General features: G+C 37.6%; 2 protein-coding genes across 2 annotated transcripts; both read right to left on the bottom strand.

Annotated features, from left to right (window-relative positions):
* Positions 1 to 5,144: 5,144 nt before the first annotated feature.
* Positions 5,145 to 28,173, bottom strand: LOC149794977 (ferritin, lower subunit-like). Its single transcript, XM_089964016.1, has 5 exons — positions 27,840 to 28,173; positions 17,957 to 18,057; positions 16,949 to 17,095; positions 13,933 to 14,058; positions 5,145 to 5,633 (listed from the first exon to the last, which is right to left on the bottom strand). Exons 1-5 carry the CDS (start codon positions 28,006 to 28,008, stop codon positions 5,487 to 5,489), a joined length of 690 nt encoding a protein of 229 aa, XP_089820142.1. The 5' UTR covers positions 28,009 to 28,173; the 3' UTR covers positions 5,145 to 5,486.
* Positions 28,174 to 56,371: 28,198 nt separating this feature from the next.
* LOC149794976 (uncharacterized) lies at positions 56,372 to 116,718 on the bottom strand. Its single transcript, XM_089964637.1, has 8 exons — positions 116,597 to 116,718; positions 112,589 to 112,679; positions 102,160 to 102,263; positions 85,608 to 85,807; positions 83,313 to 83,441; positions 75,059 to 75,140; positions 67,400 to 67,517; positions 56,372 to 57,387 (listed from the first exon to the last, which is right to left on the bottom strand). The coding sequence occupies exons 1-8, from the start codon at positions 116,675 to 116,677 to the stop codon at positions 56,429 to 56,431; spliced, it is 1,764 nt and encodes a 587-aa protein (XP_089820763.1). The 5' UTR covers positions 116,678 to 116,718; the 3' UTR covers positions 56,372 to 56,428.
* Positions 116,719 to 144,179: the final 27,461 nt, after the last annotated feature.

Raw genomic sequence — 144,179 nt, 5'->3', positions numbered from 1 at the left:
CTGATATTCAGGGGCTCAGCCATGAGGAATTGTGTTTAAAAAGGGTAGTTCGTTTAGCACAAAATGGTCTAATTTATTTGGTTTTTAATGAAAAGCTGAGTATTATTTGCATGTCCCCGAATCCCCTCTAAATAAGCCTCTGCTATTATAAATAGCGTTATTCTTATAAAATTAATTTATATTAAACATACGCAGCGAAGAGAAAAGAAAGAGAATTCAGATAATGTGCCTTTCAATAGCATATACATGCGAAAAACATGACATTGTCACCGACTACTGAAGTGTCATCACTATAGTAACAGTCGTTTCATGTATATTTTCCCATAATTACTTCTTCCTCTTTTAGTCTGATTCTTCTTTGTCACAGCATTCATGAAATAAAGTAAACCAGATACATTTTCAAGAAATAAGTTTTCCATGAGTTTTACTCGAATTTAGTGTGGTCACCATATTTCCTAGCCGCATACGAAGCCATAATATGTACTCAAATGTGAATCTCTTGGGATGGATAGAAAAATTATACCAGTAAATTTGAACGCAAATACTTTGCAGATACAAGTTATTAGCTTAGCTTTTCAGTTAATAAACCAGTCAGTTGTGAGTTTATTAGGTACATTTGGTTCACTAAATTCGGTTTTCAGCATCAGTGCTTCAGTCGATATATATATATATATATATATATATATATATATATATATATATATATATATATATATATATATATAATGAAAGTTTACGAAATTTACAGGTTAATTTAAGCATCGTCACTGCTATTGTATTTGAGAAAAAGACCGGATATCGCTCACCTTGTAACTAACATCATAACTTGATCAAACCGCTCCGGTGGCCTGATGGTTAGAACATCTGCCTCGGAAGCAGGATGTCGCAGTTTCGAAGCCCTCCCGAGTCATACCAAAGACATAAATGGTACGAACAGCTGCCTCACTAGGCGCTCAGTATTAAGAGGTTAGTGTTTGAAATGGTCAACCTGATTTCAGGATAATGTGACTGGGTGGGGCATGATGCTACATGTCTGCAACATGATGCCCAAGTGCTAGACAGCACCAGCAGTTGTATTCACGTGACTTCACAAAACGTGTGTACTTCCACATCCGACATTTTGAGTCCCTAGCCCCGCAAACCGGCACCTAATAACATTGTTCTTCCCGCATAATTACGAAGACACGTCTCATTTTGTGCGTAAGAATATAACACATTATGTTGTTCCTGTCAACTGCACGAGACCAAATGCGTGACTTTTCTACTTGTTTTCTTCAAGTAAAACATTTAAATTTCAACCTCTTTGTTATTCTTTTATAAACAAATTAGATCCATCAATAAACAAACGCATACACAAATGGATACACAAACAAGTAGAAACATGTAATGATTTTCAATTTTCATGGGCTGAAATCAATCATTTGGTTATCGTTCAAGTTAAAAAGCTAATTGTTAATATACAATTTCATATTTCTAAAAGCATTTCAGGAATACTTCGTTTCGACATTCGACACAAAGTCATGTTCCATTAGGCACGTGTTTCGTTGAACACACTGAAGATAAAACTTCTTTAAATGGTTAACGCTTTGATTCACTATCACCCTACGTCCATCATTTCCACCATAAATACAATATATGACCATACCAATTAAATTGGTTTGTCAGCTGTCTTAGGCACGAACACCTGTTGACACGTAAAGTATTTGTACGTACCAGTGCTATGAAATTTTAATTCGTAACTGATATTGTATCCCGAAAATCATTGTCCGGAAATACTCTTTCAAGATGACAAGCTTAGGGATATGATACGAAACACTTTAAAAATGTAAACATCGTCTGTTTGTAAAAAAAAATATATAAAAAAAACTGCATTTCTATTTCATAGCAATATCCACGATTACGGTTCAACTTCTCTCTTATGTCTTTCGATATATGCAAGGGAAATTCCAGCTTTATTTTTATTTTCATGTATAGGGCACTTAATTTCAAGTATAATCTGTGTATCATTTCGATGAAGTAAATGACCTTATCCACAGTTAAATCAGATTATTATCTTGTATATACATGATGACTAACGTTGGCAACGGTTTGTTAGGGACTCATGGTGGAGGCGCAAGGTGTGCGCGCGTTGCATTGTGTGTATTTGCATACTCAATCGTGACGTCTGTGAAAACAGCAACTAAACTGCCACACTGCAGACATGTAGATATTATGACTGAAAAAGTGTTATAGCTACGTTAAAAATCCAAATCACACACTCACACTAACACGTTCGTTTGTGAATGCAAATTCGTGCATAAATTGAAATTATACGGTAGAAAGAAAAGTAAGGTTGGTGTTATATATATATATATATATATATATATATATATATATATATATATATATATAACAACCTAATATCATGTTTGGGTCTGGTTACTGTAGCTTAGATTTAAACGTTCGTTTTTTTAGGACAGTGGGTTCAGTATACTTGAATATTATTCGACAGGAAAAGGTAATTATTGTTTCGAGTGTCAAAAACATAAGGAAATAAGATGTGCACTTTCTTGGAATAAAAAGGATCTCATTTTTGCAACCTGCAGTGACTACTACTGGATTTTTCAGTGCTCTTTGAGACACGTCTAGTTCATTATTACGAAACTGTCCATAATCTACTCTATCTACAGATTATTTACAACTCATACAGGTATCACAATGGATTAAGTACTTTTCTGCCACCATATTCTTTTGAAAATTAAAGAAAATCTTCACTGTTCAAATAAATAAAAGTGCTGTTGATTGCAGGCGATATGTTGTGTGGCGATGCAGACCATCCATCTTGGTATATCAGACATTTCTATCCGACTTGTCAGGCGATCTGTTGTGTGGCGATACAGACCATCCATCTTGGTATATCAGACATTTCTATCCGACTTGTCAGTCGATCTGTTGTGTGGCGATACAGACCATCCATCTTCGTATATCAGACATTTCTATCCGACTTGTCAGGCGATCTGTTGTGTGGCGATACAGACCATCCGTCTTGGTATATCAGACATTTCTATCCGACTTGTCAGGCGATCTGTTGTGTGGCGATACAGACCATCCATCTTGGTATATCAGACATTTCTATCCGACTTGTCAGGCGATCTGTTGTGTGGCGATACAGACCATCCATCTTGGTATATCAGACATTTCTATCCGACTTGTATTATGAATAAAGACTTCTCTATATGAGCATGAATTTTAACCAATATATTATTCTGCCCAAAATATATCCTAAAGACTTTGTACAGAAGGTGGTGTCTTTTAACGGTGTAGTACCTCGTCTTTATGTTCAGTTTCCTTTGAGAAATCATTTAAGTTTGTTTCTTTTTATTTTTAGTAACGCCGGCTATATGATGATTGGTCGGCATCTATGGATTAAATTAAAAAGACTTACTGTTAAATTTTGTCGAATTATGTCGAGTGTCTGTTTAGCAGAAGTTGTTTAAATGTTTTTTATATTTAGTAACACCGGTCAAATTTTATGATGGATCGGCATCATTAAAAGAAATATATTTATTGAAAGAGCTTCATTGCATGAGACTTTTTTAACACTAGGCCAAATTCTGTTCAACGGTTCTTGAGAAGAAGTTTCAAATGGTAATGCAAAAAGAATAAGCAAGACGGACGAACTATGCAATTATCTTATGGACAGGTGAGCTCAAAATATGAGTATGCTAATAAAGTAGGAGTTAAAGGTGTTATACAGTAGAGTCATTTAATCAGTCAGGTATATAACCATGTAAGTATGTAGACATGTGCATGGTAAAGTGAGTACTGGTAGGTGGTTATGTTGGAAGTAGTTACACGTGTAAGCGATACGAAGATATATTTTTTCACATAGTCAACCATGGACTTTTTGCGAGCGAATTAGCAAACTGTTTATGCAATCTTCGAGTTAAAATCCATTTTAGAACAAGCTTTGAATGTATCTCTAAACACAAATAAGAACTTTGACATCACTAATGATGAAAACTCTGTTCCATGAAGGAACTGAACGGCTAAAACTGTCACGTGCCTTTTAGTCACCAAAATGTTCTCGTACAGAAAACAATTTAAAAAGGATGTTTAACTCTGATTTTAAATTTAGGCAGGAAGTTGGCAATAATGTCTGAAGCCCATTGTCAGTGACTAAAATAATGCAATGTTTACATGGACTTTGAAACACTCGATCAAGTGGTTGCTTAAAAACCTGACTTTGTTTCGAAATAATTGAGGATAATTTCAACAGTAACTCGGTAAATATTTACACAAACTAGGAATGCAACTATGTTTTGTTCTTCAGCAGCGAGTGTTTAAAGCTAATTATGTTTTCTTTTAAAATGGAGCTAGGTCGCTGACATTGTGAATTATAACAGAACATGTACAAAAGTGACTAATTTTGCTTTCAATCAATAAACTCAATTGTAAAGACTTCCACATAAGAATTAAAGGTATAACATAGCATTTACCAAGTCCCCTTTAGAGATTAAATCGAATGTGAACACTCCGGCCCCCTATCAAAATGGTGATGTATTTACCGCACCATCCGCATACATGTATGCGCTCTCGACTAAGCCACCCCATCCCACACCAAAGATGAACCTATTTGTGGGTACAGTAATTCATGCGTAGCGGCCGAAGTTGCAAGGCTACACAGTATTTAACTCTCGTCTATACACAAAATCACTCTGCATTCCTTTTCTAGAAATCAACGCGAAAAGAAGAGTGTGATATAGATTTTTACCGTAGCTTTAACAATTTTCTAGTCATATCGCTACGATGTTTGCAGTGTGACAGTTTATAGTAATGTCTAGCACTGGGGTATCATGCCGCAGACATGAAGCATGTTGTCCCATCCAGTCACATTATCCTGACACCAGGCCGACCAGTCCTAATACTTGCCTCTTAATGCTGAGCACCTAGCGAGGCAGCTCTTAGTACCATTTTTAGAAATCTTCATTATGACTCGGTTGGGGATCGAACCTAAGACCTCCCGCATCCGGGGCAGACGTTCCAACCACTAGGCAACCAGAGCGGTATTACGCGAATAGAAGAAATGCGCGTGTGTGTGTGTGTGTGTGTGTGAGAGAGAGAGAGAGAGAGAGATAGAAAGATTAAACTTACTCGACGATTGCGATTTTTTAAATTTATTTCTCATGCGCAAAATAATCTCTATCCTATATTATCCAAAATTCATACTAGCGGGCTTTTCCCCTTCCAACTTAGGATATTAATTTAGATTTTGAATTTAAGATAAAACCTAAAGAATAAAAGGATCAAATTAAGCATTAACATATTACCATCTTTTAAATTCCGAACTTAATTTATGTTCCTATATGAACATATGCTCCAAGTATGTACAGTGATGAAAACAGTAGATTTCATTATTGGATACTCAGTGAATGAAACCTCACATGGTATAACTTGATATTTCATTTACAGTATATGAGTCGGATGTCCTTTTTCTACGAAGTAATTCATTTTAGATTCTGGTCAAAAACATATTCCCCTAGACTCCAGTTTTTGTCTTTCTTCATCCTCTCAAGTTGGGCCACGTAATCGGCAAGTTTTTTGATTAGCTCTGTATTCTGATCCAGGAAATTGCCCTCAAGGACTTGCGACAGCTGGAAATACATTAAAATACATATTCCTTTGAATTTTTTAAGCATGCTGCATAACTATAATAATATATGTAAGCCTACAATCATAATCGTCGTATTGGTGATATTAGTGTTGCTCACAGGAGATGTCAGTCCATACTGTTGCCTAGGGCGCCAGAATTTGAGGAGAAAGGGGTGGAAGTGCGATTGTATAGTTCACCTAAGACGCCAGTTGCTGGCAGCTATTCTACTCCCGTCCCGGGTTGTCGATGACGACCCATAACGACCTAAGCAGTAAAGAGTGAAGACGACATTGATGTAACTGATAAGGCAAAAAAACCCCACGATAATGATGTAGATGATAATGACGATAGCAACAATGGCGACGGCGACAACATGAAAGAGGTGCAAAAGAACAACTGAATTAAAATTAAGCGCAAATTTCTCTCGCTTTTATCAGACGAAAATGTAATACATAAGCATGATAATTTATGTTTGTTGTCTGACTAGCGTCAACACAATACCAAAGTTTTTGTACAAGCTAATATTACAGGTTTAAGAAAATATATAGCTTGTATAAAGGCAAGAATAGTGTGTGCTATGTATGCTTGTCAAAGTAGAATTACCAATCAACTTTATTGCGATTGGGCATACACCCACGAAATATTTAGTTATGTCAACTTGACACACCTATACATTATACATCGTATTTCCAATCAACTTTATTGTGGTTGGGCATACACCCACACAATATTTAGTTATGTCAACTTGACACACCTATACATTACACATCGTATTTCCAATCAACTTTATTGTGATTGGTCATACACCCACACAATATTTAGTTATATCAACTTGCCACATCTATACATTACACATTGTATTTCCAATCAACTTTATTGTGGTTGGGCATACACCCACACAATATTTAGTTATGTCAACTTGACACACCTACACATTAGACATCGTATTTCCAATCAACTTTATTGTGATTGGGCATACACCCACACAATATTCTGTGATCTCAACTTGACACACCTATACATTATACATCGTATTTCCAATCAACTTTATTGTGAGTGGGCATACACCCACACAATATTTAGTTATGTCAACTTGACACACCTATACATTACACATCGTGTTTCCAATCAACTTTATTGTGATTGGGCATACACCCACAAAATATTTTGTGTTATCAACTTGCCACATCTATACATTACACATCGTATTTCCAATCAATTTTATTGTGATTGGGCATACACCCACACAATATTTAGTTATATCAACCTGACACACCTATACATTACATATCGTATTTCCAATCAACTTTATTGCGATTCGGCATACACCCACAAAATATTAAGTTATGTCAACTTGACACACCTATACATTACAAATCGTAAATATTTCCCAGTTTCAAAGCCGATGAAAACTTGTGACAACCTGCTCAGTTTCCAGTCAGGTTGATCCGACCTTGACTGAAGGGAAGATGCAACTAGTGGACTTCGGTTTCATCATGCTTCGGTAAATAGGCACTTGGTTATTCTGAATAAATTGAAGGATTATGGAACAATCCTCTAATATCAAGCATATTACTGAAGCAAAAGAAAGGAACAAACAAAAGTCATTCGATTTCAACTGATATTAGTATGAACATTTAAATTGCTGGGGGGGGGGGAAGCAAGTTGGTAATAACTTTCAAACTTTGAGCCCGCAATAAGTACAACACTCATTATAATCCCAAGTTTAATATACATTTGATAAATGCAGAATAATTACACCTGGTAGTGAAAGTTTATTGCAAAGGGTTATGGCAGTTTTGAGATTCAAACAAGAGTATTGTAATTATTAAAATTACGTTAATTATTTAAAGCAAAATTTAATTATATTCCATTCATTGAAGAAAAATATTATTAAGATGAAAGATGAAACAAAATATTTATAAAAACAAAACATGTTTTCAAAAGTATTATTATTATTATTATTATTATTATTAGTAGTAGTAGTAGTAGTATTATTAGTAATAGTAGTAGTAATTATTATGATTACACTGGACAACAAATTTTTACAAAAGTCATGTTACTGAAATAAAATTAGTCAATTCTTATCATTTTTTATGTGCTGAACACGAATATGACAGTCAAATTGCAAAATTGGCTCTAGTTTTTTTGTAATCTGCAAGAAATTAATGTTTACATAACGAAATGCATTCCAATAGTAAAAGGTCAACTGTAATAGCCTACCTATAAAAAATCAAGTCATTGACTACATCTTAGATTTCTTCGCCTGTCTCTTGTACAGCTGTTCGGGAACATCTCTGAGGAGTGTCCAGCAGTAGTCAGCCAGCATTGTAGTGGACCATTTTCCCTGCTATCTTTGTTCCATTGTTGCGATATCTTGATGAAAACGTTCGCCGTGTTCATCACTAACAATACCAGTTGCTAGGAAAGAAATCCAAATGGGAATGAAGGAAGTGAATCTTTAGAGACATATTGCAGCCAAGTTTCTTATACTTCATCAACATGTCTTCTACTAGTTCCTTATAGTTTTCTGCCCTAACATTTCCGAGGAAGTTTGTAGAAACTAGGCGAAAAGCATTCCATGCTTGTTTCGCGTCACCTTCCAGCAAGTTGTTGAACCGGTCATCTTTGAAAAGCTCTCGAATCTGAGGACCCACAAAAACTCCCTCTTTAATCTTTGCTTCGCTGAGTCGAGGGAATTTTTCATGCAGGTATCGGAATGCTGGCAAAGTCCGGTCAATGGCTTTCACGAAGTTCTTCATCAAACCTAGTTTGATGTGAAGGGGTGGTAGCAAGATTTTCTGAGCCTCAACCAGAGCTGGGTGTTGGATATTCTTCTCTCCAATGGCTACATTCTGCCTGTGAGTCCATTCCTTCCTCATGTAGTGCATTTCCCTTGCTCGGCTATCCCACTCGCATAAGAAACACATGTATTTTGTATATCCTTGCTGCAGTCCCATTAAAAGGGCAACTACCTTCAAATCACCACAGAGGTGCCAGCTGTACTTGTTATACTCAATGGAATTCAGTAGCTGCCTTAAGTTATCGTATGTCTCTTTCATGTGGACAGCATACGCTACTGGAATAGATGGAAGAATGTTTCCATTGTGCAAAAGCACAGCCTTGAGACTCAGTTTCGAAGAGTCCACAAATAGTCTCCATTCTTGTGGGTCATGAGTGATTTTTAAAGCATTCATGAGGCCCTCAATATCGGAACAGAATATCAGATTACTTTCCTTTCTGAAGAAAGGCTCCAATTGCTGGTGGCGCTTTCGATATGCAGTAATTGTGACATCTTCTTCTAGAAGATTCCATTGTTGGAGTCTTGATCCTAGCAATTCTGCCTTGTTCTTTGATAAGTCCAAATCACGAATCAGGTCATTTAGTTCTTCCTGTGTTATTCTGTGTGGGGTTGATGATGCACCACAGTGAAAATCTGGATCACTGCATGCTGATGGACCAGGAGAAGAACAGGTCGACTCACCTTTGTCTTCGTCAGATGAATCAAGAGAATATTCTGCTGGAGGTTCTGGAATAGGAAGTCCCTCACCATGTGGAACTGGTCTCAATGCAGACGGAATGTTTGGGTAGACTATTCTCGACTTCTTTCGCTTCGTTATTCCGCCGGAAAGAGGAGGAACCAAGCAGAAGTAACAGTCATTTAGGTGGTTGCTTGGCTCTCTCCACACCATTGGGACTGCAAACGGCATTGATGACCTTTTGCAATTCAACCACTGTGAAAGCTGTGTTGTACATGTAGCACAGCATATATGCGGAGCCCAAGGCTTGTCTAGGTCACCAACCTTGCATCCGAAGTAAAGATGATATGCCTTCTTCACTTGAGAATTGATACTTTTCTTCTGGTTGGCAAATGTCACTTCCCCACAAATATAGCAAAAATTGTCCGCGGTATTAACACACTTTCGAGGCATTACTGTTCTTTATTGTACGTAAATGGATAAAATAATAAGTTTTATGTAACAGTAGCTTGAACTGTCTCGCACAACGTCTAAAATATTTTAAATGCTGAACCTATCTGATTGGGCTTTATATAGTACACTGCTTACGTCAGCTTCAGCAGCCGCCTGGCATTAGTATAATAGGCCTACACATGTATAGTACACTGCTGACGTCAACTTACTTCAGCAGCCGCATGGCATTAGTATTGCATTGCATCAGAAAATGATGCAATCAACTGTGGATGATGTGAGCATGATGGTATTATGCAATGTTACATCATTATTCCGGATGTTGCTGCAGTCCTACTGGAGAAATTTACACAGTGAAACATAGAAAATGAGGTATATGAATATCTTCAAAACGAGAGCCAATACAAATTTTTCACGGTTATATTCGTGTTCGGCACACCAAAATACTACAGATTAGGGCCTTTTCAAGTCAGTAATGATTTCACTGTTGACCAGTGTTATTATTAGTTTGTACCAAAGATGCATTTCTAGTTTTTACTGCTTTCTCACGTGTCTAGTGTTTTCTTTGGAATCCATAAATAGTTAGCTTTATTCATGATTTCCACGTTCGGAATGCTTTGGAACTAATCAATACACATATCTGTGAGTTGAACTGAAATACCAAAATTCGTTAACAGCCTTTGCACTTTGATTTGATAAAAATGTTACAAGGTATTAATAAAATTGTAATAAAACATAATTAATAAAACTAACTTTCCCATTGGAAAATAAACTTCTCTCTGTAAATGTTGTCTGTCACAATAAAAATGCCTCTTTTCAAAATGTACATTTTTAAAATAAATGTATCCGTGTATTTTTCATATGTAAAATAAAAAATAAAACCCAACGAGTGCATACTTCTAGAAGCCATGTTTCATGCCAAACAAACACTTGAAATTAAAATCGCATTTTCTTCAAAACATACACACCACGTTTCTAAGGTACCACTTTAAAGTAGGTATTTTTTTTTTTTTAAGTTGCATTTATTCTTTCTCTTCATATTTCTCCTTTGTTATTGTCATGTTTACCCCGACCCAGAGTAGCCCAATTTGAAACATGTACAATCAAGGTAATTCTGACAAGCCATTGTTTGATGTTAAACATTGCCGAAGGCTAGCACTAATCCATTACGTAAGATTGTTGTGGCTAGGAGTGGAGAGCCGGACCTCGGAGTTGCGAAGTCACAGATAGCCAATTATCACCTAGGTGTGGAAATATTTTCCAAGATCAAAAGAAGTTGCCTGAAGAAGTGGGAGTGTCTTAACTTCTTTTCCTGGAAACAGACAGACAGGTTGAACTGGCCGCTAAGACGATTGGACAGGGTCACAGCGCCACCCAATCAGAATCGAGATAGGGGAGAGACCTTGATTTGGGTAGAATGACGTCTCCGCGTCTTCCGGCAAGAATTATTTCGCTGGGAGAAATTAACCAGAGGATAGGTTAGCGTAACTCCGAATAGCCATTCGTTATTGGCGGGAAAATCTTAGAGCGGGAAATTCTAAGTGCAGAAAGCTTCAAATAAGGAAGCTTTGAGGGACAGACCAGTTACAGTTTGGTCCCGTAGTTTCAGATAGAGAGACGGAAGAAAGGAGAAGAAAGGAGAGAAGTCAGGAGAAGTTGGAGTCTGGGAGCGAGATTGGAGGAGGAGATAGTAGAGAGGGAAACGGAGACGAAGGAGGAGTTAGAGGAACAGAAAGAAGGAAGGAATTAGCGGGAAAGAAAGAGATGAGTAGATGCAAGGACAGGGGAAAAATCGAACTCACACTGTAAATCACGGGATGAATTAGGCTGTCACTTGGTCGAGGGAAAGACGGGTGATTGGAAGTTATCGTTTTAATTAATCGAATTTATTAAATTGTTATTGATTGAATTTTCATCTTCGTGTTCTCTATAATTTAACCATCGGCATTGCTGACTGGGGGCTCAGAGCTGTAAATCTACTTCGTCACTAATTTAACTTTCTAACCTAACGAGCCAGGGTGGAACTTTCAATTTAATTTAATTAAATTATATTGGAAGAACCCCACCCCAGTGCGTAGAAACGTCACAGTTATATACAGTGATGTCCAATGACCTTTTACGGAAACTGACTTATGTCCCTTGCGAGGGTAGCTCTTCAGCGGTGACAATCTCTTCCAATGAAAATGCAATCAACAATGGCGTACGTCTAATCTTTGACATTGATAAAACATATAAAGACAATACTTTAAAAGGTAGGATGATGTGATGTAGGGCTAAATGATAGAAATGACAAAATTAGTTTCATAATGAATTGTATTAAACAGGTTGGAACTGGAGAATAATTTTGTTGTAATAAATTCCACAATAATGTGTACTTAAATATCTTGCAATTAAGGCTGTCAAACCATAAAGTACTTGCTGAAACCTGGCAATGGAATAAAATTACATACGAAGAGAGAAATGTATAAAATGTTAGAATGATGTTTAGGGTGAATAATTCCATTACCTCTCTCAGTGGGAATTCTTCTAGGAGGCTAAACTAAATTTGGTTAACAAATATTGTTACATACGACCAAATATTTTGAAACATTAACAATAATGAAAATCAAAACCTAATACTATTACAAAATGTAAGCATATTAGTTATCAAAATTATGAACGAATTTGAAACTGAATTGGATATTTATCCTATTCTGATTTCACATTCCAACTGAATAGAGGACTGGATAGTTACCTATGCTGATTTCACATTCCAACTGAATAGAGGACTGAATAGTTACCTATGCTGATTTCACATTCCAACTGAATAGATGACTGGATAGTTACCTATGCTGATTTCACATTCCAACTGAATAGAGGACTGAATAGTTACCTATGCTGATTTCACATTCCAACTGAATAGAGGACTGGATAGTTACCTATGCTGATTTCGCATTCCAACTGAATAGAGGACTGGATAGTTACCTATGCTGATTTCACGTTCCAACTGAATAGAGGACTGAATAGTTACCTATGCTGATTTCACGTTCCAACTGAATAGAGGACTGGATAGTTACCTATGCTGATTTCACATTCCAACTGAATAGAGGACTGGATAGTTACCTATGCTGATTTCACATTCCAACTGAATAGATGACTGGATAGTTACCTATGCTGATTTCACATTCCAACTTAATAGAGGACTGAATAGTTACCTATGCTGATTTCACGTTCCAACAGTTTTGTGACACTTTCACGTAGTAAGTGAAAGATATCAAGAACGTTTTCATTTAAATCATTGATCACTTCTCTTTAGATTTTGTTTTAACTTGCAATTTCTAGATAATCTTCTCTCTCCCTCTCTCTCTCTCTCTCTCTCTCTCTCTCTCTCTCTCTCTCCTTTGTATGTATGGCTTAAGTATTATTTTTCATTAAATATTGTTTTGTTCTGTAGTTCTACAGTTTAACAAAATACTTTAATCTGATCTGTGCTTAGCGACAGGTGAACTGGCGAAGTATAAAACTTAATTTGATCTTTGCAAAAAGACTAATTATCATCAAAAAGCATCTGATCCACTATACTCAAAGATTATCCGTAGCAAAGGAAATTTCAACAGACAAGATGTTTTTACATTATTCAAACTATATTTTGTATAAATATGAAAGAAAATCAATATAAACCCAGATATACCTATTCACATCTTACGGAGAAATAGTATTTGCTGATATATGGAAATAAAATAGTAAATGTCCGAAACTCGAACAGTTGGGCTTGCTTTAATATACTTATTTCAGGCTTTACAACTGCTTACGTTAGCAGTGTGAGAACTCATTAGGCAGCAATAGTCCCGGAAAGTTGAAGTGCCAAGATGGGCATGCGTACTGAGTGGACAGAAGAGTCCCAGTTTAAGGGGTTACCTAGTTTCCGAAAAGGCCTATAATGCATTGGTTTATGTTGTACTCACAAGGCAAAAATAAATTCATTTGTGTTAGCCATTGTATTTGTGCACCTTTCAAAATTAAGGCTTAGCTTAAAGTGTGCGAGAGAGATTGCATGCATTTTTCAAACTTTTCAAAGTGAGTGATGGGGCGAGGTCAGTCTGTTTATTGCAGAATGAATATGCTTGTTGCGTGTAACACTCTTTACCGAAACCATCACAATTATATTATCACAGTCATCATCGACATCTCACAAACACAATCCCATCTCCAACAGCTATCCACACGAATGTCATCATTAACCTCGTCCTTGGTGTTTTCTACTTCTTCTCAGTCTATTTCTTCGTCGTCGCATAATGTAATTCATCAAGCAAAATGGAATTGCGTGATAAAAATTTTAATCATCGCCGTCGTCGCCATTCCTGTATGATTTAAGATCAAATAGCCACTTACGTGTGGGTCTCCAGCCGCTTCAGCTTGTGTATGGACCTCCATGATCTCCTTCTGTATCTCCTTCTGCAAGTTCAGGGAGTCGGTGACTGCCTCCAGTCCATCAGCCCAAGTGGTCCGGACGGGAGTCTTAAAGCAAAGTAATAGGCAAAGTATAAAGTAAAAGTTAAAACTGAAATTGGATAGTTTAACACGGCTTTTGTACGGAAACCTTCGAGAAAAGGGTAATCTCAACCGAAAATTTGGCATGCCTATAATTTAAATAGCATTTACAGGACACAAACCGAAGTGTTTACATTAGACACGATTTTTTGGAAGTGTCCCCTTACTCCATTGCTTACGGTTAATAGTTACACCATTAGCTGAATCTGACCTTTAACCCTAAATCGAACTTTGTCGTGTTTTTTTTTTAATTACTTCCAAGTCTGAATTTTTTTATATATATTTCATCACTATTGGATTCAAGTTTTTTAAAGCTTGTAATAAAATCGTTATATACCAACGGACACTCCAGTAGCTGATTTTAAAATACATTTGAATGTTATAACTTCTTTTTTGTTTCAAGAGTATTTGTGCCATGTAATAACAATGCTGAATATTTCAGTTTGAGAAATGAATAAATGTGGGGAAAATGATGATCTTTAACGTGTACAATTCAAGATACTTTGGTTCATTTGTTATTACGCCGAACTGGTTCTAATGGATCAAGATAAGATCGTTGTCAGATCTCAAACGGAACACCGACTAGTCACTTCAGTCGGATCCAACAATAACATCGGTCAGTACACGTCGATCACAATTAAAACTATTTCAAGAAAACAAAAGCAAGCAAAACGATGCTGGTATACATAATAATTGCGGTAATCTTTTCTAAATATTAACGAAAAGTTCAATACAGCTTGCAAAATTCATCCCGTCAAGAGGGTCATTCAATAAAGCTTGCAAAATTCATCCCGTTTAGAGGGTCAAAGTTTAACGTTTAAGTCAAGATCTTTTTAACATTTCCTGTCAATTCAATGGTATTTTTTTCTATTTATAATAATTTAAGATCTAATCTAATAGTAATAACTGTTAACAATACTGAAATACGTTATGCACGGTTCCTAACTTCCGACATGAGTACACTGAATTAAACATTTTGATTTTTATAATCCTCTATTTAGGAACAAGTAGGACATGATTGGCTCTGGAGGCTGTTAACCAGTGGATTTCAATGACCTTGACTTTTATTGAAGGTATGCGATCTTGAGCGAAAGTCACTACACAGAAACCATGGTTTTCTTATTAGGTTTATCATGATCATGGTTGCTGACATCCAGAGCCCAAACATATTATCTTATGTGCATGTCATCTAGAAAATTTGGTCAATGAACTTCCTCCGAAATAAAATTATTTTGCAAACATCTATTTTTATTTGAGCCACAATGATTCCGCCCCTCCTCACCCCCCCCCCCAATCTACCAGACCTCCTCCACACCTTAAATGCAAACCCTCCACATATTTTGGTCAAAGACGGAGGTTCTGAATTACAATTATTATGCAAAAAGTATTTATTCACATTTCAGTTATAATGACCCTGACTTTACAGATTCTGGCCCAAAAAATCAATAGGCTTCTTTCTAATTTAAGGGCAAGCCATTCACAAACTTTAATCCAGTTTATATTATTATGCCGAAAAAATGTTTCTTCTTTAGTCAAAATGACCTTGACGTTTTGAACCCAAAATGAATCAGATTCTTTCTCATGGCGTATCTTGGTAGCAGAGAGGTATCCTAGTCGATTGAGCTCGAAAAGATTGTGAAAAGATATAGCCTTGTAACTTTTTTCTTTGAAGTTACAAGGCTCTCTATCTTTTATTTTTGAGCTCAAATCGATAGGATACCTCTCTGCTACAAGATACGCCATTCATATAGTTTTTGATAGAAGCAAGAAAAAGGAACAAACAACAAAACAACCCGCCAACGAAAAAAAAAAAAGAAAAAAAAAAGTAAAAAGTTTATCTTCTTCCTCATGTGAAGTAAAGTTGTTTGATGTGATTCTTTTTTCCCCATGTTTCTCTAAAAATGTAAACATGTTAAGATAATCCCGCAGTGATGAAGTAATTTGAACAAATTACTACGCCAGTGTAGCTTCACGGTAAAAAATCTAATAGTAGTTTAAAAACAAACTTCATGAGTGGGGGGGGGGGGAGGAACTTGTACAGTAAATTCTCCCGCTACTTAAGAAAGGCACCCTTACTTTATATTTAATCCTCCCCGCCACCACCAGCGCTTGAAAATAATTTTAAAAAATAAAAGAAACCGAGAAATGATTGCAAAGAATTAACTGTGTTGAACACAGTTTACACCAATTGTCGAGACAGTATTTGCCCATTAAACACGATATATAGTGTTAGAAAATGTGGTGTGCGTGTGACTGCCTTTACTTTCTATTATACGTTTGGCCAAAAGAATTTCTCACATTACTGAAGTCTAGCACGAAAAATAGTGATATGAAAATAACTATAAAATAAACTAAAAAGTAAAAGTTAACAAACTTTAAAAAGGTATTATTCTGAACTGAGCACCTTTCAGCAAAAACCTTATTCTGTTTGAACGGATACATTTAATTTATAAATGATACGTTAAGGAAAAATAATTGTCCAATTTTACACCCATATTTTCAAGCTATAACAAGATGTGCAAATTACTAATGAAAACTGATGAACCTAAATAGGGTTTGGAGTACGAGGCCACGAACCATTCTAAAAACCGGTAAGATGGACTCATTTTACGTTCACTTCATTCCACACTGCTCTGATATGAAGTGAATCGCTCGTCAAAGTTTATTATCATTCATTTCGTTTCACATTAATTTGGAATAAAGTGAATAGACGACCCTTTGCTAGGGAATATAAAGTGGGATAGCCATCACAAGGCATTGCGCACGACGTGCGTAGGAAGTTGGAAGTGCAAAGAAGTTGCTACGAATGATTTTTTTTTACGAAGCGTATCAAGTATATTAAATACTATAATAGTACCGGGATTGTAGAAAGATCCAGCTGTCCACCCCTCTTGTTGATGTAATCCATCAGCGCCTTGGCGTTCCCGTATTCCCGCTCTGAGGCTTCCATGAAGAACTTGGAAAACCCTGGCCGAGCCATGTCCGCTCGGTCCATGAACTTAGACTGAAACACGGCAAATTATGATACGAAATTGTTGCTTCTGGTGTAAATTTCATTACTGTCTCCCAGTACTGCACACACAATAAAATATTAGTTTCGTTTAAAAGCAATTCAAGCATGATAGAAATAGTTTGCTGACAAGCTAAAAATCATTTAGGATGCATATTCTGAATTCCAATATTCAGTAGATTTAATTACTAATGATGTCACCTGACATCAAGGTTCCTATTCTAGAAAGTGCAATGCATATAATTTAGTTATCACTATTTGAAGATTCAATGTCTAATACTACAACTATCAGTATGCGTGGGAATATTCTCTAAAATGCGTAAGATCCATCCCTATATCCTCTCCTCAGACGCATCTCTCTCTCTCTCTCTCTCGCACACGCACACACCACACACGCACACACGCACGCACGCACGTCATCGGTCTATGGTATCTAATCAGAATCTAACTTCTAGGTCTCTCAAATAAATACCCATAATGTTATAGAGAAGGTATTGTACATGGAAATTAGAAATGAGAAAACTAAAACTAAAGGCGAAAATATTGGCTGTTTAAATTGTGGATTACCACAACAAGGTATCTCTAACTTGCTTGCAGGTAAGTTTGGAAACTTACCATAACGAAATAGATGTAACGTAGTTGCAGATGGGTTTGGTGACTTACCATGTCGAGGTATCTCTAACTTGTTTGCAGATAAGTTTGAAAACTTACCATAACGAGGTATATGTAACGTGCTTGCAGATAAGTTTGGAAACTTACCATAACGAGGTGTATATAACTTGCATGTAGATATGTTTGGTGACTTATCACAGCTAAGTATATGTAACTTGCTTGTAGATAGGTTTGGTGACTTACCATAGCCAGGTATATGTAACTTGCTCGCTGATAAGCTGAGATAAGCCGTTTATTTAGAATAATATTCGTTTGGTCTTCAAATTTCTGTCTTATTCGTGGAACTGAAAAAAGGAACGAGGAAGGTATTATATACAATACGTCGTCTGTAAACCGATTTGTTACCTACCGAGAAAGAGTTGTGGCCCTTTATGATAAAACCCGGACAGGTACAGCTTAAAATGCACTATTAAATTTACGTCAGTATATGTCCAATCTTTACAATGTACGTGTATCGAACAATACGTAAGTCTTCATAAATACCAGCATTGGGGCATATACTGTATGTAGATATCGTAATTCAGAGAAAATGTGGCAAAACACACGAACTATACTGTACCACAGTGGTGGAAATCATATCCGATACAAATTAAAAAGATTATACCACAGTAGTGGAAGTCATATCCGATACAAATTAAAAAGATTTTAGCAGCCCACTGAAGAATTGTGTTACATTTTTGGCTGTCTGTCAGAACCTCGTGTCAAGTTTATCCGGGCATTCGTGCCCTGTACAAAAATGTTGCTTGCAACAAATTTTATACTTGTACGACAATGGATGGTCAAATTTGGTGGAATTTGATTCCGTGACTTTGAAACAATGTCAAAGTGCATTCGCTTTGAAAACCACTAATGGTCATTATACGATGATGTTAGAATTTTCCAAAGTAGTTGCCAGATTTTGCCATGAAAACTAATGAATTACAATTATCTAGTGTACAAACGGATGAATTACAATTATCTAGTGTACAAACGGATGAATTACAATTATCTAGTGTACAAACGGATGTGCTAAACTCTTTGCATGTTCGTTCCTAATCTGGCTTTTATTCAGCATACGTCATTGCCCAACATATGTAATCTATTTTCTTTTATAATTACGATCGTTCTCTGAAATGTTTCTTTGCAAACTAAACCAATCACCCCAATCACCCCCCCCCCCAAGAAAAAAAAACAATCAACAAATTAATAACAAATAAACAAGCAAAGAAACTCGAATTATTGCTGAACTTTGCATTTCCGCATATTTCTTAATTAGGTCACACATACACAGCAATTTTAAAGTGACTAATAAGTTGGGTGTATTTGAATGAATCGCCATCTGACGTTTTTGATTCCATGGGCGATTTTGGCGATTGCGTGCTCTAATCAAGGTAATGTGGAAGGAAATGTGGCAAGAAATTGAAAGTTTTACCATAAATAGTGACCATATTCATAGAGTTATTGAGAATAAATATACAATTATATTATAAACTACTCTTTTAAATCGATGCCACGCAAGAGAAAATTCTTACGCTATTTTTAAATTTCGAATTCTGAACGCGAGATCTAAATCAACCAAGAAAAAGGGTTTTAATTTTCCGGGTCAGTTTGAATGTTGATTTAGCCGTTTGCTTCTGTCGACAATTGATTTTGGTTACAACAAGCGAAATCGCGCCTTTCAAAACTTTGTTGTGTATGTTGAAGGAACAAAATATATTGGACAAGAGGTACTTTATGCTTTCGTTGGTTTTAACGGCACTTTTGCCATTTCATGTTCAGGAAATGGAACTAAAGCGGCAGTTGCGTCACTCGGGTTGGTGTCACCCAGTGCGGTAGCTCATAGTGTCACCCCCATGGTCCTCCTTCCGTAACAGACCATACAAAATCCTTAGTAATGTCATTTTGGTGTCACCCCCTCTGATGGTGTCACCCGGTGCAGTCCGCACCCCCCGCATCCCCCTAGCGACGCCACTACAGCATGCTAGTCATGTATTTAACTATTATCGGTTATCCGCTTATGAAATCCGACTAGACCGAGCAGTGTGTGCTCTGTAAAATTTGCAATTTTTCATTTTGGTGTCACCCCTCTGAGATGGTGTCACCCGGTGCGGTCCGCACCCCCCGCACCCCCCTAGCGACGCCACTGCTAAAGCGTACGTCCATCTATTGTGCGTACCTGATGTGTTCCGCTAGTATTTTAGGAAACAAATTATAAAAATGTCCAAATTATGAATTTGTTAAAGCACGCGCATCTCTCAAATATAATCCTATAAAACAAAATTTATAATAAAATATCTTTAGAGAAACATAAGGCTGAATGAGCTTATCCGCCATTGCGTTGTATCAGAAAAAGTAATGAAATATCTATTTAATTGAAAACCATGCGTGATCGTATGAGGCAAGCTTATTTTTATTAATAAAAAGAGTGAAAAAAATCAGGAAAGAAAGCTATCTTTATCTAGACTGAGGGTGTTATACGCTATGTACTTATGTACTATAAGATATTTTACTTTCATCTTTATTCGGGAGTCTTGAGCTCAGAATGAACTCAACAAAATCTCCGACTGACTTCATAATAGCAATTTATGTGTCTGAGGACAAACTGGAATATACGCAGTAGCTTTATTTGTGGTGGTGGTGGTGGGGGGGGGGGGCTATATTGTCTGGGGACAAACTGGAATTTAACATTGCTGCTACACTGTTGCATTGTTAGAAATTGTTGACCTAAAATGGGGCTATAATGTCATATTCTTAGAAGTTGTTGACTGCAACAATATGGGCCACTTTGGATTTCTGCCTGAGCGATCATTAAGCCGTAGGTTTATAGTTTTGGACATATTGGGAACAGCGGGTATTTAACACTGTTAGGAATATAGAACACAAAGGGAATTTAACATTAGAAATTTGTGTTGAAACATTTATGAGGGCACAATGTGAAATCTTAATTTTTTTAGATACTAGCCAACACCCACTTTTTCATTACTATTTAAAGCCCCACAAATACTATCCAAAACACCGCATGTAAAGGCCAACACAACTTACACTTACTAATCAACGGAAACGATAAAGTTTTTCACTTGCTTACACTATACTTAAAAACACAAAAACATATTGCAACACAAGACATGTAGAAAGTAAAGGAAGGCATTAGAAACCACAGTCACACATAAGCAAGGATAGGTGTGTTTTCACACGCAAACATATTATGACACAGAAGAGGAGTAAAGGGTTTTAAGGTTTAAGGTTTACTTGGTTGTGAACATAGACATAGACATAGACATATACAAACACACAAACATATCACACATATGATTTTGAGTAGTATATCTCTTTTCCAAGAGACCTGGGCAACCCTGAAAAAGGCATTTGGATGTCATCGTGGATCACTGATAAGTACCTATGTCCAGGACAACCGCATATCCCCCGGTCTGACTCTGCAAAAAACGACACATCTGGTCCAGCTACTTCTTGGTCTTCTAACGGAGACATTTGTCCTATAAGCAGGCTAGTTAGCCTCCATCTCTCAATACTCCTCTTTCAACTCTTGTCGCTGCCACTTCTCCTCCCTTTGCATGACCCTTACTTGAATTTTCATCCAGTACTAGTTGAAAATCTCTAGCCCTTTTCTACTGCTCAGTTTTCTTCCCCACACTGTCTTGAACTTCAACACTTCTTTTTCTACAACTTCTTTTATGAACTCATTCGCTATTTTTTGCAAATAAAAATGTCTCTCTCTTCCGATGTCTGTTGTTGGGTAGTACCCTATCTCATATACCGGACTCAGCATGTGCTCCAGACTCTCAAAGTGATAGTTTCCTTCAATTTTCCAAATCTGCAATGTTCAGCCATTCTTGTTCTCTATAAGATTGGCGATGAATGGAAATGATGGCGAACGCAAAGCTTTTAGCGCAAACTTGAAGGAAAACACCCATGTTTGGTAGAGAATACAAGTGAAGAGAAATCACGCCAACCTAAACGAAACGATCCTTATTTCATTTTTATTCACGCAAACTTACCGTTATTGAGAGACGTATGATATACACAGGGGTTGGATAATGTTTACATCCACTATACCCACAAACAATTTATCACACTGGTTAAAAGTGGTTTAATTTGTTCGTTGTGGAAGACAAAGACATATATAAGCATGCACATAATGTACTGACAAAGATAGAGTAGTATATATTTTCTATTAGATTGGCCATTTGGTTATTGACCTGAATAATATCGTTGACATCAAGACGGCTAGACATACTATTAGTCTTACCACTCAGTAGGCGCGTCTCTTTTTGTAAGACATCGTGAAATCATCTGTCTCCATTTCGGCTACTCCCTGATGTAGTCACTTCTTGTCACTTTTCCATGTGTTCTATTATTTTTACATATCATGTATTTGAACTTCTTCAGTCAGATCTTGAACCATTTTCAGAAAAATGATGGTTATCATCGCTATTTTCCTCTTAATCATGTGGTGCCTTATCCTGTTCTTGTGTATCGTGGTTTCGGTTAATGTAGTAATACTTTAGCTCATTTCCTTATGAGTTTCCGTTTCGATGACGTATGCGAGGCGGGCGAACGCATTGCTTTATCTATGAGAAGCACGGACAAAAAGAAAGGAAAAAACCTCAGACTCAGTGCGCGGACGTTAAAGAAAACATACGCTTAAACAAATTCAAAGTGTGGTAGAAAGAATGTGAAATATGACCTGCAAATTCAAAATAAAAACACAAAAAAATAATAAAGTGCTAACTTTATTTTCTTCTAAATCAACATTTATTTTAATCCGCTCCACAAACTGAAACATTAACTATGTAAAGGTCAGATTATGGCGAATCCCTTTTTCTTCCTTTACAAATACTCAAAACAATAAACATGGAACGTATTTATAAGGTCTACAACGTTATAGAGTCATACTACACTAGAATTCTAATGATCATCTAGTACAGTGTAATTTTGCCATCATCTATGCATTCAACGTTTACGTGCTTTTCATAAAACCACGTTTATACAAGTATGTTATCATCGTTTCCAGAGAAATCACGTTTAGTACAAATTAGGACATGGTCTAATTGGAGTCTAAAACAGCGTGGATGAAGAAAATATACATATTATTGTCCACACATAATCGAGTCTGATCATCTTAATATCATTATTGAATTATTATTATTATTATTATTATTATTATTATTATTGAACAGGGTGGATACAGTATTTATTTTCATAAAGTCGATGACGTCACCTTCCATAGGAAGTAATCCATAAGAATCAAAATAATCCACACTGTGGTCTTTGGGAAAGTAGATGGCTAACCAGTGCGTTTCTGCGAGATGACTACCCTCCTTGTTGGTGACATTGGTTAGATTGCCTTAAAATTTTCAATAAGGAAGTTTATATTCGCAAAATACCACTTGATTCCAGAAGCTCTGTACAGTCTGTGCCAGCAGTCTGGCTTCTTCGGTGTTATTTTTACACTTGTTAGCAGGCACGTCATGGGGGGGAGGGGGGGTGGGTGGCGGAATTTGCATGTGCTGTAAAATGTAAAATTGCAGTTGCCTATATACGAAAATTAACAAGCCCTTCAAGTTTTGCCCCCCCCCCCCGAAAAAAAGTTGAAATGACGTCCCTGCTTGTTAGTATTAGTAATTAAACGGAACGCGGTACTACTTCGATTTAGTCTCATGAGTACATTCAACATATATTTATCTTGCAACCACATGTCCACGTGAAAATAATATATTATTTTGAAACCATGTCCTTGTTTGATTTTTTAGCAGTCGTTAAATCCAACATTGTAAGCATAATCATCCGCAATCAAAACAAGCATCCAGATTTGTGTTCTAGTGACGCCCTCTAAGTGTAAGTGTCCATGCTGCTGCACACCAATTTGTCATTCAAGTTGATTGATTGATTGTTTATTTAACGGCGCATCAGCACTTTTAGGCTATTTAGCGCCAAACAAAGTGTTATTTGTATAATCTTTTAAAACTTATAAAAGGTCCTATATCGACCAGCGATATAAAAGAACAAATGGTTGAAATTAAAAACAGTAAGATGGCAACGGTGTCATTCAAGTACAAAGTTCACTTCGCTGAACAATCAGTGCAGGACGTTGTCTATATGAACTACTCTGGCATCGGTTCCTGGATTGATGTTGTCAAGTTTGAGAACGTCGACTATCAGGTACAAGTAACTATTATTCAGACCGATGTAATCTTCCTTTTGTCCTTTGATTTCAAATTCCATAGGTACTTCTGTAGTCCGAGACAATACAGGATGAAATTCTACCCATTGATATTCTTGCATCGTCATCATCGTCGACAAAATAGCAAACAGATCGAATTCTGACTTGGAACAGTGTGTTGACATTAATAATAATTTTAATAATAAAACTTATTTGGCGCTTACAGCTTAATTTCTCAGTGACTGATGGGGTTTAGATGTTTCCTGAATAATTCTTTAACTTGCCATTGGTTGGGGTTGGGTCAAATGAATAAGCAATATCGCCGCAAAATGAGTAGTGCATTCTGTCACGTGGGGTCTATTGCAACATACAGACATATTATACGGTGCATATAACGCGAGAACTAAACAATCAGTTTCATACCAATTTTGAAGTCATTCTGGCTTCTTGTGTTCTTGTTGTAGGTGTGCAGACCTGTGTTATGTTGTACTTAGATATTATTCAAGAAGAAAACATTTGTTTGGATTGTTCAGAGGAAATAGAAAGTGCGTTTTATCTGGACTATAATATTTGTCTAGACATGTTATAAATTATTCGAAGGTATTCTGGACGATACCGCCTAGACAATGTCGCGGTTCTTGGAGAACAGGTACATTTCCAGCTTTGAAATTTATAAGGAACTTTTCGTCTATTTAGGACTTTCATAGACTTTATTATGATTACTTCGTATTCGCTTCATAATAATGTAAGTTCCTCTCACATTTTCATTTATAACTTTGATAATTAAAATGTTTGTCAAGTTTTACAACGCTTGTTGATTTTCCTTTCTTTTTGTTGCTCAGCTTGTGACCATAGATTAGCAATAGTATTTTTTCCCTTTTCGATATTGTTACACGCACACGGGTATTTACTTGACCGAGCGGTTTTCAAACCCTGGCGCGATTCTCGCTAGAAGTCATAAGTTTCCCCGACTTTCAAAAGACTTCCATACAACCTCAGTTGTAAATCAGAAAGCCTGACGTGTCCATTCTATACCTAAATTTTCCTCTAATTAATGCAAGACCACAGATAAACCAAACTGCCAACTATCTATCAACCGTACATCTGCGTGTTTTGGCTTCATTATGTTTCCGTACCACCAACCGTTCACGCCTTAGAACATATATGAGTACTCCCTAACAATGGGAACTATTTTAACTCCGCCACCTTAGGCCAGTCAATGATGCTTTCCAGGCATATTTCGCCGATATAACTGCACCATATTCGCCCACATGGCGACATGAACGGTGTCTGTCAAGTCCCTTTTTATTTATGCCCTTGTGTAACTTACCGGTTTAATACCGTAAGTACTGTCCTTGCAGTCACGTTACCAATGTATACCACTAGATTTTAATATGTACTATTTTACGACAGGGACACTCATTCGGTTTTGGTCGGAATTCACTACTAGTGAACCAGGACATCATGGAAACACACTAACACTTCACTCCGTGATGTTTGCTCCTATTAATTAGCTCATTAGTTCGGGCCAGGAATATTTCCATGGCGCCGAATTCCAATAATCAAACAAGTAATCACACAAATCTAAGAACTGCTTAAAACGGGGCACTACAACCAAGTGCACATACTCTAAATTTACTACAATATTTATGACTTGAGTAGGGTGACTTCCCATGAAAGTTACCTCCCAATCAGCTTCGTGACCCAGTTGCATGACTTGATGTAATTTGGCCATGAAAAACGTATTGTGCTGATGGGAAATTCATCCATAGAAATTTCAATTGGGCATTTTAAATTAATCAATTTATTTATTTATTGTTCAATGGTTCTGGTTTCTGGTTTCAGAGAGGTCACTGGGTTTCAACGGAATACCTTCTAAGGCTATAACTCCTGTGATTGGAGAAGTTGTGATCGGCGTTGGCGAAGCTACCATTGTTGTTACTATCGATGTATTTCAATCAAAGGTTAAGAAGTTAACCAATACAACTTCCGAATAAAATAATCCACAGTTTTGTATATCCATGTTACAAAGTCAAATTTTCAATGGCTGCAATGCCACATTACACCACATACCCCTGGAAGCAAATGAAAATCTGATTTTTAGGAACTCGTTCTCCGTACCACATCTACATCGTTTGTTTTGCAGTTCTTGGGGAGATGAACCCTGAGAAGTAGATGCAGTGTAAAATGTCCACATCGGATTAACAATATTTCAACACTTATTGAAAATCATTACGGTCTGAGGAGTGTTGTTGTTATTGTTGTTATAGGGTTTAACGCGATTTTTCAGCACAAGATAGGCTATATATGGCGGCCAATATTAATGGTGGAGGAAGAACCCGGGAAAACCCCAGAAAGCACCACCGACCCACGAGAAGCTACCGGCAAGCTTTCTGACATAACCACATTGGCCGAGCCCGAGACTCGAACCCACGCAGACAGAGGTGAGATGGCAGTGATCCGTGACGGATAGCGCTTTAGACCACTCGGCCACTCGGGGCCCCCTGAGGAGTGAGTTCGGTACTAAGTCGCATGCCGTCCAGATCGTAGTAGCGAACTTAGTAGCGAGAAATTTGGGAGCACTGCGTATTGGTCGGTTTCTGTTTTTAGAAAGTGTTTGTATGCCCTTTAGCCATTTCTGCTATGCCAAACGTTTTAAATAATCAACTCACAGACATGGCCAAATAATTCACGGAATCTCTAATCCGTATGTTTCCCTCTTTCATGTACATGATTGTGGCTTGTTCATGGTAACTATTGAAAATTGGTTCATTGTTCTGATTAATATTTCAAAAGAAACTCTCCGACCTAAACTGAGAAATCGTGATCCATAACTGTATCGTATCGATGATAGTTCCCGTAACAATGGACCTCCTCTTCTCTAAAAGTGTCTGTGTTAGGGTGTATAATCCACTCTGCAAAATCAGTACGAGAGATCCGAAATATTCTTTCTTGTCCTTCTAGAATCACACAGCGATTCGGTCAGAGATGAACTAAAGGATTCTGAATACAGTTGTAGCAAGCGTGAGGAGCCACATGAAAATTAGAAACCTAAATTCTAATCTCTTTTGAACATTCAAAGTGAAAACAGACATAATCGAAACATTTCTTTTACTCTGATCGTCATTTAATATTTCCTCAAGTATACTGTCATATTTTTGAATATAAAACTGATAACTGAAATCATCGACTTGTTGATGAAAAGGTCATCTCTTTTCCTAGACAAATGAGTGATGTTTGGTTATTCGCTCAAACAAGATGCCAAGACGACGAGCACTCAATAAACTTTTTTCCTGTTAGAGTTGTTTCACGCTCACAATGTAAACCTATGGCGTAATATTAATTCCCGCAGAGCCCCCCCCCCCCCCGTAAATTACGTTATTCAGATCAACAACTTCTAACAATGTAACAATGTGGCCTCAATGTTAAATTCACCTTTTGTCTCCTGACCACCCTCACCACACAGGTTAAATTGTGCCACCATAAATGTTTTAGCATGGAAACTTTATTTGTTTTCTTGTTGTTGTCAATTCCATTTGTGCCCATATCGCCCCACGGCGTTAATTATTGATGTACCACACAACAGCTCACAATGTAAACCTACGGCGTAATATTAATTCCGGCACAGCCCTCCATCCAAGTAACCTACATTATTCTGCTCAACAACTTCTAACAATGTAGCCTCAATGTTAAATTCCCTTTTCGAATCCAGGCCACCCTTACCACACAGGTAAATCTACGAAGTAATGTTGAACTCCCATTTGCTCCCAGACACCAACATATTACTCTCGTTACTCTATCATTGTATTAGGAACACTAATATACAATATACAGAATTATAAACCAGGTAAGATAACTAGCGAGATGGGTGGATGGAGTACATATATTATATTTTTGGATACTGACCACCATATCGCTGGTCTGGGATAGGCTGCAGCACATTGATGCCTCCCTGTTCACCACCACTGCTGCTATCGCTTCCCCAAAGGAACGAGGCCTGAATACCCACCAGTGAGGCCAAAATTCCCAGGATGACGCCCAAACACAAGTGTCCCGAGCTGAGTGCCCTGGTCATTCTATTCGGTTATGAGATTAACAATGTGGCAAGTAAAGTAGTAAAGCTGCGAGGGACTTGAAATATGGTTGCGTGTCACAAATCTGAAACGTTTAATGATCCTCTGCACTCTGAACCCGTGATATCTTTTGGTAGAGGTCACTCTGACAATCTGTCACTGTACATCAGTATTACCTCAAATAAACTGATAAAATCGCAAGCCGAGATTGAATCTGTATGGAATATCATCAAAGTGATAACTGCGCATCAAATACTTTTAATCGGAATAGAGCGAACGGTGATTTAATATGAACAAGCAATGTATTGTTCAATCAAAATAGCATATAGATCATTCCAAGCAATAATTGCAACTGATTTACTGTCCTGAAATGAACTCTCAGATATCTGGTTTTGATGCTGAACTATAAAATTAAGAATTTTATTGTCTGTTTACTATATAATTTCCACAAGTGTGAATCTGCAAGAATGGAGGTTAAAAAAAGGTTTTTTGACATGAAGGATGTCAGTCACGAGCACATTTCAAAACAGACAACTGAATCGTAACCCGTGCCAACGAATAGCATTTGCCTGCCAGTGCTGCAATATTTTGAATACGCCGACGTATGTGTGGTCGCAGTATATCACCAAGCAGCAGAGGGGCTGTACAGACCGAAACTTTTTGCACAATAAACCCCTCCAGGAAACTATTCCTCGATAGAGGGCTTATTTCGACGAAATAAACCCTTCTATTCAGAATACAGGACAAAAAAAAATGTCCCCCGAAAACTCGAAGAGTTTCCAGGGACAAACTCGTTGAGTTTGCACTGACAACTTGGGTTACTTCAATAAATCTGAAACAGTTTCCGTGGCGGGGTCGTTATTGAAAAATCCATGGGTCGGGTCCATCCCCTCTGCTGCTCTACGAAATGAGTTTCCAAGGAAAAACATTTTTATGTTAGCGGAATTAAATCATTGACAAATAAATAATGGCAAATATTGGAGAAGCACATACGACTAGATTAGCTCGAGAACGTCTCGAAGCAATTCAGAAATTTCTTCCTGTCCGTGATAGTGTCAGACAAAAATTACAACTAAGACAGCAAGCACGGGAAGGCTTTGCAGAGACTACGGAGGAATTATTTAAACCCGTGACCAAAGCTACTGAAAAATCCGCAGCTGTTACCAAAGAGGCTTTAATAGAGCAAAGGAAAATTTTACAGGATATTTCAGCTGGACTTAAACCCCCGCCTCCACCCGATGAAGTTGTTGTGTCAGTACCTGCTGGTAAGCGAGTAACAGGGAGAATTACTGACCCCGCCAAAAGATTTACGCCGGATTATATTGAACTTCTTAAAAATGTACCAGAAGAGAAATTACCTGAGACAATACTGTTAGGATTGATTAGAAGAGATGTGTCTTTAAACCCAGAACACGGTTCTATGACAGATGATAATTTTATCAAATATTCGTATCGTATACGTGAAAATAAAAAACAAATCAGCAGGGACGATTCAAAATACGATAGACTTGTAGATGCTATACGTAAACTTGAAATTCCACCATCGCAACCTCAAGAAGAAAAATCACCGTTGCAACACACAGAACGACAACAATATCCTTCACGGCGAAGAGCAATAGATCCTGACCTAACTCCGTTAAGTGAATACGAGGCTGCATCTGAAGGAAGTCCGCGGGGCCAAAAATTCAAACAAACTAGGTCGCCGATAATTAGCTTAACAACATCTTCTGAAAGTTTGCCTCAAGACATTTTATCCCCAAGAATTGTACCATCAACAGGGGAGGGTTTAGGATCCGGTTTTATTGCCTGCCCTAATAATATCATCGATGATGTATCACGGTTGGAAGTTCTCATCGGAGGAAGACGTGCCGGAAACAATTCTCCGGAAATTATAAATGAAGCCGCAGATATCTGTCAGAGACTATTTCAGCGTGGCATCATGGATATCAGCATCTACCGGGGGCTCATTGATGAACTCGCAGACGGTTACCACAGCGACTAATAATTAAATTTGCTAGCAAATTCAGTTAGATAAACAATAATTAAATAAAATGATACTACACGATTCTTTTCGCAGACCAAGAAGTGTCAGAGTAGTAAACTCACGATTACCAGTATACGAGGTTGTTTACGGAGATGGACTCGGTGATGTTGTTAGGGATTTAGTCACAAGAATCGCTCCGAAAGCTGGACCGTTAGCAAAACAATTCGCGATGAAAGCCGCTGATGTTGTCAAGGATAAAGCCATTGGCACTGTTGGTAGTCTTGCCGGGAAAGCATTTCAATCAATCAAGGATCGACTAGCACAGCTGATACGAAAAAAAAACCCAGTCGAGAGGTTGGTGCCAGTAAAACTACCATCCACTGAAGCTATGCCGGCAAATGTTAGTAGCGTAGTAAATAAGGCCGTAAATCAGAAATTAGCTGAGATCGCAACAGCAGGAATTACCTCCAAAGCGTTGCAAGATAGTGTAACTGCTAATTTGATAGCTGGTAGTGGTTTCCGGTGACGATAACATTTTAATTAGATCATCACAAATAATAATAATGTTTGCACGAAAATCCAATGACGCGTTTGATATGTCCAAACCAGTACTTAAAGATGATTCTGTACGTGATTTTCAATATTATTCTTATGAAGCACGTGATCCTAACCAACGCGGAAGAATTGAACTACAGGTCCAGGATACAAGTAGATACTTCTTGCCCGCTGAGGCCTTCATCGAAGTTGAAGGTAGGCTTTTAAAGAATGATAACACTAACTACGGAATCGGCGACCGAGTTGGATTTGTTAACAACGGCATCATGGCGTTATTTAAATCCGCTATTTACATGATAGATGGAAAAGAAATTGAAACAATTCATGATAACGTCGACGTTGCCACAACAATTCTCGGGTTGGCGAGATACTCGGATGATTACACCAGATCAGCCGGACCATCAATGATGTTTGCAAAGGATATAACCGACAGCCCCGAGAACAGGAATGTAACAATGAATAATGCCGGTGACGCAGTTGCATCGATGAACGAAAATTTTAATTTGGGTTTTGCAACACGTAGATCGATGTTAAGTGGAGATGAAGAGTTCTCAGGTGTGATTCCATTGTCTCACATCTTTGGATTCTGCAGAGATGTCCACAAGGTCATATTCGGTGCCAAACACACAGTTGTACTTGTGCGAAAACCTGATGATAATGACGCTATCTGGCGAGATGCTGCTGTTGCCCCTGGTCAGGTAATACTAACTAAACTGTGGTTGTGGATGCCAGTGTTGTCTCCGTCAATCACCGAAGAACAACGACTGTTGTCTTTCATGGACACGGGCGGTAAATCACTGCTATCCTGGAAAACAACAACCACAGACGTTATTCAGGGTGATAATGGTGGGTTGTTTACATGGCATATATCATCGCAACAAGGAGTATCAGCACCACGACATATTTTCATTGCATTTCAATACCGTGCTAGAACAGATAGCCAGGAAAGAAATCCAATGGTATTTGATACACTTGGAGTTTCTGAAGTTTCGTTGAGAATAAATGGGCATCAGGAGCCATCTGAGGATATATTAATAGATTTCGAACATCATCGTGTCGCACGCGCGTATCATCGTCTGATGTCATTTATGGGGCGCGACCTTAATGTAGACACTGGCCTGCAAATATCACAGCGAGACTTTATGAGTTTATATCCGATTTATTACTTTTCGCTGGAACATCTTGATCTGGTTAAACAATCTGTTGTCGACCTACATTTCCGAGCTCGTGTAGGTGTTCCTGCTGGTGGTTACAGAGCGATTGCTGTCATACTCTCCGATAAAGCAATGCTGCTTGAAGGTGTTGGCGGACGAATGAGGGTCATCGACGCTCCAATCGAGAATATGTAACGCAATTAAAATCAAACTTAGGATATAATGTCATACAGTCATGTTAATGTCACCTTGACTTCCGGTCAAACGAAGAAATTGCAATCAAAGAACGCAAGCACGTGCGGGACATCAATAACACTAAAACGAGATCAGATTACTGGTGGTCCAAACAAATTGTCGTTGACTAATACTCAGCTTAAACATTTTAATAAGGCACTAACAGCAAAAACCGGTGTCCGACTTGATTTCTCTGCTGCAGCTATCAAGGACATGACTAAAACCGGTGGAATATTTCCTCTTCTCGCAGCAATACCGGCGTTGATTGCCGCGGCAGCACCAGCCGTAGCAAAAGCCGCAGCACTCGGTGCAGTTGGAACTGCAGCTGGAATGGCACTAAAAAAGGCAACGGGAAAAGGATACAAGAAAAAAAAGGGACGCGGTCTAAGACTACCAGGAACTCCACCATCATGGTATCCAAAAAAATTCTAACGCCGTTGAGCAATTTTGATTTACTCGATGCTGTTAAAAAATTGCGTGTAAAACATTTCAGAGGCGTATTTATGCGAGATCAATTACCGCAACGACCGAATAATCCAGAAACTGGCATTATCAATCTCGACAACAAAGATGGTCCGGGAACTCACTGGGTTGCTTACGCGATCGATCCACGTGGAATTATCTATTTTGATTCGTACGGTTTAGCACCGCCAGTTGAGTTTCTCAAGTATGTCAGCAGATTTTCTAATGTTCCAGTGTGGCAGTCGACGTTACCAACACAAACATTAATTGATCCGCCCATTTGTGGGACGGAGGTTTTAAATGTTCTTGATGCAATCTCAAGAAATCCAGCAACTCCTCCTCATAAAGTAGTGTATGAATATACCGCATCGAGAAATGCTAGCATTTGAAAAACAGCAATAAGAATAATGGTGGATATTTACGGAAGACCTTTCACACGAGGAGGTAAACCAAGCACAGATGCTGATCTCTCAAAATATGCGACCAAAGATGAAGTCGATAATCTTTTGAATATAGCTGGAGTTGACCCAGATGAAGTTGCTATTTTCCAAGACAGGCAAGGAAAACTAAGAACGAGCAACATTAAGTGGAATGATATAATTCGCAGAGTTCTTGGAGCTACCAAGGATAACTTCGTTGCATTTAGTGATGGCGGCCGGATCAAGGACTCGAATATATCAATCGCAAGCATCAAAGACAGTATTGATAAAGGTGTTGATAAATGTGTGAAAAAAGCCGGTGACACGATGACAGGCGAACTCAGCATGAGCGGCAACAAAATAACCGCGTTAGCGAATCCCGAATCCGACCAGGATGCGTCAAACAAACAATACGTGGACATCGTCAACGGTAAACTAAATACGCTGCGTGCAGAGCATGATGTTCACGTGGGCGCGTTTACAAGATTTCGAAGAAACTTCGTAAAAACTGATGAGGTCGTGGATAAGTTCTTTGGGACTCCTCCAGTCGTCGATGTAAAACTCGCTGATGTAAAGACCGACATTAACACGATCAAACAAACACAGCAGGATATCGTATCGGGTATTCCTGATATCGTTAACAAAACCAGTTTGATTAAAGTTCCCACTGGAGTTACTCCGGGGCATATCACCAACATCGTATTCACGGTATCATCGGGATTCGCAACATGGTCACGACAAAATAACACTATCAAATATACAGCAACAGCCACCGGTGTTTACAGGTTGTCTGTGTTTTCAGCCGCTAAATTTGAAATCTTCACAACATATCCTTGGAGACATTCCACCGATAAGTATTCCGGGGTTTGCACTGTAATACTAAACAGCGGAACCGAGGAAACATTTATGCTTGAAGCCGAGGACGATAGTTTAACAGCAACATCTTACTGGTTTTGTTTGGAATTCGTCGCTGCAACGCCTCAATTGGTTACCGCGTAATTGAATAATGTCAACGACGCCAGATGCTCAACAATATCGATACAATCAAGTCCGTGAGTGGCAATCTGAGTTAAAAACTGTCATCGAAGTAACTAGTCAAAAAGTAAAAAAATACAAGCGCCGCATAACAGTGCTGGATATTATGGTTTATTCAGTATCTGCCGTTGTTGCATCTGCCGGAGCAATACTATCAGCGGTCACTCCGGTAACTGCAGCAGTCGCCGCCACGATCTGTGTTTCCGCGGCCACAACAACAGCTGCAGTTTTCGGCATCATAGCAAAAAAAATATCATCATGTGCTAACACAAAATTACACGATTACACGACAAAATTAAATACAGCCACGACCGCATATCAGAAATTATCATCGCTGATATCATCATCGTTAGACGTGCAAAGTAGCGACGCTACGATATCAGATTCTGAATTCAAACTAATGTCAGATGCGTACAATGACTATTTGAAAACTAAACAAATAAATAATGTCAATAGAACTGCTTCAACAAATAGTCACAAACACAACACCGGTAAGGACCACAATGATCTCAGTGTCCTCGACGACACCAGAATTCGGTATTAATTTTCGAACTCCAATTCCAGTGAGTGAAATCGCGTTAGCAAAGCTCAGTGTGTATCACAGCTGGCCCAATGTTAGGTCGGCATCATTTGGTGGTCTGCAGCCAAATAATTCATTCGTGTTCGGGAAAAGCAAAGCCGACTCCGGCGAACAGGGTGAACTTGACTGGAATACAATTACACTTCCCACTGGGAGTTATCAGATCGAAGAAATCAATAATGAGATACAACGCCAAATAAAACGAATCACCGGCAAGGAAGCCAAAATATCTATAACAGCTCATGAACCAACGCTGTCTGCGGTCATTGAAATCTCAACGCCAGGATACGCCGTGGATATTTATAACAGCTCAATCCGAACATTATTAGGATGGCCAAAGGCCCCCGAGGTTAAACCTCGTCCACCAAAACCTGAAAAATCGGATTTTATGACCTATAAAGAAGCACTACACGACCTCGAGTACAATTATTATTTACTCCTTGCAGATCAATTACTAGCAAGAAAAAGTACTTTAATGCCCGATACTTGGAGTATAGAAGCTCCACGTGTTAAGGGGGGGCAGGAGCTCCGTGTTTACCGTCTAGATGATATAGAATCTGAATTATTTATTCCGATCAATCTAGTACATAAACAACAGCTACAACTCCTGCGAGTATATTTCCAAGATTATATTTCTGATTTAACAAGTCCGCGTGATAATATTATCACAACCATAGAAAAACTAAACAAACTCGCATCGGCCATGGAAACTATAAATCTAAGAATAATTCAGGCTTTACTGGATCTTAAAGACTATATCGATGATAATTATAGACAGATAGCCAGAGCAGATTTTGCAATTAAATATGGTATTCAAGTGAATGATATTTCAGATTTTAAATTTCCTGGATATAACGTGCCCGAGCTGAGAAAATCAGTCTCTGATCTCATCGATCAATCTTTCGAAGATATTCTTGCCGCGTACGAACGAATAAAACCACAACCTGTTATTCTCAAGCACGACAACAGTACAGCATCCGATGGCAGACACATCTCACCCGGGATCGTAAATATCACAGATGTTATTGCGGTCAATCTTGTATGTGACGTCATCGATGGCAGTTACAGCGCATCAGATACTACGACGGCACAACAGGGGTTTATCCTGTATACGTTCACACCAAGAGACCCCCCTGGTTTTCTGATTGTGCAAGAACCAATCAATCCGGTCTATCTACGGTGTCATAACCCGTGGTTGTCAACGATAAATTTCAAACTCACCGACCAGAGGGGGAATTTGTTGGACCTGCGTGACGAGACTGTTAGTATAAACTTACTGGTGAAGTCCTAAGTCAAGGGATCCATAATATTTATAATAGTTTTTTTTTCTGCACTGATCCATTTTCGTCATTTTATCGTGCAAATACCCTATCAAAACCAGCATAAGTTATCGTTGAAAGTGCTAGCACGCATTTAAAAAAAAACGGTTGTGTATAATGTATCAACCCGAGTACATTCATGCACGAGTTCATATTCATGATAAGCAAATTCTTTACGAGGCAATAAAAACCGCATTTCAAATACAGACATTCCCAGAACAGTATTTCCCCGTTAAAATAGTTATTGACGTGTATGGTGACGAAGACTTCTTGTTAACTCCGTCACAATTAACAGAGCTACAGCAAAATCATATGATCATAGTTTGGTGTCAACGAGAACAGATTATGAACTATTCTCATTCCTGTATTGATGTTGAAACGCTTAAGCAAATCCTGAAAATCTGAAAGCGCCCTTCACTTGAGAAACTCTTTGAGTTTCCAAGGGCAAAAAAAATATTACACTTTTTTTTTACCGTGGAAATGTGCTTTACACTCCAAGCGGGGGGGGCGCTAGCGTTTCTCAGGTTCTACTTTCACTTTGTGCTGTGAGTCACACGCTATGCGGTTTATACTTCCTTGTCGGCCTCGTAGTCAGAAACACTAGTATTTTCGTCAGAAATGCAAGGCATTTCCGTGTCTAGATTCTTTATATAACCTTTTAACCGTCTCACCCTGGTGCTAATTAATTTTCGAGTCTCATACTCTTGTGACAATCCAAGACGAATCTTCTCAACTGCACGGCACAGTGGAATAAATTCAGATACCTGATTTTCAGTTATCCCGGCAAGTGATCTGTAAACACGATCTTGCAAACCCTTAATGAACCTATAACGAGCAGGGAGATTGTTCTTCCCCAAGCGTGATAGCTCATTCAAGGATTCAAAATCTGACATAATTGTTTCAGTGTCTAGTAAAATATTAAAACCTCGCTGTTGTAATTCTTTAATTTCAACAAGTATGGTATTTATATTTTCGTGATTCATATTATTATATATTTTTATATTTTTAATAGAAACACTTTGCATGAGAAACGCTAGCTTTCCAAAACAAAACGAGACAGTCGGAAACATTTATCCCCTGCAAGGGCCTAGATCGTCAAATAACGTTCTAGAACCCCACGAGGACTGCTTCCGACATGACAATACAACATGTAACACGAAACACTTTATCCCCTGCAAGCCTCTAGATCGTCAAATAACGTTCTATAGGCTCAAGAAGACGTGTTTAGTGAATTGACAAGGACAAACATATAACACGTAACTTATCCTAAGGACGGACCCCTCTGACTGCCAAGTGACTCAGAGGCACATTTATTTACAAGACGAGACAGCCCTGGCTTCTAGGATCGAGTTCTCTAGCAGGCCCGGCAAACATTTATTTGACAACACAAACAACCTTTACCTCTGATTCGAGTATCACAGCAAGCAAAGGTACAATGAACATGTAATCTTATCCTAAGAGACGGTACAGAACAGACAACCTTTACCTCTGATTCGAGTATCACAGCAAGCAAAGGTACAATGAACATGTAATCTTATCCTAAGAGACGGTACAGAACAGACAACCTTTAACCTCTGATTCGAGTATGACAGCAAGTAAAGGCACAATGAACATGTAATCTTATCCTAACTTATCCTAAGACCTTATCCTATGACGACACAAACATACACAGGTGGGTCATTTTCTACGGTCAGCAGCAGAGCAAAACCATCCATTGAATCGACCATTGGATGGTGCACAAAAGACACCCGCCATTGGCGGATTAAATTTATGGTTTTGCTTGCGCGTGCTGACTTTCGATCGACCCAAAGGTCTTAGGGAGCGATTTCGTATATAACCCAACTGTTACTTGCGAGTTGGAAATTCGCTCTAGCAGTGGGCGGGACTTGTTTAAAATATTTTAATTGTATGTTTTCTTAAGCGCGGTCATATAACAAGCACAGAAGAGCAAAACAGTCGGATATATTCAGTAAAACGAGGATATTGTTTGTAAAAAAATATATATTCTACGGTAAATAAATGATTACATGTTATGAACTCGATAAAATATTTTATCAAGGTGGCTTTCTTAGGGGGAGCAAATCCTCTGACCAGCAACGACAACTCTGCAAAGCGTTACACACTCTCGGAGGAGTTATCGTCGTTTGTGTCAACGATAAGAGTTATATAACAGAATGAAATCTTCTGTTTGAGCTTCTTTGAAAATGCTGTTTTGTAGATCCCATCTGCGACATGCTGTACAGAAGGTGGACAAATACCGAAATACCTACCGGCGGCGTTTATTGACTGGAATACAATTTCTTCACCTGTAATTGCGTTTATAGATTTAATAGCTCTTCTTGCAACTGTTTTACAACGCCCTGTGTTACCCAGTAGGCAGTTCTTGCTCTGAGTGACCACGCGAAGATTGTTTATAGAGTTATCAAGTATGTTACCGTTAATGTGATCAATGACAAAACCCTTAGGGATCACTCCAAAGAAACATTCGTAAATAAAACGATGACATAAATACCTCTTTCCGCACGTGGCAGTAAATCTTGAATAACCACCATTATCAACTCCACCAACTGGTCGTCTTCGCGTGCAGTGTCGTACTATGCCATCTCGGTTTGCCTCATAATTTGGAATAGTTGGATGTCGGACGAATTCTTGATTCATTATACTATAAGCAAATCATTTGTCTAATTCATAATTTGTCTGAAAACTTATTTATGTAATCACGCTCCGAGAGAGCGTTATCACAGTCTGGATTTTTTTTATCATAATACCGTTTTAGTTCTCGATAGCGTTTTCCCCCACACGCTGAACATAATTGCGTTTTTCCTCGTACTCCAATGCCGCATCTGATACACGGTATCGGTCCTAGACTCCCACCGCGGACCTGTTGAGCATGTTGTCCACAGTATTCGCCTCTGCAGGGTTTGCTACACGGCGCTGATGAATTTAGTTTGATCCACTTGCATGAGAAACTCTTTGAGTTTCCGTTCATTATATATAATATTTTTGTCTATTTAAATATTTGTCTTAATTATAATAATGGGTTTTGAAAGACTATCCAGAATAAAACCCATATCAGGTTCTAGATTCGATCTTGACCGGTTAACCGCTGATCCACGACGAAGAGAGTTAGCAGAGGTAATTGGTGTTATCAAGAATGCCAAAGAAGAGTTTCGTCGTGATGGTGCCGCACACACGTGGTCTTCGTATAAAATTATCCTCGGAAACGCGAGCATTTCTCGTGACCGTATCATTGATGCTACCATGAACGATACAATCGCGCGTAACATAATTGGGTATCTCGACGATAGAAGATATTTCGTACAGATAAAATTTATTGTTGGAGTCGGCGAGGGAACGTGGATTATCAGAGACAAACTAGACCCTGTTCTTGATGCCAGAGGCGTTCGTGGAAAAACCGTTCTGTTAAGTAAAGACTCAAAACCGGGAGTACTTGTTGGGATTGATATACCATATTATGCCAGAGCGTATCCTGTGACCGCAGTTGTTTATGGAATTTATCCGATGAAGAAACCACGCGTTGATAAACTCAAACCGATGAAGGTGTCGCCGTTGATAGAGTCAAGGATGAATTGTGTAGCTGAGCGAGTAATGGAACATTTTAAAAATGCAATGCGAGGAAACGGCCTAACACCGCTAAGACAAACTAAAATAACAGCGTGGGCGACACGAGTAGCGGATAAAGGAGCGTCAATAAATGATGTTGCTGAGCTAGAGCGATTACTAAAATTTCCTATAACGGTTTCATCGTTAACCGGTGAGGTATTGTATGAGTGTAAATACAATTCCCGTGGAACACCAATAACTATTATCGATCATAACAGTCACGCCTGGACTGACTCGGTTAGGATATTTCCGCAAGACCGTGTTGTGAAGTATTATCCGGAATTGCAAAGCAATTCTGGGAGCATGTTTGATTTTATTTATCAGATAAGTAAAACCGATCCAGTGTCTGTGTGGTTATTCAGAAGTAGCGAAGATGGAGAATATGATCAGTTTGTGAGACCCAACGGGGAAATATACAGAACAATGGCGTTACAGCAGGAAATGAAAAAACTCGCAGAAAAATATCATGCTGGCAACACTGATACGTTACTGACACACTGTTTTACTGTCCCGGGTGTTGTCGCGCATGTAGCCCGGGAACGAAATTCATGGAGACCAACTCCGAAAAGTTTTCTTGCGGATATCCAACAGAGCTGTGTTGAATACGGACACGGCGGTTTGTGGAATACTCGATATGATCACCGCGGTATGATATCCGTCGACATGACGGCGTGTTATCCAGGAAGTTTCCTTGGGCGTGGAGAATGCAGCGAATATTTTAAACGATTTGGCCACGTTACAAACTCGATGACAAGAGTTGCTGTAAACGGACCATTGCCTGATTTTGACTTGACCGGATTTGCTTGTGTGTCGTCGTTTAAATTCGCTAAGGATTTACATCCTGTGTGTTATGTTTGGTTTGGCAGACATTTCGTTGAGAAGCGATGGGCACCGATAGTGTTATTGCGATACATGCTTGACAGTCGAATACTGTTGTCGCTGACGGTCAGCGAAGCGATTATATGTTATTGTCGTCAAACCGAAGTTTGGTTGCCAACTCCAACGCCGGTTACGTTAGAAGAAGTCATCGAAGATTGGTCACGAGAATATCCAGAAACTTCTATCGACGCTATCATCAAGAAAGCTCCTGAAGTACTTAAAAACAAACTCAGAAATGACGAAAGCACAGCAAAAGATCTAGGACGAAGAATAATAGGGAAATTCACTCAAGGTGGAGCGTATGATCATAAACAACATCACAGTCGATTAATCATGGACAAGACTGAATTGGATCTTGTTGTCGCTGATGCAGCCACGAACAACATGTTCTGTAACCGCGAAGATGTGTTTCTGTCAAACGGGGAAAAACTAGGGACTGTTTTTAGTTATATCGACGGAGAATCATCTCAGTACACACATTTGAGATCTTCGATGCTAGCTTATGTATCCATAAATTTGTTGTCGATGATTAATAGATTCCCTGTTGTCGCAGTGAGAGTTGCAACGGATTCATTTTATATTAATAAAAAATACTCAGCGCTGTTGGATAATGTTATATCGGATGATCCATCGTGGGGCTCGTGGAGAATAAAGAATGAAATGTTACAAGGATATTGTGAATCAGCTGACGTTGAAATCGTGGATGAGTATCGCAGCGCAGAAATGTCTTCGACGGTTTCGTTGTCTCCGCCGGTGCACGATCCTGTTACAAGACACAAAACAGTTTATCTAAACGGCCCTGGTGGTTCTGGTAAGACAACTCGGGCGATTGAATTATTTCGCGGTTCTGACTTGGTCGTGCTGACTCCCACACACAGACTTGCCAGGGAGATGAGACAACGGGATGTTAACGCGTGCACGTATCACAGTTTTTTCAAATACAGCGGCGGCACGTGGACACCTGAACGAATGGGAACGAAATATATTCCCGAGAAAATAATCTGGGATGAGATAGACACTGTGCCGTTAGATATATTAAAACAGTTTCTGGATTGGTTGCTAAAGAAAAATACCGCAGTGGTGATGTGCGGCGATCATGGTCAACCACCGCCATTTACAGGTGAATCTCCACACGAGTGGCTGAAAACTTTTGTAGATTATTATGAGGAAATAACTAACGATGTTAGAGCACTCGATGAAACGCTGAAAGAGTTTAAGACACTGATCAGGCTACAAACCAATAAAGTCCAGTGTGAGATAATGCGTGAAATAATTCCAGAGACTTCGCTGAGCGACTTTTGGGAAACGTGGAAACCAGGTGATTTAATTGTGGCAAGTAGAAAGATAGTCAGGGACACACTTCAGCAGCGGTTATTTCAGTTACATCAGAAGAAATTTCCCATGTTGCCAGTGCCGTTGTGTTATAGACCAGCTGATACGCGATTGCAGAATATTGATGTTGATATTCCAGGACGCCTGACTGCGTCAGGGACGGAAAAACAAAATTTAGTATTAAATGATATTGTTATCGTTGATGTTGATGCTGTCGAACAGGCACTGAAAATGAGCAAATCCCCGTGGACGCTAGGATACGCTATGACCATCCACAGTTCGCAAGGACTAACTATTTCAGATACAACAGTTTGGATTGTTGATGATCGCATCGAGTGGTCAAATTTAGTTTATTTAGCCGTGTCAAGAGTAAGAAGGATAGCTCAGTTACAAAGAATTGTATTAGATGATGTTATCAACGACAGCATCAACAGATCAATCGCTGATGATACAATAAGAAAGAAATTAGCCGGTTACAAACAGAGCGACAAAAAAAATGGTAGAGAGTTTGATCCCAAACAAAGTTTGGATGTTGAATTTGTAATACAATTACAACAACAGCAGAATAATCACTGTGCGAGTTGTAATTGTTTATTGCTGTGGCAGTATTCGAAAAACGACCCAAGGCAATTCACCGTAGATAGAATAGATAGCAGTCGCGGTCATACACGTGAAAATGTGATGTTGACCTGTCTTGAGTGTAACCGACGCAGAGGTGTTGCTGCAGTTATTTAAATGATTGAATCACTTCAGTGCGGATCACTTTAGTGATCGGGGTGGTAATTGTGTATCCTCGGGAATCACCTGAAGTTGCTCGCGTTTAAATCCGCGTTGAGGAGCAGTCGAATCTAATCTGTAGATTGCGTTTCTCCCAGTTGATCTGGTTATGCTGGATATCTTATGTGTAGTAACACTCCATGTGGGATCGGTTGCTCTTTTTTTTCCTCCTTCTAGTTCGCCTGGTTCGTATAAATACCTAACGGTGACATTACCCAGCAGTGGGGACGCTAGCGTCCCTGGCTGCGTTGAAACATTTTGTTGCTGTTGTCCGCGTTCACTGACGCGGGGTATATATTTTTTTGTGATTGCATTTACAGGTCTCATGTTTGTTGTTCTGGTAATTTCATTATTCAGTGCGGCTATCACGTTTGGCAGTCTTGCAACCCATTCACGAGATCTCGTATCGTAAATGAATTCCCTCGCGTACTGGTATCCGAATAATCTCTCAGCGAGTGTTCTATTAAATCGCTCAACAATTGCCTGATCCCGATGAATTTCAGTATGTCCTCGTCGTATGGTAACGTTATGCTGCTTTGTCAGTGATGACACCGCGCCCTGAAATTCCTTGCCAGGATCAACTTGTAATAATCGTGGCCAGTTTAGAGGTCCTCGTTGATAAATTCGTTTAAACGCAGAGGCGACTTCGGACGCTGTTTTAGTCGCTAACGGTTCTGCTTCTTTGTATCTACTGGCAACATCAACTACTGTTAGCGCGTATTTGTATATTTTTCTACGGACAGTATCATGAGGCAGGAATAGTATGTCAGCCTGATGAACTTCATTGGGCACACTAACATCAAAATGTGCAAAGTTGATTTGTCGAGGTGGTGGTAAGTAGATTTGCCATATTGCTTGTTTTGATAGCCAATTTTTGGCAACCTCGCGTGTTACTGATGCCGCGTTGGCGAGTTTATTAATTGCTGAGTTACCTCTCCAGTATCCGATTGGGGAATAATAAATCGCTTGCATTTTTATTTAATTATCCAGCGCCTAATACTAATTTAGATTTCATCGCTGATCTTACTAACCAATTAGCGAGTGACTCCTTAAATGATTTATTTTTTATGGCGCTTAGTGCATGAATTAATTTCACATCCGCGATATGCCTGTCTTGTAGATCTTTACTTCGATAAGCAACATCATGTATGTGACACGCTGCGTCGATAGCGTTTATCGGATACTCTCCCGGTTTTGGTTTAGATTGTTCATCAAGTCTGATATCTAGTCGGGTCCCTGGACCGCAGTAATTGTATCCTGGGAGATGTTTTTCTCCGGGATACTTTGCCCAGGGAGTTCCGGGGAGCTTTCCAAGTTTGGCTGCAATGTCACCTCCGCTAAATTCTCGCTTTTTTTTTGAAATCTAAATTTTTTTGTGCCACATCGCGTACACTTACCAGAAAGTGCTTGTCTGTTATTTTTTGTTGTAATGGTTGTTAGATCATTCGTAGGGGTTCGTGCCTTACACTTCACACAATATAGATCCATAATTATTATTCTTTATATACAAATGGAAATTACAGATTTTTCTGCGACAAAAAAGAAAGAGCCAGTTAAGCATAATTCAGTGCTACCAAACTCTATCCGCGCGATTATAATTGGGCCATCCGGTTCAGGTAAAACACAGCTGTTGCTGAACTTGATAATGAAGTGGATGAAATGGGATAAACTGTATTTGATAGCTCCATCTGTAGATGATCAACGATGCTATAACGTTATAAAAGATTTTAATGAGAGTGCAAGCGCGCTGAGTAAAGACGGTGAGGATGTTGTTGAATTTATCACTGATATCGAAGAAGCCCCCAGCGTCGAGGATCTTGATGAATCAATTAACAACCTAGTAGTGTATGATGATGTTATGTTGGACAAGCAAAAAAATCCCGCAAGAATATTTTCCCGGGGACGTCACAAAAACACTGATGTGATTTATGTTACTCAGCGTTATACACAAATTCCTAAAGTAATCAGGGATAATTGTAATCTTCTTGCGATATTCAATGGAGTTGATACACATACACTGAGAAATATTCATCAAACCTGGTGTGGTGGCGATATGGATTTAAATAAATTTAAAAATTTCTTCAGTCATGCTCAAAGAAAACCTCACGGATTTGTGACAATAAATTTACACGATCCCAGAACAAGATACCGTATTGGACTTGATACACTATTTGCAACATAAAAATGTTTTTCCTTGGAAACTCATTTCGTAGAGCAGCAGAGGGGATGGACCCGACCCATGGATTTTTCAATAACGACCCCGCCACGGAAACTGTTTCAGATTTATTGAAGTAACCCAAGTTGTCAGTGCAAACTCAACGAGTTTGTCCCTGGAAACTCTTCGAGTTTTCGGGGGACATTTTTTTTTGTCCTGTATTCTGAATAGAAGGGTTTATTTCGTCGAAATAAGCCCTCTATCGAGGAATAGTTTCCTGGAGGGGTTTATTGTGCAAAAAGTTTCGGTCTGTACAGCCCCTCTGCTGCTCACCATCCGCTGTACAAGTTATGTGTCAAAGGTTAAAAGTTGCATGCTGATACCAGGGTCGTGAGTGTATAGATTATTGATAAACAGGACATTGCACTAAAGGGAAATTGCTTTAATGAGTACTGAGGTAGTTATATGGCGTTAAGATTTCATTTAGACTAGTTTTCTTCATTGGTGTATTAAATCGCTCCAAAACATGTACATGATAAGCCTGTTACTTTCAATAGCCATTAAATAGTCTTTGATGTGCTGTAACTCACCATAAAAAAGCTATCAAATGCATGTGTTGAGTATCTATGTAAATATGTTACGAAAATTTGAAGGGCGAAGAATGAGACGTGAGTGACAAATCGCTAAGATGGCCGAGAAAACAAACACAACAAAGCAAGTTTACGTTTTTAGCGACTTCTGTAGCGAGAACGGTCTTACTTTACCGATTCCTTGTAATACGTGACAATCAAGGTTTTAGGATGCATATCTTGCTTACTAATAGTCTCCAGATTTGGTCTGATACGACTCTCCTGGCAGTTTCAGGAATTTTTTTTAAATTCTCTAACAATTTCAGTCTGGACGGACATAGCGACTCATATAACAATTTTCAAATTCGGTCGACTGATATTTCCGGGTAACTGAAATGTATACACTTATTGCAAAGGTATTCCGTTTGGAATGCATTTTTCTACAGATGTGACAAATGGCCTGAGTAGGTCTGGTCTTGCTAACTTAATCTATATTTCACTGATTGGTTTGATATAAAAATGCTTCCTTAACCTGATATTGTCTACGGTCTTATTAATATTAGCATAAATACAAAGTTCCACCAAAATATATTCGTATAGAGAATATTTTTAAAATCATTTTGGGTGGTAGCAAGGTAATCAAAGAAGAACTCGGATAAACCAATTAACATGCCTTGATATATGTGGTTATCAAAGCCGTTTGATATTGATCCTCATGACGAGTATCATTCAAATCTGCTTATGATTAAAGCAAGAGTTGCATATCACGTTTTGGATCAACTCCCCAATATGTGCATCTTCCATTATTTGTCACAAATGCATGTACATATTACCAACATAGCTAGTTTCGTAAAAAAATCTATTTATAATTAAAGCGTATAGAGCACCCATGTGCTTGGAGAGGGCCCATATCATCTCATAAATATGGGCAGTTTCGCTGGTCATCAAACTTGTTCAAGATTTTGACAAAGATCCACAAAGCAGTTTCTTCTAAATATATTCACAGGTAAAGTGCACTGAGCACCCAAAGTCATCCAGTCGTACATCTTTCCGTCTTGTGATTATCTCGTATTATCTACATATTCAAATTGTCTGAGATCTTGTTAACAGTAACCTACAAACAAAGTTAAATAGAAATATATTCACATGTAAAACCTTGAGGTCAGTGAACCTGAGCCCTGATAACCTAATACATCTGTAAAGATCACACTGGCTACTGAACTCAAGCTAGATGATGCTAATACAATCCATCCATATGATAAGAACCAATACATAAAATTTCATCTAAAAAAGAAATGAGTAGTAATGAATAATATAAATATAGTCAATACAGAATCTGCAAGCAGTTGATGGATAGTCAGATGATGAATCATAAAATGAACGACAAATGTTGCTGTAACCTTGGCAAGAGATTACCATTGTAAAATAAAACTGTAAACTTGAATAGTCTTTGGCATTCCATCTGCCCTGGTCAAATTTTGTAAATAATAATAATAATAATAATAAATATAATAATTATAATAATAAATAAATTTTTAAAATCCAAACACATTTATCTGGGTAAAACTGATCCAACCTTAAGACCGATCAATCCCTAGATATATTCCTATTTCAATCAATGTTAAGTTGAAAAGCATTGCCTGTTGTTTGTTTTATCTACCTAATCCCAAGGACGTTCATTAAAAATAACTGTATAGACTACCCTTCCAAAAATTGATGCTTGCTGGCCATCTAGACATCGAGACCATAATGTTTCCCCTTATGAATCATTCAGTGCAGGTGAGTCAAATAATGAAGGGACAGAGGAATAAGTCATACATTTATAAACATTTTTTTTTATAAAGTTCCTGTCAGAATTACTCAAGCTGAGACAAAAAGCACATTTTAATGAGGTTGAAATAAGATGTTCAAAAAGCATCAGTACACCTATCAGATTTTGTATATAAATCTACAAATTACAAAATAGAGTATTATATATAAATATTATAATACAGTCTAAGTGATATTTTATAAATACTATATCATTGCACAATTTAACATATCACTGTAACTAATAAATACAAACAAGTATATGTCAATATTTATCTAATTCAGAAAGAAAAACAGACTGGTTAAAGTATTGATGAGATGATCTACCTTTTCAATTACCTTGAGCAAACCATTTCCATTATGCCATATTAAACTGATTGTCTCATACTAAAAGTCAGATTTAGGTGAAATGACTGCAGACAGACATAAAGACTGATATGGTTTACAACCAAGAGTATGTTAATTGTTCCTGAAAAAATAAATCTGCCAAAATAATTTCCTTTTTGTTTATCTGCAGTTGCCAATAGATTTACTAACTGAATTTATAAATACAGAATATTTCAGACACCATAACGATTAGCTTAACCGTTATCTTTTATTCAAAATACCATGTATTCGCTCATACAATGCAAAAAACATGCCAAGGCCCTTCTTTTTCTGATTGATCTGATCTCCCAAAATTATTTTATCTAATATGTGTAAAATCTGGATAAGAAACATGTAAGAATGGCTGTTGATTATCTTGTTTTCTTCCATGTGAAAATCTGGTACCATATATATTCACTTATAAGTCTGGTCTAACAGCAAACAACATAGTCCCTGATCTGCCATCATGTAATGGTATATCAAGTTATATGCTGCCATTGCATAATGTAATATCAAGTTTTATGCTGCCATTGCATAATGTAATGGTACATCAAGTTCTATGTTGCCATCACATAATGTAATGGTATATCAAGTTATATGCTGCCATCACATAATGTAATGGTATATCAAGTTATATGCTGCTATTGCATAATGTAATGGTATATCAAGTTATATGCTGCCATTGCATAATGTAATGGTATATCAAGTTATATGCTGCCATCACATAATGTAATGATATATCAAGTTATATGCTGCTATCGCATAATGTAATGGTATATCAAGTTCTATGCTGCCATCAGATAATGTAATTGTATATCAAGTTCTATGCTGCCATCACATAATGTAATGGTATATCAAGTTATATGCTGCCATCACATAATGTAATGGTATATCAAGTTCTATGCTGCCATCACATAATGTAATGGTATATCAAGTTATATGCTGCCATCACATAATGTAATGATATATCAAGTTATATGCTGCTATCGCATAATGTAATGGTATATCAAGTTCTATGCTGCCATTGCATAATGTAATGGTATATCAAGTTCTATGCTGCAATCAGATAATGTAATTGTATATCAAGTTCTATGCTGCCATCACATAATGTAATGGTATATCAAGTTCTATGCTGCCATCACATAATGTAATCGTATATCAAGTTCTCTGCTGCCATCACATAATGTAATGGTATATCAAGTTCTATGCTGCCATCACATAATGTAATATCAAGTTCTATGCTGCCATCACATAATGTAATATCAAGTTCTATGCTGCCATCACATAATGTAATATCAAGTTCTATGCTGCCATCACATAATGTAATGGTATATCAAGTTCTATGCTGCCATTGCATAATGTAATGGTACATCAAATTCTTTGCTGCCATCACATAATGTAATGGTATATCAAGTTCTATGCTGCCATCGCATAATGTAATGGTATATCAAGTTCTATGCTGCCATCACATAATGTAATCATATATCAAGTTCTATGCTGCCATCGCATAATGTAATATCAAGTCCTATGCTGCCATCACATAATGTAATGGTATATCAAGTTCTATGCTGCCATCACATAATGTAATATCAAGTTCTATGCTGCTATCACATAATGTAATATCAAGTTCTATGCTGCTATCACATAATGTAATGGTATATCAAGTTCTATGCTGCCATCGCATAATGTAATGGTATATCAAGTTCTATGCTGCCATCACATAATGTAAGGGTATATCAAGTTCTATGCTGCTGTTGTTGTTGTTGTTGTTGTAGGGTTTAACGCCATTTTTCAGCACGCGTTAGGCTATGCATGGCGGCCAGTATTAATGGTGGAGGAAGAACCCGGGAAAACCCCAGAAAGAACCACCGACCCACGAGAAGCTACTGGCAAGCTTTCTCATATACCCACATTAGCCGAATCCGAGATTCGAACCAACGCAGACAGAGGTGAGATGGCAGTGATCCGTAACGGAGAACGCTTTAGACCACTCGGCCACTCAGGGCCCCCTATGCTGCTGTTCCTTTATTCTCTACTGATTACTCGTAACTAATTGTACATACCCATATCTGCAAGAATATCATAATGTGCCAGCAGATCAGGGTAAACAGCTCTACATGACTTTTCTTAAAATCATTTACGCTGACCTATCATTTCTTAATCCATCAGCAGATCAGGGTCAAAACCTCTACATAGTTTTTCTGGAAATCATCTGCCCTGATCTATGCATGCAACATACAATGGCAGATCTGGGCTTACTGTCTGTACCTGGACATGTGTTATATATACATAATTGTTGCAATTCAAATTGAACAAACAGATTCCAATATACTATCACATAATATCATGGAAGAACAGGATATGTTTTCTTGTTCTACTATTTAGTCCAAACAAACTACACTGACCCAGATCTGCTGGTACATTAAGTGATGCATCATGAGCTATATTATCTGATCTACTATTTAGAAGTCCTAAAAAGTCATGCAGACCCAGATCTGCTGGCACATTTGACTGAAACTCTGTAGCTGTTATTTGTCCTACAAAATCAGTTGTAAGAAACTGCATAAACCCGTATCTGCCAGCTCATTATGTGATGTCAGATCAGAACGTTTTGTCTTTGACTGATCAGTCCTAACTACATAGCTCCAAATCTTCCAGCACATTATCCAAATTGTATTTGAATATATGCTGTGCAATTCCTGCATGTAAGCTTTCCCTTGCGATAAAACAGAAAGCTTCATTAATGCTTGTGTTTATCATATGTATATGCTTATTTTTAACTTCTCATTTCAATTCAAGTGATACAGTTAACTACAATTTACTGCAAAACAAGAATATGAAATCCAAGATGGCTGCTTGCTATGATCCACTTGCAAATTCATACATGTAACATAACTAGGACTTCAAATCAGTTGATTTTACTTCTATCACTGCTTTGCTTCTAAATCAGTAGTATGTCTTATTGGCATAACCTTTATGCATTTTAATGGGATTGAAAACAACATTTTGTTCCGTAATGTGTACTCTCTTCATATTACAAAACACCAGCAAGTTTTTAACATGAATCAGATTCTGTAAGCAACGTAACAATTAACTAATATGAGGAAGAGTTCTACACCTTATGCTAAATATTTTGTATTAAATCCACAAGAATTTTTATTTCCTTTACTGTGACTTTTTATTTTCAAACTTATAAGGCTTTAAATAGTTTTCTGATCCAGATTTCCCCTTTGTGAAGGTGTCAGCATTTGTCTGGTGAAATTTCGTCCCTCCATATATTATCTTACAATCCACTTTGCACATGACAAACAATGCAAACTCAGCCTGGGTCTTACAATCCACTTTGCACATGACAAACAATGCAAACTCAGCCTGGGTCTTACAATCCACTTTGCACATGACAAACAATGCAAACTCAGCCTGGGTCTTACAATCCACTTTGCACATGACAAACAATGCAAACTCAGCCTGGGTCTTACAATCCACTTTGCACATGACAAACAATGCAAACTCAGCCTGGGTCTTACAATCCACTTTGCACATGACAAACAATGCAAACTCAGCCTGGGTCTTACAATCCACTTTGCACATGACAAACAATGCAAACTCAGCCTGGGTCTTACAATCCACTTTGCACATGACAAACAATGCAAACTCAGCCTGGGTCTTACAATCCACTTTGCACATGACAAACAATGCAAACTCAACCTGGGACTTACAATCCACTTTGCACATGACAAACAATGCAAACTCAGCCTGGGTCTTACAATCCACTTTGCACATGACAAACAATGCAAACTCAGCCTGGGTCTTACAATCCACTTTGCACATGACAAACAATGCAAACTCAGCCTGGGTCTTACAATCCACTTTGCACATGACAAACAATGCAAACTCAGCCTGGGTCTTACAATCCACTTTGCACATGACAAACAATGCAAACTCAGCCTGGGTCTCTGCTATCTGACTGCACCAACTTTAACTCTTTTTCCAAACACTGCTGAATTTTATTATCAGATTTATTAGCTAATTGTTATTAGCATTGGGAGAATATGGATGTTTTGGCTTTTTGACATTAATTAACCACAAAAAGATTAGAGCATTCATTAAGTATTTTTCTCAGAACATCTTAAAAAACATAATAACAATTAAACAATTATTTTTTATAAAAAAATCAAACTGTTTACACATGTTTTTGCTTAACTCATTTTGGGGTCAGTCTCTCCCTTAGTATCTCACCCCCAGCAAAGATCAGCTGATTTTAATCAAGAAATGCAATCTGTCATAGACCACCTTTTATCTCTTTATCAATCACAACACCTCAACAAGTATTCTGCCTTTGGGTTAAATTACAAGAAGATAATCAATTAAAAGCTGCTGTGTAACAATTCTTATTCCATTCAGTAATCACTCAGCATATACCATTGCACTAGTTGCTGAACTGGTGGAACAGTTCTGGTTCCCAGCAGACTGGTGCTGACTATTTCTTTAACGTGTGGATAGAATGCATAAAAATAACCCCACACCCCTTTTCTTTTATAACCAATTTAAATTCTAAATAGCAGTAGATTTAAACTATTAAATGGTATGTGCTTTAAACAGCCTTTACAATGCTGTTTCTGTCCTACCACTGGTAGAATCACATGTATGCTAAGTGCAGATCTGACAATTTATCAATTCTACATCAGACTGCTGGTCTTTAAATGGATTAACTTTATCAGGTATTTTATGCAGAAGGATTAAACTGAGAAGGATAAGATTGTTTTTTTTTTCTCAGCATTATTATTTCCTTCCACTGTTCTATACATTAGGAGTCAGTCCCATTTATACGCCATGGAAACAAACCTTTGATATACTAGGAGTCAGACCAGTTTGCAAGGCATGGAAACAAAACTTTTATATACTAGGAGTTAGTCCCCTTTAGAAGCCATGGAAATAACCTTTAAAATATTGAGGTCCCATTTATAAGCCAAAGAAACAGTTTCTTATATACCACAAGTCAGTTCAGTTTATAAGCCATGGAAACAAATGTCAGTCCCATTTACAATCTTTCATATATAAGGAGTCAGTCCTTGTTATAAGCCATGGAACTTTTATATACTAGGAGTCAGTCCTATTTATGAGACATGGAAACAACTTTTTATTTACAAAGATTCAGTCCCATTTATAAGCCATGGAAACAACCTTTAATATACTAAGAATCAGTCCCATTTATAAGACTTGGAAACAAACTTTTATATGCTAAGAATCAGTCCCATTTATAAGCCATGGAAACAACTTTTTATATACAAAGAATCAGTCCCATTTATAAGCCATGGAAACAACTTTTTATATACTTAGAACAGGGTTGACACGCTTTTCTAAATATAAATTTTGAGGTCTTTTCAAGGTTCACATATGACCATTACTGAATGGAATCAAAAGAACATTTTGAATTAAAAAATATGCATTTCCCAAATCTGAAGATGTTTCTCCTTCAAGACTCTCCAAAACATATGTCAGAAAAGATGATCATGTGCAAAACAATAAAATGAGTCACACAAAACAAATCTTACTATATTCCTATAAACTGGCATTTAAAGCCATTTTAATGTACAGAATACAAATCCCATCTTTACTCTGCTGACCTGCATTATGTTGCTACATGGAAACAACATAATGAGCATAAATTAGTTTGTTTCCTTTCAAACCTTTATTTCTAAAGAATTCTAGAGCAACATATGTGCATGTTATACATAGTAAACATTCCTATCACAGTATGGAAAAAAACCCACCAATAAATGCAATGAATTAGAATCTTATCTTGTAACGAAAAGGTTTAACCCTGAATTTATGTGTGGCAATAAAATCTCAAGCAAGATTTTTCAACCAACCTAAACTCCTTAAGACGATTTTGTTAAAAATTCCAACACTTAAAGACATTTACAAAAGGGTTGATTTAAATTTGAAAAAGACCATCAAAATTATATATTACTGTATAAACAAGAACTAAATTTTCTGTAAAATCAACTTGTCTTCTTGTAGTTCAATAAACCAGTCCCCAAACCTGTATTGATATATGGGCTCTTATTGTTTCTTAATATATAATAAAAGGGATGACAATTTCACATTTCTCCTGCATTATATTTAAGATCTGAAACCAATGCTTCAAGCTACATGTCACTGTGTAATAGTCTTGTACTAAACAAAGTTCAGCTCAGAGATTCAAAATTTTTCTAATCCAGGTTTCCTCCAAATATTCCAACCCCATTTTTCACATCTGGACATTTAAAAGGGAGTGTGGGTTCAAAGCAATTACATATAAAAAATTTGGAATCTGCCGTCACTGTAAGATCGCTTCCCAGCAGGCCTAGCAAATTCAAACTATGTTATATCAACATATACCTGCATGAAATCGATAGGAAAATTATTTATTTTCTCAAAAATGGCAAGTATTATAACCATTATGTCTTTAATCCGCTGACAGACTAGATGAAACTCGGCATAGATGAAACAAGAAACCAGTACTCAACATTTGCGTTAATGTCACACGACTTCAAAAATCTCAAACAAGGACATCGAAGTCCAATAGTCATGTGATATCAACAACAAACTCCTTTTTAATGTTGTTGTATAAAATTTCAATTATAATAAACCAGAAAGAACATGTAATTCTCAACATATTTATTTCAAGAACAACTACAAGAAACTTGGCCAGTCTGATTCATCAAACAGAGTAGTCTGGTTCCCTGCTTATTATGCTCCATGCATGGGAGACCATATGTCAATGTGGTAGTCACGTAATACAAAACTCTGGAAGCTGGTCTTGGAATAAATATAGTGAATTTTGTGCTCTTTTGTGTTTACATTTTTTTTAAAGCCATTATATGACTTTCATTTAAAAAAAAATTCTACAATAATTGAAAATGCCAGTTGAGATTATGTGTTCTTGTGCGACTAGCAATCAAAATCACTGGTACCAGATTAAATTTCATTAACGCATTAGTTTTATTGTCTTTCAGCATATTAAAGACATAACGATTTTAATACTCGTAATTTCTGCAAAAATAACTAATTTTCATATCGATTTCATGTAGGTATAACTTGATTTAACAATGTTTAAATCTGCTAGCTCATCCGCTAAGCAGCTATGCTTTAACGCCACCACGTTGGCCTCTTGTAATGCTAGACTGGTTTCCATACATTGCATATATAAAATAGATATGGATATCGAGTTGTTTTTAAACAAAGACTACTAGATGAATCTAATCCACTGAGCATTTTGATTGTCTCAACAAATACATTTATGGCAAGCGTCCAAATGATCCATACTGTGACCTCCTAATATTCTGGTTAGAACTTGAAAAATTTAACTCACGATCAGTTCAGTTATGACTCAATTACATAATTGTTTCGGGCGTCAAGTTGTGGAGGAAAATTCCTGGGTTTTCCACAACTTTCGTCACTATATGCAAAATTCAAGGACTTTTCACAGTCGGAATTTTTTATAATCATTTCTCCGATTTCCTGGTAGCATGGGAACCCTACAAGAATCAGTTCCATTTATAAGTCTTGGAAACAACTTTTTATATAATATGAATCAGTCCCATTTATAAGCCATGGAAACATCTTTTCATATACTATACTAAGAATCGGTCCCATTTACAAGCCATGGAAACATTTTTTATATACTAAGAATCAGTCCCCATTAAAAGCCATGGAAACATCTTTTTATATACTATGAATCAGTCCCATTTATAAGCCATGGAAACGTCTTTTTATATACTAACACTCAACTCATTTATAAGCCTGGGAGAAAAATCTGTAATATATTAGAAGCCAGTTTTGTTTGTAAGTGGGTCAGATACATTGGTGTGTCCTTAGGCAAGGCACTTGACCATAACTGCCCCAGCACTAAATAACCTCCTTGTGTTGCTGAGCCATAAAGTTTGAAGCCAAACTAATCCAGTTTAAAAGCCATGGAAAAACTGTCAATTAACTGCCAGTGTTGTGATATTATAATTGTGAGGCACTCACTGCTTGTTCACAGTCAACTGTCATTTAAATGTATCAAAGTCAAAGTGACAACAAAAATTTCTGTACTTTGGTTTCCAAAGAGAAAGTCAGTGATTCATTAATTTGTAACTCTTCTTAATCTTCCAGCTGGATTAACCTTATAATTAGGCTGAAAACCATACACAAGTTAGGTTAACCTTATAATTAGGCTGAAAATCATACACAAGTTAGGTAAACCTTATAATTAGGCTGAAAACCAGAAACAAGTTAGGTTAACTTTACTATCAGACAATACGCCACACACAAGTTGTTAACGTTACTATCAGACAATACACCACACACAAGTTAGGTTAATGTTACAATTAGCCTGAGAACCATTTTTTAAACGAATTAGGTTAACAACTAGCCTCAAAACAATAAACAAGTTAGGTTAACTTTATATAAAACCTGAAAACCTTGTCCCAAATTAAAGTTGTATTTGTATTTCTTTTTACACAGAAAATTCAACCCTCAAAAAGTGTTTTATAAAAGAATATTAATACTGATAATAAATATTCTTAAAGCTGATTTTCATTTTCTGAAAGAGAAAATGCATTTACAGTCAAGAGACATTGCATGACATGTGGTGAAATAAAAAAAAAGTTTTTACTAACATGCATTTAAGAAAATTATAAGAACAAGATTCTAATTTTTAACGGTACTTGCTACTATTAACCAAATAAATATTCACAAGATGAGATGAAGTAAAATTTTTATAAATTAATTACGGGAATAATTTTTCCACACAAAAGTCAAGAAAATGTCAATAATGAACACTATTTCAATATGTGGTTTATTACATGGCAGGGACAATGAACACTATTTCAATATGTGGTTTATTACATGGCACGGACAATGAACACTATTTGAATATGTGGTTTATTACATGGCACGGACAATGAACACTATTTCAATGTGGTTTATTACATGGCAGGGACAATGAACACTATTTCAATATGTGGTTTATTACATGGCATGGACAATGAACACTATTTCAATATGTGGTTTATTACATGGCACGGACAATGAACACTATTTCAATATGTGGTTTATTACATGGCACAGACAATAAACACTATTTCAATATGGTGGTTTATTACATGGCACAGACAATAGCTTACTAGTGAATACCAACTCAATAAACTGGTGAGGATGATATCTCCATCTCATGTCTGTCCTTCTGTGTGTTTTTCTCAGTAAGACTGCTTGCTTCATGAGATTTCAGCTCTGTTATTTTAACACCTTTTACATTTTCTCTGCAATGTCCATCAATTGCAGTATTATATTCTCTGACCTCCATATTAGATGAAATGTCAGTCATTGAATCGGCCTTGTTTTTGGAAGTACTTCTCAATCCAGCTTTACTTGAGTCTGTTTTTTCATGTGAACGTGATCTTGACGAGTCCATTTTCTGATTGGTCCTTAACCTCTGACTTCTTGACCTTTCAGCTTTGATGTCTTGTTTACTATCAACACATGATGCTGTAGATGAAGTCCCTGTATTTCTGAGTGACCCAGATTGTTGAACTTCATTGTAGGTTAAAACAGGATTAGAAATGTTACCATCTAATGGCTTATGTATGTCATCTGACAATGAATCCATTTTTCCTAGAGGCATCCTTTTTTCTGGCCCCTTTTGAAGCAGGACTGTAGACTCTGTATCCCCAACATCATCTCCAAACCTCGTCACTCCTTTCTGTTCATCTAATATAACAGAGACAAAGAAAAAAGGATCAGAGTTCTTTTCTTTTAATTGCTTATCGGTCTGATGATCACTGCTATTTATTCTTCTATGTGACTGTGATGTTGTTGAGTCAACATCTACTTCCATTTTTTCACTAACATCTTGCCTATTTTCATGGAAAGACAAACGATGGGTGAGAGTAAGCGTATTGGTCTCCTTACTAGACTTTGAACCACTAAAATTGATTCCTTTGGCTTTTTTCTCATGTTCTTCACTTTTTATCTTGTCTGTTTCCTTCACATGTTGATCTACTTGATTTTTTAATGATGGCTTATTATCCACAATGTTCAAACTTAGCAGATCATCTACAGACAGTTTCTTCTTAACCTCCTCTTGTATTCTGCTGAGACCTGAACAAAAGCAAAAAGTTCTGATTAAAACCTTTTCATCATACTCTTCTTTTTAATAAAAAAAAAGACACCCATAATTAGCAGTTCAATCATGTGCTAACTACATCATTTATTGATGGAAGCATTGCAAAGGACCCTGATTAAAACAACTTACTCATCAGGGTCTTAAACAGTGCGTCTAGTGTGTGTGTGGGGGGGAACGGGTATACTTCAACAATAATCAGCCAAAACTCTTACAGCAGACAATTTAATAAGCAGGCAATCAAATCCATTCAAGATTAAAAATTTAGAGCTGCACATAAAATTCATTTTAAATCCAGTGATTTATTGGCATTGCTAAGATGCAACAAGCAAATTCTGAAACAAATGAGCTATTACTCCAGTAATTAATGACAATGTATTCTTACAAATAATCTATTGATTTTTTTGTTGCTGTTGTTGTTGTAGAGTTTAACGCCATTTTTCAGCTCACAATAGGCTATACATGGCGGCCAGTATTAATGGTGGAGGAAGAACCTGGGAAAACCCCAGAAAGAACCACCAACCCACGAGAAGCTACTGGCAAGCTTTTTCACATACCCACATAGGCTGAATCCGAGACTCGAACCCATGCAGACAGAGGTGAGATGGCAGTGATCCGTAAAGGAGAGCACTTTAAATCACTAGGCCACTCGGGGTCCCCAAATAATCTACTGAAAAGGCACCTGAAAATTTCAACTCCAATATTCTCTCCATTTTATATGTGGCAAATGCAAACAACTTCACCAAACAACCTGACGCTTTCTCAGAAGTTCCTAATATCTGTAGAGTGCCCCATAAACCTGGCTGAAATCAATAAATCCCTGGTGAGGTTATGTTAGGAAACCAGTGAGAAAGTAGGCAATTAGGGGCCATAACTCCTCTGAATACTGACCTGGAATGCTGGAAATCGAAATCATTCAATGGTTTATCAGTATAAAGCACACTTAATTGGTTGAACTCCAACAATCATTTGTAAAATTATATTGCAGAAACCAAAGGAATGACAATGAGCAACCCCGGGGCTATAGCTCCCCTCAGTGAGTTGATAGAACACTATAAATCAACCTCAATCAAGGTCTCATCAATCTCAAGCTTCATACCAAAGTTGGTTTCAATGCAACAATCCTTGATAAAATTATGCTGCAAATAAAATGTCATGACAACAAGCAATCAAGGGCCACAACTGCTGTCCATATTGTCATGGAGTGCTGAAGCTCAAACTGATTTGGGACCTAAATAATATAAGAGTGGATGTTAATTTTGGTTGAAATCCAACAACTGCAGTCATGTTATGTTATAGATACCAAAGTCAAGATTACAAAATTAAGGGACTAGGACTCCTGCATACATGATGCTGTGTAATGCTGGAAATAATACTCATTTATTTTTTAAATTTTTTACCATAAAGGCTTCATGCAATATTTAATTCAAAAAGCTAATTATTCTTCTTTAAACTGCCACAGAAACCAAAGTCTACAAAATGGGAAATCAGGGACAATAACTCCTGTAAATGTCATGGAAAACTGCAAATCAAACTCATTAAATGTCTCATTTATATAAAGCAGCAAGCTAAATTTTCTTGAAATTAAAAAAATCTTGGTAAAGTTATGCTTCAAAAGCCAAGGTAGGTGATATGGTAATCAGGGAGCAATAACTACTGTTTATGGTGTTATATAACCATGGAAATCAATTGTATTCTAGGTCTGATTGTGATCATGATGAATGCTCAGTTTGATTGAAATCTAACAATTGCTATTAATGTTAAGCTGCTGAAGTTGAAAATAAAGAGGACAGGCAATGAGGGGGCCATAATTCCTTTAAATAAAGACAAGACTGAAAACTTCACCTTTCCAACGTCTCATTAATGCAAAGCTGCATATCTGATTTGAATAAAATTCAAGCATTCCTAATTAAGTTATACTACAGAAACCCCAAAATAACGCTGGCTGGAAAACCAACATCCATTAGATATTATGTGTTCACTTACTATAAATGTATGAATAGTGTTACTAAAAATTACACAAAAATGTCATCCTGAGACCCTAGGGGACACGCTAAAATATTTCATGACTTTCACAGTTGGTTACCGCATGGGCAACCTGTTCAAAGTTTGTGGAATTTCCACTCAGTGGATTAGGAGGAAATATAGGTGGCTATGGATAGACTGACAGATGAAGAAACAAACTAATAGATAGTGGGTATGGAAAGCATATGGATACAAAGTTTCTAATAATACAATTTGATATAGGCAAGAAGAATCGTAATTGTATAAATTATAATTAAGTGTTTGTGAATTTCTTGAATGCATCTGCTTAATGTACAAAAGTTTATACAATAGCTGGAAATATGCTCACTTTGAAGACATCTGATGTGATGTGATTAGGATTTTTAACGTAGCTTTACAATTTTTCAGTCATATCACTACAATGTCTGCAATGTGGCAGTTTATAGTGATGTCTAGCACTTGGGCATCATGCTGCAGACATGTAGCATGATGTCCCACCCAGTCACGTTATCCTAACACCAAGCAGACCAGTCCTAACACTAACCTCTTAATGCTGAATGCCAAACAAGGCAGCTGTTAGTACCATTTTTAAAAGTCTTTGGTATGACTCAGCCAGGGATCGAACCCACGACCCACTTTGAAGACTGCATGACCATTAATTTTATAGATACAGTTGTTAATGTAGAAAAGTACATATTAGTTTATACAATGGCTGGAAATATGAACACTTTGAAGACTGCAGGACCACACATTTACAAATACAGACTATGTGATGAGCTAAATAATATGCATACACACTTGCAATTTTGTAAGAACTGAATCAACAAGGTCACTTACATATTTATAACTTATCAAACAAACAAATATTATAAACTGTCAAGCCCATTAATCATGCACTACTGTAAGCCTATTTTTAGTTGATACTAATTTGTTAAGTTCACACACACATACACACACACGCATACACATGGAGGCACATTCACGCACAAGAACTAATTCCAATGAATTATTAGTCTTGCCTGCTCTGTGCCTAATACAGTTACATTATATTTTAACTTTCAAAGGACCTTGAACCTGACCTTGCCTGAGGATCAGAGGAAAGGTTGTAATCCATGATTAGGAAAATATGAAATAAATATAATTTAGTATTTGTGATCATAAACTTTTTTTAAAATTGAAGCAAAAACGTAAACAAGAATTTGAAATTAGCTTGACCATGCCTGTGTGTTAGAGCAAGTGTTATAGTACATGATAAAAAAAAGTGCAAGGCTCATAAATTTTACAGTTCAAGAAAGAGAACTAACTCTTGCAGAGTTAGTTGATGTTAGTTTATACAATAAATGGAAATATGCACACTTGGATGACTGAGGGACCACACATTTACAAATACAGATTATGTGAAGAGCTCAGTAATATGCATACACACAAGTTCAGACTTGTGATCGACTTTTCTCTGAGGTACAATAACCTGAACTTATATGATTAAGTGCAAGCCCCCCATAAACTTTTCACATGGTATATAGTCATGAATAAAAATTATACAAAAACCATTTTTCTTCTATCCATCGTTACCTTGACCTTTGGATCCACAAATCATTAAGTTTCTTTGTTACCCTATGTGTAAGATGTATCCTAATGTTGGTGAAGGTACAAGACTGAGAACTAATATTTCTGTGCACAAAGCTTAGCTTCTGTCAATGTCTATGACATTTTACCTTAATGACCCTAAAATCAATTAGTTGATCAATTTATTACTAAAATGTCATTTGTTTTGCACCTCACTTGGTGTCCCCCATGCATGTAAATCATTATTCGGACTAACAAAATGTGTAAAATTATCAGGTTTATTTATTTTCATGGCGACTTCAATAGTAAATGCACACTTCATCAAAACAAGCAAGCTACAATCTTTTATTAACACATTAACCCCTGGAGGTTTTTGTTGTTTTCGCCTGAAATTCGAGTAGGAAACACATTTTGAAAGCTATTTTTGAACACATCCTAATACATCAACTTCCAGGTGATTTTCCAATAACCTAATGCCTAGTTGTGTTAGAAACATTGTTTTTCGTTGATTATTTGGCTTGCACATGAGCAGAAGGGTAAAAGTTGGAGTTCTTTTTTTCTTCTTCTTTTTTGCTTAACAGACCCATTATTTTTTTATCGAGACCACTCTTTATTTCAAATACCCATCTTATCCCACTTTTTGCAAATGTTTATCTGTGTGTTTGCAGTTCATACTGGTCTGCCTTAGATTTGAGACCAAAAAATCTAAAATCCAAACACAAAAATCGGGTCCAAAAATTGAGGTTTTTCCCTCTGTATATTGCAGTGCAACTAGAACTTCCAGATTATTTGGTATCTACCACCCACTTTAGTGCATCATACATGATATTGACGCTACAGAGCTCGGCAGTAGACTACTATCTCCTGCCTCATAAAGTTGTCACCAGGGTTAATGTGTTAAAACAATGCACCACTCATCAAAGAAGTTGGCACCCAACTTGTATAAATGCACAAAATCTGATTAAGTATTGTATTTTCCATAGTTATTAGTGATTATAACAAATTTATTGTTGTGCAAGTTTCGTTTTCTGCAGGATAATCTTAATGACTCTATTCTGGAATTTGTTAGTGTTTTGTGAAAGTACTAGTTTTACATATGCTTAATTCATACAAGTCTTGGTGATGGATTTTCATTTACTTATGAGTAGCCTCTTTTCCTTGGTAGACTCATTAAGAAGTTTACATTTGTTGTCTTAGGACTGAGGCAGCCCAAAATATAGGCCAATGTAAGTACAAGTAGCATGTACTGAACAATACTGTAACAATTAAACAGCTACGCCCTTCTGGCAACAATGCATGACATGGTTAACTGCTTAGTGACACATGCTTGTTGATAATGGATGATAAAGGACATAAAACGAGACTACCTTTTCTTTTTAAAGATGTGTCTATACACTGTATGTTTTCTTACATAATGTGACTGAAACAGGAATTTTGTAACATGTGACCAATACCCAAATTTGTGGATTTTTCATGTGCATGTACTGTATAATTCATGAATTATGGTATTTATAGCACAAAGTAACACAAATTAAGTTGTCAAAATAGTGTATTTCGAACTGGTTTTGTCTTTTGTCTTCATTTGAATCAAAATTTCCATTATTTTCTCAACATGTAAATCCTATGCAATGATGACAGGTTATCCATTACAGGCAAAAGTCACTTCAATCCTAAATTTTGATCTTTTTTCTCAGCCCCCCCCCGCCCCCCCGCACACTTATCTCAACAGGTACTTGTGTCAACAGTATTACCTCGGGCCAGAGGATGTTGAGATAAACAGGTAGTACTAAATACTGAATGCAGAAAATTCTAGGCACAAAAGCAATACTAAAACTGAATTAGCAAAAGACATACCTAAACAATTAGTTCAATATGTGTACAAAGTTTCATAGAAATACCTTGAACAGTTTAAATGTTATGCTCTGGAAATACAAATGTGAATAATGAATGGTTGGATGGACAGTAAAATGAACAAAAGTATGAAAATTAAATCTAAAGAGTTACGAATAGCAAAAGGAACATCTAAACTACTTGTCCACTATGTGTACCAATATTTCACTGAGACCCTGCATAACATCTGAACTACCTGTCCACTATGTGTACCAAATATTTCACTGAGACCCTGCAGTCTGAACTACTTGTTCACTATGTGTACCAAATATTTCACCAAGACCCTGCATAACATTTGAACTACTTGTCCACTATGTGTACCAAATATTTCACTGAGACCCTGCAGTCTGAACTACTTGTTCACTATGTGTACCAAATATTTCACCAAGACCCTGCATAACATTTGAACTACTTGTCCACTATGTGTACCAAATATTTCACCAAGACCCTGCATAACATTTGAACTACTTGTCCACTATGTGTACCAAATGTTTCACTGAGACCCTGCAGTCTGAACTACTTGTTCACTATGTGTACCAAATATTTCACCAAGACCCTGCATAACATTTGAACTACTTGTCCACTATGTGTACCAAATATTTCACCAAGACCCTGCATAACATTTGAACTACTTGTCCACTATGTGTACCAAATGTTTCACCAAGACCCTGCATAACATTTGAACTACTTGTCCACTATGTGTACCAAATATTTCACTGAGACTCTGCAGTCTGAACTACTTGTTCACTATGTGTGCCAAATGTTTCACCAAGACCCTGCATAACATCTGAACTACTTGTCCACTATGTGTACCAATATTTCACTGAGACTCTGCAGTCTGAACTACTTGTTCACTATGTGTACCAAATATTTCACCAAGACCCTGCATAACATTTGAACTACCTGTCCACTATGTGTACCAAATATTTCACTGAGACCCTGCAGTCTGAACTACTTGTTCACTATGTGTACCAAATATTTCACCAAGACCCTGCATAACATCTAAACTACCTGTCCACTATGTGTACCAAATGTTTCACCAAGACCCTGCATAACATTTGAACTACTTGTCCACTATGTGTACCAAATGTTTCACCAAGACCCTGCATAACATTTGAACTACTTGTCCACTATGTGTACCAAATATTTCACTGAGACTCTGCAGTCTGAACTACTTGTTCACTATGTGTACCAAATGTTTCACCAAGACCCTGCATAACATCTGAACTACTTGTCCACTATGTGTACCAATATTTCACTGAGACTCTGCAGTCTGAACTACTTGTTCACTATGTGTACCAAATGTTTCACCAAGACCCTGCATAACATTTGAACTACTTGTCCACTATGTGTACCAAATATTTCACTGAGACCCTGCAGTCTGAACTACTTGTTCACTATGTGTACCAAATATTTCACCAAGACCCTGCATAACATCTGAACTACTTGTCCACTATGTGTACCAAATATTTCACCAAGACCCTGCATAACATCTGAACTACCTGTCCACTATGTGTACCAAATGTTTCACTGAGACCCTGCATAACATTTGAACTACTTGTCCACTATGTGTACCAAATGTTTCACCAAGACCCTGCATAACATCTGAACTACTTGTCCACTATGTGTACCAAATATTTCACTGAGACCCTGCATAACATCTGAACTACCTGTCCACTATGTGTACCAAATGTTTCACTGAGACCCTGCATAACATTTGAACTACTTGTCCACTATGTGTACCAAATATTTCACCAAGACCCTGCATAACATCTGAACTACTTGTCCACTATGTGTACCAAATGTTTCACTGAGACCCTGCATAACATTTGAACTACTTGTCCACTATGTGTACCAAATATTTCACCAAGACCCTGCATAACTTCTGAACTACTTGTCCACTATGTGTACCAAATATTTCACTGAGACCCTGCATAACATCTAAACTACCTGTCCACTATGTGTACCAAATGTTTCACCAAGACCCTGCATAACATTTGAACTACTTGTCCACTATGTGTACCAAATATTTCACTGAGACTCTGCAGTCTGAACTACTTGTTCACTATGTGTACCAAATGTTTCACCAAGACCCTGCATAACATCTGAACTACTTGTCCACTATGTGTACCAATATTTCACTGAGACCCTGCAGTCTGAACTACTTGTTCACTATGTGTACCAAATGTTTCACCAAGACCCTGCATAACATTTGAACTACTTGTCCACTATGTGTACCAAATATTTCACTGAGACTCTGCAGTCTGAACTACTTGTTCACTATGTGTACCAAATGTTTCACCAAGACCCTGCATAACATTTGAACTACTTGTCCACTATGTGTACCAATATTTCACTGAGACTCTGCAGTCTGAACTACTTGTTCACTATGTGTACCAAATGTTTCACCAAGACCCTGCATAACATCTGAACTACTTGTCCACTATGTGTACCAATATTTCACTGAGACCCTGCAGTCTGAACTACTTGTTCACTATGTGTACCAAATATTTCACCAAGACCCTGCATAACATCTGAACTACTTGTCCACTATGTGTACCAATATTTCACTGAGACTCTGCAGTCTGAACTACTTGTTCACTATGTGTACCAAATGTTTCACCAAGACCCTGCATAACATCTGAACTACTTGTCCACTATGTGTACCAATATTTCACTGAGACCCTGCAGTCTGAACTACTTGTTCACTATGTGTACCAAATGTTTCACCAAGACCCTGCATAACATCTGAACTACTTGTCCACTATGTGTACCAATATTTCACTGAGACCCTGCAGTCTGAACTACTTGTTCACTATGTGTACCAAATGTTTCACCAAGACCCTGCATAACATCTGAACTACTTGTCCACTATGTGTACCAATATTTCACTGAGACCCTGCATAACATCTGAACTACCTGTCCACTATGTGTACCAAATGTTTCACTGAGACCCTGCATAACATCTGAACTACCTGTCTACTATGTGTACCAAATATTTCACTGAGACCCTGCATAACATCTGAACTACTTGTCCACTATGTGTACCAAATATTTCACTGAGACCCTGAATAGTCTGAGAAGTACGCTCCAGAAAACGAAAATGTTTAGACCGACAGAAACAGATGGACAGACATCCATATATCTATATTCCCTATTACATATCTGAGGAATAGCCAGATAAAAACAGATGGACTGACATACAAATAGCTATATTCCCAATTACATGTCTGGGCATAGACCGACAGAAACAGATGGACAGACATACATATATCTATATTCCCTATTACATATCTGAGGAATAGACAGATAAAAACAGATGGACTGACATACAAATAGCTATATTCCCTATTACATGTCTGGGGATAGACCAACAGAAACAGATGGACTGACATACAGATAGCTATATTCCTTATTACATATCTGAGGAATAGCCAGATAAAAACAGATGGACTGACATACAAATAGCTATATTCCCTATTACATATCTGGGGATAGACAGACAGAAACAGATGGACTGACATACAAATAGCTATATTCCCTATTACATATCTGGGGATAGACAGACAGAAACAGATGGACTGACATACAAATAGCTATATTCCCTATTACATATATGGGGATAGACAGACAGAAACAGATGGACTGACATACATATATCTATATTCCCTATTACATGTCTGGGGGATAGACAGAAACAGATGGACTGACATACATATATCTATATTCCCTATTACATGTCTGGGGGATAGCCAGACAGAAACAGATGGACTGACATACAAGTATCTATATTCCCTATTACATGTCTGGGGGGATAGACAGACAGAAACAGATGGACTAACATACAAATATCTATATTCCCTATTACATGTCTGAGGGATAGACAGACAGAAACAGATGGACTGACATACAGATATTATATTCCCTATTACATGTCTGGGGGATAGACAGACAGAAACAGATGGACTAACATACAGATAGCTATATTCCCTATCACATGTCTGGGGGATAGACAGAAACAGATGGACTGACATACAGATAGTTATATTCCCTATTACATGTCTGAGGGATAGACAGACAGAAACAGATGGACTGACATACAGATAGCTATATTCCCTATTACATGTCTGGGGGATAGACAGACAGAAACAGATGGACTGACATACAGATAGCTATATTACCTATTACATGTCTGGGGGATAGCCAGACAGAAACAGATGGACTAACATACAGATAGCTATATTCCCTATCACATGTCTGGGGGATAGACAGACAGAAACAGATGGACTGACATACAGATATCTATATTCCCTATCACATGTCTGGGGGATAGACAGACAGAAACAGATGGACTAACATACAGATAGCTATACTTCCTATTATATATCTGAGTGATAGACAGAAACAAATGGACAGACATACAGATATCTATATTCCCTATTATATATCTTGGGGATAAAAAATCTTCTGTCTGTGCCATTTTTGTTAGAAGAGAATAAACCAGAACATTCACTTTTTCAGTGTTGGTACCTTTGTCTTCTTCCTCTGATGATGCTGATTTCTGCTGAATCTTCTCTCTGTACTGATCAACTTCGTTCTGCAATTTTGTCAATCTGTGCTCACTGTCACTAACAGCTTCCGCTAGCACCTACAAAAAAAAAAAGGTAAAAAATGTCCAAAAATACCAGGGTAGGATATTTACAAATTTTAGGTAAAAATTATAAAGTAGAAGTCTGCATGAACAGTTGTTGAAATGAATGTTATGGTCTAATTCTTGTGTTCATCAATAAAAATACTGATTTTTAATCAAGATGTGGGGTTGCTCCAACTGGTGTATTCTTAACAATTTTAAAAATGATAGATTTTCAATGACACTGCATCAAGTTTAGTTAATATGAGCAAATACTTTATCCATGATCCATTGCAAACAACTGACTTTATATGAAAACTTAAAACTGTAAAGTTCTGGCTACTGAAATACCTGGTTTAAAATGGGCTTTTTTTGTCAGACATAGTTAAGCCAAATTAATAATTCTGTATTATATGTTCTTAAAGTTATGACACAGTTTTGATCAAAGTTCACAACCGACCAAATCCGATGCAAAACACTTCAAATTTATGATGTCAATGTAAAATGCCATCATCATAAAAGATGTGCCAAACAACATAATCATGGGCAGTATACTCAAACATAGCTGCCAACCCTCCAGGATCACAATTAGTGAAAATAGGGATAAAAATTAGTGAATTTTCACATGAATTCGTGAAGTGATCTTCGAGTCAAGGAATATTTGTCGGAACAAATGTTTAGCATGGTCTCCAGCTGATAAAGGTAGATTGTGTTCAACAAGAAAACTCGCAAACAATGCTTCAGCATTGGTAGCTTGCAGGTCTTCTGTCGAGAGCTGAAATCTGCTGCGAGTTCTTAATTTTCCCAACCTCTATGCGCTTTTTGCAATTAATGTGCTTCCTCAACTCTTCTCTCCCACCATGACCAATGCTAAAATTTGTGGCACACTGCGTGCAAAAAGCATGATGTATATCGGTGTTTGATGGCTGAATGCACAGCCAATTTTTGGTACATTCCAAACTAAACTTCACTTTTTGTGCAATACATTTCTTTTTCCTTGTTGGTGAAGACATTTTCAAGATGCGGTGCCAAATGGCAACTCAAATCAGTATTTGTGGCGCATGCGCAGAGCAAAATTCCGGTTAGACCTCAGTTTCTCTCAAAAACATTTGTAAAACTACTTTTATACATATAGATTAAAATACGCTAAAAAGCTTGCTACCGGGCCAACTGTATCAATCAGCTCTAGTTGCACTAATATCGTGACCAGCAGTACCGGACTGTTTCAGCAACTGCCAATATCAAGACTAGAGCTTAACGGGAAATTGGTTATTTTATTAAAGATTTAAAATAGTTGAGAATTGGGCAAATTGTTTTTTTTGTGCATGCGGCACGAATCCATGAATTGCCGAAAAAGTCGTGAAATTCACGACAAAATCGTGAAGGTTGGCAGCTGTGCTTAAATATTTGAGTTACTGAATTCATCGTAGAAATAATTACTAATGTAAACATGTTTATTTTACAAGACCTAAATCTGACAGCACATTCAAGGTCTTGGATGTTAATAAACTATCAAGATAGACAAATACTGATTCAGAGAGAAGCAGGGCCAAAGAACACAAGATGTTTCCCAAAGCTTTTGAGCAAGAATTTCCAGCACAAGTTCACAGTCCCAAAAGAAAATTTTGATTCTTGGAATACATTCATATTATTAAAATTAGGCAGGAAATGAGATGAACCAAAAATAAGAAAAGTTCAGAGAGCTCAACGATTTTAACTTTATTCTTTGTACGCTTTCAGACTGTCAAAATTTCAAGATCTTGGAACTTAACAAAGTTAGGGTCTTGTATTCTAAAGTATTTTAGCAAGTATATCAAGCTCAAACTTCATGTCTGAAGTGTTAACATTCTGTTCCTTTCAATAAAAAAAAAGTTAAATAAATAAAGTTATTAAATAAAGTTAACTAGAGCTAGAATCATGGGAGTTGATGGGTAAATTTTGCTACATTTCCTAAACAAGTTTGTTTCATGGGAGTTGCTACAATTCATTGGCAAGATAAACTTCATTGAAATCAATGTATCGAACTCCAATTTTAAAACAAGAGTCCTTCAAAGGGACAGACACTCTATGGTACAAAAAGAATTTCCTGAAATTAAAGGAAAGACCCTTTCTTTCTTTTAACTGCTGAGTGTTGATACCATCTCTGATATTCTTCAGTGATAACAAAGACCCTTTCTTTCTTTTAACTGCTGAGTGTTGATACCATCTCTGATATTCTTCAGTGATAACAACATTTTCAAATTAGCTGCTGTGGTAGACATACTGGATGTCAGATTGGCAACATTTTCATTTAGGCACCATTAGAAGACTTTTGGTGCCAATATGACCATCCATTTTGGAGAACTGGTGAAAAATTTTTCATTATGTTCATTATGGCAGCTATAAGGGATGTCTGTGTGGCACCATTTTCATTGAAGACCAACCAAATGTCATAAGAAGCCATTTAGTGAAAATCCTGTACTGATAGAACCATCACCTGACAAGTCCATCTCAACAAGGCAGTTTTTATTCTTCTCTGTTGATTATTAACACGTTTCCAGAAGCTTATTTCCCTTTCATCTTAAATATGAATCGCTTTCAGGACACCATTAAAAAAAAAATTTAAACAACAGTTTGATCTTGTAGATGCTTCGCACGAACAAATAAAGGTGCATTTTAAAGCATCTGGGTGCTGCTGTAAAGTTAGTCTGGTTCCCTGAACAATTTCACTAATTCTAAGACGAAACCCAGATCCAAAGAAGACATGGACGAACCAATTATCTGGATTTTTCGGCAATGATCATTTTCCAGGAGTTTTGTTTGTATGCTTAAGTCCATATTTTAAGAGTAATTTTCATAAGACTTGCGGCAAAATTGTAAGAGCTGACAGGTCTGTGGTTGCCAGGGTGGCCATATTTAATGTCAGATTAGCATCATCTGGACCAACTAGACACCATATAAAAGAATCCCTTACCATCTAACAGCAAGAAAATTTCCAATATGACTGTGACTCGAGCCATATTTGAGGTCAGAGGTTAGACCATTTTTATTCTGGGCTAACTAGATATCATAATTAGTTTTCTGGTGAAAACAAAATGTTGACATGACTTTCATTTGGAAGATGTTGTAAGAACAAGTTGGCAATATTAGTAGTATTTTGTATATTTCATTTATACTGTGTTTTGACTTTTGTCCATGACTAAGGGTTGCAGATAGTTTTTGCATACCTGATTGCTTTTGATCATCAATGTAAGTAGTAAACAAGAAGTTTACTCAAATTTGAGTTTGCAGCCTAACCTAGCTTTTTGACAGGTTAGTGAAATTTTGTAAGCGGAATTTTCTATTAATTTTCCAGAAAAGAAATTTTTTTGTAAATTAAGTTTGTCCAAGAATAATTACCCAATCACATTAATGTTAGGAATATAAGCTCTACTACCACCCAAAGGCGAAAATTTTTCTTGCTGTCAATAAAATATAAACAAAGGGCAACGACTCTTGCATATTATCTCCCTTTGCTGCCATCAGTTACTGATAGTTTGAAGCTGAGTGGAATATTGTGTAAAAGGATGCTTGCATTCCGGGGAGTCTAAGAGGGTATTTAAGTAATTTGTTCTAGTAAGTATTCTAGGAGACACATAATTTATTAAAAATTTTGCTTTCTCCTTTGAATACGTTCCCCAATCACATTAAAAATTAGGAGAATAGATGGAGGTTAAGTTGAGCACCCAGGTAACATCTGAGAGGAAAATATTGAATTCCCCATATGAAGACTGACCAACTCCCCAGGTAACATCTGAGAGGAAAATATTGAATTCCCCATATGAAGACTGACCAACATTTTTGTGAGCACAACCAGAGGTCATGTGGATTATGTCGAGAAAGAAGAAATAATGAGATCTTCTTACACCTCAAAAAGTCTTGGGGAAATCCAGCAAAAGCTCTGCCGAGTATTTGTCCAGAGGTTGTGCTAATGTCAGCTGGGTCTGGTAGCCACTTGTACAACTGAGACCAGGCCTATCAGATCCAGAGTGTGTTGTGTGGAGCCAGGCCTGGAGATAAAAACTCAAGAAGGTGGACTGTGCATGCCAACCAAATGCCTCAACAATATCTTCGATAGAAACATTACAATCATAGAAAAGGCTTGTAGAGATTGCTCTTATTTCATGATCAGAGATGTTCATGAGATGGTTCTGTTCTAGTGACAAGTCAGAGTACACTGTAAATATTCTGGTGACAAGTCAGAGTACACTGTACATACTACCCACATCAACCATGTAAAGTAAGAGTGCACATACCAGATCCTGTCTGAAAACCTCTTGGGATATTCAATAAAGCAGACAGGATGTATGTTGAATTTCTGATTGCCCACAGAAGGTAACCTGTTCTTGGCAACGAAACTAGGTTCCAACAGAAGGATTTTTCTGAACCATCTGATCAAAACTGAAGGAATGTGGGGTCAACCGAAAGAGGCATGTAATTCGCCAACTCTGCATGCCAAAGCTAACACATTCTGGAAACGGGTTTTGTATGAAATGAGCTTCAGTGAGGTCCTGGCAAAAGGCTCAAACTTGTTTACATTCAGCAAAGTCAGAACCCATGAAAAATTTGGGAAACAAAATGAGTGACTTAGGCCTGTGTAAGTCAAAGTAGGACAACAAATCAGACAGGTCTTTGTTATGACCAAGATCCTTCCTGCCATATGATGGAACATTCTACTTTAGGTCTTAATTTTAATCGTAGCCAACTTTTTCCCTTCAAACAGCCCAAGGATAAAGTTAGCTACTTGTGAGAATGAGATAGCCAAAGGGACAATGTTTTGGATTTTGCACCAGTCCCTGAAAACACACCATTTCCCCTCGCAGGCCTTTAAAGTGGAGGGCTGTCAAGGTCATGCAATTCTTTTCACGACTGATGGGTTCAGATGTTTTTGCTGCAAGGCAAGTATGAAGGAGAAGGCGTTCCAGACAAGAATGGAACAAGTGGGTCTGAGGCTGTTTGAGAAGATTCAGCCTGGCTGGGATCTACCTGAGTGTATCTATCACAAGGTTATGCAGATAATTGATCCAGGATATGTCCCAGTGCAGAGAGGCAATCAGAATCATTTTGCACTTCTGGCCTCTCAATATCTGTATGACCTTTGCAGCTAAAACAGACTGCAACTCATTCCATCCATTGATAAACCCCATGTGCCCAGACTGAGAGGCCCTAAGGCCATGCGAGGGAACTTGTGCCCACTGGGCTGCTTAGAGTTGGGTGGAAATTCTTCCCCTGTAGTGTCAACATTCTCAGCTAGGACAGAAGACTGAAAGACAGGAAAAGTTGGCCAGAACTGAATAACTGTCATACCTCTTGTGCCAAATGATCATTTTGTCATCATTGTTATGTTCCAATTTGACAAAGAAATAAAGAAAGAAAAAATAATAATACTTAACAACATTAAGAAAAGGAGACACTTGTTATATTAAGGGATACTCAATATCTCGGTACTCTCACACTGATTTTCCCCCATCGTTCCTTATTCTTTGAACTTTTCCTTAGCACTGTCATACATGTAGTATCTGACCAATGTGCTGCGTTTAGCTGATGATGAACATTTGGATCATGTGAATCCATGCTGGCCTTCAATTCTTTGCGCTTAATACACTTCATCATTTTTATGTTCAGAAATGAGAAAGAAATAATAACAATAATAATAATAATAATAATAAACCATGTTAACCATGTCAGAGACACCCACTATGTTAGGGGTGTGTTAAATAAATAGACGGTATGCGCAAACACAAAGTACAAAAACATTTTTTTTGCCTATTACAATATAGCCATGAGAACTATGTGGTCAGGTAATGCAGAGATAATTCACATAAATAATGTCGAAATTTTAAAAATTAAGCATACCACCTGTAGAATAAGATATAATAAATCTGAAAAAGAAGTAATCATCAAAGGATGGATAAATATAACACCAAATCCAAATGGTTTTCAGGAGGTGGAGTGAACTACCTCTGTCCAGTTCACAGCGAAAGCGCTAACTAACGCCACCTGTGTGTGGCAAAAGGGGAGTAATGAGCAAGAGTTATTGCCCTTTGCCTATATTTTAGAGGCTGCAAGACAAATTATCACCTTTGAGAGGGCTAGATTCGAGAAGAAGGGCTTATATTCCTAATGTTAATGTGATCAGAGACTGTATACATAAGAGAAATGCTACTGTGACATAGGTCATGTGAGATATGGATAAACAGATTTGGTAAACAAATTATTCTTTCCTGTTTAAAGATCAGTCTGTGGAATCATTTACAGATGTGTTCACACATAATTGGGAAGGAATTTTTTTCTGTAAATCATCCGCTGTAATTACCAAGTGCTCATTGATTCCTAGACTAACACATTCTTCTGGAATTATTGAGAACTCAAAGGCATTTTTGATTGCATCATCATGGTACATCAGGACATTCAACACTATTGCAACTCATCTGGAACATTCTCTACTTCTGGACTTGTGATGCAACATTTATAATTATTTGGGATTTAATTCACAATATTATAAGTATCTCTTAAATTTTCACTTTGTAACTTGGAGAAATATATTATATGTTGACTGAACTGAACATGTTGGTTTTGCTTCTTTCTGTCACATATTTTAAGACCTAGAGTCATAACAGAAGACGTATATGAACCATTTTCATTCAGGACCAAATAGATATCATGATTATTCTCATGAAAACCCCATTTTGATATGACCATAATTTTAGGATAAGTCCAGCTAAACAAGTCCATTTTCTTTCAGGACCAAATAGATATCATGATTATTCTGGTGAAATCCCCATTTTCATATGACCATATGTTTAGGAGAAGTCCAGATTAACAAGTCCATTTTCATTTAGTACCTAAGAAACATCAAAAGAAGCCTTAAGGTGAAAACCTAATGTCGATGACATCCATCTAGAACAAATAGCAACAAGTTTTTAAGATGGATATTAGATCAGCACAACTAGACAAATAAAAAGTTTTCTGATGAAAACCTCTTGCAGACATGACCTCTCCATTCAAAAGAAGTGGGAATAACAAGATTTTCACGATGGCTGGCATCATAGCTATATTGGCTTTCAGACTGGCACCATTTTTTAGTTAGGACCAACTAGACATTATAAGAAGTCATTCAGTGAAAACCTCATGTTGATATGACCATTCATTCTGGGGTTGTAGCAATAACAAGCTTTTAAAGATGACTACCACTATATCCATACAGTACCAGTTTAATTCCGAACCAACTAGACATCATAAGCAGTCTAAGAGTGAAAACCCCATTTCAATATGACTTTGTGTTCGGAAGTAGCGATAACAACAATCTGGTTATCTTAATAATAGGCTTTGTACACAATCTGATTCTGACATAGGCCTTTTTAATATTACGCCTTATAATGATAAAATCTGTCCAAAGTTTTCATGTAGAAACATAATTGTGATGTACAGGTGCCCATGACATACAAATGGAACAGCTGGACATAACTCCTCTCCATCTTTCAATATTAGTGGAGGGAAATGACTCCTAAAAACCCTATGATTTGGAGGAAGACTAAAACCTTTAACTTTGAGTGCACTGTTTCTGTTAGAGACTGTATTTTCTCCACGTCTACTCTACCCGCCGAGTTCAAAAACAAGTGTCTGAAAAAAAAGGGAAAAAAATTGCATTATATAATCTCCTTCATGAAAAGATGTTATAAAGTAGTGAGTTTAAAAGATGTGACAACTTGGTATGTGTAAAAGAACACAAAAGTTCTGCAGAATGTTGTTTTCTAGCATAACTGTCATTCAAGTCTTTTCAACAAGGAAGCTAAACATGGTAGACAAAAAAAAAATTAGTACAAAATTTAGTATTGATTTGCTTTATAATTTTAATGCAGTTTGTGTACAGATGAATACAAATCTATATATCTTCTGATAACTATTTCAAATCAAAGAAATTCAATATCTTGTATATTCAAGATAAAACAGTAATCTTCACTGATGGAGGTAATATATATTTTCTTAATTTTCAAATGGTTGAGGGTTATATTAGAAAAATAATTCTGCAGCAAAAAAAAGCATAATTATCTACACTGTTAAAACTTAATACCCGCCAACTATCCACGATGAAAGATCTGGGACATACTGGCACTAATAATTACAAAATATTATACTACTTCCGATGTGATACAAATCATGATTTACACCATCCAATATGTGACACAAATCATGATTTACACCATCCAATATGTGACACAAATCATGATTTACACCATCCAATATGTGACACAAATCACGATTTACACCATCCAATATGTGACACAAATCATGATTTACACCATACAATATGTCATACAAATCATGATTTACACCATCCAATAAGTGATACAAATCATGATTTACACCATCCAATATGTGATATAAATCATGATTTACACCATCCAATATGTGACACAAATCATGATTTACACCATCCAATATGTCATACAAATCATGATTTACACCATCCAATAAGTGATACAAATCATGATTTACACCATCCAATATGTGACACAAATCATGATTTACACCATCCAATATGTGATACAAATGATTTACACCATCCAATAAGTGATACAAATCATGATTTACACCATCCAATATGTGATACAAATCATGATTTACACCATCCAATAAGTGATACAAATCATGATTTACACCATCCAATATGTGATACAAATCATGATTTACACCATCCAATATGTGACACAAATCATGATTTACACCATCCAATATGTCATACAAATCATGATTTACACCATCCAATAAGTGATACAAACCATGATTTACACCATCCAATATGTGATACAAATCATGATTTACACCATCCAATATGTGATACAATTCATGATTTACACCATCCAATAAGTGATACAATTCATGATTTACACCATCCAATATGTGATACAAATCATGATTTACACCATCCAATATTTGACACAAATCATGATTTACACCATCCAATATGTGAAACAAATCATGATTTACACCATCCAATATGTCATACAAATCATGATTTACACCATCCAATATGTGATTCAAATCATGATTTACACCATCCAATATTTGACACAAATCATGATTTACACCATCCAATAAGTGATACAAACCATGATTTACACCATCCAATATGTGATACAAATCATGATTTACACCATCCAATATGTGATACAAATCATGATTTACACCATCCAATATGTGATACAAATCATGATTTACACCATCCAATATGTGACACAAATCATGATTTACACCATCCAATATGTCATACAAATCATGATTTACACCATCCAATAAGTGATACAAATCATGATTTACACCATCCAATATGTGATACAAATCATGATTTACACCATCCAATATGTGATACAAATGATTTACACCATCCAATATGTGAACAAATCATGATTTACACCATCCAATATGTGATACAAATCATGATTTACACCATCCAATAAGTGATACAAATGATTTACACCATCCAATATGTGATACAAATCATGATTTACACCATCCAATATGTGACACAAATCATGATTTACACCATCCAATATGTGATACAAATCATGATTTACACCATCCAATATGTCATACAAATCATGATTTACACCATCCAATATGTGATTCAAATCATGATTTACACCATCCAATATTTGACACAAATCATGATTTACACCATCCAATAAGTGATACAAACCATGATTTACACCATCCAATATGTGATACAAATCATGATTTACACCATCCAATATGTGATACAAATCATGATTTACACCATCCAATATGTGATACAAATCATGATTTACACCATCCAATATGTGATACAAATCATGATTTACACTATCCAATATGTGACACAAATCATGTTTTACACCATCCAATAAGTGATACAAACCATGATTTACACCATCCAATATGTGATACAAATCATGATTTACACCATCCAATAAGTGATACAATTCATGATTTACACCATCCAATATGTGAACAAATCATGATTTACACCATCCAATATTTGACACAAATCATGATTTACACCATCCAATATTTGATACAAATCATGATTTACACCATCCAATATGTGATACAAATCATGATTTACACCATCCAATATGTGATTCAAATCATGATTTACACCATCCAATATTTGACACAAATCATGATTTACACCATCCAATAAGTGATACAAATCATGATTTACACCATCCAATATGTGATACAAATCATGATTTACACCATCCAATAAGTGATACAAATCATGATTTACACCATCCAATATGTGATACAAATCATGATTTACACCATCCAATATGTGACACAAATCATGATTTACACCATCCAATATGTGATACAAATCATGATTTACACCATCCAATATGTGATACAAATCATGATTTACACCATCCAATATGTGATTCAAATCATGATTTACACCATCCAATATTTGACACAAATCATGATTTACACCATCCAATAAGTGATACAAATCATGATTTACACCATCCAATATGTGATACAAATCATGATTTACACCATCCAATATGTGATACAAATCATGATTTACACCATCCAATATGTGATACAAATCATGATTTACACCATCCAATATGTGATACAAATCATGATTTACACTATCCAATATGTGACACAAATCATGTTTTACACCATCCAATAAGTGATACAAACCATGATTTACACCATCCAATATGTGATACAAATCATGATTTACACCATCCAATAAGTGATACAATTCATGATTTACACCATCCAATATGTGAACAAATCATGATTTACACCATCCAATATTTGACACAAATCATGATTTACACCATCCAATATTTGATACAAATCATGATTTACACCATCCAATATGTGATACAAATCATGATTTACACCATCCAATATGTGATTCAAATCATGATTTACACCATCCAATATTTGACACAAATCATGATTTACACCATCCAATAAGTGATACAAACCATGATTTACACCATCCAATATGTGATACAAATCATGATTTACACCATCCAATATGTCATACAAATCATGATTTACACCATCCAATATGTGATACAAATCATGATTTACACCATCCAATATGTCATACAAATCATGATTTACACCATCCAATATGTCATACAAATCATGATTTACACCATCCAATATGTGATACAAATCATGATTTACACCATCCAATATGTGATACAAATCATGATTTACACTATCCAATATGTGACACAAATCATGATTTACACCATCCAATATGTGATACAAATCATGATTTACACCATCCAATATGTGACACAAATCATGATTTACACCATCCAATATGTCATACAAATCATGATTTACACCATCCAATAAGTGATACAAATCATGATTTACACCATCCAATATGTGATACAAATCATGATTTACACCATCCAATATGTGATACAAATGATTTACACCATCCAATAAGTGATACAAATCATGATTTACACCATCCAATATGTGACACAAATCATGATTTACACCATCCAATATGTGATACAAATCATGATTTACACCATCCAATAAGTGATACAAACCATGATTTACACCATCCAATATGTGATACAAACCATGATTTACACCATCCAATATGTGATACAATTCATGATTTACACCATCCAATAAGTGATACAATTCATGATTTACACCATCCAATATGTGATTCAAATCATGATTTACACCATCCAATATTTGACACAAATCATGATTTACACCATCCAATAAGTGATACAAACCATGATTTACACCATCCAATATGTGATACAAATCATGATTTACACCATCCAATATGTCATACAAATCATGATTTACACCATCCAATATGTGATACAAATCATGATTTACACCATCCAATATGTGATACAAATCATGATTTACACTATCCAATATGTGACACAAATCATGATTTACACCATCCAATATGTAATACAAATCATGATTTACACCATCCAATAAGTGATACAAATCATGATTTACACCATCCAATATGTGATACAAATCATGATTTACACCATCCAATATGTGATACAAATGATTTACACCATCCAATAAGTGATACAAATCATGATTTACACCATCCAATATGTGATTCAAATCATGATTTACACCATCCAATATTTGACACAAATCATGATTTACACCATCCAATAAGTGATACAAACCATGATTTACACCATCCAATATGTGATACAAATCATGATTTACACCATCCAATATGTCATACAAATCATGATTTACACCATCCAATATGTGATACAAATCATGATTTACACCATCCAATATTTGACACAAATCATGATTTACACCATCCAATAAGTGATACAAACCATGATTTACACCATCCAATATGTAATACAAATCATGATTTACACCATCCAATATGTCATACAAATCATGATTTACACCATCCAATATGTGATACAAATCATGATTTACACCATCCAATATGTGATACAAATCATGATTTACACTATCCAATATGTGACACAAATCATGATTTACACTATCCAATATGACACAAATCATGATTTACACCATCCAATATGTGATACAAATCATGATTTACACCATCCAATATGTGACACAAATCATGATTTACACCATCCAATAAGTGATACAAACCATGATTTACACCATCCAATATGTGATACAAATCATGATTTACACCATCCAATATGTGATACAAATGATTTACACCATCCAATAAGTGATACAAATCATGATTTACACCATCCAATATGTGATACAAATCATGATTTACACCATCCAATAAGTGATACAAATCATGATTTACACCATCCAATATGTGATACAAATGATGATTTACACCATCCAATATGTGACACAAATCATGATTTACACCATCCAATATGTGATACAAATCATGATTTACACCATCCAATATGTGATACAAATCATGATTTACACCATCCAATATGTGATACAATTCATGATTTACACCATCCAATATGTGATACAAATCATGATTTACACCATCCAATATTTGACACAAATCATGATTTACACCATCCAATATTTGATACAAATCATGATTTACACCATCCAATAAGTGATACAAACCATGATTTACACCATCCAATAAGTGATACAAACCATGATTTACACCATCCAATATGTGATACAAATCATGATTTACACCATCCAATATGTCATACAAATCATGATTTACACCATCCAATATGTGATACAAATCATGATTTACACCATCCAATATGTGATACAATTCATGATTTACACCATATTGACACATATCATGATGTGCAACTTCCAATATGTGACACATATCAAGATATGCAACTTCCAATATGTGACACATATCATGAGACAACTTCCAATATGTGACACAATACACAACTTCCAATATGTGACACATTATCATGATATGCAACTTCCAATATGTGGCGTGTCATGATACACAACTTCCAATATGCAGAGATGTTCCCAGGATTTTATCATAAGGGGTTTCCCCCCTTGTCCCAAAAATAAGTGGGGAGTAGAACAAAATTGAGGGGAGGAGGAAACAGCAAATTTCATTATTTACATAACACTTCAATAGCAATCTCTCTTTTTTCTTTATCCACTCTGCAAGATCCCTATTAAATAAAAATCTTTAAAAGATGTTGCCCCTAGTTGTTTAAGTATTAATCTGTTAATTGCTTCTCAGCTTAATTAGTTTCATATCTGTGTATGAATATTGTTTTATACACAGAACACCTTTTCACAGCTCACAGGGATTTTTCACTAACATAAGCTCTGCCAAAGTCTTTCTTGACTTAGCAATCTACTCACTACTATGATAGATTTACTATTCCATAATGCTGTAATAGGATTTTAAGTCCATTAATGTTATAGTATACTTGTTCAAACAGAGGTATTTTAATCAAATAAATACCTTTCCTTTTTAATTTCATTTTTAGATTCTTATTTATTAGATTTATTGTCACCTTTATATTATAGGGCTATATTGTTTTGTATCACATGATCCTGCTGGGCTAAACTGTGACTAGAAAAAGATAAAAAACAAAAAATGCACTCTACTTTTAAACTGTGTGTATTTTAATATGGCTTGTCAGCCTTTTCTACATTTAATCTCAAAATACAGCTGAAATGAGAGGTTGACATCTGTTTGGGTTCATCCAGCATGTATATCAGATTTAAATTTAATGCCATTTTTGGGTTCAAAATAAACACTTTTAAACTGTGTGTATTTTAATATGGCTTGTCAGCCTTTTCTACATTTAATCTCAAAATACAGCTGAAATGAGAGGTTGACATCTGTTTGGGTCCATCCAGCATGTATATCGGATTCAAATTTAATGCCATTTTTGGGTTCAAAATAACTCACTAGCATCTCCTTCAATACTTTCCCTGCTCATATAATCTGATATACTTCCTGACTTTAAAATAAAAACAATTGCCTTCATTAATATGATCAGCCTGCATTTGTCGAGCTAAATCGTCATCTATAGATGAACAACACTGGGAATTGGCTATTTTGGGTCTGCTCGATAGCCCGAATCATAAACATGCATTTGTAAAACTTCCTTTATGCAAGGTTCAAGCTTTGACACAATGCTTGTTATAGGGCCCAATGTGCCAATCACACTTAGAAAAATGCCATCGTGCTAAGTCAAAGAAACTAGATATGTCAAAAATTACAACAAAATACACGTCACAACAAGCGCTTCAATATTTTTACCATTTCTACAAGTACTTTAAGGGTGAACAGTTGAATAAAGCTGAATACTGCGCAGAGTACAGTTTCACATGCACGACTTTAAATTAATTTGCGAGCATTCTTGCACATCACCACTTTCCAAGTGCACAAATTCATAAAAATTTTGCGTGAATCATGCGACTGCATATCCTGGGTACATCTCTGAATATGTGACACACAACTTCCAATATGTTACACATATCACAACACACACCTTTCAATATGTGATACATATCACGATACACAACTTCCAATATGTTACACATATCACAATACACACCATTCAATATGTGATGCATATTGTGATACACACCTTCCAATATGTTACACATATGATAAACAACTGTCAATATGAGAAACATATCGTGATACACACCTTCCAATATATGATACATACTGCGATACACAACTTTCAATATGTGATACATATCACAATACACACCTGTTAATGTGATACATATTGCGATACACAACTTTCAATATGTGATACATATCACAATACACACCTGTTAATGTGATACATATTGCGATACACAACTTTCAATATGTGATACATATCACAATACACACCTGTTAATGTGATACATATTGCGATACACAACTTTCAATATCTGATACATATCATGACCTACAACTTCCAATATGTGATATATACTGATAATACACAATTAAAGCAGTTTTTCTTTTTAATTATTCCTGTAGTGTGTGATTAACTGAATCACATGGAAAACAGCTGTTTTATTCATCTATGCAATTTAGTGAATTTAATTTTTTTATGATAAATCAAGTGTTCATTGGAATTTTTGAAGTTGACTAATAAGTTAAAATGATTAGTTGTATTGGCATACAGGTTTAAAGGCAGTACTGATAAATGAAAAATAGAACAATTAGACTTTAAAATGAATGTCTGTTTTGGACTAAAACCCCAAAATAGCACTGATCTATGCAAGTCTGAATGGTTTGCAGATACACAGTTTAAGAAATCCTTCCTAATTCTTCAAATGGACATCTGTACATACTCCTGATCTTGGAAGACAGACTGCATGACACTCTGCTGTGGGCAAACCATATGACTAGACCTCTGTTTGTACTCTGTGTGAGTTGTGTCCCCTAGGTTGGTCACCTCCACTGGAACAGTCTGGAATCCCCTGAAACACATACAACACGAACTATTAGTGCTGAGTGCATTGTAATAGGAACTGCTCACTATAATATGCTTGGTTGGGTTTTAAATAATGGAACTTGTGTTGGAAGTTAAAGATAAAAGAATGGTTCTTCAGGGGAGGCCATAACTCCATTAAATGTTGACAAAGAATGCAGGAAATCCAAATTCATAATATCATCAAGATAAAGATTATAATAAATTTGTTGAAATTTATCATTCCTGAGTGAATGAGTGGGTGGGTGGATTATTAAGGGACAAGGTATGTATATATAATAAATTTGTTGAAATTTATCATTCCTGAGTGAATGAGTGGGTGGGTGGATTATTAAGGGACAAGGTATGTATATACAATAAATTTGTTGAAATTTATCATTCCTGAGTGAATGAGTGGGTGGGTGGATTATTAAGGGACAAGGTATGTATATATAATAAATTTGTTGAAATTTATCATTCCTGAGTGAATGAGTGGGTGGGTGGATGATTAAGGGACAAGGTATGTATATACAATAAATTTGACGAAATTTATCATTCCTGAGTGAATGAGTGGGTGGGTGGATGATTAAGGGACAAGGTATGTATATATAATAAATTTGTTGAAATTTATCATTCCTGAGAGAATGAGTGGGTGGGTGGATTATTAAGGGACAAGGTATGTATATATAATAAATTTGTTGAAATTTGTCATTCCTGAGTGAATGAGTGGGTGGGTGGATGATTCAGGGACAAGGTATGCATATATAATAAATTTGTTGAAATTCAACATTCCTGAGTGAGTAGGTAAGAAGTGTTATGCTGAAGATGACTTTGAAGTCAGCAGTGGGTGAGCCCACTGTGCTAATCTGCATAGGTACAATAAGGATGTGGAACAACCCAATATAGGTAAATCAAAGAGATGCTAGATGTGTGTAGGAGAACAAAAGTTATTACATAACATTGCTATAAATGAGAATGTTTAAGCCATATGTGTATTATCGATATTTGACAAGTTATGAACAATGGCAACTTTTCTTTGAAGTCGGATTTAACTGCATATATAAAACGCAAAGCATGATCATTTAAATTGTCAGAATATTCTTAAAGCGTGATTCATTTCTAAGGCTGATTTAGGCAGCAATTAGCTTTCAGTAAAGTCCAACAAAAATAAATTTAAGAACTCCTTGTCGACGGAGTTTTACCAGCAAATAAATAAGGGGGGAGGTAATTATTTGCACATACTGCAAACATATCGACATGCATGAACTTAATTCTTACCAGGATTCACTCAGAGAATGTAGCAATTGCAATGCTGTGTGACAAATAATATTAAAGAGGGGAAATTTTGGGCATACTGAAATTGGAGTCCATGCTTGTGGAATTTCAGTCAGTGCTTGTGCATTTTTTAAAGTGACCAGCCCTGGCCCTGTGTCTAAAAAAATTTTCTTTGAGCACTGCTAAACTTTAATATTGATAAATGGCCATTACCAACAGAAAGGTTATATCTATGTCTCAACATGCTAATACAGGTGAGACACAAAGTACTAAGTATGTCTCAACATTCTTGCACAGGTAATACAATCAGATTTCAACTGATGAAACAAAATTTATGTTTGCTTCACTTTTATTTTTGTTTTTAATATATTTACCAAAAACTCTAACAAGGTTCCATGGGATCATAATGTACTTTTTCTTTTACTTATTACTTTTTTAACGTGAAATAGTTCCAATAAGTACATGCGGTAACACTACAATAGATGACATCATGATGCTTACGTCAAGAATATCATGCACTGTTTCAAGCAGTTCCAATAGTAACATAACAACCTTTGTTTGCTTACACAGAGTTTGCAACAGAGAATTCCCATTTACAAGAATTTAAAAAAAAGAAAGAATTTATTTCTAAATCTATATCCCTACTGATCATAAAACATCTTTGCTAACCAACACTTTTTCCTGATGAGAAATGAGAAAACTTATCCATAATACAAGTTGGTGTGGGACAGGGATATCTTATCACCAGGATAAAAATTTGTGGGTAGAAAATCTGCAGTCTCCCTACCTTCCATAAATCCTGACTCACTGGTGGAATTTCCCCATCCCACACCAGTGTGTATGATGGATTCTATTAATATTGCTTTCTGCTAATGTATGGAGAAAATTTAATCTGACTCACCGAGGGCCCAACCTGTAGAAGCTATGATCCCATGAGTGGGTAGAATGGTCCTCTGTCACCCAGACTGTGCACAGCAAAAACAAGAAGTTGTCTAGATGAGTAGTAATCAACGTTTCAAGCAGAGTACTGTGCAAAGTCCTCTCCCGCAAGGATACCATCATGGAGGAATTGCGTCTAAAACTGTACCATCCCCTAACATCCTTGAAAATTAAATTTGATGAATTATTTAAATTATTTAAATGAACCAAATTAAATCTGGGTTTAAACATAAAAGTATATACATGTACACATATTAGCAGCATCTACCATAACTACTTCAGTCAGACCGTTTTTTAAATTAAACTTCTATGAATATTGTACCCAAAATTATTGAAAATGTACTTAGATTTCATAAAAGAACTTCATGGTGACAGAACAATAAAGGAACTTATTTACGGGTTGCAGTTCTTGTGGTTCTGTGGTCCTTCAAAAACGTACTTTTGCAAGTTTATAAGCCAGCTCATGAAATTCATAGATGTGTCCCTGCTGAGCAGGCATGGGAGTGGGAGGTCCTATATTCACAACATCATCATTACATTTATGGTTTGCAAAACTAAAAGAAAATTTACAAATTTATTAACCCATGAATAAAAAATGTATTTATATTACTTTACACATAAATACATCCTTTAGTCATTACTCTAGGTCACAGAAGATGACAGCATCCAGATCTGTCACACAATATGCCTCTTTTCTAATAAATCTAGTTGTGAAGACCAACGATCCAAACATATCAATAGACACAAATATATCCAACAGAAGAGTGGATGAATACCCACACCAACCACAGCTTAAACAGATATCTGGACCATTTTCCCAGCTAGTTATCTTTGATTGTTCCCGATATTTATGACGCCCTACTTACTTTTCAAAACTTGTCCTCTTTTTTACATGAACAATGTTAAATTTCATTCCAATCTACTGATATTCACAAAATCTAATCAACCAAAAAATGTAGATGCATTTAGTCATTTTCTGTTTACTATTCACATGGACTGGGAAGGGCACAAAAAATGACTGTCAAACTGGATGCTGGTGTTGATTATATAAGCAAAATGCCGAGAGATAACAGATTTAACAAGTTACTAGCTTGAAGTATGGATTTTACAGAGCTTTTATTTTATCTTTAGGTATTACAACATGCATGATGGGAGATCAGCATTATTTGTAAAAAAAAATTACTATTCAACAGTTTTTGTTAAGTGAAGTTTTTCCATTTTTACTAATGTCAGCTGTAGTTTAATGACATATCATCACGCTTGTTTGAGCAGAAACATCAAAGCCCTTAATATATAGACTTTCTGCCAACTTCGGTCAAATATGTTGAATATTTTTAGTGAAGAAGTAATTTAAAGACTTCTGTTTTTATTAATGATGGCCATAATTCATGGCAGACAGCATCATTTATAAAAAGCTAAAAACCATTTATCACACCAAAAGAATCAAAGGTTTCTCTTTTCTATGTCTTGGCAGCTACTTCTGATGACAGGAAGGCATTATCTGCATACATTTTAAAGCACCATATAGTCAGGATGCTTTATGTCTAATTCAGTAATGTCTGCCAAGTGCTTATTTTACATTAAGCTGTTTAAGGGTTTTTATATTTTTTTAAATACCAAACATATTTGATGGTTCATTAACATCATTTGTAAAAATTGAAAGTCCTTCATGCCAGGAAGCCCTCTGTCAAAAATTGATAGAGTGTGGCATTTCAAAAACATTTTAAATTAAGAAGTGCTATTATGGACACATGATGGATGACACAAAACAGATGCTGTAATTACAAAACATTTCAAATACCAAACAAACCTATCAGTCTACTCTAGTATTCCCATGCTTAGAAAAACATTCAATCTAAACTGGTGTATTTCCATATTCAGAACAGCACTCAACCTAAACTGGTGTATTCCTATGCTAAGAACACCATTCAATCTAACTTATGTATTCCCATGCTTAGAACACCATTCAGTCTAACTGGTCTATTCCCATGCTTAGAACACCATTCAATCTAACTGGTGTATCCTTATGCTTAGAACACCATTCAATCTAACTGGTGTATTCCCATGCTTAGAACACCATTCAACCTAACTGGCGTATCCCCATGCTTAGAACACCATCCAATCTAACTGGTGTATCCCCATGCCTAGAACACCATTCAATCCAACTGATGTATTCCCATGCTTAGAACACCATTCAATCTAACTGGTGTATCCCCATGCTTAGAACACCATTCAATCCAACTGGAGTATTCCCATGCTTAGAACACCATTCAATCCAACTGGTGTATCCCCATGCTTAGAACACCATTCAATCTAACTGGTGTATCCCCATGCCTAGAACACCATTCAATCCAACTGGTGTATTCTCAGGCTCAGAACACCATTCAATCCAACTGGTGTATTCCCATGCTTAGAACACCATACAATCCAACTGGTGTATTCCCATGCTTAGAACACTATCCAATCTAACTGGTGTATCCCCATGCTTAGAACACCATCCAATCTAACTGGTGTATTCCCATGCTTAGAACACCATTCAATCTAACTGGTGTATCCCCATGCTTAGAACACCATTCAATCTAAACTGGTGTATTCCCATGCCTAGAACACCATTCAATCTAACTGGTGTATTCCCATGCTTAGAACACCATTCAACCTAACTGGTGTATCCCCATGCTTTGAACACCATCCAATCTAACTGGTGTATCCCCATGCTTAGAACACCATTCAATCCAACTGGTGTTATTCCCATGCTTAGAACAATATCCAATCTAACTGGTGTATCCCTATGCTTCGAACACCATCCAATCTAACTGGTGTATTCCCATGCTTAGAACACCATTCAATCTAATTGGTGTATCCCCATGCGTAGAACACCATTCAATCCAACTGGTGTATCCCCATGCTTAGAACACCATTCAATCTAACTGGTGTATCCCCATGCTTAGAACACCATTCAATCTAACTGGTGTATTCCCATGCCTAGAACACCATTCAATCCAACTGGAGTATTCCCATGCTTAGAACATCATTCAATCTAACTGGTGTATCCCTATGCTTCGAACACAATCCAATCTAACTGGTGTATCCCCATGCTTAGAACACCATTCAATCTAACTGGTGTATCCCCATGCTTAGAACACCATTCAATCTAACTGGTGTATCCCCATGCTTAGAACACCATTCAATCTAAACTGGTGTATTCCCACGCCTAGAACACCATTCAATCCAACTGGAGTATTCCCATGCTTAGAACAGCATTCAATCTAACTGGTGTATCCCCATGCTTAGAACACCATTCAATCTAACTGGTGTATCCCCATGCTTAGAACACCATTCAATCTAACTGGTGTATCCCCATCCTTAGAACACCATTCAATCTAACTGGTGTATCCCCATGCTTAGAACACCATTCAATCTAAACTGGTGTATTCCCATGCCTAGAACACCATTCAATCCAACTGGAGTATTCCCATGCTTAGAACACCATTCAATCCAACTGGTGTATCCCCATGCTTAGAACACCATTCAATCTAACTGGTGTATCCCCATGCCTAGAACACCATTCAATCCAACTGGTGTATTCCCATGCTTAGAACACCATTCAATCCAACTGGTGTATTCCCATGCTTCGAACACCATCCAATCTAACTGGAGTATTCCCATGCATAGAACACCATTCAATCTAACTGGTGTATTCCCATGCCTAGAACACCATTCAATCCAACTGGTGTATTCCCAAGCATAGAACACCATCCAATCTAACTGGAGTATTCCCATGCATAGAACACCATTCAATCTAACTGGTGTATTCCCATGCTTAGAACACCATTCAATCTAACTGGTGTATCCCCATGTCTAGAACAATATCCAATCTAACTGGTGTATTCTCAGGCTCAGAACACCATTCAATCCAACTGGTGTATTCCCATGCTTAGAACACCATACAATCCAACTGGTGTATTCCCATGCTTAGAACACTATCCAATCTAACTGGTGTATCCCCATGCTTAGAACACCATCCAATCTAACTGGTGTATTCCCATGCTTAGAACACCATTCAATCCAACTGGTGTATTCCCATGCTTCGAACACCATCCAATCTAACTGGAGTATTCCCATGCATAGAACACCATTCAATCTAACTGGTGTATTCCCATGCCTAGAACACCATTCAATCCAACTGGTGTATTCCCAAGCATAGAACACCATCCAATCTAACTGGAGTATTCCCATGCATAGAACACCATTCAATCTAACTGGTGTATTCCCATGCTTAGAACACCATTCAATCTAACTGGTGTATCCCCATGCCTAGAACAATATCCAATCTAACTGGTGTATTCTCAGGCTCAGAACACCATTCAATCCAACTGGTGTATTCCCATGCTTAGAACACCATACAATCCAACTGGTGTATTCCCATGCTTAGAACACTATCCAATCTAACTGGTGTATCCCCATGCTTAGAACACCATCCAATCTAACTGGTGTATTCCCATGCTTAGAACACCATTCAATCTAACTGGTGTATCCCCATGCTTAGAACACCATTCAATCTAAACTGGTGTATTCCCATGCCTAGAACACCATTCAATCTAACTGGTGTATTCCCATGCTTAGAACACCATTCAACCTAACTGGTGTATCCCCATGCTTTGAACACCATCCAATCTAACTGGTGTATCCCCATGCTTAGAACACCATTCAATCCAACTGGTGTTATTCCCATGCTTAGAACAATATCCAATCTAACTGGTGTATCCCTATGCTTCGAACACCATCCAATCTAACTGGTGTATTCCCATGCTTAGAACATCATTCAATCTAACTGGTGTATCCCTATGCTTCGAACACAATCCAATCTAACTGGTGTATCCCCATGCTTAGAACACCATTCAATCTAACTGGTGTATCCCCATGCTTAGAACACCATTCAATCTAACTGGTGTATCCCCATGCTTAGAACACCATCCAATCTAACTGGTGTATTCCCATGCTTAGAACACCATTCAATCTAACTGGTGTATCCCCATGCTTAGAACACCATTCAATCTAAACTGGTGTATTCCCATGCCTAGAACACCATTCAATCTAACTGGTGTATTCCCATGCTTAGAACACCATTCAACCTAACTGGTGTATCCCCATGCTTTGAACACCATCCAATCTAACTGGTGTATCCCCATGCTTAGAACACCATTCAATCCAACTGGTGTTATTCCCATGCTTAGAACAATATCCAATCTAACTGGTGTATCCCTATGCTTCGAACACCATCCAATCTAACTGGTGTATTCCCATGCTTAGAACATCATTCAATCTAACTGGTGTATCCCTATGCTTCGAACACAATCCAATCTAACTGGTGTATCCCCATGCTTAGAACACCATTCAATCTAACTGGTGTATCCCCATGCTTAGAACACCATTCAATCTAACTGGTGTATCCCCATGCTTAGAACACCATTCAATCTAACTGGTGTATCCCCATGCTTAGAACACCATTCAATCTAAACTGGTGTATTCCCATGCCTAGAACACCATTCAATCCAACTGGAGTATTCCCATGCTTAGAACACCATTCAATCCAACTGGTGTATCCCCATGCTTAGAACACCATTCAATCTAACTGGTGTATCCCCATGCCTAGAACACCATTCAATCCAACTGGTGTATTCTCAGGCTCAGAACAGCATTCAATCCAACTGGTGTATTCCCATGCTTAGAACACCATTCAATCCAACTGGTGTATTCCCATGCTTCGAACACCATCCAATCTAACTGAAGTATTCCCATGCATAGAACACCATTCAATCTAACTGGTGTATTCCCATGCCTAGAACACCATTCAATCCAACTGGTGTATTCCCAAGCATAGAACACCATCCAATCTAACTGGAGTATTCCCATGCATAGAACACCATTGAATCTAACTGGTGTATTCCCATGCATAGAACACCATTCAATCTAACTGGTGTATCCCCATGCCTAGAACAATATCCAATCTAACTGGTGTATTCTCAGGCTCAGAACACCATTCAATCCAACTGGTGTATTCCCATGCTTAGAACACCATACAATCCAACTGGTGTATTCCCATGCTTAGAACACTATCCAATCTAACTGGTGTATCCCCATGCTTAGAACACCATCCAATCTAACTGGTGTATTCCCATGCTTAGAACACCATGCAATCTAACTGGTGTATCCCCATGCTTAGAACACCATTCAATCTAAACTGGTGTATTCCCATGCCTAGAACACCATTCAATCTAACTGGTGTATTCCCATGCTTAGAACACCATTCAACCTAACTGGTGTATCCCCATGCTTCGAACACCATCCAATCTAACTGGTGTATCCCCATGCTTAGAACACCATTCAATCCAACTGGTGTTATTCCCATGCTTAGAACAATATCCAATCTAACTGGTGTATCCCTATGCTTCGAACACCATCCAATCTAACTGGTGTATTCCCATGCTTAGAACACCATTCAATCTAATTGGTGTATCCCCATGCGTAGAACACCATTCAATCCAACTGGTGTATCCCCATGCTTAGAACACCATTCAATCTAACTGGTGTATCCCCATGCTTAGAACACCATTCAATCTAACTGGTGTATTCCCATGCCTAGAACACCATTCAATCCAACTGGAGTATTCCCATGCTTAGAACATCATTCAATCTAACTGGTGTATCCCTATGCTTCGAACACAATCCAATCTAACTGGTGTATCCCCATGCTTAGAACAGCATTCAATCTAACTGGTGTATCCCCATGCTTAGAACACCATTCAATCTAACTGGTGTATCCCCATGCTTAGAACACCATTCAATCTAACTGGTGTATCCCCATCCTTAGAACACCATTCAATCTAACTGGTGTATCCCCATGCTTAGAACACCATTCAATATAAACTGGTGTATTCCCATGCCTAGAACACCATTCAATCCAACTGGAGTATTCCCATGCTTAGAACACCATTCAATCCAACTGGTGTATCCCCATGCTTAGAACACCATTCAATCTAACTGGTGTATCCCCATGCCTAGAACACCATTCAATCCAACTGGTGTATTCCCATGCTTAGAACACCATTCAATCCAACTGGTGTATTCCCATGCTTCGAACACCATCCAATCTAACTGGAGTATTCCCATGCATAGAACACCATTCAATCTAACTGGTGTATTCCCATGCCTAGAACACCATTCAATCCAACTGGTGTATTCCCAAGCATAGAACACCATCCAATCTAACTGGAGTATTCCCATGCATAGAACACCATTCAATCTAACTGGTGTATTCCCATGCTTAGAACACCATTCAATCTAACTGGTGTATCCCCATGTCTAGAACAATATCCAATCTAACTGGTGTATTCTCAGGCTCAGAACACCATTCAATCCAACTGGTGTATTCCCATGCTTAGAACACCATACAATCCAACTGGTGTATTCCCATGCTTAGAACACTATCCAATCTAACTGGTGTATCCCCATGCTTAGAACACCATCCAATCTAACTGGTGTATTCCCATGCTTAGAACACCATTCAATCCAACTGGTGTATTCCCATGCTTCGAACACCATCCAATCTAACTGGAGTATTCCCATGCATAGAACACCATTCAATCTAACTGGTGTATTCCCATGCCTAGAACACCATTCAATCCAACTGGTGTATTCCCAAGCATAGAACACCATCCAATCTAACTGGAGTATTCCCATGCATAGAACACCATTCAATCTAACTGGTGTATTCCCATGCTTAGAACACCATTCAATCTAACTGGTGTATCCCCATGCCTAGAACAATATCCAATCTAACTGGTGTATTCTCAGGCTCAGAACACCATTCAATCCAACTGGTGTATTCCCATGCTTAGAACACCATACAATCCAACTGGTGTATTCCCATGCTTAGAACACTATCCAATCTAACTGGTGTATCCCCATGCTTAGAACACCATCCAATCTAACTGGTGTATTCCCATGCTTAGAACACCATTCAATCTAACTGGTGTATCCCCATGCTTAGAACACCATTCAATCTAAACTGGTGTATTCCCATGCCTAGAACACCATTCAATCTAACTGGTGTATTCCCATGCTTAGAACACCATTCAACCTAACTGGTGTATCCCCATGCTTTGAACACCATCCAATCTAACTGGTGTATCCCCATGCTTAGAACACCATTCAATCCAACTGGTGTTATTCCCATGCTTAGAACAATATCCAATCTAACTGGTGTATCCCTATGCTTCGAACACCATCCAATCTAACTGGTGTATTCCCATGCTTAGAACATCATTCAATCTAACTGGTGTATCCCTATGCTTCGAACACAATCCAATCTAACTGGTGTATCCCCATGCTTAGAACACCATTCAATCTAACTGGTGTATCCCCATGCTTAGAACACCATTCAATCTAACTGGTGTATCCCCATGCTTAGAACACCATCCAATCTAACTGGTGTATTCCCATGCTTAGAACACCATTCAATCTAACTGGTGTATCCCCATGCTTAGAACACCATTCAATCTAAACTGGTGTATTCCCATGCCTAGAACACCATTCAATCTAACTGGTGTATTCCCATGCTTAGAACACCATTCAACCTAACTGGTGTATCCCCATGCTTTGAACACCATCCAATCTAACTGGTGTATCCCCATGCTTAGAACACCATTCAATCCAACTGGTGTTATTCCCATGCTTAGAACAATATCCAATCTAACTGGTGTATCCCTATGCTTCGAACACCATCCAATCTAACTGGTGTATTCCCATGCTTAGAACATCATTCAATCTAACTGGTGTATCCCTATGCTTCGAACACAATCCAATCTAACTGGTGTATCCCCATGCTTAGAACACCATTCAATCTAACTGGTGTATCCCCATGCTTAGAACACCATTCAATCTAACTGGTGTATCCCCATGCTTAGAACACCATTCAATCTAACTGGTGTATCCCCATGCTTAGAACACCATTCAATCTAAACTGGTGTATTCCCATGCCTAGAACACCATTCAATCCAACTGGAGTATTCCCATGCTTAGAACACCATTCAATCCAACTGGTGTATCCCCATGCTTAGAACACCATTCAATCTAACTGGTGTATCCCCATGCCTAGAACACCATTCAATCCAACTGGTGTATTCTCAGGCTCAGAACAGCATTCAATCCAACTGGTGTATTCCCATGCTTAGAACACCATTCAATCCAACTGGTGTATTCCCATGCTTCGAACACCATCCAATCTAACTGAAGTATTCCCATGCATAGAACACCATTCAATCTAACTGGTGTATTCCCATGCCTAGAACACCATTCAATCCAACTGGTGTATTCCCAAGCATAGAACACCATCCAATCTAACTGGAGTATTCCCATGCATAGAACACCATTGAATCTAACTGGTGTATTCCCATGCATAGAACACCATTCAATCTAACTGGTGTATCCCCATGCCTAGAACAATATCCAATCTAACTGGTGTATTCTCAGGCTCAGAACACCATTCAATCCAACTGGTGTATTCCCATGCTTAGAACACCATACAATCCAACTGGTGTATTCCCATGCTTAGAACACTATCCAATCTAACTGGTGTATCCCCATGCTTAGAACACCATCCAATCTAACTGGTGTATTCCCATGCTTAGAACACCATGCAATCTAACTGGTGTATCCCCATGCTTAGAACACCATTCAATCTAAACTGGTGTATTCCCATGCCTAGAACACCATTCAATCTAACTGGTGTATTCCCATGCTTAGAACACCATTCAACCTAACTGGTGTATCCCCATGCTTCGAACACCATCCAATCTAACTGGTGTATCCCCATGCTTAGAACACCATTCAATCCAACTGGTGTTATTCCCATGCTTAGAACAATATCCAATCTAACTGGTGTATCCCTATGCTTCGAACACCATCCAATCTAACTGGTGTATTCCCATGCTTAGAACACCATTCAATCTAATTGGTGTATCCCCATGCGTAGAACACCATTCAATCCAACTGGTGTATCCCCATGCTTAGAACACCATTCAATCTAACTGGTGTATCCCCATGCTTAGAACACCATTCAATCTAACTGGTGTATTCCCATGCCTAGAACACCATTCAATCCAACTGGAGTATTCCCATGCTTAGAACATCATTCAATCTAACTGGTGTATCCCTATGCTTCGAACACAATCCAATCTAACTGGTGTATCCCCATGCTTAGAACACCATTCAATCTAACTGGTGTATCCCCATGCTTAGAACACCATTCAATCTAACTGGTGTATCCCCATGCTTAGAACACCATTCAATCTAAACTGGTGTATTCCCACGCCTAGAACACCATTCAATCCAACTGGAGTATTCCCATGCTTAGAACATCATTCAATCTAACTGGTGTATCCCCATGCTTAGAACACCATTCAATCTAACTGGTGTATCCCCATGCTAAGAACACCATTCAATCTAACTGGTGTATCCCCATGCTTAGAACACCATTCAATCTAACTGGTGTATCCCCATGCTTAGAACACCATTCAATCTAAACTGGTGTATTCCCATGCCTAGAACACCATTCAATCCAACTGGAGTATTCCCATGCTTAGAACATCATTCAATCTAACTGGTGTATCCCTATGCTTCGAACACAATCCAATCTAACTGGTGTATCCCCATGCTTAGAACACCATTCAATCTAACTGGTGTATCCCCATGCTTAGAACACCATTCAATCTAACTGGTGTATCCCCATGCTTAGAACACCATTCAATCTAAACTGGTGTATTCCCATGCTTAGAACACCATTCAATCTAGCTGGTGTATCCCTATGCTTCGAACACCATCCAATCTAACTGGTGTATCCCCATGCTTAGAACACCATTCAATCTTACTGGTGTATCCCATTGCTTAGAACACCATTCAATCTAAACTGGTGTATTCCCATGCCTAGAACACCATTCAATCCAACTAGAGTATTCCCATGCTTAGAACACCATTCAATCTAACTGGTGTATCCCTATGCTTCGAACACCATCCAATCTAACTGGTGTATCCCTATGCTTAGAACACCATTCAATCCAACTGGAGTATTCCCATACTTAGAACACCATTCAATCTAACTGGTATATCCCCATGCTTAGAACATCATTCAATCTAACTGGTGTATCCCCATGCTTAGAACACCATTCAATCTAAACTGGAGTATTCCCATGCTTAGAACATCATTCAATCTAACTGGAGTATTCCCATGCTTAGAACATCATTCAATCTAACTGGAGTATTCCCATGCTTAGAACATCATTCAATCTAACTGGAGTATTCCCATGCTTAGAACACTATTCAATCAAACTGGTGTATGCCCAATCTTAATAATAATATTAATAATAATAATGCTTTATTTATAGAGGGTGACTCATTAGTCAAGAACTATTCTCCCTTGAGGCCCTCTTAAGGAGATTATAACAATGCACATTATATGAAGATAGCAATAATTACTGTTTATTTTAATGTTTAGCATTAAAATACTAAATTCCATTATCTATTAGAAAAACATACATTCTCATGATATCTCTTCTTAAATACTCTAATATTTTTCAGCAGATTTTACATGTAGTTGAAGCTTGTTCCACAGAACTGTACCAGAGTATTGAAAACTCTTTTTAAATTGCTCTGTTCTTGGTTTTGGTGCTAGAAGGTTTCCATGTGATACTGATCTCAACTGGTATTGTGTTGAAAAAGGCCTGAATAAGACCTGAAGATATTCTGGTGCAGTTCCATGTAGACATTTATATAAAAAAAAAATGCCTTGTGAAAATATATCATGCCATATATTGTGAACCATTTGAGTTCTGTAAATAATGCTTTTGAGGGATGATCAATAGATTCATCTAAAATGACGCGTGCTGCTCATTTCTGAAGTTTATAAATCCTGTCAAGCTCAGATTTAGCACAGTTTCCCCATACATTAGAACAATAATCCATTGTTGGAAGAATATATGACTTGTAGTATAGATTGTGAGTTTCCATAGGTAAATCTTAGAACAGCAGTCACTCTACTCTGATGTAAGCCCAATATACAATTTATGCCCTGATATGTAAATGCTTGATAAAAGATGCTAATGAACTTTAATAAAATCATATTTTGATAATAATAATAATACTAATAATAATAATAATAATCATGACTTTAATAAAAGATAGTAAATCAGCTGAAGCACAAACATCAGGCCATCAAACATGGAACTTATTTATAATCAAACACCCACATATACATAGCAGCATGACTGTAAATATACAGGAGCACTGTTATTGACTATCTTGTACTTTAACTTGGCTTTTCTCAAATGGATCTGGTCTTTAATAGGCATTATTTTTAACCTTCCAGATAAGTTCTCTGTTTTCTGTTTGGATCACCTTTGCTAGCTTATAAAAATTAAACCTACGACTGTTACTATCAAATGTATTAGTGATACATACTCTTACAAAGTTTTAAAATCACAAAGGGTCCAAGGTAACAATATACTTTAATGCTAATGAATACCACAGTAAAAATAACATGATTTCATACTAAAATCAATGTCATACAATTTTTAAGCTTTCTACCATCTTCATATGATGAATAGACCTGTAACGTGTCTAAAGTGTCCTGAGCTGGTGTTTAGTCACCACATTTTGCCCCCCCCCCCCTTTATTCAGTTCTAGCTGGAATATTGATGACCTTCTGAATTTTCAAAGTCAATCATCTGCTACTTCAACCAAAATATATCTCATGCAAGAGACATGATGCTAAATGCTTCAAAAAACTTGACCTATTTGGAATAACAAAGTCCCAATCTATTCCAGTTCTACTGATGCATAACTAGGAAAACTCAATTTATGACAGTAAAACCACCACTAACAACCTTAAATCTTCAAAGTGGTAAGCATTATGCCATAATTTCTCAAGCAACCTTGACCTTTTTTAACTTTTGACCATGAAATCCAGCTACCTCTACATGGGTTTCTATGACTGATTTTTATGAAAATTGTAAAACTTTACTTATCATGCAGAAATTCAAATCACAATACAATGAACTTTCACCTCTTGCCACCAATAATATGATTCTCTCTTTCACAGAAAAGAACTAAACTGAAGACTGACTATTCCCTAAAAAATATACCCTAGCTATAATTAATTGCTGGATAATCATCAAGCAATTTTTCTTGGGTAATTTGAAATGGGTCCTGAGTTATACACTTTGGGAAAATAATCTGATGAATTGGGAATACAATTTTCTGGAGTAAAGTGCTAAAATTGGGAATCCACCATAGTTTGTGTTACATTAGCAGTAGGGTCCATTATCAGTACTTGTCAACCTTTAAAAACAAATTGCTCAAAAATCATTCAACTCTTTGTCAAAAGCTATAACTGTACACTTGTATTTCTTTCTGATAAATAACAGCTTCTTATAGATAATGACTTGTACGGACTTCAAAATGGCCAATATGACACGGGAATAGTGTGACAGAAAGTTTGTTAATTTGGGTTATCAGATAAGTTAAGTACCAGATTTCACTACTATAGGCAAAATGACATTGGTTCACAAAAAACCAATAACTTACCAATTAGGGTCTGGATATAATATACCATCCAACTTACCACTTAGGGTCTTTATATAAGATACCATCCAACTTACCAATTAGAGTCTGGATATAATATACCATCCAACTTACCAATTAGGGTCTGGATATAATATACCAACCAACTTACCAATTAGGGTCTTTATATAATATACCATCCAACTTACCAATTAGGGTCTGGATATAATATACCATCCAACTTACCAATTAGGGTCTGGATATAATATACCATCCAACTTACCAATTAGGGTCTGGATATAATATACCATCCAACTTACCAATTAGGGTCTTTATATAATATACCATCCAACTTACCAATTAGAGTCTGGATATAATATACCATCCAACTTACCAATTAGAGTCTGGATATAATATACCATCCAACTTACCAATTAGGGTCTGGATATAATATACCATCCAACTTACCAATTAGGGTCTTTATATAATATACCATCCAACTTACCAATTAGGGTTTTTATATAATATACCATCCAACTTACCAATTAGGGTCTTTATATAATATACCATTCAACTTACCAATTAGGGTCTTTATATAATATACCATCCAACTTACCAATTAGGGTCTTTATATAATATACCATCCAACTTACCAATTAGGGTCTTTATATAATATACCATCCAACTTACCAATTAGGGTCTGGATATAATATACCATCCAACTTACCAATTAGGGTCTTTATATAATATACCATCCAACTTACCAATTAGGGTCTTTATATAATATACCATCCAACTTACCAATTAGGGTCTTTATATAATATACCATCCAACTTACCAATTAGGGTCTGGATATAATATACCATCCAACTTACCAATTAGGGTCTGGATATAATATACCATCCAACTTACCAATTAGGGTCTGGATATAATATACCATCCAACTTACCAATTAGGGTCTTTATATAATATACCATCCAACTTACCAATTAGGGTCTGGATATAATATACCATCCAACTTACCAATTAGGGTCTGGATATAATATACCATCCAACTTACCAATTAGGGTCTGGATATAATATACCATCCAACTTACCAATTAGGGTCTGGATATAATATACCATCCAACTTACCAATTAGGGTCTGGATATAATATACCATCCAACTTACCAATTAGGGTCTGGATATAATATACCATCCAACTTACCAATTAGGGTCTTTATATAATATACCATCCAACTTACCAATTAGGGTCTGGATATAATATACCATCCAACTTACCAATTAGGGTCTTTATATAATATACCATCCAACTTACCAATTAGGGTCTTTATATAATATACCATCCAACTTACCAATTAGGGTCTGGATATAATATACCATCCAACTTACCAATTAGGGTCTGGATATAATATACCATCCAACTTACCAATTAGGGTCTTTATATAATATACCATTCAACTTACCAATTAGGGTCTTTATATAATATACCATCCAACTTACCAATTTGGGTCTTTATATAATATACCATCCAACTTACCAATTAGGGTCTGGATATAATATACCATCCAACTTACCAATTAGGGTCTGGATATAATATACCATCCAACTTACCAATTAGGGTCTGGATATAATATACCATCCAACTTACCAATTAGGGTCTTTATATAATATACCATCCAACTTACCAATTAGGGTCTTTATATAATATACCATCCAACTTACCAATTAGTGTCTTTATATAATATACCATCCAACTTACCAATTAGGGTCTGGATATAATATACCATCCAACTTACCAATTAGGGTCTTTATATAATATACCATTCAACTTACCAATTAGGGTCTTTATATAATATACCATCCAACTTACCAATTAGAGTCTGGATATAATATACCATCCAACTTACCAATTAGGGTCTTTATATAATATACCATCCAACTTACCAATTAGGGTCTTTATATAATATACCATCCAACTTACCAATTAGGGTCTGGATATAATATACCATCCAACTTACCAATTAGGGTCTGGATATAATATACCATCCAACTTACCAATTAGGGTCTGGATATAATATACCATCCAACTTACCAATTAGGGTCTTTATATAATATACCATCCAACTTACCAATTAGGGTCTGGATATAATATACCATCCAACTTACCAATTAGGGTCTTTATATAATATACCATTCAACTTACCAATTAGTGTCTTTATATAATATACCATCCAACTTACCAATTAGGGTCTGGATATAATATACCATCCAACTTACCAATTAGGGTCTTTATATAATATACCATCCAACTTACCAATTAGGGTCTTTATATAATATACCATCCAACTTACCAATTAGTGTCTTTATATAATATACCATCCAACTTACCAATTAGGGTCTGGATATAATATACCATCCAACTTACCAATTAGGGTCTTTATATAATATACCATTCAACTTACCAATTAGGGTCTTTATATAATATACCATCCAACTTACCAATTAGAGTCTGGATATAATATACCATCCAACTTACCAATTAGTGTCTTTATATAATATACCATCCAACTTACCAATTAGGGTCTGGATATAATATACCATCCAACTTACCAATTAGGGTCTTTATATAATATACCATCCAACTTACCAATTAGGGTCTGGATATAATATACCATCCAACTTACCAATTAGGGTCTGGATATAATATACCATCCAACTTACCAATTAGGGTCTGGATATAATATACCATCCAACTTACCAATTAGGGTCTGGATATAATATACCATCCAACTTACCAATTAGGGTCTGGATATAATACACCATCCAACTTACCAATTAGGGTCTTTATATAATTTACCATCCAACAATCATTAGCATGATGCTTAATAAAAATTACCTGATATCTTCCACCAAGGACATTTTTTATCTGATCAGCGGAGATCTGTCCATCTCGCCCAAAAAACTTCTGATCATACTTAAAAGGCACACTTGCATATATGTCTGAAAAGCAAACAAAATCCGTAACAAATGAGAAAATGACATAAGTATTTTGTGCAACTCAATGTCTCAATAAAGATGTTATTTTTATAGAAAAAGTCAACTGGGTACATGTCTATCCCAATGACTGTTTGCAGAATAATCGATCAAAGGGAAGTTATATGAACTGTGAACATAAATTGCTTTGTTGTAAGTTCATCCATGCCACTCCCCACCCACCCCCAAGGTATAAGCATAATTATTACTAATATGAGTGGCAAATGAGTGAAATCTCAGCATAAAAAGAGTAATCTATGTATTACACGCCATAATTACAGAAAACTGTATGAAGAACATGCATTTATTTTTGCTATTTACCTGGATCTGCAGTTAATTAAAATTCTTGTTACAAATCGGCTAAATCTATGTCAATTAGTGCGTTAATACAGGTCTACACAAAACCTAAGTGATAAATTATTTATGTGCAACATTTACTTTAAGTAGTCTACATCATGTTTAACTTTCATTGAAAGGTTGTAAGCTTAAGTCCAAAATTCTGAATGGATCATTACATCACTACCGAATTCCTCTTTCAAAATTTGTAAAGCGCTATTTATCTGTCTTTTGCCTGATGCAACAATGCTCTACAGTTTAACAAAATCCCTCTCCTTTAACATCTTTTGTCATATAACATCCATGAGTTACATGGACGTCACATAATATTTGGGAATATTATTTTTTCTTCAATACAGACTGGTCTGCTATGTAAGTGTGTATGAAACTATAATGAATCGGTGACACATGATTTCAACTTCAAGAAACCCATCTGTTTTCTTGGAAATGTGTCATGTAGTTACTATGCACAGAAAATAAGGAAACTGTTAGGCATACATGTACATAGCCAAACAGTTGCACACAAGGAAAATATAAGATCAGTAGACTGAGGCCTAAGATGGACAAATATAACATCACACGAACTGCACACTATACTCATTATTCTGTGCCTTGCTTGCTCCTGATGTCGCCAGATATAATCTTTGTTCTGAACTTGGAAACGTGTTGATGTTTGTTTTCTGTTTTACATGATAGGTACCCTATGGCTAATCGTGAACAGGCGGGTACCCAAGTTCTAATGGGTTGTTTTTGAAAATAAATTGTTTGATGTTGAATAATTATCATATGTACAAAACTGAAAGGTCCATATGCCAATGTTTTTTTAGACAATTTCATTTGAGCCATTTTTGAGGAATTGTTGTTTATACATTTTTCTATATTTAGTAACAAGGTTAACTGCCCACAATAGGATGGGGTGAAAAAGTTTTTAAAAAATCAAAACCAAACAAATTGGGATGAATGTGTTAAAAAGAAAGTTTGAACATAAAAATACAAATAAAGAAAAAGAAATTTGGGATGCCACTGTGAGTTTCAAACCCGCAACCTCTTGTTTGGCAGCCAGGATCACAGAAAGTCAAATGTGGATATATACAAGATGCTAGCCATTTTTATGGAAATTGGAAATACAAGGTTTGTTGCACATCCATGGAGAAAAAAAACTTCTGTGACACTGGTACTATTAAAAAAAAAAAAAACATTCTAGCATGGTGAACAAAATTGAATTCGATTATGAGTGTGATATATAAAGTCCCTGATTTTAGTCTTCCTCTCATTAACATCAAACCAGTTTGGTCATATTAACATCAAACCTGTCTGGTCATATTAACATCAAACCAGTTTGGTCATATTAACATCAAACCTGTCTGGTCATATTAACATCAAACCTGTCTGGTCATATTAACATCAAACCAGTCTGGTCATATTAACATCAAACCAGTTTGGTCATATTAACATCAAACCAGTTTGGTCATATTAACATCAAACCAGTTTGGTCATTCTAACTTGCATAAAAATCCTTCAGATCTGCAGAAAGTACAATAAGTTTAACATCTGCCTGAAAAGACGAACCAGGAGGCTGAAATCCAGGACCCAAAATAGCACCAACAAAAAAGATTTGTGTTGAAAGTACTGCAGACCAATAAGGTACAAGTTCCAAAATTAAAAGATAATAAAATCTTTGAAATGTTCTAAAATGGAATGAAATCTAATGGGTCTCTACATATGCCTACAAACATATATATCAATAATGCTGTAAGAGCTCCAGAAAAGCAAAATATTTACATAATGCAAAAATGCATCAAGAAATTGTTAAACTCATTTAAATTACACAAGGCAAAGTAATGGTAAGCATTTAGTCCAAATCTGTCAGTATCATGCTGAAAGCAAGGCCATGTAATGGTAAGCATTTAGTCCAAATCTGTCAGTTATCATGCTCTTGCAAGGCAATGTAATGGAAAGCATTTAGTCCAAATCTGTCAGTTATCATGCTGAAAGCAAGGCCATGTAATGGTAAGCATTTAGTCCAAATCTATCAGTATTATGCTCTTGTAAGGCAATGTAATGGTAAGCATTTAGTCCAAATCTGTCAGTTATCATGCTCTTGCAAGGCAATGTAATGGTAAGCATTTAGTCCAAATCTGTCAGTATCATGTTGAAAGCAGGGCCATGTAATAGTAAGCATTTAGTCCAAATCTATCAGTTATCATGCCCTTGCAAGGCAATGTAATGGAAAGCATTTAGTCCAAATCTGTCAGTTATCATGCTGAAAGCAAGGCCATGTAATGGTAAGCATTTAGTCCAAATCTATCAGTATTATGCTCTTGTAAGGCAATGTAATGGTAAGCATTTAGTCCAAATCTGTCAGTTATCATGCTCTTGCAAGGCAATGTAATGGAAAGCATTTAGTCCAAATCTGTCAGTTATCATGCTCTTGTAAGGCAATGTAATGGAAAGCATTTAGTCCAAATCTGTCAGTATCATGCTGAAAGCAAGGCCATGTAATGGTAAGCATTTAGTCCAAATCTGTCAGTATCATGCTGAAAGCAAGGCAATGTAATGGTAAGCATTTAGTCCAAATCTGTCAGTATCATGTTGAAAGCAAGGCCATGTAATGGTAAGCATTTAGTCCAAATCTGTCAGTTATCATGCTCTTGCAAGGCAACGTAATGGAAAGCATTTAGTCCAAATCTGTCAGTTATCATGCTGAAAGCAAGGCCATGTAATGGTAAGCATTTAGTCGAAATCTATCAGTATTATGCTCTTGTAAGGCAATGTAATGGTAAGCATTTAGTCCAAATCTGTCAGTTATCATGCTCTTGCAAGGCAATGTAATGGAAAGCATTTAGTCCAAATCTGTCAGTTATCATGCTCTTGTAAGGCAATGTAATGGAAAGCATTTAGTCCAAATCTGTCAGTATCATGCTGAAAGCAAGGCCATGTAATGGTAAGCATTCAGTCCAAATCTGTCAGTATCATGCTGAAAGCAAGGCAATGTAATGGTAAGCATTTAGTCCAAATCTGTCAGTATCATGCTCTTGCAAGGCCATGTAATGGTAAGCATTTAGTCCAAATCTGTCAGTATTATGCTCTTGCTGAAAGCAAGGCCATGTTTATTAATGGCATATTCAGTGAATGTAAACAATGCTACTGGGTCGAATTCTGGCAGTGTCAGCACATTTCAAATCATAATACATGTATTTGACTGAAGTGTGAATTAAATGAAGTCTATTACATAACACACTTTGAATTATTACCCAGCTCTTTGCCAAATGGCAGAACTAAGATACTGATGATTAAAACTCAATCCAGAAAATAACACCTTTTACATGTATGTGTATGTGTTGCTAAAGAAATAAAAAATGGTTTCATCTTTCAGTTCATGCCACTAAAACACTTGTATGTTCATTAGTACTTTCAAGACTGGACTATTGTAACTCAATTCTGTCTGGTTCATCTCAATATCTACTCCAGAAACTTAAAAAAAACAGCTGTTCAGACATTACTTAGAGTACCACAATCAGAGCACACCTCCCCGCTGCTCTGTACCCTACACTGGCTATCCATTCGATCCAGAATCAAATACAAAATTTATTCTCTGTGCTACATTTCACTGACAGATTCCAGTCCAACATACCTATTCGACCTCACCCATGTGTACACACCAGCAAGATACTTAAGCTCTTCTTCTGACAATCGTGTACTCATTATTCCCACTATGAAAACAAAGTCATATGGACAACGTTCTTTTGCATACCAGGGCCCAGCAACGTGGAATGAATTGCCCACTGAACATAGACACAAAGATCCCACTCAAGAGTGCTCTTAAAACTCACTTATTTCGACCGCAAGAACAAAAGTTAAAGAGGTATTGTCTAATGTTGTAAAGCGCTTAAAGCTTCTAAAGATTAGCCGCTTTACAAAGTTCTCATTATTATTATTATTTCAAAAGATATATACGTTAAAAAACTAAGAAGCATTCTATATACAAAAAAAGACAAGAGAAAAAGACAAGAGAAGAACAAAAACACAAATCTGGAATTCAAGTCCTTTCCTTGTTTCCAAAAAAGAAAAACACTGTACAATGTCAATAACTGTTGGAGTAAATTATGCCGCATCTGATATTGTGTCTCACACCACCAAAAATTGCAATAAGAGATAGTCTCACACAAACACCACCAAAAGCTGCAATAAGAGTCTCACACCACCAAAAGTTGCAATAAGAGATAGTGTGTCTCACACCACCAAAAGCTGTATTAAGAGATAGTGTCTCACACCACCAAACCTTGCAATCAAAGATAGTGTCTCACACCACCAAAAGTTGCAATAAGAGATAGTGTCTCACACCACCAAAAGTTGCAATCGAAGATAGTGGTTTCCAGCTTAAACATGACATTATCTGAGACGAAGAAGAAGCAGACAAAGAAGATGAATCTATCAGGCTCACAGGACTGGAAGAAAGGAATCTACACTCCAGCAAGAATGGTTAAGCATTTGTATGTTTATCTCTCCATCTACATAATATGCGATGCACATCTCCATTTACATAGATGTACAGGGTCTTCTGCAGTACAACACAATCCCATACTTGAATGTTCATAGTTTCCTCTCAATAAATTGTAGAGACCACAATAATACATTCTTGACAGTCTCTTTCATGAAAAAAAACTGGATTAAAAAAGTCATATATTATTCCTAGCCCAAAAGATAACTGACATGTCCACTATGTGTATCAAAGCCTGATAAATTGTCTTCTCTATAATCAAATGCCCGAGCTAATACATGCACACCCAAAGGACTGACTGGCATATTGCTGGCCATTACAGAGTAAATTACACTAATTCAACTCTTATCTGGAACTTGGGTTTTTGTTTAAAAAAATGTCTAAAACCAAAAAGTTCAAGATTGGGAAAAAGGAAAAAATAAAATGAAACAACTGCTGTTATATCCTAAAAATCTAACTGAATCACAATATTTTAATGTGCAAGTATAAACATGTTCAAAATCTGTAAAAGAAACATAGAAATGGCTAAAATAACCTGGAAACCTAACTGGGCCCAAATTTCAACAACACAGGTCTTTAAGCTAAGTCCTGGTTTATCAAATTTGGTCACAGTTAAGTCCAACTCAAATTGTAACCAATCAGATTGCTATAATCCTGAATTATGTTCAAGACCTGTCTTAAGTACTCTTGGAAATGTCTGGGCCAGAACATCAACATATTAAGACCAATAAGCCCACCATTTGTACTCACTTATAAGTCAAGTCAAACTGCAAACAACAAAAGATCTTGATCAGCAATAGCATAATGTGCATGCAGATTAGGGTCTATGTTGTTTGCTCTACTAATTAGTCCTACTGAACTGTACAAACCCAGATCTGCTGGTGCAGTATGCAACAGCAGATCTGGGTCTGTCAGTCTGCAGTTGGACTCGACTTATAACCAAGTACAATACAGTATTTCAAAGGGACAACTGAGAGTTGTATGTATGTATTTATGTATGTATGTATGTATATATGTATGTATGTGTGCATGTATGTACGCTAATGTCTGCTGAACCTATATGTGTATCTTTTAAAGCAAAATCAATCCAGAGATAGTGACTGAAGTCTTGCTTGCATTCACTGTGTATATTTACAGCATCAACATTCAGTTTATATCTAAGCAAGTCATCATTTCTGAATGGACAAACTGTCATAACTCATGACAAAATCCTAGTCCGTGGAGGGACTCTCCCTTGCCAAAATCGTCTCCAAAGAGGCCAGTAGGCCGTCCACAGAAGCGACCTCAAATTAATGATTCTGAGGATGCATCACAAAAAGAACCACGTGCGAAGAAAGCTGCTCTAGATGACAAATCTGATTATCTTGAACCCGAGAGTGCTCCACCCGGTTCTGTATGTGGTCACTATAAACATTATACATTAAAGCAAAAGCAGGATATCATTAACAATGCAAAACTTTGGGAATTAGACCTACAGCGGAAAATCAAGATTCCAAAATCCACAGTGAGTACCTGGATGAAAAATCGACTTTTCTGCAGATCTGGACTTGAACGGACATTTGCCTAAGTGTGGATGACCCATTTCATATGGACAAGCTATGGATGATAAGATAGCTCAATGGGTGCTCACTCGGTGTGACTTACAAATTCCAGTCAGTGTTGAGGGAATATGTATATATGCAAAGGAGCTTGTCTCAACAGAATTTCCGGAGAGCAAATTCCATGCCAGTCGTCCTTGGGGAGAGAGTTTCTTGAAAAGACATGGGTTTGTGCTCAGAAGCAAGACCTCTCTTTCCCAATGTTTACCCAAGGATTTGGAAGAAAAGATTGCTTCATTCCACAAGTCTGTGATCGATAGACATGAGGAGGATGAGTTTGACGATAAGTTTCTTATTAACATGGTGAGACACCAATGTACTTTGATCTTGTGGCAGGTAAAACAGTGGACAAAGAAGGAACAAAAAGCGTTCTGATTCCTACAACTGGAGCAGAGAAGAGACACATTACTGTCGTTTTAGCTGTTACAGGTTCTGGTGACGCATTACCCCCAATGATTATTTTCAAGAGAAAGAGACATCAAGATCAGAAGGCACCAAAAGGTTGGATTATCACAGTTCAAGAGAAAGCATGGATGGACGAAACACTAATGCTGCTATGGATTGAAGAAATTTATTTGCCATTCACCAGAAGAGAGCGATCACTATTAGTTATGGACTCGTTCCGGGCTCACATTAACGATGACGTGAAGAAACAGTTGCAGCACGGAAATGTTGTGCCAGCAATAATACCAGGAGGCTGCACATCCAAGTTGCAACCTCTTGATGTGAGCATAAATAAACCTGTCAAGAGCTACCTCCACCACAGCTGAATGGAATACATCGGGGATGCTACAAATGCTAAAATCATCTGATGAAAGCAGCAACAGATAGATCAAGACAGCCAGCAAACAGATTGCACTGGACTGGGTTGTAAATGCCATGGACACATTGAAGGAAAAACGCACAACGATAATGAAATCTTTCAAGGTATGCGACATCATTGTCAATCTGAATGGAAGTGAAACACGCTGATCAGAAATGACAAACAATTAAACAATATGGATGATGATAGTGATACAAAATTTTGGGGCTTTCCACCCGAGGATGTCAACAATATGGATGATGATAGTAATACAGAATTTGAGGGCTGTCCGCCCGAGGATGTCAAAAAAGCTATGGACAAGATCCTTCAAACTGAATAATATATTTAAATATATGACTGCATTAAATCATATTTCTTTTCGTTCTTTGATATTGCTATTTATTGTGTATGGCTTAATATAAAAATGTTTATTTTATCTATCTATCAATCTAACTGCCAACACACATACATAAATATACATACATACGATTAAGAATTTTAAATTATATTAGTTCAATGAAGTTCATGATCACATTAAATAATTGGTGACCAAATGAAGCAAACTTTGTATCAGTTTAATTAATGGCAAACATGCTGTGAATTTTACATTAAAATGATGCAACAGATCTTCCTAGACTGTCTGAAAACATAAATTGTAGAAAAAATTACAGCAGATCAACATCTGAAAACTTACAAGGCATTTAAATATTATATTCCCCACACACACACACACACACAAAAATGGTGTCCGAAAACTTACGGTAAATACAGTACACTGCATGTTGATGCCAACAGAATAAGTGAAATCTACTACTGGACATTTACAGGAAATACAAACAAGTTAGTTGCATGTTAGCTGACAAGGTGTACAGAATGTTATAACTGTTCTAACACCTATACACCCGAGCTGAAAGGCATAACCCCATACACCCTCAGCATAACGGTATAATTCCATTCATCTGGAGATGAATGGCATCAATACACCATGTGCTGAAAGACATAACCCCATACACCCTCAGCATAACGGTATAATTCCATTCATCTGGAGATGAATGGCATCAATACACCATGTGCTGAAAGACATAACCCCATACACCCTCAGCATAACGGTATAATTCCATTCATCTGGAGATGAATGGCATCAATACACCATGTGCTGAAAGACATAACCCCATACACCCTGAGCTGAAAGACGTAATCCCATACACCTCTAGATGAATTGCATAAGTACATTCTGAGATGAATGGCATAACCCCTTACACCCTTTCCTGAAAGGCATAACTCCATACACCCTGTGTTGATAAGCTTATCCCAATACACTGAGCTGAAAGGCATAACTCCATACACCCTGTGCTGATAAGCTTATCCCAATACACTGAGCTGAAAGGCATAACTCTATATACCCTGGATTGAATGGCATAACTCCATACACCCTGTGTTGAAAGGCTTATCCCTATACACTGAGCTGAAAGGCATAACTCTATACACCCTGCAATGAATGGCATAACCCCATACACCCTGAGGTTAAAGACTTAACCCAATACACAATGCAATGAATGGCATAACCCCATACATCCTTTCCTGAAAGGCATAACGCCATACACCCTGAGGTTAAAGGCATAACCCTATACACCCTAAGGTGAAAGGCATAACATTCCTTATTATATGTTCATTTTTTTCTCCATTAACACTGCATTGTCAGAATTGTTCAATATTTTACGACACTGAACTCGCACTCAACTTCATATTGCACTCATAAAGGGACTACTTTCTATTGTAAATAAACAATGGACACAGACATTAACACTTTTGATTTGTAAACAAATCATGTACACTCACATAGTAGGCGCTTTACATTTGTTTCTGAATGTAGCAAAGCAGATGTTTTGTGGACTGCCACATACCAGCTGCTTTGGTAGATTCCGCGTTAACTTTTTTGATACAATATTTCAGATTTAGGCCAGCTATACAGTAGACGCCAGAAAGGGTCCTTACAAATAACATGCAAGTGACAAGGCATAAAGCGTCTTCTTTAGCTGGTAGCAATGGCAAAAAAATATATGTACAGTTTTACATCCTGAATTTCCTCAAAATGTACTTTCTTAGTTCTGCAAATCCGAATTACATGAGCCATGTCATAGGTTCTCAATCTTGATTACACATTTCAAAATTGTACTCTTCCTCCGTACTGCACTCAAAATGAAATAAGCATTAAATTCCATAGCATCTTTTTGTTAATTGCAATTGAAAGACTTCATATTTTTCCCACATTATGATTTCAAACATTCAGTGACAGAAACAGAAACACATCTGCAGATGTCAACAAGCTTCTCCCTTGCTTCTTCAATCCGATGTATTTCATGTGGAATTGTCACATATAAATCCAGTCCATAATAATGAAATTTCATAGAATCGACAAAAATACCAAAATCTATTCATTCCAGATCAAATGGAAAAGTTGTTGCAATGCGCATTCATTCACAGTACGACTACAAATTTCAATCTGAACTAGACATGCCCTTTTCTTTCGAAAGTTTTGTCTAATGCACGACTAAGTTCAAATTTATCTGGGCGAAGCTATGTGCACACTTTGTTTCTTGTAGTGTATTTTGTTAATATAATTAAGCATCCAACACAAATGCTGTAACCTATAAATACACTTCAGCAAACTAACTAGAAATGAATTTATTATGTCACATACTCTTATATAAGCATATTTGTTGACAAATTAAGACATACTAATCTATTAGTTGCTAGTGTTGCTTTCTGAGGTAATGAATGTAATTTCCTGAAATTGTATGAATATTCTGAAAATATTTTCTCAGATTCTTTGTAAGTTAAGGTGCCTTAATAACAAGTGCAGGTAACTTGAGGTGTAACTTGAGGTGTTACTTGAGGTGTTACCTTTATAGCTGTGTATCTTAAGGCCATTTGAAAAGAGCGATACAATTACCTTCAGCTTACATATGCCTGACAGCAGACTATTAGGGCTATTGCATGTGGGCTGTAAATGTATTCAAAACAATTTTTTTAGAGGTAATTTCTGATTACTCACAAATATGTGTCTCTACTTTGCTGTTTTGGATCTGTGAGTCACTGATGGTGTCTTTTACATGACTTACAACTTCCCCAAGCAGTAACCCCATCTGAAAGAAAACAGTACAGGAGAAATTTAAAGCCACGGATTTAGTATGAAGAGTTTCAGTAGGTCAAGGCATAAGTGCTGAAAAATGGTGTTAAACCCATATCATCAGCTACTAACAGTTAAACTGTATGCGATGTATTTTGTGTGTGTATGTGTAATTTGGACTTTTAATGCAGCTTTAAACATTTTATAGCCATGTCGCTATGATGTCTGCAGTGTGGCACTTTAATGTGATGTTTAGCACTGAGCCATCATGCCACTGACATGTAGCATGATGTCCCACCCAGTCACATTATCCTGACACCAGGCTGACTAGTCCCAACACTAACCTCTTAATGCTGAGCACCTAGCAAGGCAGCTGTTAGTACCATTTTTATAAGTCTTTGGCATGACTCTGCCTGGGTTCGAACCTGCAAACTTCCATATCCAAGGCAGATGCTCTAACCACAAGGCCACTGGATTGGTCCTGTATTTTTTGTTTTATTCAAATGATAATAAAAATTACAGCTGAAACTAAAACATCGTGATTACATTATAGTTAATAACAGTAACTAGTAGAAAGAAAAAAAAATTTGCAAGTTGAATGTTTATCCATTTGCAAAATAAAATTTCAAGTATTAAAGCAAGTTAAATGCAAGCCCTTTAGAGGCAGAATTCTGGAGCCAAGATGAAAATTAGGGGTCATGGGCTCAGACTAAAACAAACACTTCAATCTTGTTATTTACTTTATTTACCATATATGTTGGAACACCATATTTGTTGGGACACCATAAATTAATTTTTAAAGTAATTTTTTTTGTTCACTGTCTGTTCTGGGACACATTGTTTTTGCAAGTCATAAATTGTGGGACACCTCTAAAATCATTATAAAATTATGTTGGAATATTACCTCTAAACTGAACTTTATTTTAAAAAATGTAAAACTGTGTACTTGAGATAAAACTGTTTAATCCACTGCAACAATCATCTTGTCAACACAACCATTCTAATACGATCCATTCTTTCATGCATGAATATTTCTTTTTGATTTCTCATGCAGTAAAAAATTATCATTAGAGGCAACAGATCACCTCAAGCCGAAGCTGCAAGGATGAAAGTCAGGTTTTTTAAAATTTGCAATAGTCACACTAAATCTCATACTTTTAGGCCCTATCTTATCATCAATTGTCCAGGAATTAAATCAAAGTACACTAGAATTTCATCCATGTTAATGATCATATTGTTGGTGAAATCATCTTCTCTTCTGGCCTTCACAAATTCATCAAAAGATTTTATTTTCTCCAAATCTTCTGGGAGACGCTGGGATGTTGATGTCCATGCAAGACGCACTATATTGTGTCACCTTAAAATTGTTCCATTGTTTCAATTTATTTACAAAATTCCTGTGAGTACTGGTGAAAAGGAACCAATGTCAGCTTCCTTATCTCGGCTGTCTTTGTATATTAATTACATTTTTTAAAAATTGGCACACTTAAAAGAATCCCAAATTGGCTTCCAAGGTGAACTTGTTTTGTAATAAAATAACCTTTGTATTGATATCCTTCCCTCCCATAAAAAAAAAAAGGTTTCAAAGTAGTCCAAAATGGCTTCTGAAGTCGGTTTCCTTTGTAATAATTATAACCTTGGTCTTTGAACAATAAGATTACAGCTCACCGTCAGTTGTGTTTATTCACCACCTGTACTTCTATTTGCTTGGCATCTGTAATCGGATATCCAGTTTTTAAAGGCAGAACAATTTTCTTTTGTTTTGGTAAAATTTCCTGCTGACATTTTCATTTTTTTTATATATATAAAAAATAGGAATAGTTGTTCTCGGATGTAATTCGAGTAGGAAAGGTAACAAAAAACCATGACACCATATACCAGAAGTTAATTGTGCAGACATGAATTGTTCAGTTTCAGTCATTCAATATGCAGTTTTGAGTAATGTCTCGCACACTCAGATCTTTTCGTGGCTTCTACAGAATTGAAATTTGTTGAAAGATGAAAATGTCTAGATGCAACTAGCTTTATCCAGTTAGTACAAAATAATCCATTCATATGAAGCTGGGTAAAAGGAAAAGATCATAATAATGTTTTTGGAATATATGAAGAAATTGGAGGAACCTGGACATGCCTGGTTGATGAGCTGCCAATTCTGGATCTGCTGGCAAGAAAATTCCGAAATTGATATGTGAATCTAACTGAGCTCAGCTGGTTTGGTCCAGTACTTGAAGTGCTTAGCAAATTATATATACTAACCAATATAACATAAATGTTATTTAAAAAAATCCAGAAATTGATAAGTTTCCAGCAAAGATCATGAAAGATCTAGCAAAAGAGTGTGCACTATACTTGAGTTATATTTACCAGAAGTGCCTCTCAACAAGTCATGACTTTGTCCCTGATGTATGCAAAACAGCAAACATTACAGCTATCTTCAAAAATGGAGAAAGATTCAAGGCCAACAATTATAGACATGTCTCCCTTACATATATCTGCTGCAAAATTCTTGAACACATCATTGTCAGCAACATGATGCAACATCTAAATCACTTCAACAAGGTTTCCGTGCCAGATGAAGCTGCGAAACACAGTTCATAACCCTAGTAGATGAGCTCGCCAAATCCTTAAAGGGAAGCAGTATGACCTTGCTATCCTTGACTTCAGTAAGGCTTTCGATGATGTCCCCCATGAAAGAATCCTCTGTAAGTTTGACCACTATAACATCAGGGATAATACCCAGAAATGGATCAGAGATTTCATGACAGATTGCAGAGAATTATAGTAGATGAGGCAACATCATACCCAGCACCAGTTGTTAGTGGGGTACCCCAAGGGACTGTTTTTTGTCCCATCCTCTTCCTTGTGTTCATCAATGACCTACCTGCTTGTGTCAAATCCAACACAAGACTTCTTGCAGATGACTGTGTAGTCTACCAGGAAATATATGCCTCCAATGACTGTGAGATCCTTCAAAATGACCTGAACAAACTGGCCCTCTGGGAAAGGACTTAGGGTATGTCATTCCACCCAGAAAAATGCAGCATCCTAAGAATTTACAGGAAGACATCACCAATCTTGTCCCGAACATACTCTTAAGGGGTACAAGTTAGCCAGTGAGCAGACAAAATATCTTAGGGTGGAATTGTCCAGAGACCTCTCTTGGAAATGGCACATAGACAAGATAGTGAAAAAAGGGAACAATAACCTTGGTTTTCTTTACCGCAACCTCCAAATCAACAATGAAGAAGAGAAAAGTCAACATACTTCACTCTGGTTCAACCAGGTCATGAGTACTTCTCAACTGTGTAACCCACGTAATAAAGATCTAATAAATAAGATAGAGATGGTTCAGAGGAAATCTGCTAGATTCGCCACAAATAGATATCATAATACTAGCATTGTCAGAGCAATGTTGAACCATCTCCAGTGGGAATCACTAAAATCCAGGTGAAACAAGACCCAGCTGATCATGTTGTACAAGATAGCAACCAACATAGTGGGCAAACCAGCAAATACCTGACCCTAGCATAAAACTTGTGTCTTCCCTTGCGTTATATTGTTACAGGTCAGACTCCCCATCCCTTGATTTATTGAAGGATACTCCTAATTTTCTTTGTAACGATCCCGTGGTTTTCCAAATGACTATTTTGTAGAAGAGCGACGATACGGGCTACCAAATATGAGATATTCCTGAATCTGACTTCTCGTTCCGACATTATTCGATCTCGGAACACGCTACAAAGCGCCGTCATTTAGGCAGTAAGACCTCATCCCCAAAACAATTATCAGGTTCGATGTCTTACATTGAAGGACTGGACCGGTTAACTGTATGAATCACCACTGGTATACCCGAACCATACAATAATTTGGATGTGACATAATTTTTAAGCAATTTGTTTATGTTACTACAATCCATTATTATTTTAATCGAACCTGATCCCCTCTGCTATTCGCATGATCGTAAAACAACGAGGCTAGTACTGCACCAGACACATATCCCGCCATTGCTTTCATTCACTTCCGGCAGAGCTTTAAGTAAGACTGGTACCTAAATTTAGGATATACGATTGAAAAAGATAGACACCTTGAGAACTGTTTCTTTAGCATTATATAAATAAGCAAATGCTACTGATTCATTCATTTATACAAAAAAAGTATATATAAAAAATAAAGGTACTTCTATTCTACTAAACAATATGCCACAAACTCATGTGCCCCATATTCAAACATCTTGATATGGAGTTGGAGCCGGTTAAATAAATTAGTAGCTTCGTAGGACCCAAACAGTTAAACAAAATTTATAACTCTCGTCATGCCCCCTCTCTCAACAATGCACATTATTGTCACAATATGATATCATGGGATCGGGCACAAGTGCTAACACATATCTAACAACTTTTCAATCTGATTAAAATCCGATTTCCTCTGTCCTACGTCACGTCACGTAGGACAGCGCAGATCTTATTTTAATCAGACCGAACAAAATAGCCTCCAAAATAGTTCAACATGATAACAGTAGAAAATACTACTCCCCAGGGCCGGCGCTACCATATAGGCAAACTAGGCAGCCGCCTAGGGCGCCGATATCAGGGGGCCCATTTTCTCCAAATCAACAACAGTTGTGAAAAATAAATAAATAAATTTCCGTTTTATTGAGGGTCGTTTTTTATCCTGGTTTATTTCATACAGGTACAAATAATCGGGTAGATTCAGTCTGACAGAAACACCAGGCTGACCGCAATTGTTTATAAATTTAGAAATTGATATTTTCCGGGGGGCGGGGGGCGCCAGAATCTAACCTTACCTAGGGCGCCAGATAATCTGGCGCCGGCCCTGCTACTACTACTAATAATAATAAGAATAAGAATAATAAATACATGGGGGTTACAATGACGCATTCACGGTTTGAATAAGTTAGCGAAATCGTCCGTATGAGTTTTCTATTTGCATACATGTTGAATTATATATTTTATATTTGCGGCGCACTTTCCCCAAAGGATTAAATCTAAGCTAATAATAGGATATTTCATTGAGAGAGTAATTTTATCTACTATATTGTTTCATTTTGTTATTAGGATATAATGCAGTGACAGTAACTAATATAAAAAAAATAATGGGTGAGTACATAAAATATGATACAGCTTTAAAAGTGTATATCAAGTGTATATCAAGCATCATTGCAAAGATTTTAATTCTAATCAGATTTTCGTTTAAATTCAAATTTCATGATTTTTTTATATATAGATATAATCAATGTAGCAGCTAGTCACCCTTCTTTACAAGGAATATTCATGAACAACTATCCATATTTACTTTTAGAAAGATTTGATTGGATCGTTGCGGTTACCATAGAGCAGCGTTGTGTGATTAGTTCAGGCACTTTCATTATGAATTGGCGTCTTTTAATCATTGATTTGTAAATTTGAATACTAAAAAAAGTATTGGAAAGATTATGGAGCACTTTCAGTATTCCACTGCAACAGAAAGAATTAACACTGCATTCAACTTAGATAATACTCGATACTTAGATAAATCAAACTCCATATATACACACACATTGAGAACTGTTTCTTTGCCATTTATAGAAGTCTTCTGTATCTTTTACAACTTTTGACTCTGAAAATATGAGTTTTACTAATTTAATTTGCTAACATTTTATACCTTTATAGAATTGAATATTTGTTGTTTTCTTCTTTATCATTGTCTTTGCATGCAGCTCTTCCAATTTAAAAAATAATGCACATTGGGATTATTAGTAGTGAAGTGGGGCACTATAGGGTCTATGGGAATTAGCATTAAAAACACCCCTGGGTCGATATAGGGTCTATGTAAATTTAACATGGAGAAAAATCGTGGGTCGATATAGGGTCTATGGGAATTAGCATTACAGACTTAACCTGGGTCTGTATAGGGTCTATGTAAATTTAACATTAATCACCCTGGGTCTGTATAGGGTCTATGTAAATTTAACATGGACAAAAAAAACCCCTGGGTCTGTATCGGGTCTATGTAAAATTGAAACAGAGAGGGTCTCTATTTTTTTAAAAAAAAAACTAAATAAAAAAAGGGGTAGGCAATGGTAAGGCTATCTCTTTTCGAGATATATGGCTGGCCCTGAAAAGGGCCTTTGGGTTTTTTTCTTCTTCTTCTAATTTCTTCTTTTCCTCCACCAAGTTCTTATTTTATCTCCTACACTCTTCTTCTCTTTCTTTTTTTTCTTCTCCTCCTCTTCTTTCTTCTTCTCTTCCTCCTCTTCTTTCTTCCTCTTTTCATTTTCTTCTTCTTTTTCAATTTTTTCGTTCCATTTGCGTATTCTTATTCTTTCCTCTTCATCCTCCTTCTCCTCCTTGATCTCTTTCATGACACCACTAATCTTGTCCTTTGCTTTCCTTACGTTATTAATTTCCATCTTCACACGATGGGGACTATAGGAATAATGGTCTTCAACGAGTCTTATTAGCATCTGTTCCATTATTCCTAAGTTGTCTAAAACGTCTTGCAAGGTTTGTATTTTGTCCAATTGGTTTGACGCCATCTTCTTTTTATTCTTTGCAGAATGGTTTGAACGACGAATACTGTGGGTTCTTATACTTAAAGCGCGTACGTGAAGGAAAACATCCCCCTAAAAACATAAAATGGATCTTACCTAGATCATGACCCAACAACGCGCGGACGTGAAGGAAAACATCCCCTACTTTTTCATTTCATATAATATAACCCAAAATATACTCTCCACATTTGCTAATAAACAATAAAGAAACCCATAATCTACTATTCTCACAAACATACCTTTACTCTTACAAACACAAACACACTAACACATACCCTCACATTTTTTAAAAAAGAGTTAGTGTTTATATACACTCTACTCTACCTACACACATTGGCAAATTAATCTTTATATCTTTTCTAGAGTATTGGGTAGCCCTGAAAAGGGCTGTTTTGTTTGGAACTTCATGGGCACCTGGTTAATGGTGGCACCTTCCAGGCCTGGCGCCACATACGCATCTTATCCCCCAGTTACTTTTTACCTTTTTGGGGGAGAGAGCAGAGGCAGGATATGTCGCTTCAGAATCCCAATTTTCGCTCTCTGGGATTTTGAAATTTTTTCTTTTCTCCTTTTCTTCCTCCTCCTCTTCTTTGTTTCTTCTTTCCTCTTTATATCTTCTTTCTTCTTCTTCTTTATATCTTCTCTCCTCCTCTTCTTTGTTTCTTCTTTCCTCCTCTTCTTTGTTTCTTCTTTCCTCCTCTCTTATCCTTCCCTCCTCGACAATGGCTTCCGCGGCCAGTTCATTTAATATGCGTCTGGCATATTCCAGATGCACATGAAGCTCCAACAGTTTCTCAAGTCTCGTGTTCATTTTTTGGTGTTGATCAATCAACAAGGGTAGCTGGACTGCCGAACGGGTTTCAATTTATACTGAAAGCGCGGACGTGATGGAAAACATCCCCTAATAACATAAAATTCATCTTACCTAGATCATGACCTAAAAAAACAACAACGCGCGGACCTAAAAGAAACACTCACTCACTTTTTATTCTACCCATTACTATTTTAAAATTTTTTATAAATCACCTCAATAGACTATCCACATACTCAAATCAATCCAATCTAACCCCAAATATACACCTCAAACACTAAGAAAAGATATCATTTTAATCTACTATCCACACCAACCTACTTGATCACTTACAGACACACAAACACACAATCCTATACACAAATACATACCCTCCCATTTTTTAAAAAAGAGTTAGTGTTTATTTTCACACTACTCTACTTACACACATTGGCAAATTAATAGTTATTTCTTTTCTAGAGTATTGGGTAGCCCTGAAAAGGGCTGTTTTTTTTGTTTGCTATGGCATTCTTTTTTAGTTTCTAAGAATGCGATGTCCTCTGAGGATAGACTTTCTGGCGATAGGTCTGCTTCTTCGGAAAGAGAAGAAGAACTCTTTGGTGTCGATACGGCAATCGACAAAGCCTCTGTCAGCTTCAGGTTGCTGCTGCTGTTGTTGTTGTTGTTGCTGTTGCTGCTGTCTCTGAAGTCTGTACTTCTCTGTCCATTCTTCTTTTTCCCTGTTCATTTCTTCTCTGAAGAGCTCTTCTATCGGGTCTTCAGTGACTTTTAACATTCTCACATTCTCTATTTCTTCTGGTTTCGGTATCAGACTGTGTCTGACCCTATGCAAATTCACGTAGGCTTCGTTGAGCTTAGCTAGTTTGGAGCACATCTTCTTAGGAGGATGAGTCGGCAATGGATGGCTAGACTGGGAACAATCCGGTTCTTAAAGTCAAAGCGCGGACGTGAAGGAAAACATCCCCCACACGGTTTTCGAGCCGCAACGTTCAGTGAGTGTCATGAGAGGGATAGTAAGAAATGAAAGAGCATCAATCCAACATTCTTATAGCTAAACAAACCACAAAGGCATTTTTTTTCAAAACACAACATTTTTATTCAAAAATCACTTAACACTAAACAACAACAACTCTAACATTTTTTAACAATAATATAACACTATAACATCAAACATTTTTTTCTAATCACAAACATTTTTTTCTCAATTAACAATCTACTTAGAACAGGGCTGACAACGTTGTGAATGAAATTGTGATTTCCACTGTTGGAAATCATTAGGCCATTGATGGACACTACGTTTCCTAGCTTGAGACAAAAGATAAGCATAATGGTCACAAAACCATCGATCTACTTTCACATCGTTTCTAGCAGAAGAACGAGGATCAAAATGAGTCACTAAATGTTCTAAGGAATAGCCCAGGCTGCGATGATGCAGAAAATACACACAGTACTGTCCACACACCAAGGAATCTGTGCCTTGTAATTTCACGTTATTGAATCGGGTGGTCTGAGCATTTCTTCTCATAAAGTCGATGATATCGTCTTCCAAAGGGGGCAATCCGTACGAATCGAAATATTCCACACATCCTTCTTGAGGAAAGTAGACGGCTACCCAGTGGGTTCCTGGGAGATGACTCTCGTCCGTGTTGATCACGTAAGCTTGATGGTCTTTAGGTTTGCGATGAGGGAGTTCATCTTTAGCACAGACGACAGGATTCCAAGAAGCTGTATACGAACTGTGGTTCAAAAGGTAATAAAGTTCCCAGGTATCCATTGTTTTCTGTGTTGTTTTTTTCTTCTTCTTCACAGGTAATAATAAGTCGTCAATTCGATCCTGACTTTTTGCTTGAAAATGTCTGACGAATAAACGGTTATTCGTTCTGTTTCCTCACTCTGATTCAGGAGAGCTTCGATACGATGGATCTCTTGAGTGGTTAATGGTGGACAAGAATGTTCACGCAAGTCTTTATACCACTGGTGCAACACGTCTTTGTTTGAGATGAGACTCCAAGCTTCGTCCAGATACTCGTCCAATTTTTCTTCTTGACTCAACATCAGGCATTTATCGTGTTGAATTTGACTGGGATGATCGTTTTGACATCCATAGCAATTTTTCTTGATCAATTCCGTCATTTTGTCGACCAAGTGTTTGGCAAAACAGGAGACTAAATGGGCTTCTTGTTCTGGCCATCTCGACTTCATCATGACAATTTCTTCGTCTTTGTCTTGGGATTCTCCTTCCACGGTCTCCTCACATTCCATGTCCAAAGTTTCTTCACTAGGTAAAGAGGGATAACAGTCTTCCATGGCTTCTAGTAATCTAGAATGACTTCTCTCAAACTGTTGATTTCTATGGTATTATCGAATTCTGCATACAGGATGACGTTCAACGTTGGATTATCATCAGCACCGGGGTCTTTGATTGCAAACTGAATTTCCACACGAATCTGGCCGGATTTTATAGGGTGGAAATGTCCCTCGTCGCTGCCTTGGTCTGGAGTGAAATCGAAAGCCCACAAAGCGTAGCCTCCTGCATAATCCTCGTACGTAATGCCGTGACTGGTGTTGGTTCCTAACTGTCCGGTGGCTTCGTACAGGGACAAGTACGACCTCAAGTAATTCTTCTTTTTAAAGTCAGGTTCGAAAGGTCGGGTACACAAGGTCTTGCCATCGCGACTGACTTCAATCTTAGACACGTCAAAGTGTTTAAAGTAGAAAGGATTTTTAGTGATAGTTCCGTTGAAGGCTTCATTCTCGACGATACCAACGATCAAACGTTTGGGTAGCTGTCCTTGGAATAAATGATCTTCGATCATGGATCGCTGTCCCTTGGGAATGGTGAAGGTTTTCACTTCCACACGTCGGATCGGATACTTGGCGGTCGTTCTGCTCAACGTCTGACTGATGTCGTTACCTACTTTAGGTAGCACTTCCACACGTCGCACGTAGAGTCTGGCTTCTTGGATTTTGGTTTTGTACTCGTCAGCATTAGCCAATAAATGGAAAGCGGTACTGCTCCGATTCAGTCTCAGGCGAACATTCACCCCGTTCAGCAAATATTTCTCTTGCAACCACATGTCCAAATGCAAACGATCCATCAGTTCTAAACTTTTGTTATCTCCTTTGATTCTGTCTCTTCGTTCTACAAATCCCGCATTGTGTTCTTTGGTTGTATCAATTTCAAATAATTCAAACTGATCTTCATCGTCAGCTTCCCATACCACACAGGCATTGAGATGAGTGTTCTTGGCATCTATTCCGTACGTCAAGAGATTTTCCAGGTAGGCTCGATAAGGGTAAGTATCCATGCTGCTGCTGACCAGTTTGTTGTTCAAGTACAAGTCCACTCCACTGAACAAGGAATGCATGAAATTGTTGACGGGAGCTACTGCTTCAGTGTCTATATCACCTCCTGTCTTATCTACAACTTTGACTTTCAGGTACAAGTAACTGCTATTCAGATCGATGTAATCTTCGGGCTGTCCTTTGATTTCAAACTCGATGGGAGCGGAATCGGTCAATGAGGAGACGGGGTGAAATTCCACCCACTGAGATTCTTGCATGGTCATCATGGTGGGGGGCATGGCAAACAGATCCAGTTCCGTCTTGGAACAAGCGCAAGACTCTCGGTGCATCATTTTTTTGTTCTGTGTCTCAATAATCGAAAACGTCTAAGTCTCGAACGGTTCTTCTTTTCTTGGCCTTTCTCGCTTGAAGTCTGGTGAAAGGGTGTTTTCTTCGTCGTCGTCTCTTTCTACCTTGTCCTTGCTGAATGCCTGATTCGGTAGCGTGCAGGGCATTTATAGGTGTGTCTCGTCGGCCTAAAATGTCTTTACCCGTTTGCAGCAAGACATTTTTGCCTGCCCTCATGAAGGCTTCTTTAGGGTTTTGTTTGTCGATGATGACATTTTGGAGAAATTCTTTGCCTTGCGTCAGTGCCGCATCTTTCAAGGCGTGCAATCCGCGTGTCACCATCGGTTTCAACACCGGGGCCACCGAACGAAAGGCTGATTTTAACATGTCTCCTAAACCGTGTCCTCGCTGTTGTGCAACCCCTCGGTACACTGGATACATGACTTACTTACGAATCGTGAGAAAACCGTTTTCGAAAATGGAGTTTCACCGTGACTTTTCCTTTGGTGAATGGAATATTTTGTCCCAAATCTCCTTTTATAGTAATGTTGACCGTGTCCAAATACGACTTGCTGACAGGCAAATAGTGAGGATGGACAAATTCGCGGTGGACGTGGTAAGTGTTTCCACCTTCCTCGTCAGCGTTTGCGGCGTTTGCGGTTTGCGTTCGAGAATGCTTTCGATGTCGTACACGTCGTCTTCTTTTTTGGTGACACGTTGTAACTCGGGCAAATAAAACGTTCCTTTGAGTACTTCTCCGTTCATGTCTTCCAATTTATAGACGGTTGGATGACGGCCATGCACTCGTCCAGTGACGCTAAACAATTCGGTCGTCCAATTAGGTAAGTAACCTTTGTCGAAAGTGCGTTTGGTTTTGCCAATGCGCACCCAATCTCCTACGGCCAACTCTCCACTTTTCTTGGGGACAGCCCTCGTCGGGGACGTACCGAACAGACGCTCGAACACCAGCACTTCGTTGTCGGGAGTCACGTCTTGCGGGGCACGTCCGATGCTTCGATGGTAAGATTGGTTGTACGCTTGCACCAGGTGCGGTAAGATGTCGATGTACTTCAGAGTGTGGTGATGCGTAAAATATTTCCACATGCGTTCTTTCAAAGTGCGTTGAAAATGTTCCACGATGCTGGCTTTGGTTTCGGGATTCTCGGTGGTAAAAAAATGAATGTCACGTTTCTTTAATTCTTTTTGGAAAGCTTGGTTCAGAAATTCGGTGCCTTTGTCCGTTTGCCATCGAAGAGGGTGACGACCGCTTTGTTTCAACACCCGTTGCAGGGCTCGCACTAACTCGCTGCTTGATTTGGAAGTCAAGGGCACGACCCAGGCAAATTTGGAAAAGACGTCGATGACACAAAACAAATATTTGTAACCACGATTGTAGCTGGCCAAATGAGAGACATCGGCTAAATCGGCTTGCCATTGATGATCGATGCCTTCCACTCGGGTGCGACTTCTGGCAAACTTGCGTCGAATGGGTTTGTGTAAAGTGTAGGTAGCTTGTTCTTGTAACCATCGTTGCACTTGAGGTAAACGGAGACTTTTCAGTCGCGTTTTGGCAGCACGATACAATTTTTGACCTCCTGCGTAACCTGCAGGATGAGAGGGATCGTAGTAAATGCTGGCTAAGACTTTTTCCATTTTTGTGTTGGTTTGTTAATAAGTCACCCACTCTTCGGTGATGCTACTTTGGGTGGGTCGAAAGGGTGGTTTGGAAACAGATTTACGTGTCCGATGGGCTACGGGAGTAGAAGTCGAAGGTAGTGGTGGAGGTGGCAATGGAATGGCTTTGGTTTTCTTTTCTTTTTTCGCTTCTGGTTTCCCTTCTTTCTTTTTCACTTCTGTCGAAGGAGGCGTGGACATCATCTTTTTAACCCAAGCTTTCATTTCTTCTCGAACGGGTGTAGGGGACGGGGTCAATAAGGATGCTGCAATCTTACTCGAAATGGGAGCTGCTGACGGTGTTTGAAACACTTCGCGCGTCTCTTCTTCCTCAGGTCTTTGTGGGGTAGCATCTCTGGTGACGGTTGGGGATGACAGTAGTGGTGGTGGTGGTGGTAATGATGATGATGGTGCTGGACTTTTCATCAAGGTCTTAAAATCTTTCAGAGTGGGTAGAGCTGTTTCGTCTAAAGCTTTCTGGTGAAAGAGTTGCAGTCGTTGCAAGAGTTGACCGTACTTTTGCGATTTTTCTGTTTCGGACAAATCTTGGCGATCCATCAAGGATTGCAATTCGTGTTGTAACTGGGACATCTCGCTCAAATGGGGATTGGGAGGTAAATGCGGGGTGCGTTGTTCTTGCCACCGATGGTATTCCATCCATCGTTTGTAAGGCACTAAAGCTAGTTTTCGTCCTTCCATGGGGTTGTCAGGGGTGAATTCTGAGATCTTGGGACTTCCGAGGGCCTTTTTATCTTGCTCCCACCAGTCCTCCCAACATGGTTCCCAAGACTCCTTTCAGTATGGGGCCTAACAAGAGAGGTAAAATACCTCCACGTTGGACCAACATCTTCTTTTTCTGACGAATGGGAACTTTCTTTTGAACCATTTTCCGAAGAACGTGACGATGTTTGCCTAAGCATTGTTTCTGGTGTTTGGACAAAGGGATCGTGCCTTTCAAAACGTTCAAACAACATTCGCACACGGTATCGATGACCTCTTTGGAGGCCGTTTGAATGAGTTTTTTTCGTAGGGGTGGAGAAGCTTTGGACAGGACAGATAACATGTCCCCATGTTTGGCTAAACGTGGCGGCAGTCCTTTCCTTTTCTTTCCTTGGGGTTTTCTGGAGGGTGACATCTTTGAGTCTTTAGGAGCACCTAAAAACACTGATACCCTACTCGGTCACAGGCCTTTTTTATACTGGAACGCGTCGCCATTGATTGTCTTTACGTCGTATCAGTTTGAGGACAGGCATGACACGTCGTGCAGGGGTACGTCACGGACTAAATCGAGCCAGTTCTTGCTTGGACAAATCCAGTAAACTTTGTAACATGCCCGATCTTTCATGGACTTTGATTTTGGGAGAAGGTACTTTGTGAGCAGCAGCCACTGCCACTAAATTGGAAGGTCCTGCCACTGGGGAAGTTCTTTTGGGGGTCATCAACGGAGAAGTTCTTGGTGTGATCAACGTCTCCAAGTACTCTTCAGTTCCTGGTGACATCAACGGAGAAGTGGATAAACGTGAGGCTGCCGGGGACGCAGTCACCGCTGTGGCAGGTCGTGGTTTGCGAGTGTAAGGCTGCGTCCTGGCCGAAGTGCCTCTCTTGCGACTAGTTTTCTTCTGTGGACTTTTCTTTTTCTGAGGACTTTTTCTCTGTTTCTTTTTCTGGGGGCTTCTTTTCTTTTTTCGGGGTGGTGTCTGGTAAGAGGAGGGTCCCGCCACTGGAGAAGTTCTTCTCTTTGGGGACTTGGTCTTTTTCTTCTTGGGGCTTCGTTGAACTTTTGTCTTGGGGATAACTTTGGGGGCATTAGGATCCCATCTTAAGAGTGAGCGAATGATGACCCCTCCTAGAGTACCGCTCCCTCCAGGTTTCAAAATGATTTGTTTTTTGGTTTGAGTGTCGATGCGGGGATCAGCCAGTTGGACCAAAGCGACTTTGTTTCGATCGAAAAAGCGTTGGGTTTGATGAGGAATCTGAATGATTCCTTGGAGTAATTGACGTGCCGTCACCGTGAACCATCGTAAGACTTCTTTGAGACTAGCTTCTAAGACACGGGCTCGTGTTTGTGGATCTTTTTCTCGACTGATGCCATACAAGGCACGAATCAATTTGATGGGAAGATGCGACTGAAGGGACGTCATGTTCGCACTGAGTGTGAGACAGACGAAAAAGGGTCTGAGGTTTTTATAGATTTTTTTCATGGGGAGTGAAATGAAGTCGAGGACGGAGACGTGTACAGGACAGGCCCTCCGTCTTGGCACCAGTGGTGAAACAAGTGGGTACGAAATCGCAAATCCTCGGGGGTCGTAGGTTTCAAATCGACGAGTAAATAGGCGTGTGGCGTTTGAGTGGCATCGTCGTACGCCTGAGTCAGCCAAGGCGTTCCTAACTGTTTGGCTAAGACTTGCACTTGCGATTTATCTCGAGAGCTTTTAAACAAGACCACGTAATGCGCATTGAGACTGATGGTGCGATGGGCTTTACTTTGTTGAAACAAATTTTGGGTGATGTAAATGACACTGGCATTACGGTGATGCCCTTTGCGCGTGAACCACAATTTAATTTCTTCTTCGTCTTCTCCTAACATGTCGTCGAAAATGACCAAATGGGTTTGACGGGAGTCAGAGACGATGCCATCGTCTTCTTTAGGAATGCCTTCCACAAACACGATGGAATCGCCTTGACTTTCTCGCAAGAGGCTGTACGCCGATTGCCACTCTTTGTAACACCACACGATCCGTTGAGGGGGCCGATCGATCAAATGATGTTTATGTTCGATCAAACGTTTGACGAATTCGGTTTTGCCAGAACCGCTAGGTCCAGCAATGAGCATGTTAAAGGGATGGCGAAGATACAAAGCCTCCCAACTGGCACGATCTAAGTGTTCGTCGATGACTTTGACAGTAGAGGAAGAGGGAGCAGAGACAGCAGAGGTAGCCATGGTGTGAGAAATGTCACTTGTGACACGCAAACGAACAAGACAAGAGTTTATATACTTTTTCAGAACACGTTTATTGAATGTTTCAAATATGAACACGAAAGACAAAAATACATACAACCCAAATAGTGATGTACATGAATATAAAACACAGCGATGCGATCAAAGTGGAATATAAACAAGTGTCTGTACAACATGTTTTGGGTAAGCAAGATGTCCTAGGGACAGTGTGTAATGTTCTTACAGTCTCTACATGAGGTATTGTCACACAAGTGTCCTCCCGGAATGACCTTTCAGGAATGTCCATGACAGTCCTGTCCTGAAGCGAGTGGTTGTTCTCGGTGACGGGTTCTTCTGGCACCGTCACTAACACAGGTTGAAAAGTAACTTTTTTCCTTGAACAACTCTTGTGCATACTGGGCCACTTCTTGGGTCCAAGCCTCAAAACCCCCCTTTTTCCAGTCACGAACATCTGTCCAATGAGGGTGTAAGTCACAAGCTACACACACATCGTCATACACGTCTTGGGTAGCTAAAAGTTGACGAATCTTTTTTTCCTGTTGAGGTCGAGAAGTATCCAGATGAAACCGCAAGGCTTTGAGCAAAAGGAGTTTTTCGTGACCATTTAAGGCCATGGAGGTGGTAAGTACTGATCGTAAAGAGTCCACAAAGAATCGGCTGGTAAACGAAATCCCAGAAAACAAGTCACTAAGACACACACCACTTGTCGTCCCAAATTGAATGGATAAAGTTCTTGTAATAATCGATGGTAATGATCCACGGTTCGAATATGGTCATTGAGTTCCTTCCACGGAATCTGTTGGATTACATACGACATAAGTCGTGGCATAGCTGCCTGTTTTTATAGTCTCTTTGTTTCGAAAAGAATACACGTACTTTCTAGCCAGTGATGTTCGTTTTCCAGTGGGGAATGTAAATCTTGCATACTGTAACCGAAACGTCAGAGTTCGATTAGAAGTTTCCTCTTCCGCTAAGTAGATTCCACGTAAAATATGTTGGTAATCCTTTACCTCGTCTTCCTCAATGGGTTGCTCTAGGTGAATCTCGAAGTAACCAAAATGATCAACACGTGAATCATCGGGGGCCTGGAAGTATTGAACAAGGTCTGACCACTGAAACAATTTCTGACGAATCAGTTCTCTTATACCCTTCAGGTACCAGTGGTTAAAGATCTGGTGACGTAACGGATGCAATTGTTCTTTACGTTTCACTTGTATTTTGACCAGCTCTCGGTAAATGCGTTCTCTCAACTCCACAGGCAAAGCACGAATGTTCTCTAGCAAAGTATCCATGAATAGGTCATACTAAATCCTCTTTGGTCTGACACAAGAAATGTACTCTTTGCACAAACATGGTTTGACTTCAGTGTCGAATTTAAATCGTTGAGTCACTAATCTACACATTACAATTCGTTCAGAAGTTTCCTCTTTCACTAAGTTGACATTGCGTGAAAGATGTTGGTAATTCGTTAACTCTTCCTCTGGAATTCGATGCAGTACGTTTACAATGATGTAACTACAATCGTCCATACCAAACCAATCCTTTTTAAAACTAGAGGATCGTTGATCAATGTCTGTCCGATGGAACACTTTCAATTGAATCAATCCTTGTATAGCCTTCAGGTACCAGTGGTTCAAACACCGGTGACGTAACGGATGCAATTGTTCTTTACGTTTCACTTGTATTTTGACCAGTTCTCGATAAATGCGTTCTCTCAACTCCACAGGCAAAGCACAAATGTTCTCTTGTAAAGTATCCATGAACAGATTATTATGGTAAGAAGTTACTTCAATGTCTCGGTCCCACTAAGGGTAAGTAATGACAATTCGGTGACCATCGAGCATGTTCTACGTAGGCCGAATCTTGCGGTTCCCAGTGGTGAAGTGACACACCGCAACTGAAGCACTTGACTTTATCTCCTTCGCCCAAGTAGAAAAATCCGGCTCTGGCTAATTCTTCGGGGGTCGGTCCTCCCAGATACTTAGGCCATTTTCCTTTGAACGATTGAAGACGATTTTCAAAGTCGCAGTATTCCGACAAACGCACAGGAAACGAATATTCGTTTTTCACAGGTTCGTTTCGATGAGGGTTGAGTGACATGGGCAGGAGTTTGCTCAGGGCTGGATGACATCCGTAGGGGGGTAGACGTGAAGGTGAACATTCCCCTTTAAAACGAAACCCAGTAAAATGTCCAAGAGGACGAGCGGCATCACTTTCGCATCCCACAGGTTTGACACGCACAGCATCACTTTCCATGATAGGGGTAGGGGCACTAAAGTTCCCATGATGCTTTACGGCATCGCTCAGGTCACAAGGTACAGCATCGTACCCATCGCAAGGCTCACAATCGCATTCCACTTCCGAAGCCCCACACTTGAATTGTGTCCTTCTAAACAACTTGTTCTGTGTTTCTCTGAAAGTATTCATCTTGTTCGCTCGGTCTTGGTAGTCACAATGAACTATCGATCTTGCCTAGGGTTCCTTTTTTATATACAGACCAATACCGACGTGACCGTACGGTAAGGTGAAATGATTGGGAAGTCGAACTCGCTTCTGGTATACAATTTGATAGACTTTTTCCAAAGGTCGACTGACGATGTGGTGAGTGGGTAAACGTACAATCTTGTTCGGTTGGTAAGTGGTCACTTTAAAGTTTCCATCCTCTCCCGATTGCAAGGCTTCTTTCAATACCCCAAAGTTGACCACTCGACTGGTACGATAATTCAGAGTCAGTCCTTTCACTTTGCACGTCGTGTGCACTTCTCCTTGTTTGTCCCGGTATTCGTAGCCGTAATTTTTGGGACCGCCACTGACGAAACTTAGAATCTTGTCGTCGGGATGCTCGTCTGTCCAGGCTCCTAAACGGTCTCCTTCGATGTTAGGGTGATGTTGAATCGGGTGATGGATGTAAATGCAGCTGTCCGTGTCAAAGTACAGGACGCGTTCCCCTAACAGTTCTAAAGCTTCGTACAATTTTAAGCGAGCATGAGCTGTCACGTAAGCCGCAATGATGACATTTCCAAAAGGGTCGTCTTGTACAAAGTCCAGATCTTCTTCGTAATTGACCAAGATCAAATTCTCTCGAACGACGTCCACGTGTTTCATGTATTTGGTTTTGTCGTGAATCATCTGGAAGTAGCGGGAAGGTTCTGTCAAATATTCCGTCTTGGGTAAACACGGTCGTTGTGCCATTTTACCCCACAAGCAATTTAACATCACTTTGGCAAACGATCGCCTGCCTTCGTTTTTCTCGATGTGGTCTAAAGAGATGCCTTCTTGTTCATAGTATTTCTCTTTGAATTGTATTTGGTCTTCGGGAGTGTGACACCAGGAAGGATAGCCGCTGGCTTCTTGTTTCAGTTTCAAAAAGGCATCCACGTAGTCAGCGAAAATGCCTTTCTGACTCGGATCACCCTTGTGGTATTGTTGTGTCTTGGGAAAGTGGCAAATTTCGTACACTTCTAACAGTTGGTATCCCATGTCCTGAGCTTTGAACAATTCTACGCTGACCCAGGTTCCCGTCAAGGCACGTTCTTCCTGGGTGTGCTGACAAGGTTGGTCTTGGTTGCACGTTTCGGCACAAGTACGGCACAAGGGAAACATCAGTTTGCCTTGACAATGGTGAGGTAAGACGGGATGGTATAGGTTCGTGGGAGGCAAAACTTTACACTTGATCAAGCCTTCGTATTGTCGAATGTTTTTCAGGTCGATGTGTTCCGTCAGCAATTGCGGGTGCCCTACAGGAAAGCGACAATATTTGCACACGTAGGGATACAGCGAACACACGTCCAAGTATTTGATTTCTTCTCCTTTCTCTTCGTCGGCTTGGTACAGCAAACAGGTGGCATTGGTCCTTCCTCCGTACAAACTATCCCTCGGGTTCAGCGGGTCCATGAACTGGTAACTTTCCACGAGGCGTTTAAACTCGGGATCGGTTTTCATACGGTGATCGTACTCGTGTTCCCACATTTCCACCACTTGGTATCCTTCCTGTTCTAACTTTAGGCGCCGCTGACAAGTGTTCTGGTACAAGTCTTCCATGGTTCGTTGCAAAAACTGATTTTTAGTGCCACGGTCAGGGTAACAGACGGGACATCCGTGAAATAAGCAGTCGTTAAACTCGTACACGATCTTGGGGTTTTCTAAGTCCCAACCATCGACCGAATACGTTCCGATGGTCTTTTCACCCCCTCCGTTGCGGGCATGCTGAATCCACTTGTCTTCCTTGTCGCACAAGTAATGTAACCAACGTAGGGCTTTGACCGAGTATTGACGTTTGACAAAGTGGGTCGTTTGAGGACTGATGACAGCCACGGTGTTTTCAGGCATGAATCGTTGTCGATACACTAAGGAACACGCTTTGGCAATGGTGCAAGCTTCTTTCAAAGGATCGACCCCTCCGTGTTCCATGAACAGTTCTCGAAATTTTCCACAGCAACGTCGTAAAATGTCCACGTCGGAACGACAATACTTTAGCATTTCTTCCTGAAAGTCGAAAGGGTCCGAGGCGTGAGCCTGGTACCAAGCGTAGAAAGCTTCTCGTTGTTCGGTACGCATGTTGTCGGGGTCGTAATAGTGAGCCTCAGGCAAATGGGGTAAAACGGCGTGTTGATTGGCTTCCGTATTGAAAAAGTGTGGAAAGTACCCTTTAGCCATTTCTGTCATTCCAAACGTTTTAGGCATTCGACTCAAAGGCATGGCCAAATAGCTCATCGAATCTTTAAACTGTACTTGTCCCACTTGCATGAAAATGATTTTGGCCCCGTTCAAAGTCACTTTAGGACGCTCGGTGCCTTGTTCCGTATAGTATCTGAGAAGAAACTGTCCATCGTATCCGGAAAAATTGTGAGCCATCACCGTGGCATGACGATGACAATCTCCGTAACGTTCGATGTCCTCTTGGCTCCACGTCTTGTCGATGGGGTCTAAAACCCATTGGGCAAAATCGGCTAACGTGTTTGGTCCCCGAAAGATTTTTTCACGCCCTCCGGGAATCTTGCTGCAGTGAGGGCAATGACTGAAGATAGGTTCTTGAATGCACTTCTCGCACGATCGATGAGCCACGCAGAAATTAGGAATGTGAATGCCAGTCTCTTGCATGCATTCGAAATCGAAAAAGATGAAATTGCCTTTCTTCTTGTGACCGTCCTCTTTCTCTGGTGGGGGATGGTATTTTTGCACGTAGCATTCGTGTTCCAAGTCCACAATGTGGTGACAAATGTGACATTTTTTCTTTCCTCGACATACGTGTGCCTTGGCATTGTTGGTACGTATGCCTTGTCCACACGCGGGGCACAATCTCAGCAGTTGACAAGCGCATTTCTTCTGTGAACCTTGCGTCTTCAAATGTTGTTGGTAACAGGTAGGGCTGACAAACGTGCGCAGACAAGTTGAACAAGGCACTGGTTCTTCGCTCAGACAGGGTGGAGAGGCCAAACATCCTGAGCATTTCCATCCACAATGTTTGTGCTGCTCTCGATTATTATAACCATAGTCACATTTCTCACAATAATAAACATATCCCAGGAATCCAGTGATACTGGTAATGGTATCGAAATGGTCATCGTGATGATAAACGTGAATGTATTTTCCGTCCTTAAAATCTTGCCCTCGAAACAACAGAGGCCCGCGCACTTCTTGAGGGTGCACTTTCAAGATGTATCGTGGAGCTAGGGCATCTTGCAATTTTTGCATCTCAGGAATGCCACAGGGTGTGTCTTTGGACATGCCAGCTTGTCGTAACAGGAGTTCTGCTTCACTTCGTTGTTTGGCTCGGTCCGATTGTCGAATGTTCTCCCAGTCTCTTTTCCATTCTACCGTGTCGTTCTTGTTGGCATAGGTTCGTCCCACCACGATGGCACGGGCTAAACACATCTGGTCATGAGGATTGTGAATTTGGACAAGGCTACGCTTAATGCTGCGAAGGTCGTTCACCAATAACATCTTTTTGCGTCCGGTCCCTTGAGGAGGAGAGACGTGGGTCATGTCCAATGTGGCTTTTCCATCGGTGATGTCAAACTGGTCATTAGATTGTTGCACGTGTTGAATCTTGTCCATGACTTTGGAAGCGGTCAATTCTGCAGGGGTGCTAAACTCGATCCAAACAGGGGATTTCAAACCGTCGTGTTGTATGGAAAGTCTCAAGCGATCGTCTTCTTTGGGTTGACATTGTCGCTTGAGTGCAGTGAGCAGAGAATCCCACACTCCGGTGATGAACCCTTCTGCTTTCTCTAACGGTACTTCGGACTTGAAATCTTTAAACTTCACCGTGTATTTGTAAGCCGTGGTTCTAAATTTTCTAGAGGAACGCTTTTCCGTCTCTCGAATGGAATAGTATTTTTCAGGGTTGACTAAGGGTGGTGAACTTGGTTTAGAGGGTTGGGATTCTGGTTCACTCATGTCCTCTTCAAAATCACTGGCATGAATTTGTGCCAAGATTTCAGCCCTGGTTCGAGGCGATAGATCACGTTTCTGCCTCTTACTTCTTTCTTCTTCTTTCTTCTCGAACAAATGGGATCGTTTCATCTTGAAAGCAAAAAGTCAAATGGCTCAAGTTCAAACACCATGAGCTACTTTATAGTCATAGCAGACCAGCGTATATAAAAGGGTGTGTGTCTTGTCCTTTCACTATTCATTTCACTCTCAAGCCGAGCACAACGATGGAAGAGACTAACCAGATGGAACGTTTCGTCAGAGCTTTGCGAGGGGTCATTAGAAAATTCTCTTCAGACCAGCCTACGGACTACTCTCCTTCCTTTCGAGATAAAAGTCAAGATACTTGCTATATCTGTCAGAAGAAAGGGCATTGGTCTTCAGAGTGTCCAGACCGTCAAAAAAGAACAAAAACAGGGACTAAAAAAGACAAAAGTCAAGATACCTGTTATTATTGTAAAGAAAAAGGACATTGGTCTCCAGATTGCCCAAAAAAGAAACAAGAGGAGTCAGAAGAAAAGAGGGATTCTTCAGAAGAAGAGAGGGGTTCTTCAGAGGAAGAGAGGGATTCTTCAGAGGAAGAAAGCAGACAGGTGAAGAAAAAGAAACAGGAGAAGAAAAGAAGAAGGGAAGAAAGTGAGGAGGAAGAAGAGGAAAAGAGTGTGACAGTGAAGAAATTCAAAAAACAGAGAGACTAAACAAGGAGACAGAAGAAGTCAATGAACTTTTTATTAAAGTGTTGTGTTGTGAATTGTGAATTGGATTGTAAAAAATGGAGAAAAGAATAAATGAATGATATAAGGTAAGTGTCTTTGAGTTTTGATTTTAAAATAAGAACGTACACTCACGCACTCATACACAGACACGTACTATAAGGGTAAAATGGGTGGGGTTTATTTTTTTTTTGAGTTATTGGCAAATTGAAATTGTATTTCTTTTCGAGAAATGTGGGTGGCCCTGAAAAGGGCCTTTTTTCTTCATGGTGAAAGGGTGAGTTTAAGCAATCAACTTTAACTGCCTTATGCCTTTGCCACGGCCAAGGCCTACTTCTGGACTGCGTAATGATGATAATGATTGGGTTGAAATCACTAAGGGTGGTACGGTAGGCTTAGTCACAGGGTTGACATGTTTGGCTCGGGAAGGTCGTATTCTCTTCGGTCGTGATAAAGAAGTCTGATACATTTGTTTCAGACTTCTTAACTCCGCTAAAATGTCCAACAGTACCGTGACCGTTTGATTTTCACCCTCTTGTTTCTTTGCTGCTACTTCTTCTTGCTGTTGCTGCTGTTGTTTTTTTCTTACCTCTTCTTCTTGTTGCTGTTGCTGTAGGAGAAAAGCCTGTTCCGCTTCCTTTTGTCGTTGTATAAATTTCTCCAATTCTTCTTTCTGTCTCTGTCTAAAATTTTCCACTTGCGGTAATGAAGAAGGTAACGAAGGTTCCGGAACAAATTCTTGCGAGGAGAGAAAATCCACAAAATCCCAATTCACCTCTTCTGAAAGTAAGTCCGGGTTCCCTTGGGCGGTCTCCCCTCCTGGTGCACCCCACTGGATCGTTTTCTGAGTTTCCGTCATGTTGAATCACTATCGCATAGATTGACTGCACACAAGCGCTAGCGAATCTATATAGACTACGTGACGTCACAGACTGCTCTCTTCAGATTGGATGCGGGCTGACTGAATTCTGTAACGCGTGTTCGGATTGGTGAATGAACTCAATCCGTTTCAATCCTTTCTGTCCCTATAAATAAGCGCAGTTCACTGCATTGATTCACCTATTCTCGGAGCCTCAACATGTGGACAGACGTTGAATCTTCAACCCTTGTGTCAACAATGATGTTCAGGACGGACATGCTCATGTATGTCCGATCCAAGTGGACCGTTGTCCACAGGACCAACAGCAGCCTGTGGATAAGAAGAGTCTATATAGAGAGACAAGGTTGCCTCAAGAGAACTCTGATGTATGGCCCTGCTGTAAGACGAAGTTTGAGGAAAAGAAGATGTCGCAAATGCCCTTTATGTTAAGGGCATATTAACATAAACCAAAGGCCCTTTTCAGGGCCAGCCATATATCTCGAAAAGAGATAGCCTTACCATTGCCTACCCCTTTTTTTATTTAGTTTTTTTTAAAAAAAAATAGAGACCCTCCCTGTTTCAATTTTACATAGACCCGATACAGACCCAGGGTTTTTTTTTGTCCATGTTAAATTTACATAGACCCTATACAGACCCAGGTTAAGTCTGTAATGCTAATTCCCATAGACCCTATATCGACCCACGATTTTTCTCCATGTTAAATTTACATAGACCCTATATCGACCCAGGGGTGTTTTTAATGCTAATTCCCATAGACCCTATAGTGCCCCACTTCACTACTATTATTTCCACCACTAAATTTGCAGTTATAAATTATTTTCTCAACAGCTGTTTTCTCTTTAATCTGTTCTCACTTCAATTTTTTATTGTATTGCCCAGCTCATTCCTATCTCTTATATGATCGACCTATCTTAAGCACTTTTTAATTCTCAGATTTTCACACTAGATTTTACACTTCTTATTTCCTCAATATGCCTACTTTTCTTTGCTCAGACACCTGTAGAAGTTTCAAACTTTGATGCTGAGCCCAGCTGTGCCATTCCTCAGTTTCATGCATCCTTTGTCTGCTTGAATTTGATATTAATGTTTAATGTCCGATTATATTTGTTGAAAACTTATGTTTGATATAGTTGTTTTAAATTTTTCGTTCATATTTGCAATCTGTGTGAGCTTTTAATGATAGTATATTTCCAAATATTTATCTGACACAATATTTCGACTGCTTCATATTTTCCTTGAGAGAAAACAGATCGATAGATCGATAGATCGATACCCTGATAAATTTTAAGATCTACATTAATGTACTAACATTTATCTAATTAACTGATAATGTAGCTTAGGTTGGGGACTCAACAAACGGATTTAAACAATTCTACAGCATTCATATCATGCAATCTTCTATTATTTCGTACTTAAGTTTTAATTACTTATTGTGTACTTATGCAATCTTCTATTATTTCGTACTTAAGTTTTAATTACTTATTGTGTACTTATGCAATCTTCTATTATTTCGTACTTAAGTTTTAATTACTTATTGTGTACTTATGCAATCTTCTATTATTTCGTACTTAAGTTTTAATTACTTATTGTGTGTTTACTTTATTTGCACGTTTTATTTTGACATCGTTTGTAACTATCATTTCGTTTTTCAAATTCATCAGAACATTCAACTCCCTGTTTTTTAAAAAAAATAACCTTTTATAGCAAATGTGTTATTCATTTAACATTCTAAACTCTTTTGCACACCGGTCTGATCACTTAAGATTTGCAAACGTTTGCATTGAAGATATCTACAGACGATTTTAAATTTGAATATGTCCAATCACTAGTAACAGAGAAAAAAGCAAATTCGTGGAATCGTCCAGATTTTTGTATTATTATCTTTTAGATATCCATAATATACAAAAGTTAAACAAATGTCGGTAAATTTTTTTATAAATAGTAAAACAAAAGTCAAACTGCTTTGTTTTAAACACATCTCTTTTAAATAAGTAATTAATAGTATTTATCATCAAACATAAATGCATGTACCACACACACACACACACACACACACACACACACACACACACATATATATATATATATATATATATATATATATATATATATATATATATATATATATATATAGATAGATAGATAGATAGATAGATAGATAGATAATGAGAAAAAGATGTTTATGTTTGCTGTACCTCGTAAAAATACGGATACAAGAAACTGTTAGTTTTACAAAAATATATCCAAGAACAATCGATAAAATTAATCAGAATGTGCGAAACAAGGCATAAAATGCAAGTGATCTGTCCTTCTGTTTCTTTAACCATTTTTTTTTATTACTGGAACGTTTAGCATAAAATAATTACCATGTAATTTGTGTAATTGGAATATACGATTACAAGTCGGTGTGTCGCATACCATAGTTAGTGACCCAAACATTTTAAATACTGATGATATTTGGAGGAAACTTAAATTTGACGTATATTATTGGTACATTTTGTGCGTACTTTTACGACTCCGTGGTCTCAAAATCAGTAACAGAAAAGAGTGAGAAGCAATCAGGTTTGTAAATTTAAAAAAAAAAGTCTCTAGAATACTAAGTGAAAATGTGAAAAAGGAACTTACGGTATTGCAAATTGAATTAAAAATTAACCTTGAATTATAGACACAAGTCCTAATGAATAAAGTTCTGAATAAACGTTAGTGGAAATCCAAATTAAATCCAACAGTGGAAGTGTTGATGTGTCTGTGGTGGCCCATGTAGTTGGTTATGTGCTAACAGTCTTTTGTTGGATCACAATAATATAATCTAACAATATATCCTTATTTGAAATTTCACTATAAACTCAAGTCTCTATTTCCAAGAATGTTATTTTTGATGAGCACTTTGTATTTCCAGTGAATAAATAATTTGAATAAATAAAATTCCAGCGAAAATGAACAATTGGACACAACAATAACAAAATCGATTCTGCTCAGATCTCAACGAACGAATGAATAATTTCTAGAAAAACAAGATTATATAGCTCTCTACTTGACCTCAGGTCACAATAAGCATTTTCTATAACAATTTTTTTTATTACCTAATGGAAAATAGCCCTCAAAAAGATTCCGTATCTTTACAAAATAAAAAATCCTAGTTATAATTTGAATACAAAATGTGGTAAACACAATATCCTTGACTTAGGCCAAGGTAATAATCCTAATAGTTTACCCATATTCTAGGAAACTGTTTGCTACGTATTAGTTGTTTATAGAATAAAAGAAAATCAACGATTCAGGTTAAGTAGAAAATTAACTTGATTTTAGAAACGGTCAAAACCAGCATACAATTTTCCATAACATATAATGAAATAAAAAATTTAAAATAAAAAACTAATTAACTAATAATACAAATTAAATATACATAACATTAAATGCTCTGACATTGTTTATTTTAGTAGAAACGTTTGATAGAGAAAATTACATACCATAAGAAAATGTTTCCGATGGAAATAATAAAGTTTTCACCATTAATTTATAAATTTTTTTTATTTAAGATCCTTTTACAATATTTTAAATCCAGTACCGGCTTATGTTAAAATTTACTTTAAATATATTTTTAACGTAATTGAGTAAAATTGTTATTATTTCTCCAACAATTACCAAACAAAGCGGAACAAACCATACTTCTGTAAATTTCCTTTTGAAAACTATATTTAGGAATACATAGTCACCGCCGTTCATGAACAAACCATTGTCCTAAAGCTTCGTAAGATGGAGATTTCGCTTGTTATTCTGGTCTCGACATATAACCCCTTTTATTTCCTACGCTGCTTCCTTTAATGTGCTATTTAGTTAGTTCTTCATTAAATTCGAGGGAACTTTTCTCATCCTAACATGTGATAAAAAAATAAATGAAACAAAGCAAAACAAATCAGGAAGGAGGATGCACATTTTAAAAAAATGAAATTGTCCACCGTATTCCACTTTTTCCACCCCCACTCCTACTCCAAAAAAATACCAAACAAGCAAAATGGTTGGTGTCTGAAACTAAAGAGACTAGATGTTCTTTTTCTTAGATGCTTAATTTGGCTGCCGAATACAGCGTTATTCGTTAGTTCGACGAACTTTATATTCTTTCCTTAAGTCATATGATTCTTTTTTGTCTGAAATATTTTGTATTCTATGTCACAGTTGCTGTTCGAACAATACCACTGTTTTCGTTTTCAGTCTTAAACCTAGTTGTATGCATTTAAATCCAGCTGTACGTGAAGCTTCAGAAGTCTTTAAAAAAAAATTAGTACACATCCCTTTTTCTTTGTTTTTGGGAATGTGCAAAACAGTTTTAGTACTGTTGATTTTGTAACCTTGCCATCTGTGATAATCTCTTTAATCTGGAATTAAGATTTCTTTAAGTACTCAGTAGTACCTGTGCTTAAAATAAGTAAAGCTAATGGAATCACATTATCTACATTTCAAATTAACCAGTATGACAATCATCACAGCAAATGTATTTAAAAATTGTCTTTTTTCCACCAGTAACCAATTAGTGTTTATTATTATTTATATTATTATTATTATTGTTATTAGTAGTAGTAGTAGTAGTATTAATGGCATGTATTGGCTCACGGCCGATACATATGCTCCTAGATTCTAGGTCAATAATAAATAACCCTGATCTTGACATTAGTAGTGAATGGGGTCGATATAGGGTCTATGGGAATTAGCATTAAAAAACACCCTGGGTCGATATAGGGTCTATGTAAATTTAACATGGACAAAATCCCTGGGTCGATATAGGGTCTATGAGGAATTAGCATTACAGACCTCCCTGGGTCTGTATAGGGTCTATGTAAATTTAACATTAATCACCCTGGGTCTGTATAGGGTCTATGTAAATTTAACATGGACAAAAAACCCCTGGGTCTGTATCGGGTCTATGTAAAATTGAAACAGGGAGGGTCTCTATTTTTTTTTAAAAAAAAAATAAAATAAAAAAGGGGTAGGCAATGGAAAGGCTATCTCTTTTCGAGAAATATGGCTGGCCCTGAAAAGGGCCTTTGGGTTTTTCTTCTTCTTCTTTTAACTTCTTAACTTCTTCCACCATCCTCTTATTTTGTCCATCATTCCTTTCTTCTTTTTCTTTTCTGTTTCCGGCAGCCAGTCCGGGTGGCCCATGGCCCGGAACTTCTCTTGGATTTTCATCCAGTTTGTGTTCAGTTTTTCGAATTCATCCTTTTTTTTTCTATTTTCTTCTTTTTTTCTTTCCTTTGACCACTTTTCTTTGATCTTCTTGACCTCTTCGGTCAGCACATTCCTCATTAGTTCTTCAGCTTTCTTAAGTTTTTCTAACCCCCACTTCGCGAAACACCAATCTGTCCATTCTACAATGTCTTCTAGAAAGCACCTTGCACTCGTCACATGATCTATCGCTTCTTTTAACTTACCCACTTTGACATACGGTGGGTTAATTAAACCTCTGATTCTCTTCTCCTCATCCTCTATCATTTCTTTTACAATATTTACGGATAAGTGGAGGCTGGTTACTTGTCTTGAGACGAAGTCTTTTGTCACTGCATACCTCCATTCCTGTTCAACCCTTTCTACTACACTCAATCCATCTACCATCCAATACCAACTTCCCATAAGATCGTTGTATAAAGCTGAAGCTGCTGGCATCTTCTTGTTTGCTTATTCCGTAGAATGGGTTCCAATGGTCAACACTGTTAGTTTTATACTGAAAGCGCGTACGTGAAGGAAAACATCCCCCTAAAACATAAAATTGATCTTACCTAGATCATGACCGAACAACGCGCGGACGTGAAGGAAAACATCCCCTACTTTCTCATTTCATATAATATAACCCTAACTATACTCTCTACATACGCTAAGAATCAATAAATAAACCCATAATCTACTATTCACACAAACTTACTTCAGCATTTACTAACACACCAGCACATACACTTTTACTATCAATAAAGAGTTAGTGTTTATATTCACACTACTCTACCTACACACATTGGCAAATCGATAGTTATTTCCTTTCTGGAGTATTGGGTAGCCCTTAAAAGGGCTGTTTTTTTGAACTCCTGATGCACCTATCTAATGGTTGCACCTTCCTGGCCTGGCGCCACACACGCATCTTCTTCCCCAGTCTTCTTTCACCTTTCTTCTGGGGAGCGCAGAGGGAGGATGATTCGCTTCAACACCCCAATCCTCTGTCTCGGGAATATTGAACGACATCCTCTCTTCTCTTTTCTTTTCCTCTTCTTCCCTCTCTCTTCTCTCCTCCTCTTCTTTTTTCATTCTTGCTTCTTCTATGATAGCCTCCGCTGATAGTTCGTTTACTATGCGCCTGGCATATTCCAGGTGCATCTGGAGTTCTAACAGTTTCACTATTCTGCTATTCATTCTTCTGGCTGTGTTGATCAATCAACAAGGGTAGCTAGACTGCCCAGCGAGTTTCAATTTATAGTGAAAGCGCGGACGTGATGGAAAACATCCCCCTAATAACATAAAATTGATCTTACCTAGATCGTGACCAAAATCAACAACGCGCGGACCTAAAAGAAACACTCACTCACTTTTTTATGCTACCCATCACTATTTTAAAATTTTTTTATAAATCACTTCCATTGACTATCCACATACGCAAAGCAATCCAATCTAACTCCAAATATACACCTCAAAAACCCCAAAAACATGATTTTAATCTACTATCCACACCAACTTACTTGAGCACTTACTAACACACCATCACATACACTCTTACTATCAATAAAGAGTTAGTGTTTATATTCACACTACTCTACCTACACACATTGGCAAATCGATAGTTATTTCTTTTCTAGAGTATTGGGTAGCCCTGAAAAGGGCTGTTTTTTTTTTGTTTGCTATGGCATTCTTTTTTTAGTTTCTAAGAATGCGATGTCCTCTGAGGATTGACTTTCTGGCAATAGGTCTGCTTCTTCGGAAAGAGAAGAAGAACTCTTTGGTGTCGATACGACAATCGACAAAGCCTCTGTCAGGTTCAGGTTGCTGCTGCTGCTGCTGCTGTTGTTGTTGTTGCTGTTGCTGCTGTCTCTGAAGTCTGTACTTCTCTGTCCATTCTTCTTTTTCCCTGTTCATTTCTTCTCTGAAGAGCTCTTCTATCAGGTCTTCAGTGATTTTTAACATTCTCACATTCTCTATTTCTTCTGGCTTCGGTATCAGACTGTGTCTGACCCTATGCAAATTCACGTAGGCTTCGTTGAGCTTAGCTAGTTTGGAGCACATCTTCGTAGGAGGATGAGTCGACAATGGATGGTTAGACTGGAAACAACCCCGGTTCTTAAAATCAAAGCGCGGACGTGAAGGAAAACATCCCCCACACGGTTTTCGAGTCGCAACGTTCAGTGAGTGTCATGAGAGGGATAGTAAGAAATGAAAGAGCATCAATCCAACATTCTTATAGCTAAACAAAAGACAAAGGCATTTTTTTTCTAAACACAACATTTTTTATTCAAAAATCACTTAACACTAAACAACAACATTTCTAACATTTTTTAACAATAATCCAACACTATAACATCAAACAATTTTTTCAAATCACAAACATTTTTTTCTCAACTGACAATCTACTTTAAACAGGGCTGACAACGTTGTGATTTCCACTGTTGGAAATCATTAGGCCATTGATGGACACTACGTTTCCTAGCTTGAGACAAAAGATAAGCATAATGGTCACAAAACCATCGATCTACTTTCACATCGTTTCTAGCAGAAGAACGAGGATCGAAATGAGTCACTAAATGTTCTAAGGAATAGCCCAGGCTGCGATGATGCAGAAAATACACACAGTACTGTCCACACACCAAGGAATCTGTGCCTTGTAATTTCA

Source organism: Sinohyriopsis cumingii, chromosome 7 (genome assembly GCF_028554795.1).
Source record: "Sinohyriopsis cumingii isolate HCF-2022 chromosome 7, ASM2855479v2, whole genome shotgun sequence".
Classification (NCBI taxonomy): Eukaryota; Metazoa; Mollusca; class Bivalvia; order Unionida; family Unionidae; genus Sinohyriopsis; species Sinohyriopsis cumingii.
The sequence above is the reverse complement of the archived record's forward strand: the minus strand, read 5'-3'. Positions and strand labels throughout refer to the sequence as shown.

Coding starts and splice junctions, on each gene's coding strand:
- LOC149794977 (XM_089964016.1), bottom strand. CDS start 28,008: ATGACCAGGGCACTCAGCTCGGGACACTTGTGTTTGGGCGTCATCCTG. Junction 18,058..27,839: donor CCCAGACCAGCGATATGGTG/GTCAGTATCCAA, acceptor TCCTTTTTTCAG/TTCCACGAATAAGACAGAAA. Junction 5,634..13,932: donor AAGCGGCTGGAGACCCACAC/GTAAGTGGCTAT, acceptor ATGTATTTCCAG/CTGTCGCAAGTCCTTGAGGG.
- LOC149794976 (XM_089964637.1), bottom strand. CDS start 116,677: ATGAAAGCAATGGCGGGATATGTGTCTGGTGCAGTACTAGCCTCGTTG. Junction 112,680..116,596: donor CGAATAGCAGAGGGGATCAG/GTTCGATTAAAA, acceptor GTTTTCTTTCAG/ATGGGGTTACTGCTTGGGGA. Junction 67,518..75,058: donor CAGTGCACTCAAAGTTAAAG/GTTTTAGTCTTC, acceptor TTTTTTTTGTAG/GTGCTAGCGGAAGCTGTTAG.